Below are 144,179 nucleotides of genomic sequence, written 5' to 3' on the forward strand. Positions count from 1 at the left end.
CCCTTCCTGGGCCTCAGTTATTCTATCTGTTAAATGAACAAACTGAATTAAATTATTTCCAGGGTCCTTTCTGCTCTTAGATTCATTAAACACCTTGAAGTGCCTAAATGTGTGTAATAAAAGATAACATTGTTTTTATTTCTTAACAAAACACACACACAAACCCATATTAAATAGATTCATGGAAGCCTTGGGTATAAAGGAAATGTAGAAACCAGAAAACCAATTGCATTTATGTTCAACAACATAAAAATCATTATATTTTCTAAAATCTCCCATTTCCTCCCCATTAACAGATGGGAAGCAGTTTGATGGAGTTTATTGGATGAAGCAGCTGCCATCTGAGCAGTCACGCCACATGAGTGACGCTAATGAGACAGGTGAAATATTCAAGAGCCCAAGACTCTCCCCAAGAAATCACTGCAGCTCTATCAGGGCCGTGTTGGGCATGCTCATGAATTAGTCTTCGGCTCCAAGAATAGACTCCGTAAATACTATTTCTTATAATGACGATGATTATTATTTATAGCTTGCCCCAGCCTCCCAGGCAAATGTCCCAGGAAGAACAAAAAGACGCTTAGTATAATTAAAACAAAGAAAATGTAGAGGTGTTGGCACGTAAGGAAAGGGAGCATTTCAACATCAGAAGCAGAGAACTATTTGTCGGATTTGCCTAATAATCACTAATGTGGATTTTATTTTAAGATCACACAGCCAGAAAAGCACATTGGAGAAGTTTTCTAATTCATCAAAAAAAAAGCACTCTAAAAAAGCACTCTTCTATTAAAAAGATCCTATGTTGCTCTTTCAAGCTTGATTATACTTTACTTTTCCAGAACTAACTTCAAAGGACAATTTTTCTAATCTCTGGATCTTGAGGGATTCAGTTTAATTCAGATCAACTCTGTGGATATTTATCAAGTGGACATTAGATGTCAAGGACTGAGAACACAGATGTTAAATATATATATGTGTATGTGTATCAAATATGTATTTATGTGTACCTATGGGGCATATTCATATGTGTTTGTATCTATATGTATCTATATATAAAATATGTATATGTATGCATACTTATGAGATATATATACACATATACATATGTACATGTATATATATATAATTTCTAAATTTCAGGAGCTCAAGAAGTGATGCACAGAATTAAATCACTGCGAGATAGAGTGTGTGTGAGTCAGTGGGCCTAGGCAGGCTGAGGATCAGGATTCAGAAGAGATTTGGTTACAAAATGATGTTCTCCTACCTGGAAGGGACATTTGGACTTTGTCCATGTGATAACAGAAAGCGGGCATTCCAGGGAGAGGAAGGAGCAGGCACAGAGAGAGGCGTGATATAATATTTTGAGTTAAGGAGTAGAAAGAAATGCAGCAGGAAGAACAAGCAAGGGCAGGCTATAAACAGCCAGGTGAGTTCTACAAAGATCTTAAGTCTATGTTGCTGGGGCTGCCCCCATCACATACATCTCTTACAGGTGTTTCTTGGCCTCAAGTGTATAGTAGTGGGCCGGATTGAATATGAGGGCAGAGGACCAGTAGGAATGCTGTCCAGGGGGCTGCCTGGATGGCTCAGCGGTTTAGCGCCTCCTTCAGCCCAGGGTGTGATCTTGGAGACCCGGGATAGAGTCCCACGTTGGGCTCCCTGCATGGGGCCTGCTTCTCCCTCTGCCTTGTGTCTCTGCCCCTCTCTCTCTGTCTCTCTCTGTCTTTCATGAATAAATAAAATCTTAAAAAAAAAAAAAAGAATGCTGTCCAGGTAACTCAAGGGAGAGCTGGTAAGGAGTTGACCTTGGCAGTGGCTAAAGGGAGAATGAAAACGTTTTTTTGAAAACCCAAAATAGTATGAGTTCTAAATATATCAAGCATCACTATTATAAGGTATTTTCCAAGTGATTGAAGAGTCAGAAGGCAAACACAATAGGTTGAAAATCATTAACATGGCCATTTATGTGAATGTCGCATATAGTACTTATGTGCATGTAGATACAAGAACCATTGATGCATTATTAGCAGGGCTTGTAAAGAAGTTCAATAGTCATTCTGTTTGGTGAGAATTTTAACGTCACCTCAGTACCCCATTGTGTTTTCAGCTCTCCACATTGGAGGCAAAGTCTGATAGCAAGAGAGAGAATCGTGGCTTGTGTCTAAATTAACCTGTGGGCTTGCTCATTGATCAACTTCTTGAAAAGCAAAGAAATCATTTGTCAAGAAAAGGAGGAAGATCTGCTTGCCCAAGGAAATCAACCCTTGGTTCTCAGTTGTGAGTCATGACACGACACCTGTGTTTTATTTTCTTGGCTGTGGCTAGGACTCAACCGATGACTTGAATGAGTCCCATCAAGCCTTAATCTCCCTGGCTATAAAATGGGTATAGTCAGAAGTGAGCCCCACTTACCTGTTTGTGATACTGCATAAATGACTAGACAATGCCTATAAAATGCTCTCAGTCAGTCTTTGCTCAAAGGTCCACATAAATGTGTCATTACTTTGTTGATGCTGATTTTGGAGTTGGCGTGGGCTTTGTGGGTCGTGAGGTAGAGTCCCCTACAGGGACTGACTCACTTTGTCAAAGCTGCCAAAACTTGATGCAACCAGCAATTTCTGGATATACCTGGCTAAGCCTAATACTGAGATCAACTGACCATGAAAAAGTGTCAGAGAGTTTGGCCTTGGGAGAGACTAGAAGTCTTACCTTGAAGCTTTGAAATTTAGAGACAGAAGGAGAGAGAAGAGAGAAAGAATGAAAGCAGAAATAACTTAAGGGTGGAAATAGTGAAGATCACTTTTTAAATTTTGGTAGCTATGTTGCATCAAGCACTGTGTTAGGTGCTAATTAATTATCTGCATTTTGTTATCTTATTCGTGTTTCTATCTGGCACATAGTGGCATCAATAAATATCAGTTGCATGAACAACCTTGAATGGTTCATCCTATTGTCCCTGTTTTATATATGTGATTACCAAGGAAGCAGGAAGTCGAGAAACCTGCCCAAAGTCACACTGCTCTAAGTGGAGGAGAGGAGCCCAGATTTAAATCTTGACCTCACTGCAAAGTTCCTGCACAGTTCTTGTGACTCTATTGCCTCTGGCAATCCACTTCTCTTCTCTCACCACCAGCGTCCCCCTTTCAGTTCCCGAGCTATGTCATCTTCCTCCATTGCCGGCCGTCATTTGACACTATTTTTCCAGATCCTAGAAATGTATTGCTCCCTCTTCCCCTTGGGGGGGAGATGAGTGGATGCTGTTGTTTATCATTTTTTACCCACCTTGGAAGCCAATATCTGTATTATCCAGATTTGCCACATGTGAGGGATCTATTCCATATATCCTGCTCCGTACTTTCAAAGGCCGGGAGGGCTCTTCTCAAATAACTGCAAAGAATCAAATTAGGCTGATGACATTCACATGGGAGAAGAACCAGAGACATTTTGCTGCTTTAATAATATGTTTATAAATTGTTGGGGAAATTGCTAAAGAAACAGGAGATCGGATTGAATGGCTCACCCATTCGGTTGGCATTGACTGAGTGCCAGGTTTTTTATGTATCAGGTGTTTTTCAAGGTCCTGGAAAGATACAAAGAGCAATAAAACACAGATGCTGGCTTCAAAGAGTTCATATGTCTAGGCGGGAGGCACATATAGTTTATGTTCATTATTTGCAGATATTGCTTTTATGAATTTGCCCATTCATCAAAATGTACTTGTAACCTAAAAATCAATACTCTGGGTGCTTTCTTGATGTATTATTTCCCAATGTGCACCAAGCAGTGAGAAACTCAAGTTGCCAACGCACCTTCTTAGCCTAGGTCAACCGAGGCGAAACTGTCTTCTTTTTTCAGCTCTCATACTGTGAACAAGTACTTTTTCTATGGTCTACTTCGTGCAAGGTTTTTCCTATTTTTGTACTTTATGTTGGTGATTATGGGTTTAAAATGGCCCCAAGCATAGTGCTGTCCAGTGCTCCGACGTGTACAAAAGGGTGATGGGTCTTATGGAGAAAACGCATGTTAGACAAGCTTTGTTCAAGCATGAGTTAAAATGCCATTGGCTGTGAGTTCAATGTTAATGAATCAAACCATATATGGTGCACATTGAATAAGGCATTTTAAACAGAGACACAGGTAAGACACAGCCTGGGGAATGCATCAACAAAGGGGTGAATGCAAAACTATGGTAGCACACAAGCAAGAACCTCGGAGTCCACCCAGGAGAGCTGAAGGAGGCATTATAGAGGGGTTGCTTATGAGCTGGGATTTAAAAAAAAAAATACTGAATAGAAATTCAATGAATGTACCAGGATGGAAGGTCATTCGATGCAGATTGGAACCATATGCAAAGCAAGGGAGGCCTGAAAGAGCCTGAGATGCTCAGTGATTGAAAAAAAAAGTGATTAAAGTCAGATATTTTAAGTCACAGGCTCCAATTCAACCACATGCACAACTTGCAGGCATTACCAAGTTTCTCTACATAGTTTGGACTGTGATTTTTTTTTGCAATAAGGAAGTGTGCGGTATGTCAGCTGTGAAAATTGGCTCAATATTCATAATCAAATCTATTATGCTCCCTCTGAAGCCTGGGCCATGTTTCCGTAGAAACCCCTAGTTACATAAAGGAACCCTGGCCCGTAATTGGCAAGAACATCCCCCACCTTTGGAAGCCATTATAGTAACGCCGGAGGGAAAGCAAGTGCTGTGTAATTCCTGCTGGAGGAAAGTAAACTGGGAGGATAAAAATAAAGATTCCTGGGGTGCCTGGGTGGCTCAGTCAGTTGAGCATCTGATTCTTGATTTTGGCTCAGGTCATGATCTCAGGTCATGGGATGGACCCCCGAGAGGGGCTCTGTGCTCAGCAGGGAGTCCGCTTGGGATTCTTTCTCTGTCGCCCTCTGCCCCTCCCCCCACTCACATTCTCTAAATAGGTAGGTAGATAAGTAGATAGATAGATAAATAAAATAAAATAAAATAAATAAAATAAAATAAAATAAAATAAAATAAAATTAAATAAATAAAATAAAATGTGTCCTTCCTATAGAGTAGCAAGCAGAGAGCACCATAGGGTTTTGGGACATGGAATCATTCAGCCTCCACTTCAAGCCCTCTTCTATGAATCAATCCACTAACCAGCTCATCTGTGATGAACACTTACTATATGGTCAGCATGACTCAAGGCACTTGGAGACAACACACACACAGACACACACACACACACACACACACACACACACATGCGCACGCACACAGTTACTCTTTCCTTGATAGCTGCAAAGCCGTTTACGTTAGCCTTCACATCAACCTTCGGAGGTAGGTTTTATTACTTCCATTTTATAGAAGAGAAAACCAAAACTCCAAAGGCTTGGGTAACTTAAGTTCACACAGCCAGTGAGTGGCGGGATCAGGGTTTATGCCCAGCTTTGATTTCACATCAAGTGGAAGTTTTGTGCGTGTCCCAGAAAAGGTCCTTGTCTTCAAGAAACTTGGGTATGTGACGAATCAGAGGCGTAAGTGGCTCAGATTGTTAGTTTCATAGGAATTCAGAGTAAAGAAGCATGAGCACATGGTGTCACCACTGCCCCCAGAAGTCATGAGCATCAGACCAAGTGGTCTTTAATGGGAGAGGAAGTCCTCCTAGGTGTACAGAGAAGCAAAAGCTCAGTAGCAGAAATGATCTTTTGGGGGAACAAGGGAGGTTTCTCCGAGAAAGAAAAATCTAATTTGTCCAGGAATTTAGAGGGAATGCTCTAACAGCCCTAGAATGGGTCTCCGTGGGTAGTAAAGGAGCCTCAAGTGGGATCAGCCCTTGTGGCTTTGTCTCCAGAGAGGATGCTCGTCTTTCATGACGCTGCCATTCATTCCGTAAATATCAGCCGGCACCAAATCTGTGCCAAGTATTGTTCTCAGCACTGCGGATGCTTTAGAGAATGTGTTTTCAAATGTGAAAGAGTAGAACCTGGTCCATGGGGAGCAGCCCACAGCCTCCCCCCCCCCCCCCCCCCATGATGATGGCATTTTTCACCTGACCATTGTCCCTGGTGCCTTTTCTTTTTTTCAATCCCAATCCCCAAGCACACTTCAACAGACACTCCAGTCAAGGTCACCCAGTTCCCTGGAACTCCCAAGGTCAAGAGCAGCCTTCGGCTGCTGCTCTGGTTCTTCACTCTCAGCCCCCTTTGTGCTGTCCCTCGGGCACCACCGCAGCCACACCGAACCCCCTTCCACCAGGGCCTTTCTCTTGTCACTCTACCTGGAGCGTCCTTGACCCCATTTCCCGCTTACTGAAGACTAACTCATCCCTCTGGGTTTGGCTTAAAAGAATCTGCTTCCAATTTCCCCCAAATCATGATGAATTCCTTCTTGCCCTGGGCCCACACAGCAAATACCTCTGGTTTAGCCTCCTTTCTTTTCTGCCTTGTCATAAAACCCGGCCTGGCAACCTGTCTGAGTCCCTCAGGGCCAGGGACTTGTGTCTTTATGCCATCATTTAACACAGTGCCTGGCCCTGTGTCAAAGCTCGAGAAACGTCTTTTAAAAAATAAATAAGTGAAGAGGATGCCCTTGAAACTGGAACAGTTCTGTTTAAAGCTAATTTAATTAAGACACTAGGTTCGTTTTAGCAAACTTATATTGTGAATGAAAACCGTCTGAAATTTAATCTCAACCTACCTGCCCCTTCAATGACAGTTTAATTTCACTATAATCTTTATTATAGTAACCTCTAAACCTGTTATTAGTATTACTAATGAAGTTGAAAGACTATTTCATCTGATTATTGTGTCTTAGGAAACACTTAATTATTAAATTCCACACTGATAATTAGAAACCCTATTATTTCACAATGGGCTAGGCAATGCTACACAGGTATCCCTCATTTTACTGAAACAGAAGCCATCTTTTAAGTATGTGGAAGTGAAATCTCATACATCAAATAGTCTCTTCTCCAACCTAAGCTATATTATTATTAGAGACAGACAGGTGTAAAGTCAGGAGCATTCCCGTGGTATGAAATGATAGTGCTTTATGGGGTGAATGGCATCTGTGGCTGGTTCACCTTTGTCCTTTCCAGAGCCTGGCCAGGTCCAAGGTGGAGAGAATATGCCAGAAGTTTCGGTGTGTGTGTGTGTGTATGGGGGGTGGGGTGCAGTCAGAAGCCTCTTCTAATAGAGCCACCCAATGATAAAATGGATTATCTTTACGGGGATTGACAACACGAGCTGGGCCGGGCATGAGGGGCCTTGACCCCCAAAAGAGGAAGGGGAAAGTGTTCATTCTAAAGACACTTCCAACTGGGAGACTATTTCATTCTAACTAAACTGTGCCCTCCTGAGCCTTACCTGAATTCTTACCAAAACCCAGAGCAGGAGCCGTGCTAGGCAGCTTCCAGAAGCATTCCAGAGTCCGAAGGAAGCTAGGATGGCATCAGGACCTTCGGCATGGGGGACACTGGAACTCAGAAAGGAGATGGAGTTGATCAAAGTCTCCGGAAGCTCGCCACACTCCGGGACCAGGACACTTGTGCTCCCAGCCCATGCACCCCCAGAAACCGACCTGGCCCCCACTACAGGGCTAGGCCCATTGTAGGGGTTTAATCAATGTTTCATGATGCTCCGGCTGAATGACTGGGAAAGGAAGCAGGAGAAGGCGCCCCCCCCCCCCGGCCCCCCAAGAGGAGCTCTGACTCACAACCTGTTTGGCACCGTGCACCCCTCGGGTTTCCTGAATCTCTCTCTCTAATGCAGAAAGCCTCCACGCAGATGTTGCAGATGTTTTAAAACAATGATCGTGACAATGACACTGTAATCCCCTACGTACCCCCTTGCATCACAGTGTTTTTGCAGGCTTACTCCTTAGGGAGGGAGCATTTGCAAGACTTCTGGTGGGCCCACTGGAGAACTGCAGCCCCCGGGGCTGGGGCTCTGAATGAGAAGGGCCGGGAGGCTGGGAGGCCGGCGGGAGGCGGGGAGGCCGGCGGGATGGGGGAGAGGCCGGCGGGAGGCGGGGGAGGCCGGCGGGATGGGGGGGGGGAGGCCGGCGGGACGGGGGGGGGGGGGGGCCGGCGGGAGGGGGGAGGCCGGCGGGAGGGGGGGAGGCCGGCGGAGGGGGGGAGGGAGGGAGGGCCGGCGGGGACGGGGGGTGGGGGGGGAAGGCCGGCGGGAGGCGGGGAGGCCGGCGGGAGGGGGGGAGGCCGGCGGGATGGGGGAGAGGCCGGCGGGAGGGGGGAGAGGCCAGCGGGAGGCGGGGAGGCCGGCGGGAGGGGGGGAGGCCGGCGGGATGGGGGAGAGGCCGGCGGGAGGGGGGAGAGGCCGGCGGGAGGGGGAGGCCGGCGGGAGGGGGGAGGCTGGCGGGAGGCGGGGAGGCCGGCGGGACGGGGGGGGGGGGATGGGGGGGGGGGGGAGGCCGGCGGGAGGCGGGGAGGCCGGCGGGAGGGGGGGAGGCCGGCGGGAGGGGGGAGGCCGGCGGGAGGCGGGGAGGCCGGCGGGACGGGGGGGGGGGGCGGCGGGACGGGGGGGGGGGCCGGCGGGAGGCGGGGAGGCCGGCGGGACGGGGGGGGGGGGTAGGCCGGCGGGAGGCGGGGAGGCCGGCGGGAGAGGGGGAGGGAGGGAGGCCGGCGGGAGGCGGGGAGGCCGGCGGGAGGGGGGGAGGCCGGCGGGAGGCGGGGAGGGCTCCGCGGCTTCCGAACCCAAAGTGAGGTGAGAGCGCGGCCGCGGGGCCTTTCTCGGGGCTTCTGGGAGAGACTAGTGGGAATGATGGACTTGGGCGTGTAGAGGCGGCCAGCGCTGGTCCCGGCTCCCCCTCGGAGGCCGCGGCGGAGGGGGCGTGGGGGCGGCGGGCACCGGCTCCGGGGCGCAGAGGGGGCGCGGCGCGCGCGTGCGGCCGGGGCGGGGCGGGGCGGGGCTGGGGGCGGGGCTGGGGGCGGGGCTGGGGCGGGGCTGCGGGCGGGGCGGGCCGGGCTGGGGGCGGGGCCAGGGCGGGGCGGGCCCGGGCTGGGGGCGGGGCGGGCCGGGGCGGGGCTCCGGGGCCGTCTCGCAGGCTGCGGCGGCCGCGGGAGAGGCGTCCACGGCGGCGGCGGCTGGGGCAGCGGCGGCGGACGCGCGGCGGAGCAGGGCGGCGGCGACCCCGGGTGAGCGCGGCGGGGCGCGGGGTGGGGGCGCGGGGCCAGCGCGGGGAGGGAGGCTGGGAGGAGCGCGGAGGACCCAGTGCCTCAGCCCGTGTCCCGCGGTCCCGTCCCGAGGTCCGCCCGTGCGCCCGGTGCCCGGCTCCCCGGGACTGCCCCCTGATCGCCCCCCTCACCCCTCGGCCGCTCGGGGCCGCCACCCCCGCCAGGCACCTCCGGCTCCAGAGCGGATCTTCCAGGCGCCCCAACCCTCTGCGTCCCCTTCCCAGCGCCAGGGGCCCAGAGGCGACGGTGACCCCCGCCCTCCCCAGTGCCTGCGCACCTGGGCCCTCTGCTGCCACCTGCCCCAGGTGTTCTTGTCCAGCCGGCGCCCCGCTGTGCCTAGGACCCAGGCCTCCTGGCCTTAGCACCTTCCTCCTCCTCAAAATCCCAGTCTGGCAAAAGGGACTTTACAGACAGATCCTGCGCTTTGGGAACAATTTGACCCACTTCCCAAAAGGCTGGTCCCAGGCCAGCCGTGCTCTTTGGTGGAGGCACCTGTCTTGCCTGCCAGCTGAAGGACCAAGAAGCCTCTGTCAGCATGAGCCCGTGGGCCGCTGGATTCTTCTCCAACCTGTCCTGAGTTGGTGGCCAGTGTCCCCAGGGGCCAGAACCAAGAGATCTTTGTCCTTTAAGACCCCCAGAGGAATTTGCCGACCCCACTCCCAGATCCTCAGAACAGCTCCCAGCCACTATGCTGGGCCTGCAGGGTCCGGCACTGACGGGGCCACCATTCTGGGCCTGGTGTCCTCATCCATGTCCTTGTTTCCTTGCCTGCTCCCCCGGGACTCCGGGGCAGAGTACTGGGGCAGGTGTTTTGGGCCTTGGTCACCCCCACAGTTCTGTGGCCCTCCTGTCTTACTCTGTTGGAAACTTTTCCCAGCTTTCACCATCACCATCATCATCCCTCTGGATAGGGCCTGGGCCATCTGCATAGCGCAGAGTCCCCAGGGCACAGCAAGCTGGGCTGGGTTCATGAAAGGCTGGGACCTATGCTACATGCGGGCCAGCAGAGGGGGGCACTGCTAGCCAGGTCAGCCTGGGGCCTAGGGCTTTAGGGGGGATCCGTGGCTTTCAGGGAGCTCCGAATGGGATCCCAGGCTTGCTTTGCTGAGAGGAGAGAGGCAGAGCAGGGGCTGTTTTCCCTGCGTGCTTCTGACTGTCTTGTGTTGCTATGGTGACAGTTTTGCCTCTCTTCCTCCTTCTGACTCTTCTGGGAGCTGGTTTTTATTGGTCTGTTGTCCTGTCTTTTATGGCTCTAATTTCTCCTTTCTACTTGCCCTGAAATAAACAGTCATAAACATGGGCACTGGGCCCAGGCTGGGGGCTGGCAGAGGTTCACCTCCCTCGGGCCCCGGGCTCCGGTGAGGGGAGAGGGGTGGGGACAGTCCTGCCCACGCTGCCTCCTGCCTGCAGCCCTGGGAAGCGGGTAGCAGCGCCCCCATCTCAGGCACCCGGTGGGTAGCGTGTGGCCTCGGTGCTGAGAATAGAATCCGTGTGTAGAGGAGGAGCTCACTGACGTGCATGACACCCTGTGCAGCAGGGGCTGTCCCCACTTTGCAGATGACAAAACTCAGCTCCGAGTGAGCTATTACCCTCGGGTCACACGGGTTTGAACACATAGTCAGCGCTCAGTGTTTGCTCAGTGAACAGAACAGTGATGGAGCTGACCCCCAAAGGCCCGTCTCCCTGACTTCCCACCCTGTGGGGTGCCTGGTCTGGCTCCTCCCGGTACAGCAGAGTCCCCTGAACCCCATGTTCTGAAGATGCCACAGACTCCCACGGGGGCGAGCTGCCAGGGAGTTGCCTGCCCCAACTTCTGGAGACCCAAGTTGCGAGGAGAGTCAAGCCACTTGTGACTTCCTGTTTTTTTACTCAGCATCAAGAAGCATTCAGTTTTCTTTTGCTCATGGGGCCTAGATGCAACTGGTTGAGTCAGGGAACTGAGAGCCAAATGAACCCCCACCCCAGGCAGCCCTGAGTGAGGAGTTCAGAGTTTGCCAGGGCCATAGGGTCACCGACTGTCAGCTGTCAGCCACAGTCTCCAGAGAAGCTGCTCACCTCTCTTGCACACTCTCCTCTTTTACAGCTACCCACTTTCTCCCTTCACTTTGCCAATCTGTGGTCCAGGCTTGTTAATCATGAGCTGAAGGGGCATTATGGTCCCATGAAAAGACTAGGGAATCAGCAGCCTCATTGTCAACTGTTGGCCCTGGGGCAGTCAGTTCACACCTGTGGGCCTCATCTTAGTCTTTAAAATGGGATTAACAGTGTCTGTTCCAATGGCCATGTTTGCTTGTTCCTGAAGGATGGCACACAGGAGCCTGTAGGGAGGGCTTTGAATGATTGACCACCTTAAACACCCCTAATGTCCTCATCCGGTTGGGAAATCATGATGTTGAGGAGACCCTAAACTGCCCAGAGATGGAAAACTGATCTAGGAATCATTAAGGCATGAAATCCCAGGGTTGGAACCATGGTCTAAAGTCCTCTTGTCCAGCCTTGATGTTGAATTCTCTTCATTTCACACATTTGACATTCATTGAGCATCTACTCTGTACCGAATGCCATTTCGGGGACTGGGGACTTAAAACACTGTCTGTTATTCCTGTTTCCAAAGAACATAGATGTAGAAAGAGATCCTTATGATGCAGTCAGAGAGGTGGTGCGATGAGGGGAAAGTCAAGGGGATTTGGGGCCCCTGACAACTTGACTAGGTCATCCACGGAGGTTGAATTGGGCAGCCTGTGCTTGGTGGCTACGGTATAGCTGTCTTACCCCTGCCCACTTGGGGAGCCCTTCAGCCCTCACAGTGAAGGGGGGTATTGCCATGGAGCCCCTCACTCAGTGGGTGAGCAGGAATAGCGAGGCCTGTGGCAGGGAGCCAGGTCTTCCTTGCTGAGTTTTGACTAGTCGACCCAAGTATCCTCTGGTTCCTCTTACATCCTGGTTAAACTCCTTTCTCAGAGGCTGCAGGAATCACCTGACAGGGCAGCAGGGTGACGGGAAAAGTGGATTGTGGAGTTGGCTAGGAATCCAGACTTTGCTGCTGCTGCGTCCCAGCTGTAGGATCCTGAAGGACCCTCTAACTGCTCCGAGCCTCAGTTTTTGTACCTGTAAAATGGCAATGCTGATACATTCTAGAAAGTAAATGATCATATGTCTTAGTTTCATTGATGAGGAAAGAGTCCTCAGTAGCTGGGTCTCTGGGTCCTCTTAGAATGGTGGCAGTTGCTCTTTGGACTACTTCAGGCCTTCGGAGATCCCTTCATTATGTGGGAAGTTTAAAAATTGCCCATGCTCAGCTTCCTCATCTGCTGGTTAGTCTTCGAGTTATCTCTCACCAGGTAGGCTATCCTCCATCTCACGGCAACTCTAGGCAAATCACCAACATTTTTGTTTTCTCAAAGGGGAACAAACTTGAAATGGCCCCCAAATACCCTGAGTTTCAAGAATATGTTACTACCTGCGAGAATCCTTTAATTTGACTGAGCCCTGCGTGCTTATTTTTGCTTTGTTGCCTTTGATTTTGGTGTCAGATCCAAAAAAATTCCCTGCCGAGACCTGTGTCAGGGAGCTTATCGCCTGTATGTTCTAGGAGATTTATGGTTTAGGGCCTTACTTTCAAGGTTTTAATCCATTTGAAGTTCATTTTCCTGTAGGGTGGTCCAGTTACGTTCTTTTAGTGGTGGAGGCATCCAGTTTAACCCAACACCATTTGTGGAAGAGGCTGTCCTTTCACCATTGTATATTCTCGGCTCCTTCGTCACAGAATACTTGAAAAAATGAATGCTTCAAACTCTTCGTTCTGGGCATGTTTAGCTTCCTTTTTTTAAAGTTACTATATATAGGTATATACATTTTGCTCAAGTCATCACCAGAACTCTGTGACATTAGTCTTCTCATTCCCTTTTCCCAGCTAAGGAAACCAGGAAAAGCAAGGTAACTTGCAGAGAGCCCATTAGCTAGGAAGTGACAGGGCCAGAATTTAAAACTGGGCCCTGCTTGCTCTTTCTGCCACGGTATACAATCTTGTCATTTCCTTGGCTGGTGTGTCAGTGACCTAAAATAATCGTGTTTGGAGAAGGAGAGCGGATTTTAATGGGGGTGGAACTGGTCAGTAACTTAGACTCATAGTAAATATTTAGAGACTTTATTAGGGTTTTGCTCTCAGCGCATCATTAACGAAGCTTTGTGCAGTTGGCCAAGGCTTCATTCCTAGAAGTGATGAATGGAAGAGGAGTCTGATATGTCTGAGTTAAGAGAAGATGTTTGATGATGCTGGAAGTCGCTTCCTTTTCACAGGAACAGATTGCTGGGTTATCACTGAAATAAATTGAACTGATTTTGTGACCAAATGTATGAATGGAGAGCATGACAGGTGCATCCCAGGGATATACGGACAGAAGCAGCAAGGTCAGAAAATGTGGGTGGGTGGCTTTTAAATGTGAGGGTGATTTGGATTCAAGCTGTCATTATAACCCATGTCGAGGAAGATGGAGATTTTGAAAAGGGATTGTAGAATTGCCCACTACTAACCTTTCTCGGGTAATTTAGATGCCTGATTTCCCTGGTTTGAGAACCCGTTGTCCCAGTGAATCCTAGTGCTAAAAATGGGTGCCCTGTTCACCAGCAGTGTGCTTACGAGGCCCAGCTTAGCGCTGCAGACACATGTGCCTCTATTTGCAAATTATCTCAGGGCCTGAGTCTGGTGTCTGCTTATTTAATGACTTCACTTTCTAATAAAAATTCTGTATGGTGTAGATAATTAGATCTTTAAAATGAAACTGGGGAAATGCTATGCCCCCGAAGACTTTAATTGCAGTTTTATGATGTATCAAGCGTAAAAACGAGATCGTTCATTCATTCATTTAACAAATACGTATGGGGTAGATTCTTGCCCTGTGCTGCCCTAGGAAGGCTATAGTGATCAATCAACATGGCATCATCCCTGCCTGCAGCTGGCTGTCATTCCAGGGGAGGCAGAGGAGGAGACACATACCTACGTGAAGCTTGGCATTTGTCATACGGAGTGCCGTGTGCCAGAGAAAGAGGGAAATGTGATCATTTCGACTCCTCCTGTAACGCAATACGCGTTATTACGGTGTCATTTGCAGAGCACCTGAATTACATGTTGCAGGGAGAGGAGGGAAAGCGTGTGGCCTGGACAGCCGATGACCCAGGCGTGGCTCTCAGCTCTGCCCCTCACTGCCTGGGTTTCTGTGTTGTTGAAACGGGCGGGGGGGGGGGGGGTTGGATTTGATCATTTAGAAGGGCCCTTTGGCATCTAACCTGATGATTCTAATACACCCGTGGGCTCCTTTTCCTGAGTGACAGGGGAAGAAGCAAACCTGGCAACCTCAGCCAGCAGCACTGCCGAGGCAGAGCTAGAGATGGGGAGAGCCAAGGGTGTTTTCAAATGATCCTCTCCAAGAGCAGAGAAACATCTTTCTCTTTTCCAGAAAGGGAACCACGTTCTTTTCTTTTTTTTTTTTTTCCACGTTCTGATTGAGCATCAGATAAATGAGTGCAAGTCAAGGCCAATGACAGCAGGGAGAGACAAAAGGGAGGCTGGAGCTCAGCAGAGGCCGGGAGCAGGGTCACCAGCTTCCTCCCACTTTCCAGGGTCTCTGCTGACATGGCTGTGGAGGGCTTGGCTTCACAGATGCCTTGGTTACTGCAATTGTTTTAAGTTAATGTCCTTTAAAAAAGAGAAAAAAAAAAGCAGTGTGGTTTGATGATTCCCAGGCTTTAGAACCAATGAAAATGCACAGTCGTTTTAGGATCGTGAGGAACAATGACAAACACACAGCTTCCTCAACACCCCATCTGGTTCTGTCTTTCCCATTGACAACGGAACACAGGCCCTCCCAGTGGCAACCACGGGACCGGGCCCCAGTCTCCTAGAGTAGGGTGGCAGCGTACTGTGGCTGGGAGATGAGCAAATTCCCATCTGTCTGAGTCTCTGGTCCTCTCGGTAAAACATGGGCCACGGCACCCCCTGAGCCATGTAAGTTATTATTGGCAGGAATCATGAGCATCTAGGATCACTTTTAGCCATCTTCTGACAAACTTTTGAGAGAGATATCCCCCTTCTGGATGGGGAACCTGAAATGCTGAGGTATTCAAGAACTCTCATAATGTCACCTCCTTTTGGAAGGTTGCGGGCTGGTGCCTGAAGCCACATCTGTGTGTCTGCAAAGCCTGATCTCTCTCTACCACCCACATGAGAAATGAGAGCCGTGAGTATGAGAGGAGCATGGAATTAATTAATAAGCATGCATCTTAGGTAAAATCCTCATCTCAGAGGGCTAGATGTGCCTCCATACCTTGAAACTGAAAAAAAAAAATAAAAATAAAAAATAAAAAACCAAGAAGAAGAAGAAAACAAAGTCTAGCTGTATATTCAGTGCTTCCCTGTGAGCAGTATCTCTGCATTGGACTGACGTCCTTGGAGGGTGTCCTTTGCTTAGCCCACTTCATCCGAGAATGCCATCCAGCAGTCACGAGCTGAGCCTCTGGTGTGTGCGGCATATGGCCTTGCTGAGCCGTGGAGCCCACCCAATTGAGGCAGGCTGTGTAGAACTTCTTTTTCAGGCCTCTGCCTGAGACAGCTGGAGGTCATGGGAATGCAAGAGAGCTGTGGTCTCAGCTTACAGAACGACAGACTTGCCATGTCCTCGAAACTAGAACAACACCTTTGGTCCACTTCCTCTATTTTGCAAAAACCGAAGTCAAGAGAAAGAGACAGATAGATCGGGAACCAACAAACATCAGAGGCTTTTCCAAGGCTGGGACGAGAATTCAGCTTCGCCAAAGCTACAACTGGGCCGTAACTCTTCGAGATGTCTAGAGGTGAAATATGCATCTAGACATTTTGGGAGAATATCCCAGGGCTCCAGGGCGAGCGTTCACCTGGAAGCAAACAAACCTGGGTTGAAATCCTGGCTCTTCCCCAGGACTGGCAAATTCCTTAGGCATGCTAAGTAAGGTTTGTAATTTATGAGCTGAAGTTAATAATATTTGTGTCTCAGGGATATTGTAAAGGATAAATTAACATATGTCAGTCTCCTTTTTTTTTTTTTTTTTTTTTTGCCTGCTCTTTGAAGAAAATTTAAAAAGTTTTTGCTGCTTCCAGTAGGCTTCTCTTTATTTTGTTGTTTGGGGTAGAAAGTGACATGGGGCTCTTCCTTACCCTGACGACACATTCCTGAATTGCCCCTGACAAAGCCCCCAAATCTACCCCTCTGGATTTATATTTCTAGCTGTGAGCCTTTGTTTTATACTTGAATTGAGCCTGGCTGTATTGTTTGCTGGAGTGTAAAATGAGAGTCGCGCTTACTCTATAAGTAATCCATCTCCCTACCCTTAGTCTCTATCTTATTTGTGTGCGTGTGTGTGAATGTGTGTGTATGTGTGTGTATTTTCTTTCTGGAGTGTTGAGGAGGTTTCAAATCTGGGCCCTTGAGTGACTTTCAGAACAATAAATGATGTTGTAAGCTGTTTTCTGACATTCCCTTATTTGTAAGTCCAAAATTGAAAAATCCTCTGAAAAGTTAAAGTTTTGTCTTTCTTAGCTCATTTGGAGGCAAAAGCTGGCCTGATCATACATGAGAATATTCATATTTTTTTTATTTATACCATTCTAGGTGAATAAGTTTTTCATCGAAGGAGGAGCGCCCCCAACCCTGCTGGGGGGTATATATAACAAAGTATATGCACTATATTGTTGTTTTAAAATCTGGACAATTCTTTTTTTTTTTTTTTTTAAGATTTTACTTATTTATTCATGAGAGACAGAGGGAAAGAGAGAGCCAGAGACACAGGTAGAGGGAGAAGCAGGCTCCATGCAGGGAGCCTGATGTGGGCCTTGATCCCAGGTCTCCAGGATCATGCCCTGGACTGAAGGCAGCACCAAACCACCGAGCCAACCTGGGCTGCCCTAAAATCTGGACAATTCTGAGTTGAGGGAGGACGTGGGGAAGGAATTTCAAGAAGAGTTTGTGGACCTCTTCCTCAAAAGCCCAAAAGAACACACAGCCTCCCTGGGATTGGGGGTTTAGGAAGGCATAGATGGGGTCCGCAGGCATCCTACCTTTGGTACCAGATGGCATGGTGACGTGATTCATCTGGTGCTCATCCAAAGCCTTAATGCATGTTTTGTATATGATATGTTTTATGTACTATATTCCTATGATAAAGTAAACTAGAGAAAAGAAAATGTTAAAAATCATAAGGAAGAGAAAATATATTTACACTACTGTACTGCATTTATCAAAAAAATCTGCATATAAGTGGACCCACATGGTTTAACTCTGTATTATTCAAGGGTCAACTATAGTAGGAAAAAAAAAATTAAATGGCCATCCTTGACACAGACACAAAACAACAGCAGCAACGACAACAACACAACTTTTTAAAGCAGAGCTTCCAGAGTTTCACTGGGACAAAATAATTTTTTAAAAACTTCCATAGAACTAAAAATAAGCTGGGAATTTTTGGACTAATGTGGCTTATAGTCAAGTTTCATCACTGGCCGTTGGAGGAAGGTAGAAGGGAATTTTTAAATCTTACTCATCATTTTAGTCCTAGGAGGAGGAACCAGGGCCTAATAGTGAGCAAGGGGAAGTGAAAGCGGCAGGCAGAGCGTGAGAAGGTCTTGCTTCTTATCTCTGGTCTGCTCTTGACCTGTTGAGTCAGCTTGGGCATCTTGCTTCGCTTCTCTGGACCCTAGGAACTCTGTTTCTAAGTCAACCAAGTCTTTCTTGCTCCTTCCCTGAGAGGCTAGGGGTTGAGGTGGGGGCCCCTAACAGAGTGAAAAGCGTTCTCGTAGCTTCTATCTGGCCTCCACGCAGCCTGGAGGGAGGCCAGGAGGTTCCCGCACTCTGTGTTGGTTTCTTCTCGCTGTTCCTTTGCTTCTCACAACACTGATCCTCTGATGCTGCTGGGGCTGGTTTGTGTGGGATCCGCAGAACCTGCACTGGTGCCCAGCAAGGGTTCGCTGAAGGCTCCGGCAAGCGTGGCAGGTGACGAGGGGCCACCCTGGCAGCTGCTCTCATGACTAGGATGTAGTTGAGGCCATGGCTCGACACTGCCAAGGAGGTGTCAGGAAGGAGAGGGAAAGTTCCATGTTGTGGATTGTGCAACTGGGGAAGGCCTACCCCCAGGAAGTGAGTGGAATAGTCTGCACTTTTGTGAGCCAAGCATTAATTCTAGAACATGTGGGTAAAGGGCTCTAGGGACCAACCTCGTTCTCTCTCTCTCGTCTTTATCTCTTTGCCTTCCAAGTTTACACTTACTCTATCATAATTCTGGCTTTTGCCACGTTGAGAATTTATCACACGCTCCTGGATCTGGCACCATTAAGGGAGTCAGTAGCTCTCGCTCTGAGCGCTCACCCTGATCCTGTCACTTAGCAGTGACTCCTGACTCAGGACAGAGGGTCTCCACAGTGGAGAAGTGACCTTGCATTTTAGCATCCTGGGGCCCTTTGTGCAGACCGTGGGAGCCACTGGGGAGCGGTGGAGGTGCCGGACACCAGGGCACACCAATTTGGGGGTGCCTCTGGGGAAGGATGGTGTTATAGATGAGAGTCGCCTGGACTCTTCTGTGTGTGTGAGTGTGATTGTGTCCAAGGTAGGTAGACATATGTGCGGTGCGGTGTGTGAATGTGTGTTCGTGTGTGCATGTGTGTGTGCAGGTGCATGCATGTGTTAGGGAGTCCTTTCAGATTCTGGGAGGTGCCGCCGAGGCCTGAGCCCCCTGCCAGGTGCTCCCTGAACAAGGAAGGCTCTGCCTCAACCTGAGCCCTGGTTTCTGTGTAGCTCCCTGGGGGACTGACCCTCTGGGGTGCTCCCGCAGGGCTGAGGGACCTTTTGTGTTTCCAGGCCCAGAGACCACTGAGATCTGGCAACTCTGAGCTTCCCTAGCAGGGAAGTGACTAAATTATGTTTCTTAGGGAGAAATATCTAATCCTTTTGCTTGGGAAATGCAGAATTCTGTCAAATCTTATTCTAGACATACTTGAAACCACTCAAACCGTTTGAACATATTACTTTAAATCATAAAAATAAATGAAAGTAAAACCTAATAGCAGTTTTTAAAAAGTAAAGGACTAGGGAAATATTCAGTCTTATTTAATAGCCATTTGGGGGACCTAGGAAAAGGTTGAGAATGAGAGGGAAAGGGCAGCCCGGGTGGCTCAGCGGTTTAGTGCCACCTTCAGCCCAGGGCGTGATCCTGGAGACAGAGGATCGAGTCCCATGTCCGGCTCCCTGCATGGAGCCTGCTTTTCCCTCTGCCTGTGTCTCTGCCTCTCTCTCTCTCTCTGTGTGTGTCTCTCATGAATAAATAAATGAAATCTTTAAAACAGGAAAAAAAAAAGAATGAGAGGGAAAGAGAGAAACTCTGCTGACTTCCTTCTCCCTGGGGAATGTGGATAGTCGGGTCCTCTCATGCCAGGTTGGGAGCCTGGAGGGGAGTGGGGAAGAATGAACAGAAGTAGGGAGCTAGGGATCCTGGTTCTGTTTTGCTTCCTAAGCTTCCAAGGAGCAGAAAGACCTAGTGGGATGTGGAGGAAGCACTGCCTTGGGAGTCCCTGGGGAACTGAGGTCTGCCACTGACCCCCTAACCTTTTGTAATCATCCTGCCTCTCTGGATTCCAGTCCATGTCTAATGAGCAGGTTTCCCTAGATGACGTGGAAAGCAATTCCTGGGGTACATGAGGGAAGGCTGGGCCCAGACTCTGGGCCCAAGGCCTTCCAGGAGAGAGGGTTGCCTGACTCTGGCCTGCAGTGGTCCCCAGGCGGGCTTTCCTCCCTTGTGCCTGGGGGCAAGTGTGTAAGCCCGTGCCTGCATCCATGAAGTGCTACATGCATAGCTCCTATTTTTTCCTTCTTTTCAACCACTGTGTCAGGGCACCTGAGTGGCTCAGTGGTTGGGCATCTGCATTTGGCTCAAGTCCTGATCCTGGGGTCCTGGGATTGAGTCCCACATCGGGCTCCCCACAGGGAGCCTGCTTCTCCTGCCTATGTCTCTGCCTCTCTTTCTGTGTATCTCTCTTGAATAAATAAAAAATAAAATCTTGTAAAAAATAAAATAAAATAAAATAAACCACTGTGTCAAGACCCCATCCTTCTTCCTCCCTTTTGTGCTGTGCACTTGGTAACTGCTAGTGAGGTTGTGGGTTGTATAAATTTATCTGTTCAACCTCAACTTGAGGAAATACTCTGAGTAGCTCGTATAAACAAAAATAGCTACAGTGTTTCTGATATTTCATGGTATAGGCACATGAATTATTTTTATTACCCAGGACTTAGAGGGCCCCTCATTTTGCAAAGTACACTCAAATATTCAAGTATGTTAGTAGCAACGAATAACACTCTTCAGCATGCATTGAGCACCTAGTAATTCCATTTTGCTAGTCTGTTTGTATACATTTCTCACCCCACGGACAACCTTGCAAGGTAAATCTATTTCTTTCTCTTTGGAAGATAAAGACAATGAAGTCAAGAAAATTTTTAAAGAATATTTTGTTTAAAAACAAAAATAAATAAAAATAAAAATAAATATTTTGTTTATTTGACAGAGAGAGAGAGCACAAGCAGGAGGAGTGGCAGAGGGAGAAGGAAAAGCAGACTCCCCACTGAGCAGGGAGCCTGACACAGGGCTTGATCCCAGGACCCTGGGGGCATGACCCAAGCCAAAGGTAGACACTTAACTGACTGAGCCACCTAGGTGCCCCAAGTCAAGAGAATTTTAAAAACTTGCTTGGAGACATAGGATTGAAAATGGGGCACCAGGATTTTGGCTCAACTCTGCTTGGCCCTCAAAGTCCTACACTTTCCCACACCACAGAGTTCACACTGCTTCCAGACCACAAGCTTATTTTTTTAGGAAAATACTATCTACTTAAGCCTCAGAAAATACAATCTTAGCTGGAGTTCTTTGCCTTTTTCCAGAATGGAGTCCCATGGCTCTCCCGACTTTAATGTAAACTTCATGAAATCACTGTATTTCCATATAGCAGACTTTTACTCTGCACTTCCAAAGTAACAGACACTGTTCTAGAAGCTTTTATGTGTCATTTAGTAGGAGATGCTGTGGACTTTTATTTTACAAGGGGCAAAACTAAGACTCAGGGAGATGCAGTTATTAACACAAAGGCAAATAGAAGATGAAAAGTGGTGGTTTGCTTTGTGAATTAGCAATTTAGAATGCAGTTATATAGTGTGCTTGGGATTTTGCTCTTGGCCTAGGACCGAAGTACTGCTTGTTAAACCGCAAGATCAAGTTCAGCTGACCCACCCAACTAACACCCTCATTGTGCCTGGCTTCCTCAGTCTCTGCTGCGGTTGGAACTTGATTTGGTGGTTGTGGAGAAAGGCATCGTTCCTCTTATCTTTTTCCCATCTTGCATTAGCCTGTACCACTCTTAGCTCACTTTAGTTAGTCTGAAAGTTCTGTTTCACTTTCCTTGCTCATCACACACTTGCTAATATTATGCATTAGCTTCATATTACAGAGAAGAAAGTGGTGATATGATTTACCCAAGATCATGCATAGGCTAGGCATTCTCTTTCTGAAATGCTTTTTGTTTACCCAAATGATCCTTTGAGATTCAGTTCTGGTATTACCCTCTCCTGGATACATCCCCCAACTCCTTGCCAAATCCATCCATCCATCCATCCGTCCGTCCATCCATCTATCCATCACCTATCCATCCATGCATCCATTCGTCATCTATCCATCCACTCATCATCCATCCATCCATCTACTTATTCAACAAATATTTATTGAGCACTCACAATAAATGGGAACTTCTCTGTCAGTTTCTGGAGATTCAGCAGGGGAAGCAAACAGACAAAACCCCTTGCTGCCATGAAACTTTATTCTATTGGGGAAAGATGGGCCATAAGCATGTAAACAAGTAAGATTTATATATATCAGATATCATATGTTCCACGAAGAAAAATGAAGCAAAGATGGTGTATAGAGTGAGGGGTGAATAGGGGGAAGAGTTGAAGTTGGGTGGTCAGGGAAGTCCTCATGAAGAGTGGGGATGAGGGAAGGTCTGTAGGAAGTGAGAGGATGAACCACGTAACTTGCAATGGAAGGCACACTCCAGGGAGAGAGCAAGAAGAGTAGATGTACCTAGCTCACTGGAGGAGCAACAAGGAGGCCAAGGGTTGTAGCAGAGTAGGTGGGTGGGTGGTGGCAGGTAGAGATGTCAGGGCGACAGTCCAGGGCTGGCCTCTGTGACTTCAGTGTTTTCCTGCTGTTCCCTCTAACTGAGAGCCTGCACTGTATTTGTGTGGTCACCTCTTCCCCTGATCTGTCCCCACACTGGTCTGTGCACCCTGGGGGGAAAGGGCACTCCTCTTTGATTTTCACATCCCCAGATGCCAGCCCAGGCCTAGGGGAGAGGAAGAGTGCAGCATTTATAACCTCACTCCTTTTCTTCTTCTTTTTTTAAGGCCAAGTGTTCTCATTAAAGACTATTTGTGATTCTTTTTGATAAAAAAAAAAAAAGTGGTTATTTTGAAGGAATGCCACTTCTAAACTCCAATTAGCTAGTTCCTTTTTGGCCAGCCATCAAACGGATGGACTCGCTAGGGAGAGAATAAGGTGCCAGGAAAAAGCTGGAAGTGAAAGTTGCAGAGAGGAGGGTGTTAACTGAGTCAGGAGGAAGAAGACCTCACCAGAAATCCCCAGGGATTAGCAGGACAGCCCAGTTCCCTGCCGGGGTCTGGTGTTTACAAAAACTGACCACAGGCTGGAACAAGGAGGCTCTCGAGAAACCCTCAAAGCGTGTCAGGAGACCAGCCAGGACTTTCCACTTACTGCTTCTCAGTGGAGAGCTGGGGAGGGGGGATCCCCAGGGACCTGGAAGGCCTTGTCTCTGGAGACCTTTCTGGAAAAAAAAAGTGCATTTTCCCTGGTAGGGCGTTTTCCCTCACAGAGTGGAACACTGGTCTCTGAGAGGCTTGTGCTGCTTCTGAGGTGGGGAAGGAACATGTGTAAAGCAGATGGGTTAGGAGAAAAGGCCAAAGCATGTGGCCTCCGGTGAGGTGCTAACATCAGAGACCTTCATGTCTGCTCCCAATTGGAATCCTGCATTCTCAAGACAAAGGAGACGTAGAGCAACTTGGCCCAACTCATAGCACTTGGTCCTAGTAGCTCAGTAGGGTCAAAGCAAGGGAGCCTGGGGGAGTGGGAATTGAACCCGGGCATCCTGAAATCTGTGGGAAACCATTGGGAAATCTGTACAAGGCAGTGATGAAATTGGATTTTCAATGAGAGATATGAATGCGTCAAACTGTGTATGATATATGTATAACACTGCGGAGTGTTCATTAATGAGAGTTGGAGAGGACAGTAATTCCTTTAGGGCTGGTATGTCAGGTGGTGGGTTTGTTTAAAAGTGATAAAGTAGGGGAAAAAGTTTGTCTTGTAATTATTCAACAACTCTTTTTTTTTTTTTTTTTTTGAGAATGGACTGTGTGCAGGCACTGTGCCAGGTGCTAATGTAACTAGATCAACATGCCCTCATGGAGCTTCCATTCTACAGGGACTTCTAGAACCATACATCGGGGCACTTGAGATAAGACCACTTGAACGTCCAGGCCTCAGATGCATGTTGCAAATGTCTAAAAGTGGGGGAATACAAATTCACAGTACCTGGCATTAGAATGGGGAGTTAGTTCTGTACCAACCAATGACCTATTTAAAGCAAGTCACAGCCTTGCCAGACTGTCAACTCCTCCCCGCCGGTGGAGTGGACCCTCTTTACTTGCAGCTCTCCCTCTCGGGGATATTAGGAACATCACCAAACTCTGAAAACAAGAGCTCTCTGCAAATGGCAAGTGTTGCTCACCTGCCTGGGAGGCAGCAATGTGGTACCTGTGAGAGGTTTGGATGTAGTCCAACGTGGGTCCACAACTCAATCGTTACAAACTTTGCTTCTCTTGGTATGTCTCTGGCTGCCTGTATGGGTTTTCTTCCAGCTTTCAGAATGACTTTTCCTGACATTATGTTAGTGTCTGGTTTCTGCAATCCGGTGCAAAACTTTCAAAACGTACATGTGTATATGTGTACCTGAGTGCTACAGGGCCGATTGTGTTTTTGGTGGCTATGATATTAAAGAAAGAAAAAGGCCAGGAGGGTCACTCAGGATCTCAGAAGCCCTGGGTGCTATATGAAAATAGCATCTGTGGGTAGAGAGCGCAGAGGGAGGTGTCAGAAGTCAGCCTCGCTTGGGTCAGGGTAGGAAACCAATAGTGTGAATGAAAAGCAGCATGCAGGGTGCCAACTCTCTCAGACCCCCAAATATAGCTGCTGAAAACTGCGCCTTCTGGTGAAAAGATCAGCTGTGGCGGGATGCCGTCCATATATGTCAGTAAGCTGGGACCGAGAGCATAAAACCGGCCTGAAATGTGTCTAAATCAATAATGAAGGTGACTCACCCGCTCCTGTTGAAAGGAGCATTTCTGAAAAGTGAAAATAAGAGGGAAAGAAGAGAATCAAGCAAAGACAGAGAACAATGGGCTTGGATTTAAAACAATAGGAGTAAGAAAATTGAATTAGTCACTCCACACAGATCCTGTGAGCCTCTGTCCTGAATTATGACCTCCCTGCCAAGGTTTTAAGGTCGGGGTTTCTTTATGGTCTTATTTCCTGGTAAAATGACACACTGTTCCCAGTGCTGGCTTCAGGCATGTGATGGGCATCCTGGGGATATGTGACATAGAGCTGCTGCAGGGCTACTCTGGGAGCTCAGGAAGCCTTGCTAGGGCCAGAGAACAGCCACTGTCCGTGCAAAGTTTCAGTATGACCACGTGGAGCCCCTGAGCCACAGGGCAAAAGAGCTGAGAAGAGCCCCCCCCCACCGCCGGCTCAGTTCAATGCAGATGGAAGCTCAGTCCTTTGGTTCTGCATTTCTTTCATGATAGATCTCTTGTGTTTGGACTATATCATCCCTGATCTCAGCTAATGGCCCAGAAACCAGGGAAACAAACCTGTGTAGTTTGCTAGTGTTTTAATCAATCTGCAGTTTGCAAAAGAGATTTTTACACTAAATATGTGTCAGTCCTGTTTTTTTTTTAAGGTTTTATTATTCATGAGAGACACACACACACAAACACACACAGAGAGAGAGAGAGAGAGAGAGAGAGAGAGACAGAGAGACAGAGACACAGGCAGAGGGAGAAGCAGGCTCCATGCAGGGAGCCCGACGCGGGACTCGATCCCAGGATCAGGCCCCGGGCTGAAGGCGGCACTAAACCGCTAGGCCACTGGGGCTGCCCCCAGTCCTGTTTTTAATCACACTTGGCGACGATAAGAGCGATGATTGTCTTTCTAGTGTCTTCATCTCGTTGCTGTTTGGTGACGATAACACCTATGATTGCTTTCTAATGTCTTCATCTCATTGCTGTTTGATTCTGGGCCCATCCCATAACCACTTGTAGTTAGGTCTTAGGGACTTCATCCATCCAACGGACATAATTCCTTTTTTATATCCATTGGTAGTATGTCCTCAGCATACTACCTATGGATATGAAATGATTTTGTGTGTGATAATGTGGTATATTAGTCAGCTTTGCTGCTATAAGAAATAGTCTTCAAATTTCAGTGGCTATAGCAACAAGCGTCTCTTTTATGTCACATGTCAGGGACTGCAGATTAGCTTCTGTGGTCTTGTTCTGCATTTCTTATCCTGGCATCCGGGCTGAGGGGACAAGTGCTTCTGGGAGCATGTTATGCTCATGACAGAGGGAAGAGAGTTAGCAAGGACGCAGAAACTTGAGATGCTTCTTGAAGCTTCTCCTTTATTCTACTTATTCTATTTGCTAAACGGGGCAAATGGCCAAGCCCTCTATCATGTCCCCCTCTGTGGGAGGGGAGGTCAGACGTGCAAGTCACATGGCAACCAGAAAGGCAGTAATAATCTTTTTACAGTTGAGAAGACGATGCAGCCTAACCTATACCTTATAAAACTATGCAAAAAGATGGGAATGTTAGGTGCTTAGTAAAATAATATGAGGCTGCTATTTTGTGGTGATATTTTAGTTAACTGTTATATGCCGACCTAGCCAACATTTGATTACATGAGAAGAAAGTGTTCCAGGATAGAGGAAGTTTTATATCATTTACCGCTATCTGCTGGGGGTAAAACCTAGCACCATGTCTGGGAAATAGTAGGTAACAATAAATACTAGGTGTCCTGAATAACTGCATGAGGTCACAGCTGCTCTAATTCTCTGGGAGCCCAAAAGCCAAATATAATTAAAGTTTCCACAGTCTATTTAAGATTAGAAGATTTGGCAAAGCACGGATTTTAACTGTGCACTAGATAAACAGGTTTACCCGTATAGTTCTTAAATTCGAACCTAATCACATCTCTTGAAGCCTTGTCTTCCTTTATGTTGGAACTCATGTCATTACATCAGAGAACTCTCGTGCAAACATAACTCAAGGTCCCCAGCAGTGTTGATGATCTCTGCCCTTGTCAGGAGCAATAATAGCAGTGCTATTGACCATTGTTGCGTCTTTCTCTGGGGCTTTCCAGAGCACGTATTATCCTTCCTATCTTTTGTTGTTGTTCCTAACCTGCCTTGCTGGGAGCCTCTTAAATTCAGAGAAAAGAAAACCAAGATGCCAAGATGTGAGGGCAGGGCCAAAGGCTGGGCTGTGGGCATGGGCCCCTGCTCCGCTCACCAGCTGTGTGATCTTGGGCTAATTACTCGGCTTCTCTGTGTCTCATTGTTCACATCTGCAGAGTGTGGATGATAGTAGCATCTTCCTCCTGGGGTGCTGTGAGGAGTTAATGAGGTGGTACGTGTGGAGGGTTTGGAGGCATGCTTAGCAATAGTGAGTGCTTGCATTCACGATCCATTTCAATGAAGAGTTCTGTCCAGCCTTGGCACCGAAGAGAGAGCAAAAGCAGAAATGAGGTCTCGGGTTGCGGCTGGGATGTGGAATCATATGGACTAAGGGACAGAGATGGGCACCCAGGAATGGAGGTCCCTACAGTAGATGTGGCTGTGCTCCTGTCTTGAACAACCTCATGACATGGTGCAAAGACTGGAAAAGTCCTCGGGTTCAAGGCCCTCATCACTCCTGTACCCGAGCCTCGGCAGACAGGGAAGGCCCTCTAGGCTTCCTGTTTGGGCAAGACTTCTAGTCAGTTCCAGCTCTGGGCCTCAGATTGCTGTGTTGGTGACTCGAGCAAGGCTTTCCAAAGCAATGCTCATTTGAGACAGGAGGGACATCCACGGGGATGTTCATCTTTGTCTCGGGCTCATGGCCTGGGTAGGCAGTGCCCACCCCGTCTGTCAAAGGTATGGGGCCTCTGCATGTGAAGTGCAGCTCCAGAAACATGCTCAGAGCTGGTTTCAGGTGAGAGGGTTCCATATGAAATGCAGGCAGGTACCCCTCCACACAGTAGGAGGCACCTACGCACATAAGATCATCTGAGGGTCCTTCCAAGCCATCACCATCTCTTTCCTTCCAAGACCCTGAGTGGACAGAGTTCTAAGAGGCCAGTGTGTAGTCTATTATGAACTTGAAAAAAATGAAATGTCTTTCTGCTTTTTAGTCTGTAATTGAGATTTACCTCTCCTCCTAGGCATTAAATTTAAATAATCTCATCCTGAGCATCCAGAAATTTCAAAATCCATTTCAACATCTAACCCTCCTGTCACCAGGATTAACAGGTATTAATAGCAAATGAAAACAGCTCATTTAGAATGCTGTGTTTTAGGAATAATGGAAATATAGGCCTTATTTACATTTTAATCATTTTTCCCTTCTGATAGCATTAGTGGGGTAGGCTGCTCTGTGTACAGCTCTGATGTGTGTCATTCAGTGGTGCATGGACACTGGTTTCCAGATTGATTCCCACCTCCATTGTCTCCCTTACTCTTCACAACAGCTCTGAAAATTATGCCTTATTATTTATGCCCATTTTATGGACTAGGGAACTAAAGCTCAGAGGCTCATGTGAGCACTTGGCTCAGGGTATGATAGCTGATGAATGGAGGGGCCACGACTTAAACCCGAAAGCAGATGTGGGTGACCTGGAGTATGTGGTCTTGGCATTGCACAGGGTAGTGGTCAGGTGCATGAGGATCACATCAAACTTTTTTTTTTAAGATTTTATTTATTTATGAGACACACAGAGAGAGGCAGAGACATAGGCAGAGGGAGAACCAGGCTCCCTGCTTGGAGCCTGATGTGGGACTCGATCCTGGGATCATGACCTGAGCCGTAGGCAGATGCTCATCCCCTGAGCCACCCAGGTGCCCCCTATCAAACTTTTTGAGGGTACTTTGGCCCTAGCTGCTTGGGCCAAAGGGAGGAAGGATTTGTGTTTATGAAAACCTTTCTACTTTGGTTCAAAGTGTGTATTGTGAGGGTGGTTTTAGTGTTTAGGAGAGATGGTCACCTATACAGAGGGCCCACCCTGCAACCATGCAGTGGTTTCTTCCTGAAAGAAGTGGGAGATGAGCTTTGTCAGCATCTGCAGAGAGAGGTGGACTGTACAAGGCATAAGGAAAAGAAAGTGAGGGTGTTTTACTGATTCAAAGACAGGAGAAGAGGTTGGTGGGATGCCTGAGGTAGTAAATTAAGCCAGAGTGGTAAAAGAAGTGGAAGCTGGGCAGGACCTGAAGGACCTTGCTGAATGGGTTTTTAACATTTACTGAGCACTCAGTGTACACTAAGCTCTGAGCTGGGTCTCAGATTAAAAAGATTATTTTAGTAATTCTGCAAGAGTAGTTGGAGCAGCTGAGAAAACTGAGGTGCTTGTCTGTAATCAGGTTGATCACAAATGACCAAACCAGCACTGAGACAAGGTCTTTTGCATTTCAGAACATATCCCAAACCAGCTTCAAATTTAGATATTTGCTAATTAAAATTGACCTCGAACAACGTGGGGGTTAGAAACTCCCCTGAGTAGTTACAAATCCCTGTAGAACTTTGACTCCCCAAAACCTTAACTACAAATAGCTTACCGGTTAGGAGCCTTACCAGTAACATAAATAGCACATATTTTGTATGTTATGTTTTATATACTGTAGACTTCCAATAAAGCAAGCTAGAGAAAAGAAAATGTTATTGAGAAAATCCTAAGGAAGAGAAAATACATGTACAGTACTGTCCTGTATTTGCACAGTTCAAACCCCTCTTGTTCAAGGGTCAGCTGTATTTAGGATCTGAATATAGTTGTTCATTTCTCTGCATCGTATCAACTATGATGATGGAGGAAAGCTCAATTTCTACTCTCTAATTTGCATTAACGCAGTTAATGGCCACAACACATCTTTTTGGAAGGGAGATTATGTCAGCGGTGGTTTCATAGCTTCAGCAAATTAACACATCCTCTGTTACCTGGTATGGGTTAGTGTGTTTCCAGAGAAACAGAACTGATAGGAGATACACATGCATGACCAAGAGGTCCAGGATCTGCAGTTGGCTAGCTGGAGACCCAGAAGTGCTGCTGGTATAGTTCTAGTCCAAATCCAAAGGCCTGAAAACCAGGAGAGCTGATGGCTCTTCCCGAAGGCAGGAGACTCATGTGCTAGCTCAAAGACAGATGGATAGAGAATGCAAGTTCTCCTTTACTCTGCCCTGTGTTCTGTTTAGGCCTTTAAGGGATTGGATGGGGCCCACCCACATTTGGGAGGGCATCTGCTTCATTCAACATACTGATTCAAATACACTCTATGGTAATTAGTTGAATTTAAGTAAAATAAAATATTTTTTTTAAAGTTGATCTTGTGCAGAGACACCCTCAAAGACATAGTCAGAATGCCCAGGCATTTCGGCACGCCATGTCCCAACTGATTGACACAGGACACTATCACAGAGACCTTTTTTTATCAATATGAATACAATGAAAGAAAATTGAAAGTTGGAATGAGGAAGCTTCAACAGTAGGTGTGCCTTGCAGGGAGGCCTGAGCTCCTTTGCCAGGACCATGCTCAGAGCTCTCTCCCCTTACGTGGACCAGCTTCTCTAGATTCCTCAGACTGCTTTTAACCAATTCAAATGCCCTTCATTTTCAGGCCAACATTCAAGCTCCACTTGACAGGCTGATGGAACAGGCAGGGTTCTCTGAGATCATCTGGGCTAGGGATTTTCTAACATGCTCTATGTCACCGTCACATGGAAAATGGTACTATTTGTACAGCACACGGAGGAAATGCTGAAGCTGATTGTGGCCACAGAGCAGTGGCCAGTGGGGGTTTTGGCCACACTGAGCCCACTTGCTATCTCCCATGACTGTGGGCATGCATTAGCTCATCTTTGCCACATGGTTGAAAAATGTCTTGATTTAGCCCAAGCCATCTATTTTACAGATGGGAATACTGATGCCCAGAGTGGGAAAAGCTGGAGCTAACTGGTTACAGCTTGAGATCATCTGCACACCGTTGGTTCACTGCATGGCTCCAGATTTCTGAATTATTCATTAATCATTTGTCACAAATTGTCAAAGATGGATGACGTCTGTGTGTGCACATGTATACACACATGATCTCTTCCCCACTAGGTTATCTATCGTCTAGGGACAGAATCTTTGTCACGTTTCCTTCTTTTCTTATACCCTCCAAGTTAGCAAGCATAATAGCTTGGACTTTTCTATGTATTAAAAGATAAATGAATAATCCATCCCTCCATAACCTGAAATGTAAACTATGGCATGCTCCTACATCAAATGTCCCTTCTGCCAGAGGCGTCCACTGATGTCCTTGGCTGTAAATCATCTCTGCTTTTTCTGACCCTCTAGAGTGTTCTTTTTGTGATATCAGAGAGCTTTCACTACTTTCTCCTTTATATTGGAGTCATAGGTGAATGTATACCATCTTCCTTTTCAATAATACAGCTGCTTTGAGAGGAGGGCATGTGGCTCATGAGACAGGCATTTGATTCGGATTCAGCATATTTTGAGAAGGACCTCTTGAATATCAGATACTGCACACAATCTGTTGTCACAGGAGCTCGTTTCACCCTCAGCAGCCCTGTGAGGTGGGCGGGGCACATTAGCTTCATTTTATGAGACAAGGAAGAGGTTCGAAGAGCAAAGTTACCTATTCAAGATGGTTTTAGTTGAGGCCAAAATCTCTAGCTTCAAGTCCCACACCCTTTACACCAGCCCAGGATGTGTCCCTCTGACCTTAGCTGTTTGTTGAATAAATATACAAGCCAAGAAGAAATTAGCTAATTAACCTGGAGGCAAATAAATGCTGGACGTAGTCATGTGTGATTTTTGTTACTGGTCAAAAAGTACCCTCCTACTGGAGAAAAATGAAAAGAATGTTTGCTTTCAGGGATGTGTTCTCCCCTTGTCCCCTGGAAGGTCTGCAAGTTCTATTGAAATGTGCCTTTCAGATGCAAGAATGTCTTGCTCCCCTGGTTTCTACCACAATGAAAATGGGAATTTGTGCCTTTTCATTTTGATGTTTGTCTGTTTCCTTGATAAGCCTTGCATTTAGGAGGTAAATCCAATCAGCTGTTGGGTCTCGGGGAAGCCTGGTGGCCACAGCTTCCTGTGCATGTGTTATGTGCGTGTGTGTTGTGTGTGTGTGCAGGTGGCAGGGCAGTGAATACCCTGCTTTAGTTTTTGGCTCTGCTTTCTTTTTTCCCATAGCAATAATTGACCCCTTCCATGGTAAAGACCCTCGAAAAGTAGAAGAAAGCATGCCCAGCGATGCGGGATTCATCTTGTATGTGATTATCTAAGTGTGGCCTCCAAGGAAGTTGATTCTCTGGCCCAGTTAATTCCTGACCCTAATCAGAGCCCAAAGCCCCTAATCATGCTTCTGAGTTTGGTAATGGCATGTCTCTTCACAAACATCTGCGAAGAAATCATGCTTAGAGGAGTCTTTTGATAGAGAACAGTAGTTAAGCCCCAGCACCCGCTTGACAGATGCCTCTTGAATAGCATGATAAGCTCCAGCTCACTGGGGTACACGGCAGGGAGCGCCCACAGAAGAAATGGTCACCCGAGGCTAAAATCAATGAGATCAGCCTTCAAAGGGTTTTGCAAATCCTCATCACAGCCTATGGAGATGTCCTTTTTCTGGATGCAAACACTGAGGTGTCTGTGACTCAGCTGGTTCACTGAAGGGACTGGTTCCCATCATAGCCTCTCTTTGGGACAGGTGGACATGGAAGCTGTGTGGAGCATTCCGCTCACCCGAGGCCTGCTCTCTACATTGGGTCAGATCATAGCAACAGAGCAGAGAGCGATGAGACGCTGGCACAGAGAGTCAACAAGAGGGATGTTGTCAGCACTCTTTACCACTTCAGTCCTTCATGTAGACGAACTTGATTTTAGCCATCAAATCCATCAAATGTCTGCTGCAAGCCGGCCACGCTGCTAGGTGCTGGGGGCAAGTGAGGGCTAATGCATTTTCTGCCTCAAGGACGAGTCTGGTGGAGAGTAGTTTCTCAGAATATTTTCTTATATCGTGGCACTGGTCCAGCCAGGAGACATTCATAAGGCATTTACTCTTGCCTTCATTGATCAAATAAATACTTTGAAAACACTATGTCTAGGAGAGTGGAGACTGAGGGAATGACAGGGAGTAAGATTGACATGGGCCTGGTCCAGAAAATGCTCACAGGATGTTGAATTGTAGGTGAATATAGACAGAACCGGAAGTTACTCTCTTTGTAGTATCTGAGGGGGAAAAATATGTAGAAAATGTGTGAGGTAAATAAAATTGCAGAGGGGATGTTTACACACAATTATTTACCAACTTGGGTGTGTTTTGTTTCATTTTTACCATATATATTTTTTATGTAAAAGCATAATTATTCATTGAAATTCCTTGAACCTTTCCTTCACTGGTCTGGACAAATTGGGAACTGTTCACAACTGCTCCTTCAGTGGTTTTATATAATTTGGGCAGGCTTTTGGGGTACTGCTGTCTTAAGACGTTGAAGAAGGTTGTATCTCTAGGCCCTTGCTTCTTACATTTCCCCTGCCTTGCTCAGTGGCTAAATGCTATTTATTTATTTTTTTAAACTACAGTTCAGAGATCATCAGCTAAAGTCATCCATTCCAGCATTGGACAACTATTTACTGAATATCTACTTTGTGCCATGCATAGTTCTAGGCTCTAGGGATTAGCTACACCAGTAAGGGGAAAATGTGATAATAATGGAATAATAATAATAATAATAAATCAGAGAAAGGTAATAAAGTGTTATTTATTACCTTCTAGCATATTAGCAGGGTAAAAAAAGCAATGGAAAAAAATAGAGCAAAGTGTAAAGGGAATACATTTTGATCTATGCTGGATATATTTTAAAGGTAAGGCTAGAAGGATTTGCAGAAGGATTGCATGTGGGGCGTGAAATAAGAGAGGAGGCTAGGATGACTCAATATTTTGTCCTAAGAGACTGGATGGATGGAATTGTCATTAGCTGAGATGAGAAAGGCTTGGGGGTGAGTGAGCAGCATGGGGAGAGGGGACGAGGAGTTCACTTTGGGGCTGTGATAAATTTGAGGTAGGCGTCCAAGTGGAGATTTTGAGTAGGCTGTGGTTATGGCAAGTAAGGGAGAAGTCAAAGCTGGAAATATGGATTTGAGACTCATCAAATAGAGATGATACTTAAAACCATGAAACTGGATGAGGTCACTAAAGGCGTGACTCCCGATAGAGAAGAAAGAGCTGAAGGCCTGAGTTCCAGGAAATGCCAAGGTGAAGAGTTTGGGGAGAAAGTCAGGGAACCAGATAAAGAGAATAAGAAGGAGCAGATGTTAACTAGGAGACTGTGATCTAGGGATCCAGGAAATAAGACTTTTTGGAATGGACAATGACTCAAGTGTGTCACAATTGATGATGGTCTAGTAAAGATGAAGGTTGAGAACTGACCATTGGATTTTGCCTCTTAGAAGTCATGGGTGTGGTCCACTATGGCCCCACCCACCCAGAATGCCTCCTGGGCATGCTGTGTGCCCCCTTCATGACATACTTCTACACGGGGCAGGGACACAATCTGTTCAAATAGCCAGGCCCCCACAAAATAGCTTACCTCTGCAATCCTGTAGTCATCCTCATTAATTTAGTTAGGCAACACTAGTGAGCACCGCTTGCATACCAGGACCTATCTAGATGAAAATAAGTGTGTTAAAGTCAACCACACAGTCTTCTTCCCCTAGATATCTTACCGTCTAGGGAGGAAAACACGGTGTCTGGGCTCTGTTATAGCCCTAGGAAGTGATTGAGGTAGGATAAAATTATGGAAGTTCAGAGGACGAGAAATTTCCCCTGGGGGTCAAGATTGAGTCCATGGCTGACTTGAATGTGGTCTTGAAGGATGAACAGCATTTGGAAAGGAGAAGGCGGAGTGAAGAAAGAGCTATTTCAGACAGAGGGAACTACCCGAGCAAGGGTGTGCAGTGAGACAGCTGGAAAGGAGACAGTGGGCTGACGGGTAGGAAATGGGAAGGAGAGACCGAAGTGGGAGACCGGGCCTGGAATTTTGGCCAGGAATGATGAAGAGAGTCTTAGAAATTAGTGGCTGGGCTTTATGTCTTGGTCAATGGGGAAATCATTAAAGGCTTTTCAGCCATGGAGTGGCGCGGGGATCTCTCCGCTGCTTCAGGAAGAGCCATCTGGCTGCGTGTGCAGAACCGTCCAGAAGAAAGGAAGAGAAGAAGGACCTAAATTAGGGCAGCGGCAGTGGGAGGCAGGAGGAGGGGTGACGTGAGACACAGAAGAGGCAGGATCCGCAGGACATAGCACTCCAGAATGCAGGGTGCTGGGCGTGGAGCAGGGGCTCTGGGCCCTCCCTGAAAACAACAGGAGCCTTTTGAAGTGCAGTGGCCTAGGCAGTCACTGGTCACTCATACTTGTCACTTCCACCCCCATCCTCATTGGGACTGTGTGTGCTTGAGCTTCACCTCATTAATGACATAAAGCTTGCTTATTTTTGGAACTCTGTGATTAACACAGTTTCTGCATTTAAGAAACAAAGGAGCTTTGCATTCCAGGACTCTACGCCTGCACTTTAAGGAGGTAATTTTGGAGATGTGAGAGATGAGTGCTGGCAAGGGCCCATCCAGGCCACCTCCAGCCTTCAGTCTCTGATTTTCTGTCGCGTCTGGTCTGATCAGCTGCACACGGCATTTCCCGAATTGTTGGGCAAAGCAGTTCTTCGAGCCTGGGAAGGGCAATGCACGGGGCCACCCCGGCTGCAGTGCCATAGGAAATGCCAAGTGACCCAGATGGGGCCCAGGCAGCCTGCCTGCTGGTTTTCCCCATAAACCCAGCCCCAGGAGCACGGCCTTTGTACAAAGGACAGAAGCCCTCCGGCTGCTCTGCGATTCTCCCAGCATCAGCTCGAGGGGGCTCAGATGAGCAGGTAATGGCACCCAGGGGGAGCATCACTGATTTCGGTGAGGTTAGAACCCCAGGCTGTGGGGGAAGGGGCTGGCCTGCAGCCAGCGCCAGCATCCCAATTCATGTGGCAGCGTAGGGGGAAGAGCCTTTGTGGCAAGGCTGGCTTCCTCCTGAATCTGCCCATAAAAGGATAAAAGTGCTGCTATCTGGTCGGCATTGGGTAGGATTGCTGATGATAAATTTTTTAAAAGTGTGGATTTTTCCCCCCTTTATGCAAGGCGGTGGGGGGGGGGGTAGAGAAAGAGAGAGAGAAAGAGAGGGAGAGAGATTGCTTTCACACAATTTCCAGCCTGTATGTGCTAACAGATGGATTCAGACTCATCTTTTATCTAGTGTTACAGAAGATAAAACTGAAACTGGATGATACGCTGCCTCTTCAATTTACAAGAGGAAAAAAAAAAATAAAAAGCTTTTTAAGGGAAGCCCTTATGGTCGAAAAGAATGGTCCAAAATATTGTCTGGCTTTACTCAAAAGGCAAAGTACAGCAGGACCATTTAAAAGTGACTTTTTTTCTCCCTCCCCCTCCCTGACTTCTCCAAAATCTATGATCTCTGTGTCAGAAGTAGGCCAAGCTTTAAGGCTATCATGAATTATATATCAAGAGACATCATTACCCAAGAGTCTTGAACAAATGCCCCATGGTTTAAATTTTACAGACATTTTTCCCCCCTCGGTGGCAGCAATTTCTGTCTCTGCCTTCTTCCTGAGATGGAAAAGGAAAGTGTTTTTACAAAATGCACGAGGAGATGTTATGCTAATAAAGGTGATTGTGCAGTGATTGGAAACTGCTCTGTTCTCTTCGGAAGGCAGCTTTTGTCCCGCACACGTTGGCCCTGCATCCAGGTACTCAGGCGGGCAACCTGCTCTGGCTTTGTCTTGTCTGATTCCAGCAAGAGTCAGACACCCACAGAGCCGGGGCTGACAAAGGGGAAACCCAGGAACTGGGCATTTCAGCACCCACCCTTTATCATCTGACTATCAGATATGCTTCACCCACCTGTGTATTCTCTAAGATTCAAGAAGAGCTTTATGAAAATAATCCTTCTATCTGAAATGGAAGGTATCACCTGGGTAAATAGGAAAGGCAAGCGTTTGGTGTTTGCTTTTTTGCTCCCATATAGCTCCCGAAGGGATTAAATTTTAGCTCAGAACACAGGCGCTGAGGACATGATGCAAGCCCTGGGCACAGGACTGATAGGGCATCCAGACAAGAATGCCTGTGGCTGTAGGAAATGGTCTTCTCTGCTCCACACCCCGTAATCTCCCTCCCAATTCATTTTTCGGGGGGAAGGGGGGCCAGCGGGTAGTGTGTGTTTTACATTGCTGAGCTCTCCTTTATACAGCCCAAGAGAAGCTATTCCTTACATAGGCTTCTCATCTTTTTTTAATCTTTAATAATCCTTTTTTTAAAAGATTTTATTTATTTATACATGAGAGACCCAGAGAGAGAGAGGCAGAGACACAGGCAGAGGGAGAAGCAGGCTCCCTTCAGGGAGCTGGATGCGGGACTCAATCCCAGGACCCAGGATCATAACCTGAGCTGAAGGCAGATGCTCAATCGCTGAGCCACCCAGGTGTCCCTTTAATAATCCTTTTATTAAATATCTCCCTTTATTATGCTTTGGGATATGGTGGGCACACCGTGTTTTTAGCATTTTAGAGATGAAAGCTGGCGTGGAGATGTGACTACGGTCACTGTTAACTAGAGTGGCGAAGTATACGCATATCTCCACACACACGCATGCGGGGTATAGAATACAAACCTGATGGTATCAGCCAGCCACTGCCAAATAACGAAAGGTGAACTCTGTGATCCAGGTCCCATTTGGAGAGTAGATTCCTTCATGAGGCTTTGCCAGTGCTCTGTCTTCTGGCTCAACCCCTGCCTCAAATTTTGCCCAGGCTTCCCACCCATTGCACCCCATCATTTTCAGCCATGCCCAACCTCGTGGAGTTCCTTACTTCCTGAGCCTCATCACTTCTGTCTGTACATACTGTCTCACAGTGACCTGAGCCTGAGCACCCTCCCTTCCCACGTTCCTCGTGTCCATGCTAAGTCCTGTGTGGATTTCAGACTCGGGGCAGGCCCTCCTGTGAAGCCTTAATCCCCCAGATTCCCACTGTGTGGGCTAGGCCTCCATTCCTGGTCCTTCCACATCAGCCCACGCTTCCCATTGCAGCAACTGCCACACTGTATTTTCTTTTCTTTTAAAGATTTTCTTTATTTATTGAGACTCAGAGAGAGAGAGAGAGACAGAGACACAGGCAGAGGGAGAAGCAGGCTCCATGCAGGGAATCCAACGTGGGACTCTATCCCGGGTGTCCAGGATCACACCCCGGGCTGCAGGCGGCGCTAAACCGCTGCGCCACCGGGGCTGCCCCACACTGTATTTTCATTGTCACTTCACGTATGTATCTTTTCCGGGAGCTGAGGAGCCACTAGCACACATGAGTGAGGCATCACACTTGGCCCTCAGAATCTTCATCTCCAGAGTGGAAGAAGTTCTGGAAGGTAGCCGTAGGCTGCATGGGGGTGGGGAGGGGGGGCTTTGTGGGATTCTTTGTCCCTATCACTGTTCCTCTACATGCACCCCAAACAAGGAGTCAGCCCACCAGGCCGGGCTTGGTGACTATCCTGTGTCCCATTCCTGTGTGTGATTGCTTTCAGACCCCAAGATGAGGGTCACCACTACTGTCCCATTTATCACCTCCACTGACCCAGACCTTTGGTACGTGCCCAGCTGACACAGTTTAGAAGGTTGGTCTCCAGAATCCGTGATGTCTGGCCTGGCACTGAGTCAATAAAGTCACTGGGGGAGAAGTAGGCCGTTAGGATAGAAGGAATACAGGGTTCAGACAGTCCTGTATGAGAATCCCACTTCAAGGGCAGCCCGGGTGGCTCAGTGGTTTAGCGCCACCTCTAGCCCAGGGCCTGATCCTGGAGACCTGGGATCGAGTCCCATGTCAGGCTCCTTGCATGGAGCCTGCTTCTCGCTCTGCCTGTGTCTCTGCCTCTCTCTCTCTTTCTCTCTCTGTGTCTCTCATGAATAAATAAATAAAATCTTAAAAAAAAAAAAAAGATCTGCTAAAAAGAATCCCACTTTTTTCATTAATGGGTGATCCATGTGATCACTAAAGGCTCTGAGCCTTCATATCTGTCTCAGTAAAATGAGGGCGAGTGTCGTATGAAGCTATTTTTTAATAACGAGATTTTTTTAAATTTTTTTTTAATTTTTATTTATTTATGATAGTCACAGAGAGAGAGAGAGAGGCAGAGACACAGGCAGAGGGAGAAGCAGGCTCCATGCACCGGGAGCCCGACTCAGGATTCGATCCTGGGTCTCCAGGATCGTGCCCTGGGCCAAAGGCAGGTGCTAAACCGCTGCGCCACCCAGGGATCCCCAATAACGAGATTATTTTATAAAGTATTTGGTATATAAAGGATATTCAAAAATATTGAGCATTAGTAGTATGAAAAAGTCCAGTTTCCAATCCAATGAATCAGATGATTAAAAATATACCAAAATGATTGTTATCATTGCTGAAGAAGTAAGGCCTCATATTGTTGCTTTAGGGATTACAACTTTAAAGTAAAAAAAAAAAAAAAAAAAAAAAGAAAGAAAGAAAGAATCTGTTGAAGGCATAAGCATCAGAATAATAATAATAATAATAATAATAGACCACTAGCTTGTCTGGGCTCTTATTTCTCTTAGGCGGGGTTGCCTTATGTCCATTGCAGGCCTAATGAGACCCGTGTTGCCAGGGTGTGGATGTGAGAAATGAACAAGAGATGAGGGGTGGAAAGGGCCGTGCTCAGCCAAGGGCAGAGCTGGTTCTCAGTAAGTGGTTTTGAAATTTCTTTCCCTGAAGCTGTTCTCCCATCTGTGAATTGTGTCTGGATTGTAACCAGCGTGTTCCTCAGCTCCAAGCAGCCTCAGAGTTCAGTGCAGAGATCCGAACAAGAGCAGTTTCTGGGCACTTGGGCAAAAAAATAAAATAAAATAAGGCATCTGAATGAAAGTCAGGACGAAACGGCAGCGGGCCTGGGGCGGCCCACCTTGTCCCTGCGCCCCGGGCTCCTGGGCCACAAGGCCCAGGGGGACGCCAGACAGTTGCCCAGGTGGCCTCCAGCTCTGGCATCCTGTGAGTCTAATTTATAGTTGAGTGAGTTGTCATTCACAGACCAGGAAGGGCCAAATTACCCTCATTATTCTGCTCGCAGCTCTGGTGCCTGGGACGCCGCTGGGTCCTGCCACCACTAGAATTAGCTCGAAACCCTTGGGCTTTTAATTAAAGGGCTCTGTGAGTCGGATGGTTTGTGGTCAGATGCAGATCATCGGGGAGGCACGGAGGGAGGTCCTCTGTCCTGCCACCGAGGCCCTGAGAGATCCGCCGCCTGTCTCAGGCCTGGGACAGGGAGTTGGGGGACTTCCAGGAGGGGCTCGTGGCTAAGCGTTGGTCCCCAAGGCCTGGGGACAGCTGACATGCCACCCGGGCTGCTTGGGTTGCGGCCGCCGTAGGCCTGGAGTAGTTCTTCCCCAACGCTCTTTCCGCCTCGGGTGGCCTGTGCTAAATGCATTTGCCATCCCACGTGGTACAAAGAATAAAAGGATTGTCTTAAAAAAGTGGTTTCTGAAGGTGGGGAAGGCAAGGCTGCCTGCTGTGTGTTTTTAACAATTGCCTCCCCAGAGGAGGCCTGAAAACCTCACCTTTCAAGATGTTTCAACTCCTATTAGGAAGCGACTTTAATCAAGTTGCTCTTCTGACCGCTGCTGCTGCTGCTGCTCCTGCGATTGCCAGACTGGTGATTATTTGTCTAACCGGAGTCTCCAGGGCTGGAACTGGACACCATTTCCCTCCCAGAGGAGGTGAAATTGTATAAGTTACATTCTCCCACCTGGCATCACCTTGCGGAGGGGGGCGGTTGTGCACACTGGAGTGTGAGCTTTCTGGAAAGAGCACATCCTGGTTTCAGAGCCATGTGCTTTTCCCACAAACCATGAGTGAGCATGTACTGTGTGCCTGGCACCATGTCTTGTTCTCGTCTTCTCTCGCTGTGGCCTGCCTCGCAATGTTCCGCACCCATCGGCTGTCTAGGGTTCCTGCAGACTGACCCAGGTCCCCTTAATTTTTCTCCTTGGATGCCACTGTGTTTAGGGAACTTGAATGGGCCACTGTGTTTGGATATCTAAGGTCGGGGCTTTTCAACTTCAGCACTACTGACATTTTGGGCAAATTAAGTCATTATTGTGGGAGACTCTCCGATGCTCTGTGGGACGTTTAGCAGCATCCCAGGCTTCTACACTGGATGCCGGTAGCACCACACACACTCCAGTTGTGACAGCCAAATACGTCCGCAGACTTTACATTTACCAAGATACCCTTATGTCCCTTGTCTTTGTGTACGTAGTTATACGTAAGGATTTTGTTGCTCTCCTTTTATAGCTAAAGTAATTGAGGGCCAGGAAGGGAAGACTTGCCTATCAGTGAGTCTGGGAAAGAGCTAAAGTTATAATTTAAGCCTCCTGTCATCCCAACCCAGCGTCCTTCTTATGGATCCATTTAATGGTGTGCTGGTAAATGTTTAATAACTGATTCTCCAGGAAAAACAAACCTGATTAGGCGTGGTTGCCAATTTCATGGTTCAAGTATTCATTCCCATCATGGCTGGTTTCTTCTCAAAAGACATCCCTGAACCAGAAGTTGGGAGAAGACAGATATAATTGGCTCTGGTTGGCTGGTGCCTTCTGGCTTCAGGATGCCACTGGGCCCTTGCTCTCTTTTGGACCATGTGCTTCCACCCCATTCCCACTTCCACATCAATAGATATACTGGGAGATGCCATGGGGAAGCAGTAGCCTGGTGAAGCCTTCGATCACCTCTTTGGATAAGTACAGAACAGTTAGAGTAAAATTTTCTCCCTCTCCTGATAAATCAACATTTGGTTTCACAATCTTTTCACCTAAGGGGCTGCAGGAGCAAGACAGCTGTGGTCTTAGAGCAGAAACCTCATGGAGCTCATCAGTAGGAGCTCCTGGATAGAATCAAGTCCTGAGCAAGGTCTAAGGGCTGTTGGTCAGCATCAGTCATACTGAGTGCAAGGTACCCAGAGGCACAAGGTAGTGATGACCACAGGGTTATTGGACTTAACCATTATGGAAGGTGGAAGTAGGATCTTGGCTGGAGTTTTAGGCCAGATATGAACTTTGACTTCCATAAGCCTCAGTTTCCACACCTGTGAAAGGAGAACTAGCTTATGCCTGGAGCCTCAGGTGTGTGCTCACCCACTCAGTTGCCTGAAGGATTGGCTGGTTGTCATAGTAGTATAAGCTCATCAGGCCTAAGGACTTGGCTTTTTCACTTTGGCCATGGGTCAGTGCTGTATCTCCTTCTCTTTGGTCCAGCCTTAGACCGGGGGGGGGGAGCTGCACTGTGGGAAGAACCCTCAGCTGGTTATCAAAAGACCTGGGTTCTTGTCCCAACTCTGGTACCCCCCCATTACATAACCTTGGGAAGTAGTTCAGTGTGACTAGAATGTGGGTAGCCCCACGGGAAGGGTGGGAGCATGATGTGGCATTTGGATTTTATCCTGAAGGCGGTGGGAAGTGCTTGAAGAGAAGACACGTCATCGGAAGTGTGCTTTAGAAAGTTCTCTCTGCAGAGCACAGGGCTGGAGTCCAGGCAGGATGAAACCAGTTAGGGGGTGGTTCAACAGTCCAGTCAAAAAGTGATGAAGCAACCCACAAGCATGAAGGCTGAGTGGCATAGACAGAAAATGTTACAAGAGTTCAGAGAAAGGAGAGATCAGAAGAGTATCCGAGAAGACTTCCTGGAGGAGGTGAGGCCGCTGCTGATTTAGAAGGATGGAGATGTATGGAGGTATAAGTCTAAGGCTGCAGCACAGGGCAAAAAAACATGAAACTGCAGTAAATCACATTGGGCTTAAACTGAGAATTTATGCAAAGGACTTGTTGACGGAGCAACTTGAATGCTAGGCTTCGGAAAGTGGATTCTGTTCGAAGGGGGTGGGCCTCACAGGGAAAGTGCATTTTCTTATGGTCAGCTTCCAAGGAGCTTGGATTGCAGGCATTCTCCTGTCTGTTGGTCTCACTTGCTGTTTTGCCTCGGTGAGATATAGGGTGCCTGGGACCCTGATGAGGGGGTGCACCCACTGCGGGGGAAGGCACAGTCCCTATGAGTCCTGAGGATGAATGCCACACTGAATGCTGACATATGACTCCTGATTCGCCTTGCAGCAGGGGCCCAGGAAGGGAGCAGCTGTGCTGTTGTATGAGTGCAGTCCCCGGTATTTGTCTGCCTAGGCCAGGGTGACCACTGTCCCCCGAGATAAGCCGCCTCCCAGCTGTCACAGGTATGTCCTCAATCATTCCTCCTGGTGTTGACTCTGAGTCTCTACCCCTGCTAAGGAGGATGGAAATGCCCCGTTTTCTCACGTGCCAGTTTCGAGAAAATGTGTCTGTCCCTGTCCACAAAGCGAAGGAAGGCCAACCAGCCTTGCAGCACCCGAGGTAAATGAGATTTGGGCTTCTGGTGAAATGTCAGGAAGCTGAGTTTGCTGGGAAGTGGCACGAGCTAGGGAACATAAGCTCTGAGGCTCATGTGAGTAAACAGGCTCAGAAGGGAAATGATACCCCACGTCACCCTGTCTCCCATTGGTAGGACAAGGACAGAAAGCAGACACCTTCTAGACCTCGGCGTATCCCTGTTGGGTTTGGATCGGGCCATTCTACAGGAGGGGATCCATTTGCATGGCATTCTAGGAGAGGCCTGCCTAGTGAGAAGCTCACTTTCACGAATGGCAGTGCATATCCTAGGTTAGGCTCTTAGTCCATTGATGGGATCCATTGATGGGCTTTCCCGAGTTCCAAGGACCTCTTCATTATGCAGGTGGCGGTGAATGACTTGCCCAGTGCCTTTGAGATTTGGGGTCAAAGCAGAGACTGGAGCCCAGTCCACCAGCTTCTCAACCCTCTGGTCCCATGGCATAGGTGTCGTCTCTATTAAAACACCCAACATAAGCTGCCTAAAAAGTGCCCCCTGTTGTAGGCCAGGGCTGGTGGGAAGCTCACAGGTGGTTTGTGACACTCGGATGGCGTTGGCCGTGGGAGACTCGTGTGGCTTTGGGAGCATGAGTGCTGCAGATGTTGGCACAGGATGCTAGAGCACGCCACAGTCTTGGACAGCAAATGACTCCAGCCAGATTGGCTTTCACACTGGGCTCAGTGCAATCTGGCCATGGCACCATTTCTTAGTTCCCTCCTCCTGGGCAGCCCTGGCCTTGAACTTCATAGCAGTCATTTGAGATGAGAGTCACTACTCTCATCGTGTAGGTCAGCTTTGCCCACTGATTTAGGAGCAGTTATATTTGCTAAAGTTCACATAGGGGCCAAGTGCAGCATTGGTCACTTTTAATGTTGGGCAACCCTAACAACCCTGAAATGGATGGGGTGGGGGTGCGGTAAGGTGCAAAGAAGTTCTAGTTCACAACTGATGGACTCAAGACCCTGGGCTCTTGCCACAGCTCCATCCTCCCACTAACACTTACAAAAGCGTTTGATGTACTAGCTCGCTGTCAGAATCCCGGGAAGCGCCAGTGCGGGTAAAGCCCTTCACAGCTTGACACCTGTCTCTTTTCCTACCGTCTCCGCTCCCTCTTCCATTCTTCCCCAGCCACACTGAGCCTTCAAGGAAGCCAAAGTTTACAAATCCAGCCATCAATACTCACCACTTGTGCGGGACCTTGGGCTAGTTAACAATAGCTATAACTACCCTATAAAGATAAGTAAGACATGCCCCTCCTCTTAACCAACTCCCTGTCCAGTGGCAGAAAGAAAACATGAACATAAAGTCCCTTTGATACTTCAGAAGAGGAAGCTCATTTGATCTTCAAAGTGGCCCAGAGAGGCTGCTGGTGTATATTGCTGCGAGATCTGCATTTAATAGACTTTCCATCTGAAGATCAGAGATAAGAAGTGACTAAGCAAAGGTCACACAGCCCAGCCACGGCCAAGTTGGGAGCAGACCTAGGTTTCCTTGACCTCTGTAAAGCGTTCCTGCTACATCAAGGCATCCTCCCGGCTTGTGTTCCTGGTGACGGCCTGGCACGGCCTCTACAGGCTGGAATGTTTGTCTCCGTCTTACTGCTCCCTGCCTGTGGAGACAAGGCAGCTGTCAGCTGCTGATGCCTCAGACCTGCTATGTTGTGCCTCTTTCCCTCCGGAAAGGCAACAATCCTATGGGTGCAGCCCAGGAAAGGAGGAGGGGAGATGAACGTTCCCCTGTTGTCTGGGATTTATTTTTTATTTTTATTTTTTAAGGATTTTATTTATTGATTCGCGAGAGACACAGAGGCAGAGGCAGAGACACAGGCAGAGGGAGAAGCAGGCTGCATGCGGGGACCCTGACGCAGGACTCGATCTCAGGACCCTGGGATCACGACCTGAGCCAAAGGCAGACGCCCATCCACTGAGCCACCCAGGTGCCCCTGTTGTGTGGGATTTAATTATACTGACGCTCAGGGTTGTCAGGGAGAAGATGCTGGCTCCTTTCAGTTTCAAAACTGTCTCCCCACCCCCCCCACCGCCCACCCCAGAGGAGGACCTCTGGTTGACCAACACTGTAAAATACCTTCTCAAAGAGGAGGGAGTCGCTGAGGGAGTGGAGTTCAGAGAGTGAGATGGGAACTTCTTGAAAAACTGGGCAGAGTTTTCATTTTCTAATATTTTATTTCAATTCAATTTGCCAACCCATAGTGTAACACCCAGGGCTCATCCCACCCAGTGCCCTCCTTCTGGGGAGTCCAGCCAGTTAAGCTGGTGTCCTCCCGCCATCCACATGGGGGCACTTACCTTATGGCATTTTGGGTGTGGCAGAGATGTCACGCAGGTGTTAAGCCACGACCCCGGGACATGGAACAGATGTGAGCTCGGTAGTAGAGGCCTGGGCCCCTGTCCTGTTCTGCAACTGCCTGCCCCTGGCTTTGGCCTTCGCGCCTTATGTCAAGAACACCAGCTGTGAGCTGTAGCGCGCAGTGTTAGACGTTGAACCTGGGCTCTGAGGTATGGCCTGCCCCTGCTCACCGTCACCAGCCTCGGCTGCTCCCTCAGCCTCTTGGCATTGCTCTCCCGGTCATTATCTGCGTGATGAGGCTGGGGGGAGTCTGGCCATGTCCAGGAGGGCCATGCGATGTGCCACACGGCCCCTGGCACATAGGGGGTGCACGGCACAGAGCATTGCCATGCATTTGTTCCCCCACCAACATCCGCTCGTTGACCCCTGACCGTCTGGGATTGCCTGAGCCCAGACACTCTGGGCCATCACCATCTGGACTCTGGGCTGTTCCCAGGTTGGGTTCCCAGCACAAGAGGCTACACGCCAAAATGCAGGAAACCAGAATCAGTCTGGAGAACTGTGTCCAGTCCTGGCTTTTCCCACCTACCTACCTGCTTGGCGGCATTAGATGAGTCCCTCCCCTTCTCTAGAACTCAGGGATCCCCTAAATGGCATTAACAATCATATTGATCCTAGTAATGATAATATTGATGGCAGGAGTGGGTTTACTGGTGCTCCACCCCAAAAGTTCATGCCCTAACCCCCACAACCTGTGAATGTGACCTGATTCAGAAAGAAGGGTCTCACTTATTCATCAAACAGCACCACATGCAGAAGCTCCTACAAGAAGCAGGTAACAGGTGTTGCTGTGCGAGCTACTGTAAGATGAGGCCTGCGGCTGGTGCCTCAAGAGCCCCTTCAGGTATGGGTAGACTTCCTGAGCCCAGTGAGCTTCTCTAGAACTGTCAGAAATCACTGGCCTCCGAGCGCTGTGATGTTCCTTGATTAAACGAATGCCCGAAACAGCCTCTTCAGAGAACCCACTAAGGCCTGTTGTCTCTCATTAATGTTTCCCTTTACCTGCATTGATGTAGGAGTCTGATTCAAGACTCAGTGCCTCATTTTGAAAGAGCAGCAGGTTCTTTTTCCTCTTGGTCTGATTCCTAAGCAGGCAGATTCTTCGGGAAAGAGTGAAATTTAAAAGCAGGCCGCAAGCGCTGCCTCCTTCCTCCTCGGGCCAGATCCCTGGCCAAAGGCTCCCGCTCGGCACCTCCCGGGGCAGGGTCAGTGCCTGCTAGCCATGGAGAAAGGCAGGCTTGTCCTAGCAATGCTGCCCCCGAGGAAGAGGCTCTTGCGCCCTGTCCCTGGACCTCAGTTTCTCCAGTGAGTCTGGGTGGCTGCTCCCACACTGGTTGTCCATCCAGCTGCCTTAGGCTGCCCTGGAGAGGAGAGCCACTGAGCCCTCCCATTTGGGGGACTAGCTGGTTATCAGAACAGCTGCACATTCAGGTTCTGGGTGGGAGGGCACAAGGAACCCAACGGTCCTTTTAAAATAGATTGCTAAAACTCGTCACGCCTTGCTTCTTGAATCGTAGCATGACTGCTTTATAATTGGGTTACATCAGCCTGTTTTATATGTAAGGCCTACGAGCCCAGCAGATTGGGAAGGCATTCTGCTGAGCAAAGGAGAGGGAATGGTTGCAGAGGGGCATTTGCGTGGGTTAGAAAGCAGGGGGTCACCCAGGAGAGTCCAGCACAACTAGCCGTAAAAATAACCAGCCCCACGGGGCTCGGGAGTGTATTCGGGTGGACCATATGTCTTGTGTGCCTGGGACAGTCCTGCTTTATGTCTGTTGTCCCAGAGGCATCATTAATATCCCCCTTTTCACTCTCAGAAGGATCTGGGTTTGGCTGATAAATCACGTGGTCACCCTAATTGTACATCCCCTTGTATGTGCACTTGGTATGGATAATATGTTTAAATAAAAACCTGTACCCGCATGCTTCGGCAGATCTAAAGCTGGTTGTGGGTTAGTACCACTGTACCACGGTGGCTGAGGCACATCACCGTCTCATGGCACATGTGGCTTCGAGGTGAAATCATGAGTCATGTCAAATAGGTAGTGGTTTAGATTCTTTCTCATAGCTCGCTGGCTTTTTGACCTTGAGGAAATTACATAGCTTATCTCGACTGTAAATTGAGAATAATCGTACAGACCTCAACGGGTGGTGTCATTATGAAATAATGTACGTCAAGCATCTGGCTTATTTCTTGACACATAATGAGCTGCCAACATATGGCATTGCTGCTATTATTATTATTATTATTATTATTATTATTATTATTATCTCATGACCATTATTATTTTGGCTTTAGTCTCTCCATCTGTGACATGGTGAGGGATGATCCCTGTCCTGCCCTGCTCCCCAGGTCCTTGTGAGGCCAAAAACAAGTAGCATCCCCAGAACCTAGTGCCCCTGGGAGTGTGTGCACTGTTCGAGGGGAGGACTTGTGGCAGAGTCTCACTTGCCTTCCTGCCTGGTGGGTCCATCCCTCTGTGACATGGGAAACGGGTTCCCAAGATACCGTCATCCCTTCCACCCTCCCTCATGACTCTCCCATTCCTGGCCCTCCTCGGCCCTGCCTACTTCCTCCTCTCGTGAACAGAGCTGTATAAACACCAATAAACACCAAAGCCAGAATGCCATTTACTGGTGCTGGGTGCCTGGGGGAATGGGGGGGGCGGGGTGGAAGGGGATGCCACACAAGAGGGGGCAGGAGCCAGATTCCTGGTTGGGCTGTGAGTTCAATGTTCTCTGGTTCTCTGGGGAGTTTTCTCCCTTCCTCTGCCTCTTTTTTTTTTTTTTTTAAGATTTTATTTATTTATTCATGAGACAGAGAGAGGCAGAGACACAGGCAGAGGGAGAAGCAGGCTCCTTGTCGGGAACCCGATGTGGAACTTGGTGCCTGGACCCAGGGATCACACCCTGAGCCAAAGGCAGATGCTCAACCACTGAGCCACCCAGGTGCCCCCTTCCTCTGCCTCTTGAACGAAGATGTTTTCTGTTCCCAGCATCCTTACCTTATTCCTTGCCTCTTTCCACTAATTTGCCTTTCTGCATGCCTCACCCTTTCTTTCTTTTCTTTCTTTCTTTTTTTTTTTCTTGTTCTTTTATGTGATTGCTCTGAAAAGGATGATTACCTAGTGGTTGAGAGTGGGAACTCCACCCAGATTGCCTGAGCTGAAATCTCTCAGCTCTCCCTCCCACTCCAAAGCTGAGAACCTCTGAGGAGCACATCAGGCTCCTTATCTGTAAAAGGGGGCAAGAACCATGCCTCCCTCGTGTGGTTGCTGGGAGGTCTCAGGAGTCACTGAGCTTGACAAGGCCTGGTGCCCAGTAGGTACCTGCTGAATGGGAGCTATTTTTATCATGGAAAATCCTGCCTGTTTGGATTTCTTCCTGTCGACAAGTGCTCTTGCTGATGCAGGAAGGAGGCTGCAGGGAGGTCTCCTGACTCAGAGTCCAGGCTCTGCTGCTGGTTAGCTGGGACTCTAGGCAGCACACTCCCTCCGAGGGCTTTAGTGTCCCCACTTGCTCAGCCTGGGGCTGGGAATGGGTCTCACCCGTGCTTCTCACCGTCTCTCTGCCTTCTCTTTGGTTTGTCACTACCCTACCCTTCCACTTCTGGAGCCTTTCAAAAGTGGAAGACACACAGCTGTTCTGAGCTCTCCATGCCTCCATTGAATGGGGCAGAGACACATGACATAGAGAAAATGTCACAGGTCGCTAGACCAGAGGTCAGGAGATGCCTGTTGGAGTCCCAGTTCTGTGGTGTGACCCTGGATAAGTCATTTCATGTCTCTTGATTTCAGCTTTCCCATTTTCTTTCTTTTTTTTTTTTTTAAGATTTTATTTATTTATTCATGAGAGACACAGAGAAGCAGGGACATAGGCAGAGGAAGGAGCAGGCTCCCTTCGGGGAGTCCTATGTGGGATTCGATCCCAGGACCCCGGGATCACAATCTGAGCCAAAGCCGACACTAAACCACTGAGCCAGCCAGGTGCCCATTTTCAAAATGGGGGTAATCACCCCTCTAAAAAGTGACCCAAAATGAGCTATTGGAAAGTGTTCTGCTGGCTGCCGGGTGTGCAGAAGTGAAGATTCCTGATGGTCTCAGATGGAGCAGAGGGACTGTGGCCACAGCTCTGGCCACGGTCCGTGCTGCCTGTGGGGACCCGAGATGGGAGTTGTAAGTGTCCTTCCTTGCCTGACCTCTGTTCTCTCTGAGGGACATCTGGCCCGTGGGTGACTCAGACAGGAAACTACCAGCCATCACTTCAAAAAGCTTGGACTCCTCTCAAAGATATGCTTACTTTGTGTTGTTCTGTGTTTGTTTGGATGGTGGGGGAGTAATTTACAGAATCAAGGACAGATCCTCAGTGCGAGCCACTCCCTGGGAGGACCTCTGTGACCCTGGAGGGACTCTAAAAGGAGGCGGAGTGTGCTTAGGGCCAGAAACGATAAGTTTCTTAAATGCTGGTCCGTGGACCAGATCCAGGATGGTGTCATCAAAACTCTCCAGAAGCTTTGACCACTGCTCTGGGGAGGGAATTGTGTGTTTCGTTAGAGACTGGGCTGGCCTGTCAGAGGGCTTCACCTTACCTGCCCTGGTCCCCATCAGGAGGCTGGAACATGTTAACGATACTAGCACTGAGGCACGATGAGTTTCTGATTACGGTTAGCTCTCTGTGTAGTTGTGGGTGTTCAACTTAACCAGGTGACTGAGTCCTTCATCCTGACTTTTTTGAGAGCATCTCTAAATAAGCAGAGGGGACAACATGAGTAGGAGAACATTCTGGAAGTACCAGAGAGTCACAGTCTTGCAAAGACACAGCATTCTACTGGCCTGCCCCTCTTGGCCTGGCGGTGGAAGAAGGCGGGGGTCTTGCCGGGCCTCAGTGGGAGAATCACGTCCCTATCATATACACTGACCATGGATTATAATTTTGAGGATGTTTTGGAGAAAAAGCAGTGGGTTTGGGATAGTGCCCCCAATACCTGATTATTTCAACATCTTCTCTCGTTTCCAGGTCCTTCTGTGGCACATCTGGCAAGAGGTAAGAGATTTGATATTACCCCAGGATCCTTCATCGGAAATTCACCTTCTTGACTATCTAGACCCAAACTTATAGGAAACAGCCCCTGTGTCAGGGCACCCTTTCTTCAGGCTGTGCCCTGGGATGGGAATTTACAAACACAACCCTAAATCCATCGGAAACAAACCTCTTTCCCCCCTCTGCCTCCGCGACCTGGTTTCCCAAAACGCAGGGCCAGCCCCATAAACGTGGGCTCACAATTCACTTTCTCATGGGGCCAAGGACTTTTGAGAGTTGCTGTGTTTTCCATATCATTTCCTTCCTTCCTCCTCCCCCCCCTTCACTTCCTGTTTTTTCTTCCTCTTTCTCCACCCGCCAGCCGGGCTCTCCAGCCATGTCCCTTGTTGTCTGAGAACAGGAACAAAGCCCAGAGCGTAGATAATCATGATTTCCTGATGGGCCCTCTCTCTCTCTCCACTGGGAGCCAGGGCCAGGCTCAGCTTCTCTGGGGCACTGGAACCTCTGCTGGGAGCACAGCAGGAAGCATGGCCTTTGGAGCACGCTGTCTGAAAGAGAATCTATCAAGAATAATCCTTCATGTCCTTAAGAGAATTCATAGTTTCCAAAGAACTTTCTCCTGCATTCAAGCGAAAACACTGGAAAAATAAGACAACCGCTAGTGTTTTGGCCAAATAACTAAAGTCTGGTTTAGATGGACAAAACACCAGTGTGGCAGTTAGATGGGAGTTTATTTCTGGTTCTGCACTTTATTCTCTTTATGACTCTGCAGATCATGCTAGTTCTTTGAAACTCGGTTCCCTCAACATTTGGAAAAATGGAGTTAAGGGTACCTCATGGGGAGTTTTTGAGGACAGATCAGGAAAATGTATCTGTAAGACTCAGATGATGTGCCTGGCGGATCTGATTTGCTTAATAAATGTGAGATCCCCTTTTCGGTTTTGGTTTTCTGTGCAGAGGAGTGACTGTTCAAATATACAGTAGCCAGAAAAATCACATAATAAATGATACCCCTGGGAGGAGGATCCATATCTGTTACTGTGTTTTCCGGAGACAGAGAGAGAGAAAGAGAGAGACAGAGACAGAGAGAAAAAACAGAGACAGAGAGACCTACTGGCTGGGCACAAATCACTGAAAAACAAAGCCCACCCACTACCGTGCTCATGGGGCCCCCTATTCTATAATGATATTTTTTCTGATGAGAAATAGAACAGTCCCAACCACATGCCTGAGATAGACTGTTTCACTAATTTAGCTCCCAGGGGCAAAACTACAAGAACAGCAATCTGGAAAAAAATCTCTCCTCCTTTTTTGAAAAATTGTATTTAAAAAAAAAAACAAAAAACAAAAAACAAAACAGACTTCCCATTCAGGGTCAGTGACCACTTGTTTGAGAAGTCAGCCTGACCATGAAACTGCTTTTTAAAAAATTCCAAAGGCCAGAGAGTCAGAGACATATTCCAATGTTATTTCTCCAAGTTGCTGAATCCTTGAATGAGGCTGTTTGCTGCTGAGGCTCAGTTTCCCCAACTACAAAACAAAAGCATTACACAAGGTTATCAGGTTATTGCACCAATTTCTTAGAGCCCTGGTAATGTGTAATTCTGGTATTCTCTGTGTTTTCCTTAAAAAATGTGTTATTTCTAGAAGAGAACAGGAAATGGCCTCTCAAAGTAACATGACTTGCATTCCCTTTTAGCAGATTATCACTCACACAAGGACAGCGAAAGGACGGGACTCTAGCGGGGGCACAGCCCTGATTTGGGAGCCAGACACACCTCGGCCAGCTTGCTCAGCTGTTTTGTCCCATCAGCCTGGATTGGTGAACCCGAATCACCAGAGAGAGCTCCAGGTAAGAAACAACTGACTTGGGTTATAGCAGACGGCACAGTGATAATCATCGTTTTTGGTGGCGAGAATGTGTGATCTGCGCGCTTATAGGATACATGAAAGTATTGAGGGTGATCATTTTGCCAGATTTGTCATCTTTGATTAGAAGTCGTGCTTCTTAACACCACATACGCATAAAAGGGGAAACAAAAACCTTAAAGAAACCAAGGATATAGTTTTGAAGTGGTTAAAGGTCTCTGGGTTTCTACAACTGTATTCTGAGTGGGAACTGTTGTTACCCTGGGTCTGGTGAGTATTTAGGCAGGAAATAGAGTAGCTTAGAACTACAGGCAGGGACGCCTGGGTGGCTCAGTGGCTGAGCATCTGCCTTCAGCTCAGGGCCTGATCCCAGGGTCCTGAGATTGAATCCCACATCGGGCTCCCCTCAGGGAACCTCCTTCTCCTTCTGCCTATGTCTCTGCCTCTCTCTGTGTCTCTCATGAATAAATAAATAAGATCTTTTTTTAAAAAAAGGAAGGAACTAAAAAAAAAAAAAAAGAAAGAAAAAGAAAGGAACTACAGGCAGGGGAAAACAGATTAGGGCTGGAGTTCTAGGTTACTGTCCCTTGCAGAATTCATTTGAGATGAAGCACAATCCGACTTCCTTTCTACCCATCCTGGTCATGCAAACTTAGGCGAGCACACATCCTTCAGTAGCAAACCCGGGATGGAATTTCGGTCTCCTGCCACAGGTCTGGCTTGTCTCGCACTTGCTATAACATTTTTTGAGGCATTTTCAATTTGTGCACAACGCTGCTCCAGCTGCAGGTGGCCAGGCCTTACTGTCAACACATGGATTCTTTGTTGTTACTATCTCCCTCCTCTGGCACCTCCTCCCAATCCTTTATGGACACTTTTCTTCTCATCTGCAAAGACTGGGCCACACCTACCTGAACTCCTTCATTGAACTCAGACCTGACAGGAGCTGACACCCTCACCAGATGGCTAAAGATCTACCGAGGGGCTCAGCGCATTGGGTGCTGGCATTCTAGTGCATCCCCTTAAGTTGGTCCAGGGCACCCACCTAGGATCAGGAGTCACAAAGGAGATGCCGGTACCCTGAGATGGTCATGCACGTGTTCATCTTTCTCTAGTTGCTGGGGTTCCCTTCTGCTGTCTTTTGTCCTAAAGCTCTTCTTCTGCATCTAGATATCTTGAGTTTCCTTGAAGACTCTAAGGAGAAGCATTTCATACAGCTGAGCATAGCGCAGAAGGTAAGACCAGGAGAATTCTAAGATGGTTCCAGTCTAAGTACCTAGGATCATTTTATCCTAGACTTGTTCCTTATACCACATTCTCATTCTTTGGGGGAACAGGATTATCTTGTGGTCTGTTCCTTTCTTTTCTCTTGTGGTTTCTTTTCCTAGGGTGGCCACGAGCATAATTCAGAGAAAGGAGAGGAGCTTTTGGCATTAGACTTGATTTCAAATCTCACTTCTATTTATTAGTTCAGTGATTTTGCTGAGATCATTTTAAATTCCTAAGGTTCTGTTTCCCCATCTGTAAGATGGGGATAATATGCCCTTATGTTGTATACTTGTGATCAGGATGAAAGGAGATAATTTAAATGTATTAACAGAGTTTCTTCCTCAAAAACATGTTAGCTCCTTTCCTACCCAATCTTATTTAGAGCTACTTAAATATAGCTCTGACTCCCCCATCAGGTTCTCTTAGAACCTTGTGCCTTGTGTGTCTCTTGGCTTTGAGGCACTCATTCAGCCAGCCAGCCATTCAGCCAACAGATGTTTATGAAGCATGTACTACGTGGCAGGTGCCATTCTTGATGTTAGGGATACAGCACAGAATAAAATGAAGTTTCTGTCCTCGTGGGGCTTGCGTTCTCATGGGACTGTAGGATCATCAACAAGGAAACATGCGTACATTGTATCAGGCAGTGTTAAACACTGTGAAAAAAAAAGTAAAGCAGGAAAACATAAATAAATGAAGTCAAGCCAGAGAAAGGGGAAGTGGAGAAAGTAGCCACTGCTGTTTTACACAGGGTCCAAGGGAAGACCTCTCGGATTAGGCGTTACTGTAGTACAACCTAAACAAAGTGAGGGAGTGAGGCTCAAAGGAACAAAGCCCTGAGGTGGGAATGTGCTTGGGCATTAAGCAGCAGAGAGCAGCCAGTAGGATTGGAGCAGAAGGAGCAAGGGGACAGCAGAAGGATGTGAAAGCAGAGAGAAGCCGTCAGATCCTGTAGGGCTTCATAAACCACTGTAAGGACTTGGGCTTTTATGTCCTGACTGCCCTTCCAGAGATTCTTCTACCTTTCCTCCCTCTTCCCCAGAACATCTCAAAGGCCCCATCCCTAAATCATCACTACGTAGAAAAAGGGATGGATGCTTTTGCCCAATAGAGTATGAGCCACCCATTCAAAAACTTGTGTCGGGCATTAGGTACCAAGTCTCTGGAGATGAATGAGACAATGCCCTGTCCTGAGAGCCCATGGTCAGCACTAGTTCAAACTGCTTGAGCAAGTTGCATTGATAAATTAGGTTGAAGCGAGGAGTAGTTCTAATTTGGTCATTGTCGAACCAGTTTGCCAGAGTGATCATTTTCCCTTGGACCCTCTCACAAGTCACTCTCCCCAGTTCTCTTGGAATGCACTCACATATTCATGTATTACCAAGTCTTGCCTCCAGGGTAGAGGGGGGGATCGATTCATTCCGCAAATACTTGGGTGCTCGACGTCAGTGTCACTGTAGACACTGGGTACAGATGATGACTAGATTCGCTCCCTGCCCTTGAAGGGTCTATGGTTTTCCAGGGATACCTGCTAATGACCTGGCAACACACACTGATCTGTGCTGGAGTGAGAGTGAGTGTGAGGGAGCCCGAGGAGAGGCTCCTGACCCAGACAGAGTGGGCAGGATGGGGCAGCTCCTGGGGCATGTCATGTCCACTCAGTCCTCCAGGTGAGGCGCAGTCAGGCAGGTGAATAGCAGGGAGGGTGGGCAACATCAGAGAAGGGGATAGAATTAGAAGGTCAGAGTTTCCTCAGATGTAAAGTAGGTTCATACAGACAAATGGAATGAGTCCTCTGGCATGGGTATATATGTGGCCCCTTCTGTCTCCCAGTGCTCTAGTGAGTATTAAACGTTGACTGTTCTGTGCACGGCCTTGCTACACAAATTGCTGAGAAATGGTTAGAACATGAACCTTGTTTCTGTTTGGAGAGAGTGGCTGGCAAAAGCCTGCACTATTCTGGTAGGAATGATGGAATTTAGGTCTTGATACTTTTTCTTCTGGTCAGAAAGCAAATGGGTAATATCCATCTCTTAACCCTCTCCTAGTTGAATAGGACAATAAGAATGTTCTCTATGGAAAGTACACATTCACTGGCCAGACAAGACCCGAGTCCCTACACGTGCCAGACTCTGTGCTGGGTCTGGAAACCATCAAGATGGATCAAGTCTGTGCATTCCTCCAAGGAGGGCATGTTTCTGACAATGACAAAAGGGGCCAGCAGTCACAGACACAGATAGTAGTCAGGAGCCTCTTGCACGAACAAAGTGCAGAAACAGAGGGACGCCTAGAGGGCTCAGTCTGTGAAGTGTCTAACTCGATTCAGCTCAGGTCATGATCCCAGGGTCGTGGGATTGAGTCCCATTTCAGACCCCATGCTTAGCAGGGAGTCTGCTTTGGATTCTCTCTCTCTCTCTCTCTCACACACACACACACACACACTCTCACACACACACACACACATAAATAAATAAATAAACAAACAAACAAATAAATAAATAAATAAATCCTTTTTTTTTTTTTTAATTGCAAAAAGGGAACATGTTCTCTGCCTGGGGAAGTCAGGGAAGGCTTCCAGGAGGAGCCAAATGAGCTGGGCATTGAAGAGTGAGTAGGAATTGGGATCCGGGCGAGAGACACCCCTAGAACAGAATAGCACTCTATAAACACTAAATACGGGCCGACATTCAAACATCTGTGGTAGTGGTAGAGAGGAAATAGCCAGAGTGATCATCACGCACAGATAATGCCTCAGCTCTGCTTTTTAGAAACCATTAGTAGCCGCCTCCTCAGCCTCCCACCTTGTTCCCAACAGTGATTAAAAATAATCAGATTGACTAATTTTGAGTTGCTCTCTCCTCTGACCCCATGGAGGTGTCAGTAAGCAGAGTAGGAGGAGAGGGACCACGGGAAGGAGTGGAAAGAGGTGGAGGAGGAATCCAGCCGCATCTCCCGGAAACACGAATGTAAAGGCACAGCAAGCTTGCACCAGGGCTCTCCGGTAGCAAAATTCACCTTTACAGACAACTAGGGCTGCTGCTTCCCAGTGAAAACTACAGAAAAGGTTTAGAAGTGTGTCTGTCCCTCTACCTTCCTCTTAGGAAAGTGAAAGTATATGCACACACATATATATATTTTATTATATGTAAAATAGATATTCATATTTATATGTGTGTATGTACATGTGTGTAAAATATATATGTAAAAATATATATGTAAAAATGTCCATATTAATATATATAAATATATATACCGAGACATGTATCTGTGTGGGCTCTGTGTATGCATCTATAGGTACGTATACACACAGACACACACGTATGTATTATTTGGAACCTATTGTAGCCTAACAGAGCCTGGCACCAATGCCCTCTGGCCTCATGGGCCAGCCGCAGGGTGAATGGGTGAGTTGGGAGTGGCCTTGCACACCTCCCTGGGTGCTGCGGTCTGCGTGCTTCCTGGCACTCGGGGTTCACAAGCACACCAGGATGCCAGTTACAGAAGAGGAAACTGAAACTTTGAGCCCCTGAAGCAGCTTGTCCAAGGCCCACAGCTGTTATGTTAGGTGGTCAGGAGTCAGGCTGTCTTGTGATTGTCTCCTCTTCTGCTCTGCCTGCTGTGCCACCCTTCTGATAGCCCAATGAGATGGGGCTAAGAATCATCTTGGACATGGCCCTCATCTAAAGCTCAGAAATGTGGAGCCGGGCAGAGCAGTAGCATCCCATCAGAGAGGCCTCTCCAGAACCCTCTGGTGCCATCAAACTCTCTACATTTTGCCCTGCAGGTGTCTGTTTACATGTTTCTGGGGACAGAGAGCTCACTACTTGATAAAACAATTGGTTCTAGTTGGGGACACTGAGGAGCCTTCCCTCCTTACAGATCCATCTTTGAACCTGACCTTGTCCCATTTCTGGTAGGCTGACTTCCAGGTTTTTTTGTTTAAAGTAATCTCTGTGCCCAGTGTGGGGCTCAAACTCATGACCCTGAGATCAAGGGTAGCATACTCTGCTGACTGAGCCAGCCAGATGCCCCCTCATCCCTGGTAGGTTTAAGTATCTCAACAGCAAGCAGCTTAAGGAGTGAGTGCTTTGCTCACTTTGGAATCTCTGGGAGACCCCAACAGCTCCATGACATACCCCGCTCTCCAGTTCTCCTCTTAGAGAACCAGGAGAATCAGCCAGGGCTTCCTCGTCTCTTGCTTTTAGGGGATCTATGAGTTCTTCCTGAGGGGCTAGGCTGATTGGAAGACAAAGCAGTTGGGTATCTTCTCTTGTCCCTCTAAGGAGAGACCTCACCATGAGCTTTCTCCTGCCCTTTTCACTCTGCTACCCTGGCTGTACCGGAGGGTAAGCATTTCCTTTGGATGCCATTAACAGACAGAAGGTGAAGTTTGAAAAGGAAGGAGGGAAAAAGCATGGCTGCGGCATCAGGGTTGTGGCACTGAGTCACCATTTGACCTTGGACCTCCCTTCCCTTCTCCATCCACTAAGAGGCAGTTGGGCTTGATGGTCTAGGGCTTTCCCTTTACGAACTTGACCCCAGAGAGAGTCATTGAATGCTGTTGAATCTGCATGTGGTCCAGCAGGACCCCGGTGTGAGGTTCCTCATCTGCATCACATCACATCATCACTGCCAAGTGCCCTTGGAAGGTGAGAAACTGGGCCCCTTACCTTTGTGTGGCACCCAGGGCCTCCATCAGCTTGGGAGCTCAGAACGGCTGATGCGGTTCTCAGAGTAAAAGGTCTCGGCCTGCACCCCCAACCCCATCCCGATGCTGGGAGCCTTGGTGCGGCTGCCACCCTCGCTCTGTCCCTCTGCTCCAGTCTTCCCGCTTCCTGCAGCTCTGTTTGTGCTCCTTCTCTGCACTGGAAGATAGGAGAATCAGCTTGGGGTGCTTGGCTTAGCCCTGATGGCGAGCCTGCCTTTCTCTGGGACTTGGAAGCTGCCGGCTCAGTGGCCCAGGATGGGGACCTCATCTGACCTGCAAAACAGAGTCAGGCCCAGGCTGCACATGGGCAGAGATGCTCTGGGGAGAGAACTGTTACTGCGGAAAGCAGGCTGGGAACGTGTCTCCTGCAGAGACCTCCCTTCCCAGCTTGTCGCCACCTTGCTCTGCTCCTGACCGTGCTGCTGGTCCGGGAGGAAGGGGAGCAGGGAAATCTAACTCATTTTCTTTAGTTTCCAAAACATAGGATACACGAAGCCTAGAAATGTGACAACATTTGCAAAGGCGTGTGTCCCTAATTTTAGGGAACGACACACGGTCATGTGCATCGGAGTGGACTTTAGGTGAGGTCATCACGAAATGCTTGTGTGGCATTAAGGTTGGGAGCCCAGACTGGAGCCGCACCGCCTGGGTCAGAATCCTCCTGTACCGCCCGCTAGCTGGTGAGCTCGGACAGTTACCACACCTCTCATCCAACAGTTTCCTTGTCTATAAAGTGAGAAAGCCCATTGCACCTGCCACTTAAGGCTGCTCTGCCCAGTAAGCCAGCTAGTCTATGTAAGTGCTCCAAGTGGTGCCCGGCACGCAGGAAGGACCCAAATCACGTTAGCTGTTTTTATTTCAATCTGAAGCCTTAGTCAGATTTTTTATTAAAGGTAGGTTTGGGGGATGTGCTGTGGGTTCAAGCATTGAAAAGCTATTTATTAAGCATCTTCTGAGGGCAGAACTAATCCTAGAAGAAGGAGTTTCGAAGCTGAAGTCAGCAGCAGTGATAAACACTCCAACCTCGGACAGGTGGCACCGTCTGGCTGTTAGAACAACCAGAGCATCTTAGGGGAGCAGAGGCAGCCGGAGAGATCCCTGAACCAGGAGGCTTCTGGGGGGGAACAGGGGGTGGCCAGGAGGGGATGGAGGCAGGAGACTGGAGGCAGATGGTGGGGTGTGAAAAGAAGGGGGAGCTCCACAAAGATGATGGAGGGATGGGGGAGCCCTTTTGACCAGGAGGAGGGGGAAGAACCAAGGAGAGAGGGATCTCCTGAGAGGGCTGGTGTTGATCTGGGCACCCCGAGGGCAGCAGATTGGGGATCCCTGCACTTAGAGTCCTACTCGGGGAGCTCAGGATGAGCTAGTGGAGGCCCCAGGGCCCAGGCAGGACGGGAGCGGCCCCGCTGCCCCACACTGAGAGAGCACAGGCCCCTCTGTGTGCAGAAGAGCCCTGGCCGGGCCTCCTCTCCTTGAAGGGCCCGACAAAGACCGGCTTGTTCTCCCCTGACATCAGACCTCGCCCTCAGGACTTCTCTGTTCTTCTGGGGCAAGATCTCACACAGTGATAATAGCGTGAAAGGGAAGGGAGGGAGCAAGTGAAGGCTGGCTCAGGCGTCGCCATGCCAACCCGCTCCCCAGCAGAGGCCAGGAAGGCGCCCCGCGTGCGCCTGTGCCCCTCGTGGGTCCTGCAGGGGACAGTGCCCGGGGCCGAGCGCCTGGTCCCAGCCGAATGGGAGCCGCCGGTCCCAGTTCTGAGAGGGGCCAGTTGCTTGGTCAGCGATGGACAGACTGTTAGAGGGTCAAGTGAATGATCGCTGCATATAGTGGTTTGGTTGTTTTCTGATTCTTTTTCCTTCTTCCCTTAAGTAAAGCAAGTGTTGCATTTAAACACCTGGGTTGTCGATTTGAACAAAGATTTATAGAGAGAGTTTTGCCTTCGGAAATTTCAGAAAGGCTTACTGTTCAGGTGGCGCAGTGGGTTAAGCGTCCAACTCTTGGTTTTGGCTCAGGTCATGATCTCAGGGTCGGGAGATCAAGCCCTGCATGGGGCTCCGCGCTCGGCAGGGAGTCTGCTTGAGATTGTCTCTCTCCCTCTCCCTCTTCCCCTCTACCTGCTTCTGCTCTCTCTCTCTCTCTCTCTCTCTCAAATAAATAAATAAATAAATAAATAAATAAATAAATAAATCTTTTTAAAATATTTTTTTAAAGGCTCACTCTGTAGAGCAATCTGTGAGAACATCCGGTCTAGCTTCTGTCTGATTTTTTTTTTTTTTCAGTGAGTAAACCAAGGCTGGGATAGCAGGAGGCAGTGTGAACGATGGGAAGAGTCAAGCCTTCCCAGCCATCTAGTTTGGGCTCCAAGACTGGGATCCTGTGCTTCGTTAAGCACTTACTGAGGACAAGACCTGGTCCACAGCAGGGCTCAGATAATCCTATCTCTGATTATTTTCTGAACTTTCCCTAGTTTTCCTGCTGTGCCCAGTGGGATCCATAAATGAAACACTCATAACACAAAATACATGTTAAGCAGTGCAGGAGCAACTCCTCATTTCCTTTGTCCTAAAACAAGCGCTTACTTTTGAGCTATGGGCTGAAAAGGGGATTTGACACTGGAGCTTCCAGTCCTTAGTCTAGTGCAGAGCTTCTCAGACGTATGGCCAAGGCCACAGGTTAGTCTCTGAGGATAAACTGGTGTCTCCACAGTCTCTCCACGGTGCTTCCCACACTCCACTAGGCACCTTAGGACCTGAGGTCACTTAGTGGGTTCTGAGCTGGTGCAAACCACAGAGCAGCCTCAGACCTTGTATTTGAATAAAAATTTACCATCTTCAGGTAGGATTAAAGGACAGCCCAGACTGTACTTGAACCATCTCTGAGACTTCGAGCCCCAGAGCAGATGGAGAGCAAAGCTTTTACATTTAGTCATTTGTGGCCACGGACACCAGCCTGGAAACTCCAGCTGCAGGGTAAAGTTTAAATCAGGATAGTGCACGGTTGAGTCATCGAGAGCAGGGCTGGCCTTTAACATAAATTTGGAGATAAACTCGGTGAGTTTGTTTGTTTGGTTTCATTGTGGTCTCGGTGGATCAATCCAAACAGGGAAATCCCACGGTGACTTTGCTGCATTCTCTGTGTACTGTGGATTTCCTGCAAGAGCATCCTCTCTGTGAAAGCAACATTGTGCTTCTTATAGAAATAAGCTGTCTGTAAGCACAGGGGGAGGGGGCACAGTCACCAGTGGAGGATCTCCCACTAGCATAATTTACACTTCCTTGGGGCATCTGGGTGGCTCAGTGGTTGAGCATCTGCCTTTGGCTCAGGTCATGATCCCGAGGATCCTGGGATTGAGTCCTGCATCAGGTTCCCTCCAGGCAGCCTGCTTCTCCCTCTGTCTATGTCTGTGTGTGTGTGTGTGTGTGTATGTGTGTGTGTGTGTCTCATGCATAAATAAATAAAATATTTTTTAAAAAACTTACACTTCCAGAGTATTTTCCAGTTGTGCCGAAGTAAACTATAGAAACTTGTTTTGATAGGCTTGGGATAGAATTTCAACCTTTCCTCCCCCCACCCAACCCCTCCTGTTTTTTCTTTCTCTTCCACTCCAGCTGGAGTCAAGGTGATTCAGCCACAGGCCATGTTTCCCTTGGTGGAAAACGTGACTTAAGAAATTAGCAAAAGCAGCTGGGGAGGATGATTACTTACCCAAATGGTTGCATCTATTAATCCACACCCCCATCCCCCACCACCACCACCCCCCATGCCACCCCCTGCCAATGGCCATGGCTCCATTGCTGGCAGACTGGTTAAGACCAGTCCTTTGAAATGACCTTGAACAGGAATTAAGTGAATTCTGCTGTTAAGTAAGCACTGGGTACTGCGGCTGTGAGTGTGAACACTTCTTACTACTAAGAGGAATAACATTTAGAAAATATCCAGGACTTTGAAATCCATCCCCCTGCTTTGTCCTTTTTACAAACTTCTTTTGCCCCGCTTTTGCACTGCTTTTACCCTGACCCGGTCTGGCAATTTTAATGTGGGATGATAATGCCCCTTAGTGGAGAGCATGCTTAACTGCAAGCTCTTGTGTTTGCCCAAAGAAAACCTCTGTTTTAGCAGGAACACATCATTTTCCCAGTTCTGAAAACTGAACAGGGTACCTGCTTTTGAAGGTCATCGTGAGAATCAAATGAGATAATGTGCAGTCAGCGCTTAAAATAGCATGGAGCGCAGGACTGCCAGTGGCTGTGACAGTGAGGATTTGGGGAAACAGGGGATGAATGAGGTCATCTCTGGAGTCCCCAGGATTTTAGATTCAGGGCCCTCTGTGTCAGCAGTGACATGTCGTAGGAAAGGTGACTGAAGTACATCCTCAGCTGAGACAGGACTCTCTCCCAGCTGGCCCACCTGCCCAGAGGCGGGAGACAGCAAGACCCACTTCAGAAAGTGCACCCACGGTTCAGCCTTACATATTCCCACTGTGCAGGAGTTTTGATTCAAAGAGGCATCCACGGGGGCGCCTGGGTGGCTCAGTCGAATGAGCATCCCACTTGATTTCTGCTCAAGTCACATCTCAGGGTCCTGAGATGCAGCCCCATGTCTGGCTCTGCAGTCAGCGGGGAGTCTGCTTAAGATTCTCTCTCCCTCTCCCTCTGTCCCTCCCCCAGTTCTCTCTTTCTCTCTCTTCTCCCCCCGCCCCCCCAAAAATAAACAAAATGTTTTAAAAGCAAACAAACAAAGAGGTATCCTCAAATGGGAATCCACAGTCCTGAGACATGTTATTTTGTCCTGCCTATCCCTGACCTTGGGCCTCTCCCAGCGCGGCCTCCGAAGCTGATTGGCAGGGGCCAAAGGTTGAGACAGTCACAAGCTTCTCTTTGTGAGAACTAGTCGCTGGCCATCTCCACCACGTGGGTGAGGCAGGCTGCTCCCAAAGCCTCTGCCTGTCTTTAGTTCACTTGCACATTACTGAGGCTGGAACTTGCCTTTTTAGATGACTCAAGCTTTCTTTCTTTCAATTTTCAAGCATAGCGTGAGATCCCTGTCTGTTACTTCCTATGCCAGAAACTAGTTGTATCTTAATTAAACTAGGTGAAAGGAGGAAAAACATTTCCTCCCCTCTCCTTCCATCCTCCCATCCCTCCTTCATCCCTCCCTCACTCTTTCACCCTCTCCTGCCTGCCCGTCCTCCTTCCTTTCCTCTTTCTCTTTCTAAGTAAACGGCTGGGACTCAGGAGATCTTGGATACAGCTTTTGGCATTCATGCTCTCACTTCTGCACTCACTTTTTTTTTTTTTCATTTATTAGCAAACACGTATTCCCTGAGTGGCCTGCTGTGGATTCAAGCATAAGTCCTAGCTCCTGTCCTGGAGGTAATCACCTTCTAGGAAAAGAGGCAGACAGGTAAGTGGGAGTGACTGGAATGTGGAAGGCTGGTGTGTGAGGACTCCCTGGGCTCTGGTGAGAGGCAGAGGGCAGAGGACACCACCCCCCACCCTGGGAATGGGACAGGCATCAGTTCAGGCCCCAGGCAAGCGGAGGATGGAAGTCTACTTGGCAGAGAACTATACTGAGAGCAGGTGTAAACGCACATAGGAAAACCAGTCCCACCGCTTCATCATAACCAGAAGACTGGGATCTTCCAAGGGATCTCAAAGCTGAGCCTGTGACACCTGCTACTCCCAGGACCCCTCATCTCCACCCCCACCAAGGGGGTGTGATCTCAGCGGTGAGGGACCTGGGGTTGGCTTCGCTCCAGCTCCCGAGTCTCACCAGTAGCCGGACGTCCACTGACAGCTTCTCCCTCCTGACTCTACACACAGCCTCCTTTTGCATGAAGCCTTCCAGTTTATTCCAGCCCAGATGAGTCACCTCTCCTCTTGCACCCCTTTTCCAGAACACTTTCCTTTCACCCAAATAACAGTCTTCCCTGGAACGTTCCGTCCTTTACTGTGGGCTTTGACCATGGTTTCTTGCCCTCACTGGATTGTGCTCTCAGACCACTTCAGGGACTGAGTCTTACTGAGCAGTGGCCTCTAAAATGAGCAAATGTTTGTATGTTTATTCCTTAACCATGCATCAACTTTCAATACTCTATTAAGGACTGTGCTAGGTATTGAAGATATTAGGGTCATTGGAAGGAAGAGGTCACTTAAATTTGGGAGCAAGTGGCACGGGTGAGGAGAGGTATTGGAATTCATTGGTGGTGGGGGATCAGCTAAATTATATTGAATATAAATTGGCAGATAACCTGGCAAAGCCAGTGGAGTTTTGGCAACTATACAAAATCTTTGGTTTTGTGGTACTTTCTAGAAATTTTGAAAAAAACTTATTATTAATTCCAAGGAAATGCTGCCATTTCCTGGGCAATGTAACTCGACATGGGATCTGTATTAACATCATGGCTTTGTCATCTCATGGATTTTTTTTTTTTATTTGAAATTTGAAAGCCAAAGGACAGAGCTTTGGTATTTGCAAATTATCCCCAGCCTAGTGCCTTCATGTTGCAGTTGTGCTATTATTATAATTGCAAGGAGACCTGATTTGGGCTTCTAGGGTTGGGACATGGCATGCCCTCAACTGCTTCTCAAATTCCAAAGGAAAAGGGGCCGGATTAGAGAATGTCATATTAGACCTTTGAATACACATGAGAGATTAAACCAGACTGTCCAAGCATTGCTTCCTAGAGCTACTTTGGGGCCACTTTGTTGAATGGATGAGATTCATTTGTAAGTTTGTATGCCTATGCGTTTCATGACATTTGCTGCGTCAAACACACACAAGGGCTTGAGAACCGTTTCTCTGACATAGTATAAGCATTCCACCAGATTCCAGAATTACTCCCTTTTCACAGACTAACTCTGTAGCACCCCCTGATTGCAGCAGTGGACAATTTTGATACAGCATGGGACATTTGAAAGTGCTGGGGCTCTAGCCTCACTGTCCTTGCCTTATAACTTGAAATCCAAATGGCTTCAAGGAGCAAGGGCAGGACGGCTCACAGAAGTGCTGTTAGTATGTAATGCTGTTGCATAAATGGAAGGTGCATCCCTATTAACTTAGCTAATTAACTTAGCTCATGATTTGGCACTAGGTTGCCTGGATACATATTTGGAAATTGTCACCCATTTTCACTGTATAAAACCCTAGGATGTTGGGACAAGGGGGAGTTCCCAGATCATTGAGCCAGTCCTGGTGGGCAACAGATGATAAGGGTGAGGCTCAGAGCAGGGAAATGACCTTCCTCAAGGTCCTGTAGCAAATAAGTGACTAAAATGAGATTAGGACGCAGAGCCCATGACTCTCTGCACACTCGGTGGCATTACAGAGGCATTATAGTCCATGGTATGTCCTGTGTCCTTCGAGCCTTGAGTTACGCAATAACCATCTGACCCACCCAAGGCACCAAGCTGCATTTCTGCCCAGGAATGTCCCTCCCTGCTTCTGCTCTATGGTTGCAAAGTTCCTCTATAATCAGTCCTCAACTGCTTCTTCCGACCTTCTCTCCCCCGACCTTGCTCCCCCCCCTGCTCCCCCCCCCCATACACAATGCATTTTCTATCTTACAATTTCATACTGTTCCTCATTAGGACCATGCTCATTGGTCATGCATTTCCCCATCCCTTGTAGTAACCCTTCTCCCTCATTCTTATGCAAATGACCGTGTCTGACTAAAATATTAGATGACCTGAGAGCCTCTCCTCCCATGGGATATGGAGGAAAAAATTTGTTGACAGAGAAGCTCCATGGGGTCATGGGAACTTTGTTCATGAACGAATGACTACATTCATCCAAAATTGTATGTAAGGGTAGCATTCCTATTATGTGCCGGGCCCTATCCTAGTTGTTGAAGGTACATATGTCAATGGTAATAGAGATTTAAATGAAAAATAAAGACAGGGGATCCCTGGGTGGCGCAGCGGTTTGGCGCCTGCCTTTGGCCCAGGGCGCAATCCTGGAGACCCGGGATCGAATCCCACATCGGGCTCCCGGTGCATGGAGCCTGCTTCTCCCTCTGCCTGTGTCTCTGCCTGTGTCTCTGCCTCTCTCTCTCTCTCTCTCTCTCTCTCTCTCTATGTGACTATTATAAATAAATAAAAATTAAAAAAAAAAATAAAGACAGTGGGGGTCGCATAAGGTGAGGTGGGGTGAAATCCTATTTTGGACTAGGTGGTTAGGTTAGGCTCCACTGACAAGTGGACAGAGGCCTAAAGAAAACCATACAGATATCCTGGGGGAGAGCATTCTAGGCCGAAGGATTAGCAAGTGCAAAGGTCCCGTGGCACAAAGATATGTGATAAGTTAAAGAAAAATGGTGGGGAGGCAGAGGTGGCTGAAGCAGAGTGAAGAAGGACGGGAAGTTGCAGGAGATGACTCACTGTGGGGTACCATCACATAGGGCCTTGTTGACTGTGATAAGGACCTTTTTTTTTTTTTTTGTACCTTACTCTAAGTAAAAAAAGACACCACTGAAAGGACTTAAGCAGAAGAATGCATGATGCAACTTTTAAGGTATCATTATAGCTTCCAGATAGGCAATTAACCAAGAGGTTGGGAACTGACAAGACCAGAGTTGGGGAATCTAAGGGATGAGTATGATATTCTGGTCAAGAGGTGATGGCTTGTGGTTTGGTCTAGGGGCATTGGTGATGAAGGGTGTGAGAAGCAATGAGATTCAAGATATATCTTAAAAATGTTGCGATGGTATTTGTTAGGTTGGTTATGGGCTATTTTAAAAGAAAGAGAGAAGCCTAAGAGAACACCACCTTTTTTAGACTGAACATCTGGAAATATAGAATTGCCATTGGCTGAGTTGGGGAAGACTGGAGCAGGGCAATTTTTGAGGAGAGATACCAAAACTTTAGTTTTGGGCATGTTGAGCTTCACTTGTTTATTGGAGTCAAGTGGTCAATTGGATATACAAGTCAGGAATTCAAGCGAGGAGATGAACGCAACAGGTATGAATTGGGAAGTCATCGGCATCCATGTCTAAGATGGTATTTAAAGCCCTCACAGATATTAATAGTTGTGTAGGAAAGATGAGCTCTTCGTCATGGCCGGGAGGACAGAACTAGGACCAGTGGTTGGAACCAGAAAAATAGCAAGAGTAGCAGTGAGTTATGACAACTCACTTACGCATCTGGCTGCTTACCCATGCTGTCTCTTTATTTCTAAAAATCACCCTTGAAGAGGTTAAAATAATCTCTGTTTTACTCATATTGAAACTCCAGCTTGGGGGGGGAGTGAAGTAAATGTTGTTAAATACATTGATTAAGACCATTAAATACCCAGCGCATAAGCTGGCTGAGCTGGGATGCATCCCCAGTCCTTGTTGCCTTGTTGCCGTTGCATCAGTCAGGAAGCAGATCACAGCTCAGTTTAAGGAGTTCAAGGGCATGGTCTTTCTCTCATTTTTGAGAAACACCTTTCAGCTGAGAATTTCTGCCAGCAAAGCCCCCTCACCTTCAAATTAGGCATGACCTGAACATCGGACACTTCAGGGGCCGCGGAAATAAAGCCTGAGGGGACACACAGTGCTGCCCATGCCAACACGGCACATGGTGTAAAGCAAGGGGGGACAATTTGAAAAAAGACAGAGTCACGCTTCTGCTCTAAGCACCAGCTACAGTTTTAAGCAAAGACATTGCCAGGAGGTGCTTGTTGATGTCCTTTCCTAGTTCCAGAGGTCAGAGGACAGCGCCCACCGTCCCAGAAGCAGGTGCTCATTCCACGCTGGCCATCTGCAGGCACCCTGCCCTGCTGTCGTCTCGGCTAGGCCCTGCCGCAGGCACAGGAGCGCTGTGGGCTCCATCTAGGAGAGGAAGATCGGAGGGGCAACGTGACTTGTCCAAGGTCTGCAGCTGATACATGGTACTGTTGAGATCTGAACTACTTTGCAGACTCCCAAGCTCCTGCTATTGCACTGCACTGCTTAGGAAGGGACAGGAGAGAAGAGTCTGGACTGCTGAGAGCACCTTGCACCCGATCAGCCCGTGTCCCCAGCATGTGGTTCCGGGGACGGCCAGCAGAGGGGACCACGCACCCGGTTTCTCCAGCCCGAAGCCATGTTGAATGAGCAAATGTCTGCAGCAGACTCTGAGATCTAAATGTCTCCTTGGCAGGAAATCCTCGAGGAGCACTGCGGGGTTGTGCAAACAGCCTTACAATGTCCGCTTGTGTGTGTGCACTCGGCTTCGCCTGCGTCGCCCACAATGCTCTGTTTTTTTTGGATAATGGGGCTCTGTGGACCCATACGCCTTGTCATGCAAAGGGAGGGACCTGTATTTGTCATAAATGGGCTCTTGTATGATGAATAGCCATGCGAGTGAGCGCAGCAGCCGTTCAGCACCCAGCTTCACGTCTTCACCGAGGCGGTGGTCTGAGTCGGCTTCTCCCCTTGCTCCAAAGCAGCAGTGCAGTGTTTCTTGCTAAAAGGGAAATGACTTGTTTGCGTGGTGGCTGCAATTTTTGCTACACGAGACAAGAGGGGCAGAAAACGAGTTTTGTGGTCAGGAGCTGACTGCATGGCGTGTACTACACTAGCTACTTAACCTTCATTATCTTTATTTACTCAATAGCAACATTGCAAAGGAAGTGTTATGATTTGCATTTTACACGTGAAGAGAACTCAGATTCAGATGAGGAGAGCGACTTGTCCAAGGTGTCCAGAGCCCCTGCTATTCCCACTGAAGGACTCCCTTTCCTTTGCAGTGCGGTCCATGGTTCACACACTTGAAGATGCCTCCCTCGTCCCGTCTGATGCCCATACACTGAAATCGGTGGTTTTAAAACAGATGAGGAATTTCCATTCTGGGCTTTGGTGTGTCTACAGTACCGCCTGGAATTACATACAAAAAGAATATGTGGGTCTGTGGGTGTGTGCATTTTTCTGAGAAGGCTGATTTTCGACAGATTCTCAAAGTCATCTGTGATCATAAAACTACAGAGTCAAGCACCCAAAAACATGTCTATTTTGGGAAATGCTCATTTTCCCTGACCTCTTCCTCTTACCAATGACTATTTTCTCTGTGGAGTTTACTCAGAGCTGACATCTCACTGTTGTTGCTATGCCGTGACTACTCATCTCACACTTCCGATCCGTTTCAGCAGACATAAGTGAAGAGGGCTGTGTGCTGGACCTGTGTTTGGTGCTCAGTGGGGAGGAGTAGGGAGGATGAACTGAAATGGGTAACATTCTGAAAATGAAGAAGACATAGGCCTTGAAAGAACTCACAGCAAGGAGGGTGGTTCATTCAGCCTGGGAGTCAGGTAGGAGGTTTCGGGGAGGGAATGCTATTTGATTTGGGTCTTGAAACATAGACAGATCATCGGCAGGCAGAGGAGAGGGGAAGGGCATTCCAGGCAAAGGGAATAACATAAGCAAAAGGGGAAAAAAAAAAAAAAAGCAAGAAGGAGGCCAGAGCTGTTGGCACTGTCCATATTCTTGTGTGACCAAAGTACATAGTGTTCAAAACAGCTGAAACTTGAAAGGGAGATTTGGGTCAGATTTTATGGCCCTGAATAGCATCTAAAAAAAAAAATTGTACTCATCTTATTTTGACAGCCAGCTTGGAAGATAGTTATGCTAAAACATGCCTTCCTTCTACCCAACTAACCTCACGTCCCACTCAGCCATGGAGTCTGCCTAGGGAAGCAGCTCCTTGCACAAGAGCCACGTCTCCCATTGCTCAGCAAACCCACCCCACCCACCTCTCCCGTTCCAGCCTATGTTGATGGTCTTCATCATTTGCTTGGGGTTGAAGCCAGGGATTTTATTTGAAATGTCAGTTTGGTTTGCCACGAACAATGCTTTGAAATCAAGCTGATCACTGCCTTCAGAAGCTGGAAACAAAAGCAGAACCACCTCTGCCTCTGAGATTTCAAGGGAGGTTTTCAGGCCTTTAGATGTCCTTAATGCTTGAGGTATAATGGAGCAGGCCTACTTCCCTTGGCTTCAGATTCTTCTGGTTTTTAGTATATGTGAAAGGGCTTTTGTTGGTCTTTTTGGAACTTTTATAATTTTTGACATCCCACGCCCCCCAAAATAAATTTGACCTGGGAAGTAGTAATACCCCTAATGCTTTGACATGTCAATTCCAAGCCTCCTTTGGTATACAGGTGGAAATCTTTTAACTTTAAGAAATCTCAGCATCTGAAAATCTAGACTTACAAATCAAGTCAACCCACGGCACTGGGGTAGGTGGGATATTCCAGGGGGCTTTCACTTCCCAGAAGATTTCCTTTCAATAGCACCTCCTTGTGTGTCAACCTGCTAGGTCATATTTCACCACCTGACAGTGAACTACGGAGGCCAAGAAACTTAAAGGACAAATGTGTGACACAGCTGCCTATGGAATGAAAACCAGACAGAGACAAGGAGAAATCTGGGTTTTTTTTTTAATGTTATGTTGTAAGATAGCAGAAATGGAAGAGATTTAATCCACCAACATTCGTCTTGCACGTGGCATTTCCTGTAATGTGCTTGGAGACTGGTATGTGATCTGATGTGCTTAGAGTATCTGGTGATGCATTAGTGGGGATGAGGGAGGTGGAGATAGTGACTGGAGGTGATAAGGAGATACTGTGGCAAAGGGAAGGCATGGAGAGGGGTGGATCTCCAGTTGATGTGAAAGTTAAGTGGATAGGCTTTGGTCAGAGAATGGATCTGTGGTGTGTAGTAGGTGCAGAAATCTCAGATGACACTGGTTTCTGGCTCATTCAATTAGTTGAACGATGGTGCCTTTCACTGAACAAGGGTTGGGAGGGGATCTTTGCAGAGGATCTTAAAACCCTCCCCCAAATCACTGTGCTTTCAGGAAATTCACTTAGATTTGCACTCCTGGAGCTGAGGAGGGTCCAGGTGGGGTTGAGAAGTCTTCAGCATATATATGGGTAAAAAACTGGGAGTCTGGACGGTCTCATCTGGGAGGGCGGGAAAGGCGTGAAGAGAGACAACTGGAGACTGACATTTAAAGGTTAGATGGAGGAAGTGGAAATTTGAGAAGGAAGATGAGAGGAGGGAGGAGCAGAGGTCTTCCAGCATCTCAGAGAGGAGGGGTTTGATCCAGAGCACATGCACCAGGACTCCTGGGCAGCTCCTCCCTCAGAGGGAGGGACCCGGCACTTGTTGAGCTACTTCCCTGAGAAGGGATTCTGGATAAGGGGGATTTATCATCCCAGAGAATAGACAGTGCTTAACTACATCACTGATGGTCAGAACAAGCCAAATTTTTAAGTGACTTCTCGCTGTTTCCTTTTGGTTTCTAGACTGAACTGAGGCCATCCCAGAGAAGTCCAATAAATACCCAACACAAGTGGCATTTCCAAGACTAGCACTTAGGTCCCCAGGCTGCTGGCTCTGCAAAGGGTCACTTTCCCTTTGAAATTAGGCAAAACTGGCCTGGGTGGGCTGAGACTGTCAGCCCTCTTTCTGGATAGCCCGTTTTCTCATAACCGTTTTCTTGATTTCACAAGTGAAAGGGAACAAATTCACTAATGACTTTCCCAGTGGTGGGCTGGTCCAGAGCAAAGCCCCAGTTTGATCGTTTCCACATTCACTAACATTTGAAATTGGGGGGCATGTTGACATTCATTCCCTGAAAAAGAATCTGATTTTTGCCCTCGTTTCTTGGAGGCTTTTTGCTGCTCTAATATTGATGTTTATGGGGTAAATTAGCTATGATGAGGTAATAGTCTATTTTAGAAAACTGAACTCAGATATTGAGAGGGCTATTTTCAACCTGCACTTAATCGTTCAGTTCCATAATGGTCTCTTGGTATTTTTTTTTTTTTTGAGAATTCCCACGGATTGCCTTACAACTGGACTCAAACAGTTTGTATTCCACGGGGAATGCCAAGCCCTTTTGAGGGACACCATGGTATTAATGATCGATGAGAATATTCAAGGCATTTTCCCATTTGAGTGCCATTACTTGTAGTGTTAAAACGTTTTGAAAACACATTTTAGCCATTAACTCATTTTTATTGTCAGATGAAAGTGCTTTAATAGACTCGCTCTACTTCAGTTTTCCTCCTTCATCTCAGAATGAAATCATCTGTTGGATTCTTGGCAACCCATCCGGCAACACAACAGAGAGCCTTACGACTTCATTACAGGAGTGGCAGATGGGGAAGGGCATTCCAGCCCAGCCCAGCTATCTAAAATCGCTAACCTGGCTTAGCAAATTCCAGCTCCCGGAATTTATAAGCTGAGCTACTTTATTCCATCGGTGCATTTTTTCCCCCAGCAAAGCAGGTGCTTATTTCGCTTAGGCAATGTACCTTTATTTTAGTTGAGAAGTGTTTTTTTTTTTTTTTTAATGCCCTGCATTTTGTATCTGATATATTATAGGCTGAGGGTTAACTGGTTTTGCTTATAATTCAAAGCAGTCACGTCGTGTAAATGTTGTACCAGGGGGTTCTGTGGTTACCAGAGAAAGTGTCTATGAGCTGTATGAATAGCAGACTCTGGGGGCTGAGCTCTTTCCTCCTGGGACAGCTCCCTGGATGCTGTTGATGGTTCATGGGAGGTGAGCCAGAGGGGTTGCTTGCTTTCCAGGACAATGTGGGGAGTCTGCAAGCCTCTGATGTCACTGGCAACAGCTGCCATCCTGGTCCTTGTGATGTTTTCTCCAGCTCTGAACCTTGTTGATCAGATTGAAAGGTAGCCTGTCTTAATAGCCCTCCTAAATTCACAGACAGGCCCCAGAAACATTCCTAAAGCTGGAGCTGGCCTGCTTTTCTCTATTCTGCTGGGGGAAATCTCGGGATGCTGTTGTTGTAGTTAGGAGGTCAGACTTGGGATAAAACTACGTAACACTGGCCTGAGACACTGTCCTGAGAGCAGAGATCAGGTTCCCATTGGAGCTCTGCTCCCAAGGCCAGGTAAGTAACTGACCAGGTTAGCAGTTCCTAGCTTTTTGAAATTTCAAACACCAGTAAAATTTCAAAATAAACTTTGGGGATCTGGGATGCAACTATCACCTTCACTTTGTAAAATAAATAAAAACACCACAGCATAAAAATGTTTGAACAGCTTTAGCTTTTTGCAAGGCTCATGACATAGCTTTTGGTTTTCTTATTTTGCCTTAGACCAGTTGATGCTGTGGAACCACTGGGCAGAGCATTCTTAAGGATTACTTGTTTTTTTTAGTGTTAACTATGTGCAAGCCCTTGTGCTGAATGATGGGGATAGAGTAAGGTGTAAAAACAGCCCTGCCCAAGAAGACTTCACCTTGAGAGATATAAGGGAGAAAGCGTGTAATCATGGTCCAGGCTGATAGGCATTGTGACAAAGTCAACACAGCATGTTAGGTGAGCAGAGGGAGGCAGAGCTCACTCGAGGGAGTGGATTTGTTTTACCTGAGGTCATGCCAAAGAGTAGGGAAGAGTCAGGGGGCTCCTTCTGAAGGTCCTAGTTTCCAAACTCATACTTCAAAGGAGAATTCCAGGGAGGCACTTTCCAAGAACCAGAGTGCTTAGAGGGCAGGTGGAATTGGATTCCAGACCCTGCTCTGCCACTTGTGGGCTTGAGCAAGTCTCTACATCTCTAAGATTATTTCTTTATCTCTAAAATTGAGATAACAACTGTTCCTACCTCATATGGTGGTTGTAAAATTTTAAATATGGTAATACATGAGAAGCTCTCATCACCATGGCCTGTAAAGCATTAAAAAATGCTCGTTGTCATTATAATTGTAGACAGAAGGAGAAACATGTGCAAGGGCCCTGAGGCAATAAAGAACAGGCCCTTTGAGAGAAGGGCAGGGTGTGGGTGGAGTGCAGGGTCCCTGGACAGGGAGGAAGAGAGGGGTCAGAGGAGATGAGCAGAGGCCAAGGGGCCAGGTTTTTCTGTGCCCAGTGCATGTATCTGGAATCTGGCTGCATTATATCCTGCAGGCACTGGGGAGCAGTGGAAGCATATTAAGCAGGAAAGTAACATAATCAGATTCATGCTTAGGGAGAGGGCGCTGCCAGTCATATGGAGATGAATGGCAGGGTAACAAGCCTGGAATCAGGAAGATCGGCATGGGGGCTATTTGCTGGATGCAGCTGGGCTGAGGATTGGAATTAGGATAAGCAAAGTAGGGGCAGAAAGAAGTGAGCACAATTGTATGAACCATCCTTGGAGGTATCCTTGTTAGGTGGCCCATGAGCCCACCCTGGCGAGACCTTAGGAACTTGGTGCAGAAACCCTCCACTGGCATTGCAAGGCACTGCACTCTGCTTTCTGTGTCTTAAAGAATGGATTGGATGTCTCATTTACTTTTTGTGGTGGTGGACAGAGCATGAGACTGAGAGGCAGAACATCTCCATTCTGGTCGCTTCTTCTTCGACCCTAATGTATTTTAGGTCCTTGAGCCAGTGCTTTTAAGTAAAATAGGAGCTTTAGAAAGACGATCCCAGTTCTAATGTAGAATGTATTGTGTTGACCTTTGGGACTCTGGATCAGGAAGTCCAGAGTCCATCTGGAAGACTTTGGAAAGGACAAAGTCTTCCTATACCTGACCTGTGAGTTCTGGTCTGTAAAATGGGTCCAATGACACCTTTTCTACATTTGACACATGCTCGTGTTGAATGAAGATGGATTTTTATTATATAAATATATGTCGTTGTTGTTTTTATGATTGGTCTGTGGCTTATGTGCTATCTTGCAGAAAAATGTTAGGGTTGACCAGGACTTCTTATTCCCCAAAATACTGAGTTATAGATAAAAAATCAAAGTCTTCGATTTCTTAAAATCTTTGTACCAGGGGCAGGGGTGCTAAGTATTATACATGCTGGAAGGTATCAGCTCATTCCAAGTGATAACAAAACCCATCCCTTCTGATAGAGGCACTGGGTATTTGTCATCTTAGACCTTAAGGAATAATATTAGAAGATAAACCCCTGCAGGGTGGGGTGCCTGGGTGGCTCAGTCGGTAAAGCTGTGCCTTCAGCTCACGTCTTGATCCCAGGGGCAGGGTATTGAGCCCTGGCATCTGGCTCCCTGGTCAGCTGGGAGCCTGCTTCTCCCTCTGCTCCTCACTGTGCTCATGCTCTCTTGCTATCTTTCTCTCTGTCTCTCTCTTTCAAATAAATCAATAAAATCTAAAAACAACAAGAAAACCCACCCTGCAGGGCTACTGTTTTATCTGTTTTTGTTCTTACCTTCTGTTCTTTATTGACAAAGGTAGTTTTGGCTTTGGAAATCTCTTTCCAAATAGTCATAACTAGTAAACAAATCTTCTGAGTGCCTATTCACTAATCAAGAAAATTGGAAAAAAAAAAAAAAAGAAGAAGAAAATTGGTGTTGAAATTCTGGTGGATGTAGGAAAAGGTCAGCAATCACAATGATGCCTGCACCCTGGGCCTAAATCCTTTGTTATGTCTTACTGATCGTAAACAGATTAATTTCCTCTCAAACTATCACCACATTTTTTAAAAACAAGCTCAAATTGGTTTTTATTTGGTTTTACACTTTGGGAATACAACTAATACTATTATTCAATTTTTCGCTTCCAAACAAAAACAGAGTTCCAACTAAAAATGTGTGTCCTTTAATTTCCTCCTCTCTTTTGGAACTGGAAATGTTAGCAGAGAACTACTTTTTAAGAGAATCTTTGTTTCCTACTGAGCAGGCTTAGAGCTAACTCCCGTGGAAGTGGTTTTGCTCTCAGAGCCAAGAAAGTAGTCATAGAAAATACCATGTGCACATCCCAAATTGTCGCCCCTGGGAGATGAGAGCCTCCCTTGGCAGGGACATGCGGGCTATCTCTGTAGGCACTGTGAACACTCCCTTAGTGACTAGAGAAACGCCCTCCTTCTAGACTATTTGGGGGGAAAAAAAGTGAAAGAAACCATTTCAAAGTTACATAGCAGTAAAAGAAACTTGAGAAGTAAGACTTCTGTATTTAAAAGACTTGACCAGTCACCCAACTCATGCCTTTGGCTGGCCTCTCGTCCCTAAATACCACCCCTACCCCAGGTGGAGTGCTTCTCCTGGCCAGTCCAGATCCATAGGATTCTTCATGCCCTGGGGACAGCTCACATCATTAAGCCAGCTTTTCTGGGAGACTCCACTTGCCATGGTTTTCACATCCTTCGCTATCTATCGAGGGATTGAGGAGTGCTAGTGTGGAGCAGGCTACTTTGGAATGGAACAGAAACTGTGGATCCTCTTCCAAGAAAAGAGAGTGCATGCATATAATAATAGGCTAGCCTGCCTGCAATTTCCACAGCTCATGGACTCCCAAAGTCCCCAGACAAATATCTCCTAGGGGTCTGAAGCTTCAGGTTTCCTCCTTGAGGGAAAAGAGCATAGATTTTGGGGTCCCAGACTCTCAGTGTCAAATGTGACTCTATCCTTTTTTCTCCTGTAGTGCTCAGAAAGATGCTTTATCCACCTGAACCTCTTTTTCTTCCAATAACCATGAAGATAATTATAGCAAGCTCAAGGGTTGCTGTGAGGTTTGCGTGAACCAAAATGTGTGAAAGCTCAAGCATGGTGCCAGGCACACAGTAGACACTCAATAAAATTTGGATGTTCTTGTCTCTCTCCTGTATAGTAATAGAACAGTAAGCTATAATCATCCTGATTGGTTCTTAATATATACCGAATACATACTATTACCTTCACATTCAGTTAACATTTTTGAGCACGTACTGTTGATCAGAAATTTGTCGTATGCTTCCTTGATAGATCACATTCTTAAGCAGGTTGCTATCTCCCTAAATAGAGTATCACGTGTGTGCTGAGACCCTGCCTTCTGTCATTGAGTACCCCACCCCCAGTGCCCTGTGCCATCAGGGTGTTCAACAAGTAACTGAGTAATTCCCTTGGGTAATTGTTACAGGTGTCTTTTTTTTTATTTTTAAAAAAACAAAGAGGGAAGGAGGAAGAACCTTCCCACCAAACTGCTGTCAGATCTCTGGTGTCAGGATAGGAGTTTGCTTTTTCTTTTAATTTGGATAGGTCACTGTCATCAAGAGAATCAGTGTTGAGGAAGGCCAACACTGGAAGGAACCAAGCCTCCCAGGATCAAGTGGGCAGTAATCCTTGCCTCCTCTTCTTTAATTGCTGGCAAATCTATATGTTACCCCTCTGTCCTTTGGCATTTCATTCCTTTTCAATGGAGATGTTTCATGAGGCACTTTGGTGGAAGGAAGGGTTCTCTTCATTAGGTATTTGTGTTTTCCTTGGACTTTATTCTGTATTTATGAAATGGGACACAATCGTAGACACAACCATTTGGTTAAAACTTGAAGTTTTCAATGATTTTTCTAGAATTTACTAAAAGAGTGACCTAGTTGTTCCGGTTTTCAAAAGCAGTTGTGTATGCTTGGAATTTTTGTGTTGGAAACAGCTAATAATGTATACAGAGTTATCTGAAGACCTCAGCCTCTAATTATTACAAACTTGCATAAATATTGTTCTTTTGAAAATTTGTGGTTTTTAAATAAGGATTTGTATCTTTTTCAATCAGCTTCTATATTTAATTTTAGTAATCCTAAATTTTCTAATCCCTAGAAAATAGACCTTCTCCTAGGTATATTTGGAAGATAAAATAAGAAAAATATATCTAAAATACAGTGTTTGGCACATAGAAAAGTATCTTACAGTGCTATTAATGCCTTTAAGTATTGACCTGATGATAGTGAACGTGATTGGCATAAAGAAACATGGATCTTACGAGGCCAAACATGAAAGATGAAGAGAAATGGAACTTATATGAGTCAGGAGATATTATATTTCCTCGATTTTCTGAATGTCTTAAACCATAAAATGAGTGGTAATGCTGAATAATTGTAGCTAATATTTGCATGGCATTTTGCAGTATACACAATCTTTTCACACTCATTTTATATAGTTTTTGCAACAATATCATACAGAAGATGTTATTATGTAAGATGAGGAACCCAAGGCTCACAGCTGAAATGAATTGCACCAGAATAATGGGAGAATTGGATGGCACTTTATATTTGAGCAGTTCTTTCAATTTTTTCTGTGTGAAAAATCTACTCTATACATCTTTTGAGAACATCAGTTGGCCATATTGTTATTTGACCTACGCTGTGCTTCCGATTCTCAAGACCATGTCTTAGTCTTTATCAGAGAATCCTAGCTTACAATGCCATGGGAAAACAGGTCCAGCCAAAAGCTAAAGCCAACATGGCCAAGTACCCAGTGGACCTTTGCTTTGGTAGAGAAGAGGTAGTCCTGGGAAAATCTAGCCATGGAAGAAGACTGGTACCCCTAAGACCAAAAGGCCATCCAGAGTGGTAACCGATGGAAAGAGAACCACCTTCCAATGAATGCTAGGTGTCCAAAAGCAAGAGACCTCTCAAGTAAAAGAGTCAGAGAGTGTATTTTCAGGGCTCACCCCTTAATAAGCACTTATCCAACTGATATTCCTTTCCTTTCTTTTTATCTGATAGCTAAGACCTTGTTCTCTTCCCTTGCTGCACCCCTGCCAGACTCTCCTCGAAGAAATGAATTCAGATCTCACAACACTCAGGTGCACGCTGTAGCTATAGCAAGTCCCAGGAAGGCTTCATTTTAGGATGATTTCTGAAGATGCCAAAGGAGTTGTGTGTGTGTTTAAAGTAAGCCTACACCTCACACCATAGACAACATACTCTTTTCAGTAATAAATATGCTCTATACATTATTATTTGATCCCTTTTATGCCTTGAATCCCTCTTACCATCCTCCTTTGTGACTTCTGTTTCTAGTATTTTAGTACTTGAACATCTACATTTTTAGCTATACTTCGCTCCATCAAATTGGTTCTCCTCTCCCTCTTACAAGGGAGAACTTTCCTATCCCTTGAACTTACGTAAACAGTTTCTTCTTTTGAATACTGCCAAGAATCATCTTCAGAATGCTCATCATCCATTTAAGTGACTCAGGTTAAGGTCCTCCGAGGAGACGCGGAGCACCTACTGGCTCTCTGTATTCTTTCTGATATAAGTTCCCGCACCGTAAGGGAGAATGGCAAGTAGCGGGCATCCCTTGGGACAGACCCAGCAGCAGGTCTGTAGCTGTGGCGTTACCAAATACAACGTGGAAACGAGAGTCCCCACTTTCTCAAGCACAGCCCTGGACTGCCTCCAAGCTGCTCTGCCACCCATTCAGCTGCGAAACCATTTCTGTACCCACGGGAGCTCTAACGCTTGGCTCCTCCTCAGATATGAATGACTTTCCCTGTCTGCCCTTAGCCAGAGATTTCTCTTTTCTCAACTGTTTCTTAGCTATGATCAATTTTTCCTTTTTTCTTTCTATCAAAACAAAAACAAAACAAACACAAAAGGCAAACACCAAAAAATAACAAAACACAAAACTCTGCTTCTTCAGCATAACCCATTTGTTTTTGTTTTGGGGACACTGAATCTTGGAAGGGATGGTTTCTTCTCCTTTGCTCTGGCTAGCAGAAGCTCAGGTCCAAATCAAACACTCCTCTGAACTCAGCGGAAGTCCTTATGGCCAAGATGACCTATAATTCACATACTGTTTGCCTGTCTACCTTTGTCTTCCTAGTCTACTTTAATTTTTCTCCTCTCCCCACTTTTGCCATATAAGTATTTGCATTCTCTAATTATGTGTAATAATGTATCATAGGTTCTTTTATTGCACAAGATAAAATATTAAAAATAACCTTCTCATTAATGAATTAAACCAGCTCACTAGTAACATGCTACATAGAAATGTATTTTATATGCACTGAGGAGCTATTTGCAAAGACTGCAGAGTCATTGCCATGAGGATTATGGCTGAGGCTCTGGTGGAACCCCATGGATGAGGATCCCCTCCAAGTGGACCCCCGGGATCTCCTCTCAGTGACCCTCTGTGTCATGTTAACTCATTTTGCAGACCTTAAACCAGAATACACTTCCATGAATTCATGTTGATCTTGAAGAGAAGTGGGAAGCATCAAATCTTTCTGTACTTATTGGAAGAGTGTGTATTGAAATGCAGGTTCCACGGGACTGGACTTGACCTCTAATACTACATAGTGTCCTATAGTCATCGTTCCGGACAGTTCCTATTGAGGATATGAAACATCTAGAGTACTGAGAGTTCTTTAATTGACCGCAGTTGATATTAGGATCATGTTGGAAAATGTTTGACCATATCAACCAGCCAGCTTAAATGACCTTTTGAACAGAAAGAATTCTGTAGCCAGCTGATATTTGAATGTACTTCTACATTTGTTCCTTCCAGTCTGTTACTAATTTTAAAGGCTTGACATATTTCCCACCCAGGTAGTCTGACAGTAAAATCACGCACAAGACAGAGTTTTAGGAGGAAGCTAAATCCATTCAGGTCTCTTGCGACACATTAATAGTGCAAAACCAGGAAAATCAAGAATAGTTAACTTCCATTAAGGCATTTTATGTGAAAGTTGGGACTGCTACTAAACAGTAGAATCATCTTCCTACCAGAAGCGTCTCTGGGTCTGAATTGGAATTGGTCATTAAGCTGGAAACACATTCCTTCCAAGAGACCCAGGAGGGTTTGTGAATGATGCCCAGTGGCAGGGGTGGACTATACCAGTTCTGAGCTTTAATTTGGCAGGATCTAGCTCATCCAGAGCTTTGCTCAAAAATATCTTTAAAAGAAATGTGCGTAAAGGCATGAGAGGAAGAGAAAAATGACAGAACAGGGAAGATTCTTTTGGGAGAAGCATGGTGTTTGCTTCCTAGCATGTGTGCTGTGCATGTGTGCATAGGCGTGTGTATGTGTGTGCACACATGTGTATGTGCATGCCCAGACAGTCATATACCTCAAGAGGGCAGAAGTCTAAGAAGTATCTTGTCTGACCTTCTGCCCAACACGTAATTCATTTTTATATTATTTTTACAAGTTGATAGAGCACATTTCTCCTTAGACACCACCGGTTACAGGAAACTCACTATTTCACAAGGCAAATCCCTCAATATTCAGACAACTGGACTGGTTACATTTTTTTTTTCATGACATTGAATGGAGATCTTGAGTTAGTCCTTCAGTGACCCCACCTCTCTTCCCTAGAGCTGCATACAACCTATTAATCCATCTTCCATGGGATAATCCTAAATAAGAATTTGAAGGGTGTTCTAATCATGATAATGATGATGGTGGTAATTATCATCATCATTATCCATACTCGTAGTACATACGTTTCTTGAGCACTTCCTATAAGTTATGTGCTTAGCATTTTATATTTTGATCTCATTAATCTTCAAAATACGATTAAATACATTTCAAAAATTCATTTTACGGATGGGAATACTGAGGTTTGGAGAGATAAAGCAGCTTGCTATGGGTAGCAGAGGTAGCAGGACACAGAACTAGGGTCAAAATCAGGCTTCTGCAGCCTCTTTTCTGGCTTCACACGATCGACCTATGCAATGGATGATGTGTGGGAGTGTTTTCTCAGGGGAGGATTGAGAATTAGAATATCACCTTTTGCATCCAAGGGAGCTAACTGCTGGCTACAGACTGTCTCACACAAAGCTCTCCCCTCTTCTCACATCTTTCTTATAGTGGTGTAATTTTAGGAATTCCTGTATCAGCATAAACACTGTCTGAAGCCCTGTGCACAGGAAACTGCAGCCCTGCAGTTTTCTTTTACTGGCCCAATGATTTTTCGAATTGATCCTTTACAAACTGAGGTGTCTGAGTCATGTGTTAGGGAAATGCCTTCCAATGAGCACAGGACCCAGCATCAAAGTGTGGCTCCGTGAATATGTGCTGAATGAGTGAATGGACCAGTGGCCTCCTGAAGAAGATAGTTTAATCTCTAGAGCAGAGAGCAGTAGAAATTTTGCTGATTACCTAAATATAATTATGTTTTCCCTATTCTTTTTTTTTTTAAGTTAGGATTGCAAATATGTATCAGATCTGTATTTCTCTGTTCGTTTGATTCCCCCATGCAATTACACTGTAATTTCATTGAAAATAACTTTTTGGATTAAATAAATACCTTTTCATGTTTGCACTTCATGAAGTAGCCATTCTTGTTTCCCCTGAAATGTCAAATTATGAGACCTCTACCTTGCCAAGAAGTTGCATTTCTGGAAAATCTGGCCTCCTGTACAGACCACACAGGGTGCCTGGAGAGCTAAATCTGTGTATTCTAAATTCTTTTCCTCAGGAATTTTAAGAAACTTTCCTTTCTGGACAGATATTTTAATAATGTCCTCATCATCTTGCTTGTCCATTAACATGGTATGTTCCCACGGGAGTGGGAAAGGAAACAAAGCAATGCTGAAGGATTCAATGTAAAGATTCAGGGAACTGGTGAAGGGGGAAAGGAAACAATGTAGAATATACCTAAGCTCTGCCTCATTTAACTAAAAATACTTGATTCTTAGAATAGAGTATTCTTTGATTAATTGTCATTATAGTGAATGAGATACAAGACACAAGTGTATTCTCCAGAGGCAGTTTGCGACATTCTTCTCACCATCATACTTTATATGGTTTATACCAGATACCCCTAACATTGAGAGAGCCAGCACCTCAGAGATATTTATCTGCACCTGATTCAGGAAGAAGTTGCTAAGTTATTAGTCATCACCTGGTATGGAGATGCTTTATATCTAGTCTTCAGATGTAACTATTGGGGGCCTGATGTGATTTATGCAAGTTAGCAATATAGGTCCAACCCTTTAAGGAGCCTGTTTTCTTTAAAAAAAAAAAAATTGTTTCTTTTCTTAAAAAAGAAGTTGTTTTCTTAAAAAAAAAAAAAAAAAAAGTATTTTTCATCCTGCTAATGGTATTTGGTTTTGTGTTGCCTCTCCTAGGTTTGCTGGGATGGGAAACCTGCTCAAAGTCCTTACCAGGGAAATTGAAAACTATCCACATTTTTTCCTGGATTTTGAAAGTAAGTTCCAAAAATTAAAAGATATTGATGGGAACTTTTTACTTTCTTTATACCTTGTTGATGGAAAAGTTATAAAGATTTTATATGATACTTAAATCCAAATGTCATTACGAATTTCTGAGTCTTCAAAGATTATTTCATTTCTTTCTTTTCCCATTATTTTAAAAAAATCTAATAGAAAATATTTTTAATGCGTCCATGGCTTTCTTTGGTTTTAGAACCAATCAGCTTTCATCAGTTAGCATCAATCATCATCATGTATTTTTCTTAATTTTTATGAAACACTATATTATATTCTAGGGAAAATAGCACATGTAATGTAGCATTTTACCTATATTAATATAAAACAAATATCACTAGACATGAAAAAATTATCAAAACTAGAAAATAGGCTTATAGATTATTTTTGAGTCATCTCTATCTGTTGTTTATGTTATTTGATTATGTAAAACTACCCCAGACTTTTGAGACATACCCCTTTTATCTGATAGTTGTTTCTTTTATCAAAAATTTAATTTTTTTCTAAAGTAAAATGGCCTGTGAATTATGACTGAATAAATATAGAGGGTTTTCTTCTTATCTTGTTTATTTTCTGATTGAATATATTTCCAGATGAGTGACACATTCATGTTTTATCAACTAAGCTCATGTTTCCTTGTGTTCCCCTTTTTCTAAATTACAGTTCCACAGTAGCAAGTCATTAAATGTCCCTTTCCCCAGTATTCACCCTGTGTTGCAAACTTTAATCTGCATTAAACTTTAATTTTTCAAGTAGTTATATATATTAAAAAATAAGTTAGAATTTCCTTATAGATTAAACTTGCTAACAGACATTTTCTAGGTAAATGCTAGAAGACCCTTTCAAGATACTGTAAAGCAAAAGGTGACTGTTCCCTAGATATGTCTTTTTAAAATCGTTGGTAAGTCTAAGATAGCTGCATGAAAAGGAAAAGTGACCCCAAAGCTCATATGTTCTAAAAAAATATTGAATCTAGATTATATTCATTGAAGGATATTTCACTTCTGATTTAACTCATTTTGCTGCTGCTGCTGTTTGGATAGATTTGGTTACATGGGGTTGGGTTGGTTTGGCTGGGCTTGGTTAAGTGGCATAGGTAGGATCAATACCAGAGTAATTTGAGACATCAAAAGGAATGGAGGTTTTTGCTGGTGTAACTTTTGCAACTCCAATATACGTATCTTTGTTGTTGTTGTAGTTAAAATGGAGACTTAAGAATAACTTTAAAGAATTTTACAAGATTAATGACCTATTATCTCATTCCCAGTTACCTTCCTACTTGCATGTTTAGTTGATTCCTTCCACTTCTTGTCACATGCATTTTATACTGTTGCATCCAGCATGTACAAAGTCTAAAACAGTGAAAGTAAATTACCCCATTCACTCAAAACTTGAGGAGGCATATAAACACCTAGGGGAGTTAAATGCCTGCACTTTTTGTGAAACTCTAAATTCCACATGCACCTGCATATCCTGCTCATAAATGCCTACCGTGTTCAGTGGCCCCATTTGTCTGTGTAGCTATTCCTGGATTCTTGGCTTTCCATGCTTTTACAAAGAGTAGTGTTGAATTCTTTGTGGTCTATTTTTTTTTTAAGATTTTATTTATTTATTCATGAGAGACAGAGAGAGAGGGGGGCGGGGTAGGGAGAAGCAGGCTTCTTGCAGGGAGCCTGACGTGGGACTAGATCCCGGGTCTCCAGGATCAGGCCCTGGACGGAAGGTGGCACTAAACCTCTGAACCGCCCCCCGCCCCGCCCCTGGGCTGCCCAAGTGAAGTTTAATTTTAAAAGCCTTCCAAGTGAGAAAATTATAATCTGCAGGGATTTAAAGCGGTGGTTTTCAACGGGTGTTCCTGGAGTACCAGAGCTCTGAGGTTTTGAGGGTCCCTGGCCCATTGCTGTGGCAGACAGATCGCTCTTCCTCCCTCCTCTGACCCAGCACTGTAATCTGCTCAGTCTTGTTCTTTGGATAGTTTCTTAATTTTTTTTTTTTAAAGATCACAGTGGCTAAAAAGAACATCTAAATATCTTAAAATTTGATGATAGTTTATGGTACCAAAAACCCCATTTGTAGATCTACTATAATATCTTCAACAATGTTCCTTGTGGGCTGGATTCTCCTGCCTCGTAGCACATTAAGACCAGAGCAATCATACATAAGGAAAGTATAAAACTATAAATTTACAAAAATATATATACTGTTCATTTCCCCATCAATTCTACAGAAGGTTAACATTACTTCACTGAGATTCTGAAATGATAACTAGCTGAGCTGACATCACTAGTCAGCTGGAACCCAGTTATCTGGCTTTCCTCCTCCAGAGCTCATCACAAGCAGCCTCTTAGAAGTGCGACAACCATCATCCTATTCCCAACTAGAGAGGGCCATCTTAGTTATCTACAAACTAAGACATCTCATGGAAAAAATACTTTTTTTTTTTTTTTGATGCTGAAAATCCTATTTCCTAAAGGTGGTTCTCAAAAAGCATGGTGATGGACCAGAAGGGTAGCAAAGGTAGCTGTGGTCATGATTTTTCTGAATCTGTGGATTTTAGCTCAGCACAGTAGTATGTAGAATATAGTTATGAACATCCATGTAAGCCAGGCAACATCAGGGAGACAGCTCAAAAGGACAGTCATTGGAGTCTCAGGCTGGGGTGCAGGGTAATATAGACACATTTTTTTTTTTTAAGATGGATTGATTGATTTGAGAGAGAGAAAGTGAGTGAGCACACAATCTGGGGAAGAGGCAGAGGGAGAGGGAGAAGCAGACTCCCTGCTGAGCAGGAAGCCTGATGCAGGGCTACATCCCAGGATTCCGGGATCCTGACCTGAGCTGAAGGCAGACACTTAACCGACTGAGCCACTCAGGTGCCCCTAGGCACATTTTCACGACAAAATGTGAGAGGCTTATGACCACACCGTGGCCTGGGCATAAAGAGGAAGAAAGAGCATACATCTAGTTTCAGGAAATGAAAGAAGGAATTGGAGAGTCATCTAGCAAAAGACGGCCTTTGGAATGGGCTTAAAGACTGGGTGATTGTCCTATCGGCACTTAGGGAGAGGAGTTTTCCAACAGTGGAAGTAGGGCTAGGAATAGGAAGGGCGTGTTGGAAGACCAGCAATAGGCCAAATTTAGACCAAGCAGTGCGTATTTGCTGAAACGGAAGGCTGGCTTGGCTTAGACCACAGCAATCGCAGAAGCTCAGGGCTAGTGGTCCTTAACTGGGGCTCGACTTCATAAATAGCTGAACTCCCTGAGGGAAAACCCAAGAGCAGACAAGAGCTTGGCCTGTGGGAACTTCAGGTATGCTCATGCTTAACAGGAGGCTGATGAGTCAGGGAATTGGGAACAGAGACTAACTACATTGAACAATAAGGAAGGAGAATGTCACACTAAACCCAGCCTCCTGATGGCAGGGTCTGGGCGCCACTCGGGTTTGCAGCCCAGCACTTAGGCCTGTGTTGAGCATGCGGCACTGATCACCAAACTACCCTTAGTAACAGATGCTGGCCACGTGAAGGGATGGAATAGAACAGTCTACATCGAGGTAGTCAGGGCACACAGATAGTAAGAAAGAGGGACTATACATGGATTGGGGGGCTGCAGAACGCTCAGGATGAGTAAGGCTTAGGAAGGGACCTACAGGTTGGGCCACGAGCTGCCCAATGACTGTAGCCCCCGGAAGGACAGATTCAAGATGTATCGCTTTGTGTAATAAAGGGTGGACTGCAAAGAGTTAAGAAGAAAGCAGCGGAGGGAGGAAGGAAGGCCAAACAGCATGTAGCTACAGCTTAAATGAATTTGGCACCTCTGCTTTGAGTGTTGAATATTCTTTTTGAAGTCAGCAATGGAATATAATTGAACTGGGTCAAATAGATATAATTAAGCTGGGTCAAAATATAAGGCAAAATTAGACACATCTGTCCTAAGGTTTTCCAGTTGTGTAGATTTAATTTAAATTCTTGTCTGACCTTTGCAGTGAGTTCTACACTCTCTGCTCACATTTCTCCACAACCACTTAACATCTTTTTTATTGTTGTTGCTTTTTTTTTATCCCACTACTTTTTTTTTTTTTCTTTTTCTGTCTACCTCCTTGTCGTATTTCCATTTCCTCTTTGAAGGCTAGGAAGCGGAGGAGGAATAAAATGCAACCTAATCTTGCCTAAGTGATGGTTCTGGGGACAGTGTATAAGAAGATGCATGCCTGAAGGTCTGCTGATAATTGTTCAATTGAATCCACTCGTTATGGCACCCAAAGTGGGCAGCAGGCATTAGCCCTCCAGCGAAATAGTTCCAGTGATTCCCACACCGAAATGATCATTAGAAACATCTGGTGGATATAATCTTTACATAGTTGTCCGAGCCTCTCCCAAAATTCTGATTCAGTGGCCTGGTTCCAGGAATCTCCTTTTGCCCACATTTCCCAGGTGGTTCTGAAGATCAGCCAGTTTGGGAACCACATTTAGCTAATGCATCCAAGTGAAGCATTAACCCACCCGAGGGTTTGCGACAGGGGAGCTGAACCGAGCAACCTTTCAAGTTCCCAGATCCAGAGCTGAGGTCCCAAGAATAGGTCACTGAAGACTCCTTTTGGTTCTTGTTTCCCTATCTTTCCCTTGCCACGCAGGCAATACAGAGTTAGCTGTAAACCAGAACTTTGTAGAGTGACCCACTTTCTCAGTCCTTTGCACATCTACTTTGGAGTAGTCTCCAAGACAGTTTTTGGCCACTATGAGTAAACATGCTGTGAACGTTTTTTGTTTTTTTTTTTTAAGATTTTATTAATTTATTCATGAGAGACACACACTGAGAGAGGCAGAGACACTGGCAGAGGAAGAAGCAGGCTCCATGCAGGGAGCCTGATGTGGGACTCGATCCCGGGTCTCCAGGATCACGCCCTGAGCCGAAGGCAGGTGCTAAACCATTGAGCCACCCAGGGATCCCCCTGCTGTGAACGTTCTTATACAATCTTTACGTGCATCATTTCTCTTGGAAAAATAATGACGAGTAAACTGGTTAGGTCAGTTATATGCAGCTTTTCAAGAAACTGCCAACTAGTTTACCAAATGGGATGCACTATTTTCCTTTTCTACCAGCAATCTAGAGTCCTCAGGTGTTCCATGTCATCTCCAAAATTTAATATAATCCATCTTTTTTTCCTTTTAGCTACTCTAGTGACTGGGAGATGTTTTCTCATTGTGGCTTCCATTTGCGTTTCCATGATAACTGATAATGTTGGGCACTTTTTCCTGTGCTTATTGAATATTTGCCTAGCATTTTTAGAATGTATTGTTCACTCAAGTCTTTTACCCATTTTTAATGAGGTTGTTTTTCTTTATATCACTACGTTTTAGGAGTTCCTTACTATGTTCTGGATACCCGTCATTTGTGAGATAATAGCTTGCAAATGTCTTCACTCATTCAGTGCCTTGTCTGTTTCCTGGTTTTTGCATGAACAGAAGTTTTACATTTTGATGAAGTGCAATTTATCATTGTTTTTCTTTTGTGCCAAGTGCATCCTATCTCCTCTTTAAGAAATCATGGCCCACCCCAAGGTCCTAAAGACATTCTGCTGTTTCCTTCTGGAAGTTCTAGAAATTTAAGCTTTACATTAAACCAGTGCCCAACCATGAACTAATTTTTGTTTATTTTATGAGCATGGTGTTGAGTTCATTGTTTTCATGTGTTATCCACTTGTTCCACAACAGGTAGATTGCTTGAATGCCATTATCAGAAATCAGTTAACTGTCCTATGTTTGGATTTTCTCTTCTCCCCCATTGATTTATTGATCCTTTTCACCAGTTAATACCAAACTATAACAAATAATAAGTCGTAAAGTCAAGACAAGCAAGTCCTTCAAATTTGTTGTTTGTTTGGTTTTTGTTTTTTTTTTTTAAGATTTTATTTATTTATTCATAGAGACAGAGAGAGAGAGAGGCAGAGACACAGGCAGAGGGAGAACCAGGCTCCATGCAGGGAGCCTGACATGGGACTCAATCCTGGGTCTCCAGGATCACACCCCAGGCTGCAGGAGGCGCTAAACCGCTGCGCCATGCCACAGGGGCTGCCCTTGTTTGTTTTTAAGATTGTTTTGACTCCTCCAACTCCTTTAGTTTTCTTAATAAATTTTTATAATCATCTTTCAATTGCTATAAAATAGCCTTATAGGGATATTGATTATAATATGAAATCCAAAGATCAATTTGTGGAGAATTGACATCTAAACAATATTGATTTTTCTTACCTATGTGTATGGTATATCTATCCATTTGTTTAGATATTCTTTGATTTCACTCAGCAACGTCATATAGTTTTTAGAGGTCTTGCAGAGCTTTTAAGTATCTCATTGAGCATTTTATATTTTGACCATAACAGCTTTTTTTTGCTTATTGTTTGTATGCCATAGGTTTCCCCACCCTGTCTGTGCCTTTATCTTTGCAGTGTATTTCTTGTCAACAACATGTAGTTGGCCCTAACTTTTCCATCCAAGCTGATAATATCTACCTTCTAATTGGAGTCGTTAGCCCATTTACATTTAATTAATGTTTGTATCTGAGCCTATCTTGATGTTGAATTCTATTTGTTGTATTTGCTCTTTGTTTCTCTCTTAATGTCTTCATGCCTTTTGATAAGTAGAATAATTTTGGTATTCTCTTTGATCTTTTCTGTTGGCTTTTTAGTGCTGTCTCTTTATGCTTATTGTAGAGATTACAGTGTGCATCTTCAACTTATTATAATCGATCTTCAACATGTATTCTTCATTTCATGAAGAATCTTGTCCCAGTACACTTCCCATCACTATCCTTTCACTCTTGTGCTCTTTTATGTTATGCTTCTACATCTGCTAGAAACTCCCCCATTGCAATGTGTGGCAGTCTTTTCCTTTAAGCTCTCAATATATGTATGTGTAATTTAAATAGATCTTTTATATTTACTGACATATTTGCTGGTTCTGGTGTCCTCATTCCTTCTTATATAACTAATTGTCTTTGGTATCATTTCACTTCCACATGAAGAACTTCACTGCAGAGAGGACTTGGATGGCATCTTATGCTTTGATCATTACATATGCACAGTCCAGCATGGAGCGGGGCATGAAGTATAAGCTTAGAAACTTTGATTTTTTTTTTTTGTACTGATGCTAATTCAGTAATCATATGCAGCGCATCTCCTGCATTGTAGCATCAGGCAGGAACAACAGGAATGAGGATGGGATCTTAGGGGGCAGAGAGGCATGGAGGGATGACATAAAGCACATAAATATAGGGTCATCAAGAGTCCTCTTCTTCAAGAAGTATATAATTGTACTGGGGAGAGATGTAAGCACGTTGAACAGACAATAGTACAGGTAGTACAGACACCTACAAGAGAATGGATAGCAAGTGATGGGCTAGCCAGAAAAGAAAGTACAGGTTCTAAGTCTGGGTCGAAGAAATGTTTCTTGGCAGATAGTCACTGAGAAATGATTTTCTTATAAGACAAACCCACCTTTATGAGCGCGATAGAAATACCAAGAACAGTGATTATGGGGCAGGGGTGGCAGCTACCCAGGAAGGAAATTCTAAAGCCTCCAAACCATTCATTATACTCTGAGAAAGGCCCTGGATATTTTGACTTGTTAGGACTATAGTCTCCTACTTTTTGAAACAAGGCCAAGAGTCAGATTAGCCACTCACCTGGGATGATGTGGATGACACAGGCTACCTCCTGCCACTGCTGAGCTTGTCTTTCATCCCTCCCTTCTTTGGTACCCTCAACTCTGCTAAGGTTGTTCAGAGGAGGGTAGATGATCTTGGGAGAGGAAGTGGGGGAAATAAAAGATGTGTTCTGGTCACTTTACAAATGAGACAAACAAACAAAAAACATCAGAACAGACCTGGAAAACAATTAATTTATGCCAACACAGAGGTTCAGTCACATGATACTTTAAATTTCCAGTATTTTTGCTTTTTAAATACTTTTTATCTATGTCAGCATCCCATTGTGACCCTACGGATCATAGTCCCTCTAAGACCATACAGGGAGGGGGCAGGGCTCTTGTCAGTGTCCCTTCCTTTACCAAGAAGTAATCTGAGAGCCAGAGAGATGAACTGATTGGCATTGAAGTCTCATATTCTGTGAGTGGCAAAAGTGGCATTTGGACCTGAGTCTCAAAAAATCTCCATCCTTGGCATTCCTTCCTTCTCCCATGAAGTCACAGGGATCCCACTGCATGCAGTTGAAATAGATTAGCCTCCCAGCACCTCGCCACTCCCTGCTGTTCACAGTCCCTCATTTGCTTTTCCATAGGAAAGGGCTCAGGTGTAGGATGACTAACGTTCCTGTGCAAATAAATATGTCAGCCCAGTCACACTTACATTTTCCAACGGACCTTTGTAATTTTATGTGGTTTGTGGAAGCAGCTAGTATTCTGTTATAAATCATTATCACTTTATATCCCCAAATGTTAATCATAGATAATTAGTTACATTTCTTAGTTCCTCCTGAAGGGGAAAGGAGTAGAGAAGTAAGGAAGTGGTGGGAAAGAAGAGCTAGGGGTATAATTTATGGCTTTGGCAAATCTTTTTGCTGTACTTTTCTTCAGTGTTTATACAACAGCTGCTGGGGTACAGAGAGAGCTGTATATCCTATTGATGAAATGCCAGGGCTCCCTTCAAAGCCAAAGACATCTCCAAATAAATTGTGTCTTCTGCTCACATTATCTTCAGTTAATTTGTTTGATTCTCTGTCAGATTTTCCATACAGTTCTGAATAGGTTGTGAGGAGAAGGTATGCATGCCCCCACCCTGCTTGGGAAGACAGAGTGTGTCCTTGGCTGATTTACAAAGATAAGGACACTTTGATTTGACAGCCCTACCTAGGCTTGAGCCCTGCTGCTGTGCCCTGGGGTATGTTCACCAAAGATGTTCCTTCCTGACAAACAAAGCACTCAGCCACCTCCCTCTCCATCCGCACAGTGGAATGCCAGGCATTCTGCTCTCAGTAAACATCACAGTCCTCCATGCAAAGCCTTCACCTGACCCCAGTGACACCAGAATCCTGACACTTAATATCTGTAGTCATTAGCCAGTTGAGCCAAAGGAGGATAAATAGATCCCCTGTAAACAAAAAGAATACTACTTCACATATCTTCATTGATAAGAAGGTTATTTTTCTGTTAAAAATTCTAGGCACTTGGAATTCAGCGAATTCTTGACAATATATTCAAGGTCACGGGACACATAATACATTTTCATACTTCCCACAATAGCGAGTCCAGAAAAGGGCTTTAAATCATCGCCTGGGGAATGGCCTGGATAGGCTTGTTCCAGGGCTCTTGGGAGTATTGGTTGCTGGAATTGCCTGTGTAAATCACACTTTTTTTTTTTTTTTTTAACAACTTCATTGTTAGACAAGAGCATCCCAGCATGATGTAACCATTCTTCTCAATGGAGATGAAATAAGTGACAATGATTAGAATCTTAGAATGTGATTCTTAGAAGAAACATCACAGAGGGATTCATTGTCTACAACTAAAAACAAGGACTCGTGTCCATCAATAATATTATTGGTGGGAATATGTATGTGTGTGCACCTTTGACTAAAGGTCAACCTTTGTGTTAAAAATAGAAAGACAAAACCCATACCTTGGAGTTCCTGTTCACTTAGCAAGTGCTTTAGGGGGTTGCCAATAGGTTAAATATCAACCTACCTTTTCAATAACTAATTTTTCAAGGAGTTTCTCTTTGACATCTGAAGACACAGTACATTTTTAAAACATGGCTACCAACTGAATTTGAATACGGATAATAACAAAAGCAAAGACCCCAAAGCCTCTCAAAGGGATAGTCCAGAAAGCAAGTTATAGATAACAGCCTTAGCATTGGAATAGTCAACAGAAGTACAGTTTTTCACTCAACACATCTCCTAATAATGTGCTAACCACACTGAAGAGACATTGAAGCTGTATATTAATGATGGATGATCTAAAAACACCAGTGTTAATGAATGTGTGAGTAGCCAATTTGATTATAGATAAATATACGTATATAAAAGCAATAACAGTGAGAGAGTAAACAGTAGAGAAACCATTGGGAAGAAGAGACAAAGGAGAGGATCCAGAAGTAACAGGATCTTCATTTCTTTCACTGCTTCCCAACAACCGCATCCTCTACCACCTGGTCAATGTCCTCTTTTATTTATTGAGTCATGACATATCTATTGAGTGTCTCCAATGGTAGGACATATGGAGGTATTGAGGAAAAGAATATAGACTGTCTCCAAAGATCTCCAAATTCAAAGACAAGCAGAAAGATCATCCATCATAAAACATAGTGTGAGAAGTAAATCATTCATTCAGGGATTTTATTCATCAGATCTTTCTTGAGCATATACTATGTGCCAGGCATCACACTAGGCCTGGAGATTTCAGGTCACATGAAACAAAATAAAGCCAGAGTCCTGCAGCCTAACAGATCAGATTCTCATCAATTAGTCTTGGCTGCCTGATCACATTGCTGGAGGATCAAAGTAGAATGAATCATGAATTTCCATAGGGATATGAGCCAATGCCAAATGTCACTTAGGGTTACACAGTCCTTTTTATACTTGGAAAACAAAACAAAACAAAACAAAACAGACAGATTAGAGCTTCTCCCAGTCAGTACTCTCCATCTTGGAAGTTAACCCTACTTGTGACTTGAGCTCCCAGAAGGCAGGGACCACATGCTCCCAGCACCAAAGGCCTAGTCATTAGCTGGATGAGGAAGTGACTTCAGTTCCATGACAGGGGAGGGAGAAAAAAAACGGGGGGGGGGGGGCACCCAATAAGACTAACAAATTCTGGAAGAAAATGAGCCAGCACATTTCTAAGTCGGGATGAAAAAGGAATGATGGATTGGATTTATCCGATCCCACCCCACCCCTGCTAAATGGGGCCATATGAAAAACATTTTTAACAAGACACCAGGACATCTGCCAAAAGAAACATTTTCCCAGAGAGGAAGGCTGGGAGTGGGGATCCTGTTTCACAGATCACTGCCGTGCTGGGAGAGGGTTCCTGTCTTACGAAAGGGCTTCCCCACAGCCCCAGCTCTGAGGGAGAAGGAACACCACTCATGTCACTTGTCCAGCTCTTTGTGGTCACATCAATGTCAGGGTTGAGTCATATCATAAAGTGTCACTTCACCTGGAATAGAGAGCGATGCTTGCCCATCTATAGCCAGTACCACCTTTTGGCCATTCTATTGGTAACAGTCTTCCTTTTGAAGCACTTAAGAAAGGCTTCTATTTTTAAAAACTGACTGAAATTCTTCTCCTTTTGTGTTAATCACCAGAATATTGGGTTTTTGTGTTTGTTTAGGCCTCTTCTTCCAGCCACTTCACTGTAATTCTGTTTTGTCTAAAACTTACCAGTGGTGACTCGCTCAGATGGAGCCATTGTGACAGCCAAGATCAGAAGACTTCCTTTTCTGGTCTCCAAGTGTCTTCTTCTTTGCATACTACTTTATAATTACATTCAAAGAGGCTAACCTCCCGGAAGCTTGGTCATAGCCTCTTTTTTCTTTCTTCTTTCCTCCTCTTCAAGTATCTCTCTCTATATAGGAAATGGCCATTTTAGCTTATGATTTTTCAGTGCATTCATCAAAGGAGGATTTGAGGGAATGAGCTTTTTCTATTTCTTTGTTTTCTAGGACCTTCGTGTTGCATTTCTGCCACATAATCTCTTCCCAGACTTTGTTCTTACTCAGAAATTTCCCTGGAAGACTGTTCACTGAAATGCTCTCCTCAGTTACAGTCTTCCTAACTTACAAGGTTTTAAAGGTTTCTGTTTAGAACACCCATATCACCTTGAGAAAAGTTTGGGAAAGCAGGAAAGGTTAGGGCTATAAAGTGATTAATAGCATACATAACAATGTACCTGAGAGTTTTCCAGAAACAGTGGAAAGGTTGAAAAGGATAAAAGAGTAACCCAGCCTCCCAGGCTAGATGCTGTACTGTAACCTGGTGGGTCTCTGTCATGGTCCTCATGCTACGCTCACTCCCTTGGGCCTTCCAGCTAGCTCAAGCTCATCCCGTATCTTGAGTGATTTCTACTCCTCCCAGAACACATTTCATCCTTTCCTTCTGAGTTCTGTCCCTTCTCCTTCCCACCCTGATATCCATCTCACTCCTAGAAGGCAGAGTTTGCAAAACACCTGGATAGTCTATGAGGGCCTATGATTTTTCTTTCTAAAGAGAATTACCGTATGCCGATGAGCTTCATCCTTCATTTCCCAGGCAACTCTACCAATTTCTTAGGTCCTAGCAGGACATATAATAAAATGGTCTAAAAATGGGCATCACTTCTCAGGGGTCTGGCCTCAGATTAAGCATAAGTCCAGCAGAGGTAACTGAAGCAAAGCAGCCACATCTGGCTCCTCCCTCACTCTGACACTCAGCCCTTTTGAAAGCCCACTCAGCACGGTCAGCACCTCACTTCAATGTCACCTGTCTCCTGAATTCTGTCTTTCATACTCTCAGTAAATCATTACCTTCTTCAGGTAGGTAGCAACCCTTTGTGCTCCCTCCAAGACTAGTCAAACTGGGTTTTGATCTGGGGACATAAGTGGAGTCTGCTGAGAGAATTCACTACCTTAGGACTTGGATTTTTGAGCATGAATTTTTAGGAGATGACCTCTATAGCCCTTCTCCATTAGCAGTGTTTTTGTTTTGGATGGAGATTGATTTCCTTATTAGCCCGGGCAAATAACCTATTTTATATATACTGGGAGATAAAACCCAATCTTTACCACCATTCGACTTCTACCCACTAACCTTCACAAAATACTCATGGGTACAAGAACAGATACTGGCCACAGGAATGCAGCATAAAAGTGGGAATTCAGAGCTAAGGGGATGCTTCCGTGGCTGTTAGAATATGTTCTTCATTTGTGTAAACCTGAATGTGTCACTTATTTTTGTGGGTAGAATTTACAGTCAAGATCCAAAATGAGCAGTACAAGTGTCTTTAAAAGGAACCTCCTGTTGGGGGCGCCTGGCTGGCTGAGTCAGTAGAGCATGCAACTCTTGATCTTGAGGTCATCAGTTCAAGCCCCCACATTGGGTATAGAGCTTACTAAAGGAAATTAATTAGTTAATTAACTAATTGAACCTCCTGCAATTCTTGAGTTCACAGTGGATGATAAATCTCAGTGCTTTCTCCATATCATTGTGTTCCAGAAGGATACATCTCTGTCCCAGCTCTGAAGGATTACCTAATATTTTAAGCTTCTTTGTTTCTATGGAAATTCTAGAAGAGGGGCTGTTTTTCCCATCTAAACCCAGATTCACAGATTTTTAGTCCTAACAGAACTATTCAGTAGCTCTTCCTCTTAAATGTGGCCCCTGAAGACAATATTTATTCCGTCTATCACCCAGTTAACCACTTAGCACGTAAGTGTGCAAAAAGTATGTTCTACACAAATAAACAAGATGCCCGCAATGATCCCAACATGCCTTGGTGTAACGTGTGCAGAGAGATGGACAACTGTCTTGAACAGAGTCATGGGCAGAAGTTGTGTTAGTTTCCTTTTCTAGCAGCTCATTACATTAAAGAGTAAAGACCAGGGATCCCTGGGTGGCTCAGCGGTTTAGCACCTGCCTTTGACCCAGGGTGTGATCTTGGAGTCGTGGGATCGAGTCTCACGTCGGGCTCCCGGCATGGAGCCTACTTCTCCCTCTGCCTGTGTCTCTGCCTCTCTCTCTTTCTCTATGTCTATCATGAAAAAATAAAAATAAAATCTTAAAAAAAAAAAAAGAGTAAAGACCAAACCTACAGGAATCAAACAGGACTGCCTAGCTGGTGGAACTGAACGCCGATCTTCTTCCCAAGCCGTTTGTAAACACAAGCCCTCTGTGTCTTTTGGTTTCCCTTCTGCTCAGATGCGCAGCCCACAGAAGGAGAGAGGGAAATCTGGAACCAGATCAGCGCCGTCCTCCAGGATTCTGAGAGCATCCTCGCAGACCTGCAGGCTTACAAGGGCGCGGGGCCAGAGATCCGAGATGTATGCCAATGATAACACTGAGCTGACAAGACCCTCGGACGAGAAGGGAAACCCACACACGCACACACACCCAGCAAGATTAAGTAATAGCCCTAGTATTTCCTAGTGTACGAGGAAGAACAAGGAGGGTAATGTGGTTTTTACAAAAGTATGAATGGTCCCCTTTATTCTAGTACGTTAATCTGAGTACACGGCACTGTAGACCGTGTAAGATATTAGCCATTCTCCTCTCAGTCATACCTTTGCTAGCAGAAGACTGACGTTTAAGCAATCAATTCATCAGCATGTTACTTCATGTAAGGGAAACATACATATAAAGTTTCTGGACAACAGTTGAAATATAAGTCACAAGGAAAAAAAATAAATATAAATCATGAGATCTGGGTTTGCACAGATTTCCCAGCATCTTGTAATAATTGTGTCAGGTCCCAAAGTATCACAAATGACAGCTGTAAGCTAGCTTGCTTTAAGTAGCCTGCAGGTCTCCTTCTTGAAATGGCTTGAGTTTAAAAAAATAAATCCCTGAAAAAAAAAAAAAAAACACCAAAACAAAACAAAACAAAACAAAAAAAGATTGTCAGCGTGGCTTTTAAGACTTCATAATGCCTTAAAGGCAAGAAACTTCACACTCCTTTTATTTGACATAATTAGTTTTGTGGAAGTATCAACACATACACACATACCTTACTGCCAGTGCCACCATCTTTCTGGGAAAAAAAAATCCCACTAACGTAATCCTTCAGCTGCTGAAACCCAGACAAAACATCATTTTGAAGAAAGTGACAGCCTCTTGAGAGGTAGTCTTTCTACTTAGGGGTCACCATTAATTTAGGTGATGTAGGTAACATCACAGAACAGAAGGCGTGTGACACACATTATAGACAAAGGAAGACATCTGTAGGATCTGCACTGTCTAATGAGCACTGGCTCTACTTCAGTAGAATCAAAATGTGATGGAGGAAGGCTAAATGGCTTCCAATTAGATTTGCAATTTTTTTTTTGCATTTAAAATAAGAGAAACAAGATGCTGCAGGATCTAATTGTAGGGGCACTTGGACTAGGTTCAAGGGCTCAAATCTCCATTCTAAGCAAGCATCTTGGAGGACAGTCCAGTGAACACATGTCACTTTAACAGCACACTAGCAAAGTATACTAGGAATTGTATTTTCTTAAAACAAAATCCTTTCTCAATCTTAAGGCATTTTGATGGGGTACTTTTTGCCTCTTTTTAAACAGACGATTGTTTCATGTTTTGGTAGGCGATTCAAAATCCCAACGACATTCAGCTTCAAGAAAAAGCTTGGAACGCGGTGTGTCCTCTGGTCGTGAGGCTAAAGAGATTTTATGAATTTTCCATAAGGCTAGGTGAGTATGTGTTTATAGTTTTCATCCTGTGTGTGAGTTTCTGTTACGGGGTTCGTGACAGGATTAGGAAGAACTAGCTCAGTGCGCTGGGGAATGGTCTACATCCATCGGGAGTGTCTTTGGAGAGGCCAATCATGGACAGAAACACCTGTCATTTTCACTTCCTTAAATTCATCTCAGCGTTGCTTCCCCTGCAGTTATCCACACATCGAGAGTGTCTTTACTGGTGGGTGTCCCTCCGGTCTTGTTCTCAGCCAAGTCTCACTGGTAACAGTTCTGTGGGCTGATCACATTTCTGAATGACAGAGAAGTTGAAACAAACAGGTTACTTGCTAACTGAAAAAGGACTTGATTTGCTGGAGACATGTGATAAATTTAATATAGTAAAATACAGGAAAAACAAACGTTCTCAAGACAGACCTGCTTTTAAGCTTTAAAAACACCTGTACAGGTACAGGATGGCTTTGCAGAAACGAAAGTAAAGTCTGGCTAACAATAGCACCTATATGACATAACCACTCCTCCAAGTGTAAAGCTATATGGGGTTTCATTAATTATTATATTTGGGATGAGGATAGTCATGTTCTACTTTACTTTTGCTGTAAACAAATGCCACATTTTAAGAGTTCAAAGAGAAATTGAAACAGTTTGGGAGGATAATAGTCATGGTGTTGAGACACCTTGAAGCTAAGACCCAAAGGGAATGGTTGAATGAACTGAAACAGCTTTTCAAGGAAAGAGAGCTTCTGAAGACTCTCAGATAGTTTCTTCTCTGTTTCCTTCTTTTCTCTTTCTTCAAAGTGTATATCTTGACCCAATGAACTGAAATCCTCATGAGCCAGATATTTAACAGAACGACAAAGATCCACCTGTCACAGCAGACCAAAGTAGAACAGGCTACCTTAGAAGGCAGTACATTCCCGTAAATGGAAAAGATAAGAGATATCCTTGTAAGGATGCTGTAAAAGACAATTAAGGCACTGTAGATCAAGTGCCAGCAAACTTGTCTGCAAAGACCAGATAATAAACATTTTAGGCTTCTGAGCCAAAAATATTTGTTGCATCGACTCCACTCTGCCACTGTAGCTCATTAGTAGCCATTGTTAATACATTAAGGAATGGAAATAAAGTGGGGCTATGTTTTAATAAAACTGTATTTGCAAAACTTGACCATCTGCCAGGTTTGGTCTGTGTTCCATAGTTTGCCAACCCCTGCTATGGAGCATTGCTTAAATGAGTCAATATTGTTAGTAATATGTTGAAGGGAAAACTGGAGGGAATGTATAGAGATAGACAAGAGGGAGTGATGAGACCATTTCAAGGGCAGTAACAGAGGTCGATATGGCAGTGGGTTGCAGAAAAGTACTGCTGGGTTAGGTTAGAGAGTAGGTGCCGTGAGGAGCTAGAAAGGGACCCAAAGTCTCTCTGGGCAGTGCAAATTATCTAACCCGTGTGTTCCAGGTCACCTCTTCTCCTCTTCTGTCATCAGTGACTGTCTCATGCACAGAACCCAAAAACATGTATCTGTGGTTTCCAAACAGTGGTAGGAGTTGGCACTACAGAACACTGAGAGTTGAATTGAGCTTTGAGAGACACAGAAAAGACTGTGTGGCCCTGGGGGCCTCCCACAGTGGGGTGCCAGGGGCAGCCCGTTTGGGCCTGGGCTCCTTTCTCTTATCCACACACATCACCCTATACACAGTTATGGGAAAAGACATGGAAAAGCTAGATCCAAGCAGGTTTATCTCTGAGAATGTCAACTGGGCCTAAGAACTGTGCTTTCTTCTGAAAGATCTCCATGGGCCACCTCAAATATATATTTATCACTTTGACTTTCAGAAAAAGCTCTTCAGAGTTTATTAGAATCTCTGACCTGTCCACCCTACACGCCAACCCAACACCTGGAGCGGGAGCAAGCCTTGGCAAAGGAGTTTGCGGAAATTCTTCATTTTACCCTTCGATTTGATGAACTGAAGGTTAGACCACATATGCTACAACAGTGTAACAGACTTGTCCTGAGCACCTACTGTGTGCCAGCACTCTGCTCATGCTGTGGGGCGGGGATTAGATGGGTAAGAGGTAGCTCCTTCCCTACGGAGACAGATAATGTGGTGAGAATTTGCATCCCTAAGAGTAAAACTGATTTAGGATGGTGGCTTGTGCATGGAAATTCAAAATCTGCCAAATGCAGTAAGAGGAAACCTTTTCAAGTATCTGTCCTGATTAAGAACAAGTATCCTTTCCCTGAAAGCTAGCTTATAGTAAAAGCAGGGCATATATTAAAATAATGAGGCTCTCAGTATTTATTTTTAACTAGAAATTGCTTTGATTGTTGGATAACGAAGGGACATCCTGGTGTATTTACCAAGTGTAGTGTCTGGGTTCCTGATGCATGTCCTCCATGTGATGCGGAGTCGTGACCTTCTTTCCTCTCCTCTGAATTGCAGATGAGGAACCCAGCTATTCAGAATGACTTCAGCTACTACAGAAGGACGATAAGTCGCAACCGCATCAACAACATGCATGTGAGCCCCTGATCCGTACACCCATTCTCCGCATCTTCCTTTGATTGTCCCATCAGGCAGGGCACAAGGAGAAGACAGCCCTCATCCGTAATTCAGTTTCCAGCAGACGCTGTTTGGCAATTTTTGACCATGTCTTTATCAATTGCATCTTCTCTTCTTATTTTCATCAGCTAGACATTGAGAATGAAGTCAATAATGAGATGGCCAATCGAATGTCCCTCTTCTATGCAGAAGCCACGCCAATGCTGAAAACCCTTAGCAATGCCACCATGCACTTTGTCTCCGAAGTAAGTGGGGCTGAGCACCCAGGCGCTTTTCTCTTAATTGCACGTAAAAGCTGCTAGCAAGGCTAACATACTTTTGTGTCTCCCGTTTAGAACAAAACCCTGCCAATAGAGAACACCACAGACTGCCTCAGTACGATGACGAGTGTTTGTAAAGTCATGCTGGAAACGCCGTAAGTGAAATCAGAGGCGGATTCGTGGTCTAGAGTTCACCTGGAGAGAGCTTGTCAACATGATTGATGGGGTCGATGATGAGGATGAGGATGACAATGGTGGTGGTGGTGGTGGTGGTGGTGGTGGTAACATTTGAGTCAGCACATTAGCATTTACGTGTATATTACCTGAATTAATTTCATAAGGAACTCTGGGTGATAAACGTAATCCAGCCCCATTGTGTAGTTGAAGACACTGAGGTCCAAACTGGTTCACTGACTTCCCAAAGGTTGCTTAGCTTGTTAGGTGGCAGAACCAGAACTCAAACCCAAGATGCTGTAGAAGATGGGGAAGGGCCAGATGGAGGCTTACATGACTGGGTATTATAAATATATTGGGAGAACGGGTTTGATAGAAGATTTAGAACGAGGAGCGGAAGTGGTAAGACTGTTGCAAGAATGATAATGGAGACCTCTCTCCCTCTTTCCTTCTCTTTTTCTCTTTTCTCTTCCCTCACTACCTCTCCCTCTGTCTCCCTCTCTCAGCAGTTTCTTTGTACTTAAACTAGTTGCTAGATTTGAGAAGTGGCAGAGGTTGTAAATGGCGAGGCAGCGTGGTGATGAGGAAGTCCACACCACAAGCCAGGGTTCCAGTTATCTCATTAGCTACATCTGTGCCCTTAGACGGGTGGTATGGCCTGCCCAGACCTTGGTTTCCTTATCTGATGAAGTACTTGTAATGTCATCTATGTGGCGAGGGCTTGGGAGGGCCAGAGACCTCAAAAGTGCCCGATGAAATGTGCTCCTCTGTTCAAATGTAAAATGGTGTTAATTGCAAATATTTCACTTATATCAAAGTTAAGATTTATTCCAAGACAGAAATAGTAATCATCTTCATTGAGGGCCCAATTCATAATGAAATAGATGTTAAGAAAGCCTCTAGAATTATCTTGAGTTATCTGGAGTATCAGGGACCCTGTTAAGGTAAGTGAACAAAATCCAAACTCCACAAATACTCCCAGCCCAGGAAATGGTACATAATTTTTTTTATGTATCTTTGCAAATCCAATTCAATCCACAGCCTGTGTCCTAACAAAGGAAGTTACTCTGACTGGAGACATGATAGCTGCTCTGTAGAAATGAGCCTGATTCTTTTTCTCCATAATGAAGCCATTATTCTCTATAATCTTGGACAGCCAGAGGGACCTGCTATAAAATATTCAAGATTGATGGGTGTGGGGAGTGATGTACGTGATGAGCTGGCCTGCTGAAGGGCAGAAGAGAAGAGAATTTACTGCCCTCTAATTTACCTTATTTTCACACTGAATTGCTGGTTGGATAGATTCAAGGAGAATTATCATCATGGGCTTCTTTAAGAGCATATTAACCTGGTTGTTGCAGGTCCGAGATTGTTCTCAAGAGATGATTGGAGGAGTCTAAAGTAGCCAGAAATGAACGGGCTCCGGCAAGGAGGTAACACAGCTGCATTTCTTCTCTCTTCCAGGGAGTACCGGAGTAGGTTTACAAGCGAAGAAACGCTGATGTTCTGCATGAGGGTGATGGTGGGAGTCATCATCCTCTATGACCACGTCCATCCCGTGGGAGCTTTCTGCAAGACATCCAAGATCGATGTAAGAATAGTTATGAACTCTGCTTTCCAAATAAGAGCTCGTGCATGTTGCCAAACAGATCATGCTTCTCTCTCTCTCCTCCATCCACCGCTGAGAGGGATCCCTCCAAGATGCAAGCCCCCTCCTGGCAGCTATCCTCATAGCAAGGAGTCCAATCTTTTCCATGTGCCTACAGCAAAGCATCCAATCAAAAATCATAGCAAGAGCTCAGAGATACTAATCCCCTCAGCCTGCAGAGTTGCTGAGCACATGTGAATGGTCACTTAGTTACAAACTGCCCCTTCAGGGGACCCAATGTGCCATATGGAGAAAAAATTTTTTTATATTTATATATATATATATTCATTTATGTATTTATATATTTATATATTTATATTTATATATTAAATATATAATATATATACGTATATATGTTATATGTGTCTTAAAGTGAGCAGCATTGGGAGATCTTGGATTATAAGACACCATGGTCAAATTTCAAACAACATTCCAACTTCCTCTCCTACCACCCCCCACCGGTGGCTCTACCCAATTGCCATGCCCTTTTTTGTCGTTGGAATATGCTTGAACCCTCTTCCTTGCCCAGAGGGCCTTCCCTTCTTTCTGATGGGTGGATTCCTTTAAAACATTCAGCAAATGTCACCTCATTCAGGAACACATCTCCTGGACCCTGCAGGAGAAAAAAAAGAAGGTCAGGACCTCTTTTTCTCCTCTGGCCCCCAGAGCACTTGCCATTTTGGATTTTCTAATATTTTCTCATAGACACCAAGTTTGATTGTAAGGGCAGAGACCATGATTTGTATACCTCACATCTGCTCTACTGCCTAACAGTATACCTGACACGGAACATGACACTCAATAGATATTCTGTAGCGTTTTTACTGAATGAATGAATATAACTGGAAAACACATGATTTTGGTGTACAAATGATTTCTGTCGATTGTAGCATAAAACACATCTCCTCTTAGCTCTCATCTGCAGCATCAACCCAATAGTATATCCCATGTGTTAATATAAAGTCCTTTTAGGGCAGAGTAGGCCCTTTTGGGATTAAGTTATTCTGACTGTGCTCAGTTTAGGGAGCATGCTCAGTTTTCACTCATCTGCACGGAACAACATCTCTGATACTTTATACCATGCAGACAGAAAGTCTTCAGTGCAGACAGAAAGAGGGACCACAAGTCCAAAGACTGTAAGGAAATGTATCAATTAAAGTGCAACTTAGGTTACTTATTTTGAAGGTCTGGATTCCTAGCACAGCTAGTCATGGTTCTTCATTGGGTCTTTGTTTTTTAATTATTATTTTGTTATTTTCTGTTTACCAAGAGAAAAAAGGATTTGGTACAAAAGAATTAGGAACATGTAAGAAATCAAACTACGGAAAATTAAATGTATCTATAGTAACCTTACCATAGACGGATGACCATCGTCAAAATGGCAGCGTATCTACCTCCCTTCCCTTTATATGGATGTTTGCGTATATGCATGTGTGTATGTACTTAACAAATCAGCACCCTACTATAATTGCTCTTTTAAAATAGCAATTATATCTTATTTTTTTCATACCAATAAACATTTTTACTGTATTCTTTGTGAGGCTTTAACATTTTTTTACTATGGGTTGAATATAAATAACTCTATTAATATGAGGTTGAATATAAATAACTCTATTAATAACTCCATGAATATCTTTGAATGTGGATTAAGTTTATTACTTAGTACTCATAGGACATTCTCATTTACCAGAGCCACTTGTTAACTTGTCACAGAGTCAACAATTAAAAATACACAGGGTACAAGTATGGCTTGTTAGCGCTAACCCTTAAAAATCTTGTCCTTGCTGGTCATTTACTGAGTCTTTCTGTTGAGGTCATAATCATTATATCATGTTAAATCTAACCACATTTAGTCTTCATGAAGTCTGTTTTTCAGTCTCACTAAGAAAAGCTTGTTCATACTGAAGTTTGTACGTTTCTCTAAGAAAGTTTAAGTTTACCAAATACACATATATTCAAGATGGGCCATTTTCTTTAATGACATCAAGGGGCTCCTTCAGATACCAGTCTGCTACTAAGACAGCAGTTACAGGCACCTAGTTCGTAAACCTTTGAGTATCATCAGCTGTGAAAAAACAAATATTGATCTGTGAAGCCTTGAGATGAGTATCATTCATTATAGACACTTACAAAGAACATACCCTGGAAACCCAGATGAGGGAGAAGCTTATTTTGCTTAGAGAAGAGACAGAGAGTGATATTTGAGGTAGATCTTGGAGAAGGGTAGGATTTTCCCAAGAGGACTCCTGGAGCAGGGAGTCATCAGAGCACAGTCACTGAGACCCAGAATAGTTGGGTCATTGAAAGAAGAGACACCATTCTTGGGTACCAGAAAGCCAGGATGGAGTGAAGCAACCACTACCCCTTTGATTTCCTGATAGTATGCAGGTACTTATCAGAGAACCTCGGGGTTCTCTTCTACCACTAGACCAGGAGCTCAACTTCAAAAGGAACCAAACCTCTACATCCCCGGACTGGATCCCATTCTTGGAAGTGAGCAGGCTCAAGATGGCACATACCTGGCTTGTTTATAACCTCTGCCTATCCTGCAGAACATCATGACAGACATCTCTGATTGACCATGACATTCTTTCTCGATGAGCCCCTATGTGACCCCTAAATGATTCTCAACCCCGTGCTTCTGGCTACCCCCATCAATCTGCCAGGATCTCTCAGGCCATAAGATAAAACCTCCTACATACCACAAGTATATCCACACAAAATATTTGAAAGAGACCCTTACAAAGAGGTCTTTGGTCCACCCAAATTCAATACCGAACGTGAACATCTGAGTTTAAAATGAGCGATTGAGTTTTTTGTGGGAAGATGCTTGCTTGCTTTGTCAAAAAAAAAAAAATTCTAGGATATGCATAATACAATGTGATCTATATAAACTTAGTTTTCATACACTTCCCAAATTATGAATAAGTTATATTCCAATGGCACAAAAAACTAAGGAACTTGCCCAGGTTCACTCAGGTACTTAATAAGCAAGGATAGAGGAAACCCAAGCAGTCCACCTCCAAGTAGTTCATGTTCTTAACCTCTGCCTATCACCAGTCTCTTCCTAGTGAGGGAGACAGAATATTCTGAGCACTAAAATCTCCAAAACTCTCTGATAAACACCACTATACTATGAGGAGCACAGAGAGGTGCTGGTTACTTCCACCTGATGAAGGTAATGAGGCACACAGAGGCCTCCTGGTTTTGGTGATCTTTAACTGTGCCCTAAAAAAATAATAATTAAATTAAATTAAATTAAATTTTTAAAAAGGTAAGGGTTTGTCAGTCAAACAGCTAAAGGAGGAATAGCATCCTGGAAACACAGATGGCATAAAGTCATCAGGTTTGTAGTTCATGCAGTCTCCACTGAGCAGCTATTGGGGGGAGAGGCCTGCATGTGGCTGTAGTGCACAAGACAAGATCACTGTCCCAAGTCTTTGTGCCCAAATGCCAGACACATGAAATGTTCAACGGCAGTACAGTGTGAAAAGTGATCCACAACTTCTAGAAGCGCCTTAAGGAGCAAGTTACTAACAGGGAGCAGGGAGGTCTGTTGGTCATTTCTGCATCTGATTCCCCTGGGCAGACATAATGTGATCTGAACATGGATAGATGATAGTGTGAGCGGATATTGTCATGGACACAATTGCTGAGGTGTTAACAAAATGTTGTGCTTTCTCCTCCCAGATGAAAGGCTGCATAAAGGTGTTGAAGGAACAGGCCCCGGACAGCGTGGAGGGGCTGCTGAATGCCCTCAGGTAAGCTTCAGCCCCGCGACTGACCCTTCAGAGAGAATTCAGATCTAGATGCTGTTAGGGACCAAGCACTAGAGCACCAGGCTTAAGCCCATGTGTACCTTCACATTCTTAATCTTGGCAACACCCAAGATTGAAGTTGAAGTCAGCACCATTTTTATCATGGCCTCTTTACAGATGGAAGAAACTGAGATGTAGGGAAATGAAATAACTTGCCCAAAGTCACACAGCAGACGACAGAGCTAGAACCTAACCCTGGGTCGATGTGACCTTATAAGCCACGGGCCTAGCTCCAGGCTGCACTGCCTTGTAGTTAGTGGAGACTCCTCAGAAGAAGCAGCTTCCCCTTCACTTGGCTGTACGTGAGAATTGTGGGTGGCTTTTGAAAACTCTGATGCTCGGGCTTCAACCTGACCCAATGAATTAGAGTCTCCAGGGTGGGGACTCAGGTGTCCATTCTGTGTTTGCTCTAAAACTCTCTAGACAACCTGCATACACAGCCGCCAGAACTGAGAACCCTGATCTACCCTGTCTCGATGCCCAAGCATTTGGCAGCTATGGCTCATGTCAGCTTCTCACTGCTGACAGTTCATGTCCAAGCAGCCTCTCTTCCAAGGATACATGTGCTTCATATACTCCAGAGACGGGATTCTTATTTTTTAGCTGTAACACATCTACAGGAAATTGTTGAATCATACTATGACGTAAATCATTCCAATGCTGGATTGCAATCTGGAAGGTTTATGGTTCTCTCTGTCTAATTCATCTTTGATTTTTCTGAGTTCCACTCAATGCTGTGCATGCAGTAAGTGATCAATAAGTATACGTGGAACAGATCGATAATCTTCTCCCTGTGTACAACACTCATGTCTTCTACTCCACTCCTGAGCATGTTGTCTCATTTAGTTATCACAACTCAGAGAGGGAAGGTGATCTCTTATCCCCATTTAATAAATGAAGAAACAGCCACACATTTAATGAACAAAACTGAGGTTGATGCCGTTTTGTGGAGCTAGGTCATCATTCTTCAGAAGAGATGTAGCATTTACAGAGGAGCCTTCCAGATTCCATGCATGAAGGAAGCTTGTCTCCATTGGCGCCCATTTCATGGCAGCCTGGATTCCGTACACAGTCAGATTTTGGTGCCTGATTTTTTTTTTTTTAACTTTCCGACTTCACTCAGTCAAGCCAGGCTTGGTGAAGAGCAGGACACTGTGCTGAGCAGTGAGTCCCATGGTTTCTTGTAGGTACTGTGATGAACAGAGAGCGCGCTGGCTTTTGAGGTAGACAGACTTGAGTCCAAATCAGAAGCCACAGTCTCGCTCACAAGTCATTGTCAGATCTGTGGTCTGAAAAGGGCCATTTCACCTCCCTGAATCTCAGTTTTCTCACCTGCAAAATGGAGGCAAGGACTGTGTGGGTGAAATGAGAGCTTATGCGAAGTGCCTAGGACTTGGCAAGGTTTGATGACATGTTAATTCCCCTTTCCTTCCTTTTCATAAACCACTCCTGTGGCAGGCGAATGTGAGGATGTTGACTGCGCAGCTTTTTTTTTTTTTTTTTTTTTTGGTTTGTTTATCTGCACTTGTGCCCCCTTGTGGTGGCAATGAGCATAGCACCCCAAGGAAAGTAGAAAACCATCAACATTACCTTTAGGGGTAATGTTGTGATCGATCGATAGAGATCCATGTTCTGAAATTTGTAACTCAGCAGGAGGAGCCTAGAAGGGTGAGATGCTGCACTCCTTCAAGTGAAGTCTACCTCCCTGGAAAATGAGATTGCTTGTATCTCCTCCATGTACTCCTCTGATTAGATAAAAAGCCTGCTTGTTGAATAACCACAATACAAAATTCCTCTGGGAAAAAGAACCAAATATTAAATCCATTTGAGAATACACTGGGCATCAGAGTGTGGCTATTTGTCTAAGGAACGAGCTCAAGTTTGATTTATAAATATCCATTGTGTTTCTCAAGGTGAAGAGGGGCTGAGAGTCATCATGAAGCTTTGGCAGAGCACTGTTTGCACACTGACCCCCCATCACTTTCTCTCCACGCAGGTTCACTACAAAGCACTTGAATGATGAATCAACTTCCAAACAGATTCGAGCAATGCTTCAGTAGAGCTCTGCTCAAAGAAGAGGATCTATGTACTGACCTCAGAAGATGTATATGTTTACATAATTTAATACAGATTGATGTTAATACTTGTGTATTTACATAACCGTTTCCTTCTTGTCACTGAAATATACGGACTTTAATTTGTATCTTGACTGACTCGACCCAGCAGAGCATAAATTGACTTGAGAGCCTTACCTCTGATGTCTAAAACAAAACCCTCTTCTCCAAGGCCAAAATTTGGAGATAATTGATCTTTACTACTGGAGTCCTTTAACTACACCTGTAACAATCCAAAATTCCTAATAGTTTGTGGTAGTGTTTTAATTCTAGATGTGTAATCTCTCTGGGAAGTATACTTATAGAAATACAAAGTATTTGATTTCCTGTGTCGGCTTGGCTACAAGAAACACAACTGTTATCCTGACAGAGGGAGAGAGAAATCCAAGAAAAGAAAAATGCATGTGAAGACACAAACTCAAGTGTTTTGAATTCAGCACGCCCCCCTCTCTTTCCTCAGACTGCAAACCACATGTGCAGCTTTTTTGTTTGCACGTATTTTATTTATCAACATAGTCCCCTTCTGTCTGGATTTATATTCCTCTAACATCCCCTTTTGATTCTGCAAGAGGTAAATCACCTGTGCTTGAATCCGTTTGTAAGAAAGAAGTGAGAATACATAGATGTGCTCTCATAGCTGAGCTGTGAAGGTGGTTGTCTTGGAAGTGGGGGACAGGTGGAGAGGAAGGACATACAGGCAACAGGACAGTCATCTCTCTGCTTCAGTCCTCTGGCTTTGGGTAATTTTGCTGACACTCCAGTTGTCTGTGAGGTGCTAGTTGCACAGCCCCTCCTAAAAGGAGCCCTGTCCTTTGTGGGCTAATATGTGGCAACCGAAGTCTAGGGTACTTCACTGATTACCAGAAAACTGGGGAATTCAGAGGGGGAAAACCCTACATTTTCCAGTTCCCTACTATTTAAAAGGTAGCTCCTCCCTGACCATATTGCTAGCTTGTTGCAATGTGTAAAATTTTGGTCTGAGTACCTGGACTTAGTCCTAGCCTTATTGATCCACCAGGTGATCTTTGGAAGTTCCCTTAAGCTCGCTATATCTCACTTTCTTCATCTATAAAATGAGCAATTAGAACATGATCACCAAGAGCCCTACAAAGCAATGAGCCAATACAATGACTGACTCTGTTATGCTTCCTTAGTAAGTACAGTCTAGGAAGCATCACCCCACCTTGTCTTAATGATTGAAGATATGACAAGGCCTATGATCTGCAGATCAGAGCTTATAATGGAATCTTGTAAATCTCCTATTCCAACCTTCCATGGAAAAATGAGACGAGGGTGTAGCAAACGTGATGAACCCCCTGTAGGACTAGAGCCCAGGATCCCTCACTCCTGACTCTTTCCCTCTTCACCAAGTGGCCTATGCATATGTACTATGGGATGAGATTGGACACTTTTAAGTCAATCTTCAGTCTGGTTTATATTATTACTTGCCTATTTCTAATAGAAGGAAAGAGCTGCCCAGTGATTGACAATCCCAGAAGTTGGGCATGGGTACATCAGGGTTTCATTCGCCATATCCCAAGGAATGAGCTGTCAGACACAATTGATTTCCAGACTTTAGTGTCCAGCTGGCATTCTCTTGAGTCCTCCAAAAAAAAGGGGAAACATACTTTTGTTTTGCTTTATTTTTAACAACAACAAAAAAACCCAGTCAAGTGGCAGAACAGATTCTCTGGTTTATATCTAAATGTCAGTCAACAGAGAAAGAAAAAAAGACCCTTTTCCTTAGAACTTTTCAAGCTGAACAAGTACAGCTGCTTGGGTGGGGGGAGAATGGTTCTCTCATCAGAACAGAAATGCACTTAGATGGCCTTCATGATTTTTTTCAAACCTAGGGATTTTAACACCTTTGAGGAAGCCAGGAAATGGGGTAACAATGGGTGAACAAATTCATTGACTGTTCAGCTTAAGAAATGTTCAATTTGGCAGCCACATATTATCTTTAAGCAGCAACTGTCAAGACAAGAATTATAGAGGCACTCAATATTTATCATCGAGTCCATTTGTTTCCTTTATCGGGTGAGGAGCTTAAGTCTTGGAGACAGGAAAGGACTTGCAGAGTAAATAGTTGAGCACATTTATAATTTTTAATTAGACTTTTATCAAATGGGACCAAACATATGGGAGGGGCTGCTGGCCTGCCCCAATTTAGCCCGGCCACCTTGTTTCAAAGCTAAGATTCACTTAAACATGGATTTTCACAAGCCTAGGGCCTGAACTATTGCCTCTGATTATCAGGAGGACAAGTTAATTGAATGTCTGTGATCACTAACAGGTAATGGATCTTGGGTCCATCCCTAAGCTACCGTGGGAGACAAATTCTTTTAACAGACTGTCCTCCAGGCATCAGAAGGCCACGTACAATCATGGTTTTTCTGTGTGTGCTGCATGCACATGTGTTCAAGACCCATGGATGGTTTAGGGGAACGTGCTAGCCACAGTATCCATGTCAATGTTAACTATATTTCATATTTGATGTTTCATAGTATTCAAATAAACAGTGTTTTCCATTACTCAGATATTTATTTTGGGGCAGGCAACAGGTGAAACTTACATTTCTCAGATGCACTGCTACTTTGGCATCATAACTTTGTTCTCAGAAGTTTTTCATGCATCGTTAAGAACTACTAATCAAAAGCAAGTGGCAATGAATGTTTTTGAATTGTGGTAGCCCATTTGGGCTGGAGTATTTATTAACAACCAGAAAGAAAGTCTTGATGGTAATATCTTAATTGTTAGTTAATCTCATGCTTTATTATTTGCTTCTAGTCATCATCATTATATCAAGACATTAATGGTAAACTGAGGTTTTCGACACATCATCACATTTAAGTAAAACAAATAATAATCATGCTTCCTCAAAAGAAAAATGAAGCCTACCCAATCTTGGAATCCAATTGTGCAGTAGAATTCAGAGACTTCTCATTCAATCTTGTATCCAAACAGCTACAAATTTTTCTAGATATTAAGAATAAACAATGGAATTTTATCTTAAAGAACAAACATTTTGGAACTTAACTTCCCCATTACATCTGTAAAGGCTGTTGCATACACAAAGCTGTTTTAAAGTTGTCATATGTTGTTTGCTAAAGTCATTGTCATTTTTTTTGCCTGCTTTGCCTCTTTTTGTACAGAAGTTTTGAGTGTGAAATGAAAATTAAAGTTTGGTACATATATTTAAAAATATACCTCTATTTTATATGATGTTCAACGTTGAGTGGGTGCTGAGCACACGATCACAGATATTTGCTAAACACCGATATTTGCTAAACACCTGCTCTGGGGACCAGCAAATCACGCCATCTGCCTTTCACCTCTCTTTACATACAACATAAAATACACAATATATTCTGCTCTTGGTACCAGCAACATTTTATTCATTTCAGCAAAAGTCTTTCATTATTAAAAAAAAAGGCATAGAATAAACAGAGACATGATTGCTATCTAGAGATACATGAGACCTACTTGTCCAAGGATGCTAAGAAGCCCTGATAAATACCCACGCAGTCTATCTTTTGAGTGCAGTACCCCTTTATGGATTCGGCAAAGTCAGCCATTAACTTATTCTATATAAGTACATTTTTCAGACAACTTTAGCTCTAAAATAATTCTTTCAAAAATTGAGTATTAAAACTGTTTTAGAGCATCCCTACGCCTTTTAAGCTTTTTACCTGAGACCTAATTGTGTATGCTACCAAAGTGTCAGAGTCCCCAAAAGAGATCTCCCATTATGCCCTATACAAAAGACAAAGGTACAATAATTAGGACTATTTGGGAAATAAGTAGGAATGGGAAATTTTCGGTAAATTTTTTAAAGGTTTTATTTATTTATTTATTCATGAAAGACACAGAGAGAGAGGCATAGACACAGGCAGAGAGAGAAGCAGGCTCCATGCAGGGAGCCTGACGTAGGACTCGATGCCAGGTCTCCAGGATCACGCCCTGGGCTGACGGTGGCACTAAACCGCTAAGCCACCTGGGCTGCCCAATTTTCTGTAAATTGACACACTGACAGATTACAAATGGACACAAGCTGGAAGGAGAGAGAAGAAAAGGGGCCAAGAGAGAAAGGCTCTGACTAAATGAATGTTGAGAGTCAAGAGACATGAAAAAAGGAGTGTACGTGTGATTGTCAAGAGGAATATAGCTACTGGCATGAGGAATACCCTTCATGCCAGCCAAAAAAGTTGGGTGTTAATCAGTGTTCTCTTGGAAGGATGGAGATGAGTTCAACCGCCACATTCATGAAACCTGGTGAATAGTGAATATATGCATTCTGTATTCACGCTGACTTCATATTCTGGGGTATCATTAAGTAGATAGAATTTCTAGGGAGGCATTTGCTGCCGGAAAGGTCTGTACTACTTTTAGCCATCACAACCTAAGTGATTAAATAATACTAAATAATATGTACTTAACACTGTTTATACAATTTACTGATACTATTCATGTTCATTAAGTACATTATTCCTTCCAGTGCCAGAATCCTGGTCTCTAATAGTAATAACAAAACAGCAAACAAACAAAACCTTGCTGATCACACCCCCACACATCGTTTATACAGTGATAAAGAAGAGTCTTGACTGTTCTGTCTCTTCAGCTCAAAGTCAGACTACAAAGAACGGAGATTTTCTGCCCTGGTCACATCAAGTTCCAAGTTCTATAAAAATACCTTTTGAAATTATGGTAAGTAGGATTTGAGATAAATCCCAGAATTTTATGTAGAGCCATTTAGGCTGAGACATCGTATAAACTCATTTAAGAAAATCTTTTCCCTATAAAATCTTCCAGTTTTCCCCCACAAATTGTATATTTCTAGATTCTTCTTTCTCTCTGCCTTCACTTACTGTTCATTTTTAAGTTGTCCTTGTTTGCCCCGGGACAGGCTTTGTTCCGAGTAAGGAGCTATATTTTATTGGCCATTCCTACTATACCTAAGAGGTAGAGTCTTCAGTGCTGTGACTTGAGGACCAGTGGTTTTAAAAGGCTCCTTCCACATCGAAGAAGGCTGTCTCTAGAAAATATCAAAAGTACTTGGAGGAAATTATAGGATTGTTTTCTCCAAAATGTCAATATGTCTGATTTTTTCCTTTTGTATAAGAGAAATAATGCAAACCCTGTGGGGAGGTGTTATAGGTGAATGTAAGTGGAGAGGATAAAAGGATAGAGAGCTGTAGGCTGAACCAGGTGAGCACTTACTACCTTCACATGCCATGGGTGTTTCCACTCCCATGATATTACCATTAACATAGCCCCTCGGGATCCCTGGGTGGCGCAGCGGTTTGGCGCCTGCCTTTGGCCTGGGGCGCTATCCTGGAGACCCGGGATTGAAACCCACGTCGGGCTCCCGGTGCATGGAGCCTGCTTCTCCCTCCTCCTGTGTCTCTGCCTCTCTCTCTCTCTGTGTGACTATCATAAATAAATAAAAATTTAAAAAAATAACATAGCCCCTCTTCTTCCTTTCCTATCTGAGGTTTACCTAGACATCAAGGCCTGGGTCATACTCTACCTCTTCCAGAAGTTTTCCCTAACCACCTTAATCCATGCTTATCCTCTCTGTTCTTGGTCTCTAATTCATTTAATATATTTGATGCCAACTCTAGGCCGAACAGCACTTTCCATGATTGCTTTTTACACTAGATGTTAAGTTCCTAAGGGAAGAGAATGTGTCCCTTATAGGGTCAAGGTCAACATAAGCCGGCAGCTAATAGAAACTACCCATAAAGGGGAAATTCAGGGTTCACAACTATACACAGTAACAAAATATCTTCTCCCTTGGCTGGTCAACTTTATTCCTGGAGGAAATATTTACCTACCTGCCAGGATATGTTTAACCTCTGTGGACATAGCTTGCAGCTTGCAGCTGATATGCCTGGAGTCTAGCTGAGAAATTAGGCTGTTGTCTTGATCAAAAGTCAGAGTCAGTTAGTCCTGACAAGAGAAGCATGCTATCAGCTTAAGTCTAGCTTGGTCTGGGACAAGGCTGCTACTTCATTAGAGAACTGAGCTTGAGGCAAAGGCAAAAGGGCAACAGAAGCAGAGGGTTTCCAAAAACGGGACAAATCAATTCAGCACCTTGGATAGCAATCTAGGCCTGTTGTCCTAACAGTCCATAGCCATTTATCCTGGCATCTGCAAGTCCTGTTAGGTTTGTCCCTAAAACTCTGATTATCAAATATAATATGTTCACTGGAAAAATTAAGTTGCTAGATAACTGGAAAAGCATTTTTCTTTGTCCTGGGACTTCTGAATAGCACATAAGACGGACAGAAAATAGTTTGGTAAAGGCCCACATATCATCTTAGGTTTTCATATTCACAGTTTTAGATTCAAGCCAAACTCATAGGAATGACTCTTTCTTCTTCTTTACCTTAACTCTTTCAGCTGATCATTGAGTCCTAACAAATATCCTTTCTAAAGAGGTCTCAAAATCAGCTTCTTCCCAGTTCATTTTGCTTTATTTCCTCTAAGCTTCACCATCTTTTCCTTAGATCATCCAGCCCTTACTCTCCCTCCTGCCCATTCTCTATACAGCCAACGCTCATCTTCCTGTGACATATATCTGACCATGTCTGTCTCATATGATTGCCTTTAGCAAGTTTCCTGAAATATGTTCCCAGATATGTTAATTGATGTTCTATCACCAAAAAAAATGTCTTTTCAGTTTTCAAGTCCTTGTGAAACAATGTTAAACACATTATTTTTTTTTACTTATTTTATTATTTGCTAACAGATTTTTTTTATTTATTGTAAATCTCCACAAGAAGGTAGAGCATATTCTGCATGGGACTCAGCTTGATTCTACAGTTGATTTCTACACACACACACACACACACACACACACAATAGCTTGTTGGAATTTTATTAAGAATTTTTTAATTACATATCAATTTGAGAAGAATGTACATATTAACAATATTGAGTTTTCTGATCTGTAAATATAGTAAATCTCCCCCATTTGTTTAGAACTTCTTTGATTTCATAAAGTGTTTTTCATAAAGTATCTGTAAGTAAAGATAGATTTGCTTTTTCTTTCTCAATACAGACCCCTTTCATTTCTCTCCTTGCCCTATAACACTAACTAACCTCCAGTATAATGTTGAACAAAAGTGGTAAGAGTGGACATTCCTGGGACACCTGGGTGGCCCGGCAGTTAAGCATCTGCCTTCAGGGCATGTTTCCACGGTCTGAGGATTGAGTCCCACATTGGGCTCCCTGCAGGAAGCCTGGTTCTCCCTCTGCCTATGTTTCTGCCTCTTTCTCTGTGTCTCTCATGAACAAAGAAATAAAATCTTAAAAAAAAAAAAGAATGGACATTCCTATCTAGTTCCTGATCTTAAGGGAAAGCATCTAGTCTTACATCATTAAGAATGTTGTTAGTTGTAGGTTATATGTAGATGCCCTTTATCAGACTGAGAATCTCTTTTATTTCACTAAGAAGTTTTATCAAGAATACGTGTTGGATAAAAACACTAATTTTGAAAAGATTATTTATTTATTTATTCATGAAAGACACAGAAAGAGAGAGAGAGAGGGAGGCAGATATATATATATATATATATATATATATATATATATATATATATGAAAGAGGAAACATAAAGAGGTTATGTTTGGTGTGTGTGTGTGTGTATATATATACATATATATATATATATAATAATACACCAATGGTATATTATTCAGCCATAAAAAATAATTAGAACTTGCCATTTTCTTTTTTTTAAGACTTAGAACTTGCCATTTTCAATGACATGGATGGCACTAGAGAATATAATGCTGAGCAAAATAAGTCAGTCAGAGATAGACAAATACCATATGATTTCAGTCTTATTTGTAATTTAAGGAACAAAACAAACAAGCAAAGGAAAAAAGAAAGGTAGAGAGAAAGAAAGAAACCAAGAAACAGACTCTTCACTACAGAACAAACTGGTGGTTATCAGAGAGGAGGTGGGTAAGGGGATGGGTGAAATAGATAAGGGCTAAGGAATGTACCTGTCACGATGAGCCTTAGATGATGTGTGGAATTGTTGAATCACTCTATTGTATACCAGAAACTAATATAACACTGTATGTTAGCTATACTGGAATTTAAATCAATCAATCAATCATACACTAAAAGCACTAGACTCTCAAAAATATAGGCTGTACGATGTACAACATATAGTCAATTTAGTTGACATGCAGAGAATCAGGGAACATTTATCAGTACAAAGAAACATATCCATAAATGTCAGAGATGATAAAATTAGCAGACAAAAACTTTTAAGAAGCTACTGATAATATGTTTAAGGAACTTAAAAACACGAACTAGGGGTGGTGGAAGGGGAGGAGGGCGGGGGTGGGGGTGAATGGGTGACGGGCACTGAGGGAGGCACTTGACGGGATGAGCACTGGGTGTTATTCTGTATGTTGGTAAATTGGACACCAATAGAAAATAAATTTATTAAAAAAAAGAATACATGTTAGATTTTGGCAAATGCTTTCTCTGAATCTATTAAGATAATCATACTTTTTTTTCTTTTTAGTCCATTAATATGGTGAATTATATTGATTTTTGACTGTTAAACTAACTTGGCATTCCTGAGGTAAAGTCTACTTACTCATGTTTTTTGTACCTTTTACACATCTTTGCATTTGACTTTTTAAAAGTTTGTTAAAAAAAAAATTAAAAAAAAAATTAAAAAAAAATAATAAAAAAAAAATAAAAAATAAAAAATAAAAGTTTGTTAAGAATTTTTGCATCTATGTTCATGAAGGATATTAGCTTTTAGTCTACTTTTTTTATAACAGTTTTGCCTGACTTTAGAATAATTCTGGCCTCACATAATGTGTTAGGAAGTCTTTGCCCCCCCCTCAATTTTTGGAAGAATTTGGACAGAATTCACCCTTCACCAAACTCCTTAACCTACCTAATTCCTCCTCAGTTTTCTTGTGTTAGCCTAATGATCACATTCTTTTGAAGCCTCATTTCCAATCCTTAGATTTTTACATCTTCTCTAGATATATGTTGCCATAACCTCTTTATGTTTCCTCTTTCATAACACATATTACACTTATAATTGCTTTATTACCATTAACTTTTTGGCCAGCTATAAGCTCCATCAAGTCAAAGTCCTTCTCCATCTTGCTCACCATTCTATCACAATTGCCTAAGAATACGTAGTCCATAGTAGACCTAGACAACTTTCTTGTTAAGTAAATTAATTTTTAACCAAATGTCCACTTAAGTATCTAATAAGAAGATTATTTTTTTCCTGTGAGACAAAATGTTGTCAAAAATAATATTGACAAATTTCTTCATATTGTACTATCCTTAAATCCTGGGATAAATTCTATATAGTTGGGGCACCTGGGTAGCTCAGTGGTTGAGCATCTGCCTCTGGCTCACATTGTGATGCTGGGGTCCTGGGATTGAGTCCCACATCAGGCTCCCACAGGGATCATGCTTCTCCCTCTCCCTATGCCTCTGCTTGTCTCTCATGAATAAATAAAATCTTTTAAAAAAAATTCTACATAGTCATACTGTGTACTTTTTTATAGTGTAGTATCATATATAACTGGCTTCTCTTTGGTTTAGTTTCATTTAGTATTTTTCTCGATATTAATAGTGATATTATCTGTTGTGTGTGTGCATGAAGAAGTATACAGTTTCACAATTCCTTATTTTAGAATTAATTTCTTTAAAAGAATCAGATTTATTTTTTTCTATCAACTCTAGAATTAAAAAATGTGTAAAGACTTATGTGTTGGTTGAAGACCTGAAACAAATTAATTAAGAGATATTCCAACTGACATCTTTAGGGAGGCATTGTTAGTCAGTATTACTGATTTCTTCCATATTTGTGAGCCTTGTTCGTGTACTATTTACATTTCTCTTGATTTTAGTATTTCACATTCTCACAAAAAATGGTATATTTTATCCATATTTAAAAATATTTAGCAAAAACTTTTATAAATTATTCATGGTTTCACTATTTTCTCTTTATCTGCAGTTACATACACTTCACTGAACTAATATTTTTGACTTTTTGTTTCTTCCTTCTTTACCTTTACTAGGCAAATTCATGCTTTATCTGTTTGTATGTGTGTACATGCATGCATGTATGTGTGTGCTATAAGAGTGAGCTGTTGAGTAGCTTAAAAGAGGGAGAGGGCTTAAAAGAGGGAAGTGGCTTAAAAGAGAAAGATGAGCTCAAATTCAGACAGCAGCCTGGATTTCCATTCAGGTCCATGAGTTACTAAAATGTGTAACTTTACGCAACTTTGTGCCTCAGTTTTACCATCTGTGAAATGATGCCAATGATTAAAGAATAACAAAGGACCTTGCATATGGTAACTGATCACTAATTGTTATTTTCAACTATCAACGTCTATTGTAGTCATTTTTATCTTCATTATTTCCTACTTTCTTGGTGAAACTTTTTTATTTTCATTTATTAACTTTAAAATTCATTTTTAATAATGTCTCATGTGGGAATACTTAGTGCTTTTATCTCTGTGCATGGAAAAACTCAGGAAATGCATTTTTTCTGGGGCAACACCTTTAGCTGCACGTCATTACCATTTTTTCTAACCTGTTTTATACTCTGGTTATGATTTATAATCCATCTAAGTCTTATTTAGGATTGATCACAAATATCCAGGTAGTTGAGGATTTTGTTGGATTTCATAGTCTAATTTTGTCCTTAGTATTAGTATTATTGTATCATGGTTGGAATGTGTCACTTATACTACTGCTACCATTTTGGAATTTATCAGTGTTTTCTTTGTAGCCTAATCTTGGTTTGAATTTCCCCCCGAACAGAGTCTGATACCAGCACTTAGGAATAGGTAGTTTATTGAGGAGATAAACCAGGCAGGAGGAGCAAGAAAACAGAGAGAAAGAGATGGGGAAAGAGGAACACCTAACAACTGATGCCTTGTTGAACAAGTTACATATTGTGGGCAACTGGAGTCTAGACCTCTCAAATCCCTCTAAGAAACTGAGTGGGAAACTCCTAAGTGCCCTAATTGAAGGGCTGGATGATGGAGCATTCATCCTTAGTTTCCCTGCCTCTATTAGTTGAGCTTTATCCCTGGGCTGCATCTGTGAATGGATTGAGCAAGCTTCCTTGACTTGAGAAAAAGTGGGAAACAAAAACATGGGAGAGAGAGTTCAGACCCTGAGCAGACCACTGGCAACTGCCCACCTATCACCGTCAGCTGCCTCTGACATCATGGGTAGGCCTATAAGGTCAGGTGTGGGGATCCATATTATGCATTATTTACAAAATCATCTCTATTTGTAAAGTGTGCTAACAATGAGGTTACATTTTGAGGTATGATTTCCAGCCTTAGCTTCTAATTTTGCATTAAGAAGAAGCTCAATACTTCATAAGGCAGACAATATTATATAGGGATATGTGACAGTATTACCATTCCAAAAGAAATAGAGATACAGCTCTATATCATCTTCTGACTTAACAAGTGGTAAATAATGTCTCATATATATCTTATGAAGATTTTCTCAATGTCAAACTGGACCTTGTAGATTAAATAGCTTTCTATCATTTAGAACAGAATAGATGCATTCTAAAATCATTAGCGATAGTAATTTCCTGAAAATGTATTTTTTCTTATTACTACAAATAGTAGCACAGACCTTAGAGAGTGACTTCTCATTAGGTAAAAATAACAACCCTGTAAGAAATTTTATTTGTAATATTATATGAAAGGAATGGAAAACTTGATAGCCTCTCCTTAATTAAAAGACTTGTAATTTTTTTCTTTGGTTTCAATATAAGTTATTATCACACCCTATAATACTTCTGAAAAATCATTCCCAAAGGATTTTGGATAGCCTTATAATATGATAAAGTCAGCATAAAATTAATTGTGGCAAGTAAAGAACATATACTTACAAAAACAGAAAGAAGAGCTAAGTGGGGTATATAAAGAACAGCTAAAAATATTTAGGACAGATGATGGATTAACACTGCTACTGGTAATTGGGGATCTTATGTAACATAAGATGTTACAGATGGTAGGAATTACGGATATGAAAGGTCTCACTCTGACAGACTTTGCCAGTGTTTTTAATAAATGTCCCATTCTAGCCTTAGACTAAGTTGGGTTGTTTGAGGAGCAGCCATGCATGGCATGTTGACTTAAACTACCTGTTATTAACTCATTTTGTAGCCTCCAGATAGCTAGACTGTACCTATGGAATTATAGTTTCCCTTAACCAATTTTTTCAGAGGGTTGTCAAATTAGCATCTCTGCATTCCTGAGGTGATAAGGAAAGATCACTGACCCAGGGATAAAGGGAGGAAATTCTAAGTGAAGCATTTTTCATCTTTTCTCTGAACTCATGCAGGGTTTTTTTTTTTTTTCATTTTTCAGTTACCAAATTACTTATACTGAGTATAAGACCATGTCTAATTGCCAAAAAAGTAATTATGAAAGTCGGAGAATTCATGTTCTAATGAAGGGAGGCATAAAAACGGTGATTCCATTCAGTAATTACTACAGTAAAAATAAATACAAAATCAAATCATAAGGAGAACATGGGAGATCTAACCTACCCTGGCCAAGGAAGTCATCCTGGTGATGGAAGCTGAGCTGAGCTTTGGGGACTGGAGGAAGACATCCAAAGGAGCAAGGACAAGAGGGTGACTACATCAGACAGAAGTAACAGCATGTGGCAGGAGAGCTTGACACTGCAGGGACTTCATCTGGTTGGAGCACATAGGTTTTTTTCCTGGGGGTGTAAAATATGGGAGACCAGTGGGAGATGAGGCTAGGCAAGAAGGCAAAAATCTATGAGGGTGATAGAAAGATATGGATATGGATAGGAAGGTATGGAAAGGTTTTATTTATTTTGTTTTTATAAAGATTTTATTTATTTATTCATGAGAGAGAGGCAGAGACACAGGCAGAAGGAGAAGCAGGCTCCCTGGAGGGGAGCCCTGTGTAAGACCCTGGAATCACATCCTCAGTCAAAGGCAGATGCTCAACCACTGAGCCACCCGGGCGTCCCCAGAAAGGTTTTTAACTGAGAAGTGACATGGCCGAATTTGTACCTTCCAGAGATTATTTTGGTGGCTCTATGGGAGGATGACTTGGAAAACACGGACTGAAGAGGGAACTAGAGAGGGGCCAGCAATTAATAATGTGGATACAAATAAGTATGAATGCTTATATGTAACACTTACCAGGGGGTAGGCCCAAAAGGAGAACTATGCATATTATCTTTATGAGTTCCCTATATTTTTAAAATCCCCATTTTTACAAAGAAGAAAACTGAGGCACAAAGATGGTAAGTAAATGCCCCAAGCATTCAGAGCTGTAAGTGGCAGGCCCAGAATTCGAAACCAGGCAGCCGAGCTCTGGAGCATGCTCTCAATCACTGTGCCTTAGAAACATGAACTTTTGGGGGCGCTCAATACATGTAGGCCACATATTGAGCACTTTGTATAATGTATTCCAATTACTCTTCACAACAGTGGCTGCAGGTAGGTGATAGTTTTAACCATTTTTGCTTAAAAACCCCTTTGCTTGAACAAAAGCTTACCTAGAACACTAGCAGGTGAAACATGGGCAAGCAGAGCTGGTTGAAATAGTAGGGATGATGGGTCTGGATACCTACTTGCTCACTGCCCAGTATCCTTGGAACACTGAAGACCAAAGCTATTGAACTTCACATTTTGGAAACTACTCATCCAGAAGTTAGGGGAGTTTTCCAGGAGCTCTGAGGTTCTAATTCCCTAAAAAATTAGAAGACAGATGGTGTGAAGATGGAATTATGAGAGCCATCTCCCTAGGGCCCGTGATATATCAACTGAGGCTGGAAACCTAGGTAATATTTTGAATATGAGTGTCTGCGCAGCTAGTATGTACGAAGGCTTCAAGTTCACACTGTGCCCCAGTAAGCCAGGTTCGGTGACAAATAACCGGGTGTCAATGGAAAGTCAGGGATTGGGTCATACCAATGTTCTCTCCAAGCCGCTAGTTCTGCATGGTTCCCATCACACATCTCATGGAGTTCTCTTCAACATGCTAGCTTTGGGCATCTTTTATGGTCTGAAGAAACCTCAAAGTTGAATCTTAGGGCTTGGGGACTCCATAACCTTGGGACTGATATGTCACAGAATAAGGGAGATGACAGCTTCAGGAGGTGGTAATGAGACATGAATGGAGGCTCCAGGAATGGAGACTTCCATAAATCTCTGATCACTCAAAGACTGTATCTAGGATAGCTCAGGAGGTACGTACAACTGTTACCTCAGTATACAGATTTGTGTATAAGGGAATCCTTTACCAAGTGGGTCTGGCTACACTGGCTGGTTAGCATGGCACACATCCCAAAGCCAGAGTCTTGCCTCCCGTTGGGGTCCTAAGGCTGGCCCACTTTCCTACAGAAGCCAGCGTTATTACCTCTTAGTAAGCCCTAGGCTAGGACTTGGAATGGTTAATGAAGTTCTAAGCTCACTTTGCAATCTGGGAAAGATGGTTGTCATGCCATAGTGGGAAAGACCGACATCCAACCATCCTCATTCTCTCACCCCTGGCTCAACCTAACCCAGTCTTTGGCATCTACACTGAGCAATTCAGCCAGAGACGTCAGATAATATCTAACAAGCCACCATTACTGGCAATACCCTTGTAGAAGATCTATGTTATCCTTAGTAAAATGCAAGTGCTACTGGCACCTGGTGTTTCTCCCTCTGAGTGTCCCATGTGTCCTGGAGTAGATGATCATCTGTGCATGCAGAAGTGTTTCCTGAATTCCATGCGTTGTCCTGGATCCTTCCAGCTCAGACATTTGATACTGTGCATGTCATATCAGACTATAGTGAGGGCACTGAATAAACAGATGAATGAAACAAAGACAGAATGCTATATTTTTTTTTTTACCATTTTTATTTTCAGGGTTTCATTTGTAAACTACAGGGCATACCATATTTATTTAACTTAATCTATCAGAACGGCACTTACTTCATTACATTAAGAAATTTTAATTAACTAATGAAGATTTCATTGTCTACTCTTTTATGTTCCTATTAGGGTAGGTCATTTTGATGACAACTTTTATAGCTATAATTAAATATTTCTAATAGATTTAGTTAAATTTGCAAATAATAAGGCATATTTCATCTTAATTTTATTATTCATGACATATCCAATTTAGCTGTGTGGCAGTCACCCAGCTGCTGGTGTCTACTCTGATTTCTTTTCACAAGTGTCTGCTTTACTTAAGAAAAAAGTGTCGGGTACTGGTAATATCAGGGTTGCAAGGTCCATGCAATTCAGAGATGGACTCATGAACAAAGGAAGTGTTTCTTTCTCTGCTGTGATATGTGAGTAAGGCAAATCCCATGTGACCAGGACACATATTTATCTCATAGCTTAATCAGCATAAATCCAGAAAGTGACAGTTTGGCATGTGTTCTCTGGGTTCTAGGCCATTTGGAAATGCCCTTCTGTGACATTCCTAGAAGAGAGTCATTCTGCCAATGTCTGCACACCCCAGGACTGGAGAGCTTATACCTCTAAAGGGACACTGGTCAATTAACTATTTAAGATGGATTTTTAATATGTTCTTTCTATTCAGCTAAAATAGAGGGCTGTAGTTCTTTTAATGGCACCTTTGACTCACCAACTCCTAAAAATGCTCAGAAGCTGAGTGAAACAGTGCTATGATCACCAGAGTCTGGGAGGCAGAACAAGCACATTGATTTTTCTTTCCATGCTGATCTATATGTGGATGGTCTCTTCTGCGACAAACTGGCACCCCTATACCTAGCTTACTGATTCCCAGACCTTCAAATAGGACACTTTGTGTGGACTGAATTAAAGGACATAAGGACCAGAATCTTAAATTTTCCAAGCTTGAAGGGCTTCCCACTGCAGGTGCTTCATCTTTTAGGCAGGAAGGCAAGTTCACCAAGGGGAAGTGATTTGTCCAAGGGCTGAGCCTTTTTTTTTTATCAGAATCCCCGGTCAAGACACTATTGTGTCCTATCATAGTGCTATTACTGTGATTATAAGCCATTTGGATCTCAAAAGGAGGAACTGCAGCTCTGGGTACAGGTTGACAATGCTGAGGTCATAGGTCATACTTTACACATGGGAGTCAGTGCCGTGTTGGGACCTTGAGGTTTCTTAAACCTCGGTGGGACATTTGTCAGTCTCCACAGATCTCATGACCCTGATCTGTGGCCATGCTTTCACTCTTGATCGAATAAGCCTACCTCTCTCTTTTACCTACTCCCCTCCGCTAACATGGCTTTCCTCATACCTAAGCATCTGTCCAGCTCCAACAAAAACCCTGCCCTTCCAAAGGAGAGTTTCTGACTCCTTCAGCCCCGCTGAAGACTGCAGTTCTGGCCATTTATGCTGCTTGCTTTCCTACTGTTCCAAGGTGGCTGCTTTCCCAAGAGATTGCTTTTGATTCAGTTTTTGCATGGATCTATGTGGCTTTCTCCCCAGCAGAGTTATAGTCTTTTGGAGGGTGAGGCTTGAAATTCTTTGTATTTCCTCATTCTACAACCTCCATTGCTCCTGTCGGCTCACAGTTCCCAAGTAAGCTCTGAGAGCCACTGTTAGATGAAGGAGTTAGCACATGATCTGCAATATTTAGTAATAGCAATGAATTTGGCCCAGTCCATTGTTATATTCCACTCTCTGTGGTCTAACATCCATAAAATCCACTCCCATTCATATTCCTGGGTTTCTGCTTATATAGAAGCACAATTTAAGTCCATTTTGGTTTAGAGACACATGGGTGGCTCAGTGGTTGAACATCTGCCTTCTGCTCAGGGTATGATCCTGAGGTCCTGGGATTGAGTCCTGCTAGGGGTCCCTGAAGGGAGCCTGCTTCTCACTCTACCTATGTCTCTGCCTCTCTGTGTGTGTCTTTCATGAAGAAAAAATAAATAAAATCTTTTTAAAAATCCATTTTGGTTTAAATGATTTCTACCTGGGCCTTAGTATATATCTATTGCTGGAGTATATAGGGATGTGACCCAGGCTATGGATCCAGTGGCAACAGGGGTGGTTATGGTAGATTTTCAGGAAAATGATCATCCACTATTAAGGCATGGGACAGGAATAACTTACCCCAGGTAGAGTTATGACAAGGTTTTCAGATAAAGGGAGAATAGTCTAATGTCATTGGCAAAAGGATTCCAGAGTGACTTGGAAGCTCACGATTGCTAATTTCATCTGGGTCCAACCATATGTTCTCACTCCAAATTTTAGTGGCCAAATATTTTCCCAAAAATGTCCTAACTATCACATCAGAAACTTGGCAAGAGTCTGAATTCAACTGTCATTAAAATTCAGCAACTTGCACAATTTTTTGTTGATTTTTCATAATATCAGCCCCGTGGCTATAAGAAATAACAGCATATTTTAGGGCTCTCTTGATTCAATTTGAGCAGATCACGAAAGGACTAGAGTCTGTCATTTTCTTTATGTAATTGCTCAGTTGTGTTCAGAAGAATCCTCCCACATCACAGTTCCTAGAGTCAACATCACTACCATAATGATCATGTGCAGGAGCCACGTGGGCCCCATGACATGTCTTCAGTTGGCTCGTCACCACGTTCAACCACAAGTGATAGCTTGACTAACCAGGAATGCCACTGCATGCTATGGACTGCTAGCATCTCATATCCCATTAGCAAAAACAACAAGCAAACAAACAAAAACCAAAACCCCAGCACTACATTCAAGTTTGAAGACAGAGCCAAGTCAATCCTTAAATCCCATCTTTGTGGTCTGCCTCCTGAGACAACCTCCCACAATAATTCTGTATCAGTCAGGGTACAATCAGGAGACAGAATGTCTGCATATACTTACTTGAACAGAGAAAAGTTCAACATAAGGAATTACTAACTATAACAACAGTTATAATTACTCTGTAAAGGAGTAATGAATGAATGAAAGGAGTAATTTCTCAATGGGGGAAATAAACCAGGAAGTCAGATGCTCCCTGTGGACAGGAGGGAGGTTGGATGGGTTGTCACGGGTCAGAGCTGATGCCCAGGCACCAGGCTGAGGGTGGCGGGCAGGGAGTTGCAGCTGAAAGTGGCAAACAAGAAATACCCATCCTGGGTACAGGGAGGCCGAGACAGATAGGCAGGACCTCACAGCCAGAACCGGCAAGAAGGAAATACCCCTCCAGGGTGCTCCTGGGCCCAGGATGGAAAGCAAGGAGACACACACATGACTGGCAGCCTGGAAGCCTCCCATGATGCAAGCAAGACTGCGAGGCTGGCCTCTGAAGAATCTGTGAGAACCAGAAGAAAACTGCCCTAAGAAGTGGTATTCAAAGTCAAAGGGCAATTGGCCACAGGGTGCCACCACAACCTAATTAGGGTGAGCACCAGTAGATGTCCCTAAATGTGACTCCAGCAGCAGAAGGCCAGGAGGAGGAAGCTGCTCACCGGAATGGAGAAAGGCCCCCTCCTTCTTGACCTGTCCCTTCAGCGCCTTCTACTGGAAAAGCTAAACATTGCGTAAATTGACAAGGAAAATATTTGCAGGGTCTTTCATTATCACAGAGCAAGCAACGAAAGGTGACTTTGGAGCTAGGAGGCAATATTTGACACAATACCATCAATTATTATGATAATAATTGACATCTTACATAGTCTTTACATTTTGCCAAATCACCTTTATATTTATTACTTTATTTCACCCCCTCCCATTATTGACTTCATTTGAAGGAGGAAGAAATGGAAGGTTCAAAGATGTTGACCCATCCGGAGTCCCACAGCTAGTAAACAGCAAAATTTCTGGATGAGATTTCTGAAAATCTCTGAATTTCTGAATCAAATGAGATTTATGGATGGCCATGTGAATTCTTTCTACCAAATCCACTGCCTTCCCCTCCCTGGGGGAACTAGAAAGGAGAGATCAGCAAACCAATATTTATTGAACACCCACCCCGTGCTAGACACTGTGTCAGGTGCTGAGTACGTAGAAGAGATAAAAGAGACGTGGCCTATGTGCTCATGTAGCTTACAGCCTAGAGCAAGGTGAGCAAACTTTATCTTAAATGATGAATATAAATAATAATATTTTAGGTTTTGCAGGGCAAAGAAGCAAAATCAAGGATATTATATAGGTGCTTATCTAGCCATTTACAATGTAAAAATCACTTTTACTCAGGCTGTTGATGACAGCGATAGATAGTTCATTGATCTCTGGTCTTGGTAAAGAGATAAATAAAAAGAATAAATATGGGGTGGGTGCAAAGCGTAAGAAGAGCACAAAGGAAAAGAAGTAGCTCTACGAGAGAAGAAGGGAGATGTAGGGACAGACTAAGATAGAGGATCAGGGAGGTCCTATCTGAGGAAGGACACTGGGACCAAGGCCCAAAGGGTGAGTTGTTAACTGGGTGGAGTAGAGGGAAGAACATTCTGGGCAGAGGCAACAGCCTGGGGAGGAGGAGAGCCTGATGCACTCAAGAAGTAGTCAAAACACAACACACACACACACACACACACACAAACACGCAGCAGTGGAGCTGGAACTCCGGGAGCAAAAGGACCGGAAGATGAAGATGAAAGAGAAGTTGGGGCCAGGCCATCGGATCGCCAGGGGCTTGTGAAGAGGGGAGCCAGAGAAGGCAGTCGTGCCTGGGAACAATCAGAAGTCAAAGGGAAGGAGGAAGAAGGAAGAGAGCAGATGCATGGGCAGAGCCCGAGTCAGCGACCACGGGGACCTCACAACCTCACAGCCTTGCCCATGAAATGCAGTTATGCGTGTCGGCCTTCGGGGAAGGCCCGCCTCTCGAACCCCCAACCCTCACCAGCACACATTCCTTTCAGGTCTGTACTTTGATGCATTCGCAGAGAATTCAAACCATCTTTCCATTTCATAATTCAATCTGTTGCTCCAGGCCTGACCAAAAGGGCAGGAAAGCAGCCCGGCCATCCGCCCCCCTGCAGAAGCTGGGCAGCTCAGGACACAGGAGCGGGGGTCAGGAGTCAAGAGACCTGGGGTCTCCCTGCCGGCTCAGCCTGGATCTCACATTTCACGCTGGTATCAGGGTTCTGATTTAAGTGGTCACAGAGACCCGATCACGTCACGGTCAAGAGCACAGACTCTGGTATCAGACCCTCCAGGTTCAAATCAAGCCTCCACCATCCTCCAACGACTTAACTGTGGTCATGTTACTGAACTTCCCTGAGCCTCCTTCAGCTCCCTCATCTTCAGGATGGAGATCATTCTGGTCATCTACGTGGCAGGATTGCTGTGAGCGGTAGGTGGGCGCGTGAAGGCTTTTAACAGTGCACAGCACAGCAACAGCACTCAGGGAATAATTGACCTATTAGCTGTTTCTTCACTGGATCCTTCCATCATTGTATGACATAAACAGGACAGAAATCACCATTATCCCATTTCATAGACAATGAACCTGAGACACAAGAAAGTTGAGGCTCTCGCCTAAGGTCACAGAGTAGAGCTGGTTCTCAAGCTCTCGCGTTCTGAGCTCCATAGCTCCGTGTAGTTACCTTGGACAAGTCATCGCAGCCCTGGGGGGCCTCAGTTTACCCAATAGTGAGATAATAGGAGTAGAGGGGAATCAATCATCTCTAAGTTTTTGCCCCGATCTGACCATCCACATACCTACAATCCAATCTGGGGATTGAGCCAATTTGGAACTATCAGGTTCCGCTCGTGTGCTGTTGGTGGTTTGCCTCTGGGGGTGCCCAGCAGGATCGTGGCTGGCCTTCTAAGCACCGCGGCTTCCCCAGGCCTGCGTCAGCTGCCAGCCCCCACTCCATGCTCTCAAAGTTCCCTTGTCACATAAAATTCTCCTCCTGACACTGTTTCCCTTTAGAAAGAAAGTAAATCATAACTTTTCACTTAAGCATTTCTGCTTCTAGTCAGACCTGCTTTAGCCCGAAGTTGAAAAAGAGTATATTTGGTTGGATCACATTTCAAGTCAGTCTAATAGATATTTGCTTAAGGGGGAAAAAGGTTGAAGAAAAAAGGGAAATGTCAAAACGGAATAATAAAATGGTCTATAAACAGAAGCAGGTTTTCTGCGATACGTTACCCCGATAAACCCGATAATAGTTCCCAAATGCACTGTCCTGGTTTGATGCCAGGATGGGCGGCGGGGGGGCTCCGGGTTATTTTTAATTTTACTGTAGCCAAACCATGACCTCATCCCGAAGGAATTCTCTCCCACCAAAGAGCTGTATCGAGTTATTTGTCGGCTGAAATTCATTTGAATGTGGACTCATCGGAAACATGTGTGGCCACAGGAGCGGCCAAGAGGGAAATCTGGGGAAAAAATAGGATTTTCAAGGAAACCCTTCCCTTTGTTTTAATGAAATAGGCTGGTCCTCGCGGGGCCTCGGGGCTTTGATAGCGTCGGCCCCAAGCCTGCTGCTCCCCGTGACCGCTCTGTGCCCTCAGCAGCTCAAGCAGGCTCCCCCCTGCCTCCCACCACAGTAAACCAACCCTCCTCACCCACCATCCATGGGGGTAGACCCTGGGCAGCCACCGTGTGAGCGGGGCTCGGGCCTCTGAGTGTAGATGCCTTGGCCAATGGCTACACCTTATGATGGCCATGAGTGTTGACAAGGATGTTCACCCTTTACCAAACACCTACTATGGGCATTGTCCTAAGCACCTGGCATGTACTGTTTCTCATCCCCCCAACAATGGATGAAGTATGATTAGTCCCCGTTTCATGGATCAAAAAAAATGAGGCTTGGAGAGCTTAACTCCCTCATGGCACCTGGTTATTTAGTGACTTAATCAGATTTCAAGTGCAAGCCTGTTTTCTCTTGAGCTTTGGGTCTAGGCACCATGCTTCTACAAGAGAGTTGGAGATGAAAGGTGCCTTCAGACAGGAAGATCAGGCAAGGTTTCATGGAGGAGGTGGCATTTGAGTAAGTGGCAAGCACAGGGGACACTTAAACCAGGGGAGGTACACACTAGACAAAATTAAAGCCAAGAAGAAGAGGAAGCATCAGGGAAACAGAACTGAACCCCGGAAGGGGGAAAGCAACTGACAGGACAATTCCCACCGGAAAACAGTGGGAAATCCGGTGGGAAATGTCTCATGAGCCTGCACCAGGGGGAGCACCTGGTTTTTGGATGACTGGGCAGGCTTGACCTGGATGTAGATGGAGAGCCTTTGGCATGAGCTGTCATCTGGGAAGGGGTAGCTCGGGAAACCCAGGAGGGAGGTCACGCCAGACAGTGAATGCAGCAGAGCTCATGAGATGGGAAAGGAGAAATAGAAGAATAATCTAGAGGATTTAGGATGTTATATGGGATCCAGGATGAATCCCACGTCTCTGGTAAGAGTGATAGGAGTGGGGGTGGAGGGTGAATGGGATCACTCACAGAAATAGGTGTGAGTTTATGGGTAAAATGAGAGAATCTCACTTTGGAACACATTCAGCTTAAATTATGTTGTTTGGCTCCCCAGCTCCCACATGAAAGGACCCAATCACATTTCCCTTTATTTCTCCCAGGCTCTTAGCACAGGCCTCAGCATGTAGAATGTACTCAGTGAAAAACACTGAACTGACAGATGGGTACAATCACCCCATGTTCCCCTCGTTCCCCACCCCATGTTCCCCACCCCACATTCCCACAGCCCAACAGATTTCACCCACCAACAGAGCTGGGATTGGCCACACTCAGGATCCAAATTATGCATGCAGTAGAAGCACCATGTCAGCAGCTAAAACCAGTTTTTAAATCCAGAAAGAACTAGAGGAGCAGCTTTCTGAGATCGTTACGTGGCCGCCTTTTGGGTGGGAAGAGATCTGACAGTAGCACAGGACCCCGCCTTTTGCCACGCTCGGTATAGAGATGGATCCATCTACCAACAAGCCATTATGGCCAAGATTTCAAAGAGCCAGGAAGAAAAGCCTCCTCAGAGCAGATGGGAGACAGAATCAGTGGCTTTGGTTTTCAATCAGGCTCTTTCCTGTGCAAAGCAACCTCGTAGGAAATCGATTATTCTATTGCCTTCTCAGAAATGGAGACTCTGATGTTGAAGAGAATGGTTTCCTGTAAGGCAAAAGAACAATGGTCTATGTGTCTGGGGGTATCATCATCTTTTTTTCTAGTGACTTCTAAACAGTTATCATAAATAGTGCATGTATCACAGAAGGCTTGTGAAACGGAAGACAATATGCTACGCAATGTCCCAGTTGGGCAGAGGCTTCTCATCCCAGGTGATTCCCCTGCCTGTGTCCTGTATGTATGGTTCATGTCCTTCGCTTCCTCCTTTCTCTCGGGCCATTTTTACCTCTTCAACCCTACACGAGAACAAGGGCTTATAGGGACAAACCTGCTTTGGCAGAGTCTCTGTCTTCAGGAGTCTTAATTTCTGAGAAGGAATGCTCCAGGTGGGGTCTCTGTTATTGAGAAGACATAATTATAAGCCACCTGCCATGGCATTTTCAAACATCAGCCAGGTATAAGGAAGCAGTGCAAAAAACCCTCAAGGTACCCATCACTCAAGTTCAACAACTACCAACATTTTCCCATTCTTGCTTCATCTGTGACTCCCATCCACTTTTACTTTGGATATTTCTGTCCAAATTGTGATTGGATTGTGCCAGGCGGCATGCTACAGTGAAATCTCAGCAGGATCACAGGGGCTCAGCTGCTGCTAGATTACGAGAGCCTGACAGCAAATGGCGTATTTATCTTTGCTCTCCAGGGCTTGCACAGGACCTAGTGTGTCGTTGGCACTCGAAGAGTGGCCTGGTGACCTCTTACTAGATGTGCGATTTTGAAAACATCCTTTGATCCCTCCGGCCCCATATTTCTCATCTGCAAAGCAGGCACAAGGAAAATCTGCCAACAGAGTGATGATGAGCATGATAACAGGTGATGTCTGCTTAGCCCAGGGGCAGCTCAGCAGGGCTGCCCCTCTGTCCCCTCAGGCCCTCCTGCCACAGAGCCAAAATGGGCAGGTAGAAAGGAAAAGAAAAAGAAAGGCAAGGCAAAGGTAAATGAGGAATAAGGTAGCAAGAGAAAGGAGAAACAAAAGGCAATGTGGAGTTAATAGAAGGTGCAAGAAGGGAGAGAGAGCCCTCCCAAGCACCCGGCGCCCAGCTTTAGGACATAGTTACTCATGGTGGAACGGTGCATGTCAGAAAACACCCTCTGTGTTTCCAGCTGAAAGAAAGCCAAAGGGCTTGGCACTATCTGCCCCTGGGCAATGTCCTTTTTCTCCACTATCCTCCATCCCAGCCATCTGGGGTCCTTATGTCCCCTCCTCATGGTCCCTGCAAGGCTTTCTCCCGAGAGAATGTCTGGAGAAGGCACCACAACTAGAGTGTGAAAGACACTGAGCTCTGAAGGGTCCAGGGAGGATGGCATGCATTCCCTTCCATCTGGTCTGTATGAGGTCGTGGACACAGACAATGAGAACGTGGTGGCATGGGAACTATGACAGAGCTTAGGCAGGCGAGAGGTGGCCACAGACAGAAGTGGTTAATGCACTCTCAGGGAAGTCTTGGTGGGGGGGGGGGGGGTGGCATTATTCTGTATCTTAAGTGGTGAGTAAATGTTTACCCAGTAAAGCGAACAGGAGGGGGATCTACTTTCAAAAGAGGTAAAACTCCTATATTTGATTAGCCCATAGGTTAGCCTACACTCTCAAACATGGGGATGCTTGTTTTTAAGATTTTATTTATTTACTTGACAGAGAGAGAGCACAGGCAGGGGGAGCGGTGGGCAGAGAGAGAGGGAAAAGCAAGCTCCCCACTGAGCAAGAAGCCCAATGCAATGCAGGGCTCGATCCCAGAACCCTGAGATCATGACCTGAGCCAAAGGCAGATGTTTAACTGACTGAGCCACCCAGGTGCACCAGAAGGTTGTTGTGTTTTGTTTTGTTTTGTTTTAATTACATGCTCACACTCCCATTTGCAGGTAAAGATGGCAGTTCTCCTACACCACGGACCTCATAGTCTTGCCTCACTGTCCACTCTAGCCTTGGGCAACCCAAGGACGTCTCCCCATTCTACAGATTAAACAACTGAGCTTTCAGAGGCTGTCTCATTGCTTTGATAGACTGCAGCTTCCAACATTCCAGTTCACTGATGGCCCATGAGCCCTCCACCCCCAACCCCATGACGCAACCTCTGGAACCTTCACATGGTGGCTCTGTGGCCTTGGGTAGAATCAACTGTGACCTTGTCACCCATGCCTCTGGCCTGCCAGTTCCTCATTCACCTCTAGATCCCCTGCCACCGGCCCAGGGTCTAGCAAAGAGCTGGTGTAAACAAATGTTTGTTGAATTTAAAGTAACTGAACCTTAACTTAAGGACACAGAATGAAACTGCAGCCGTCACCAGATGGTCTGCATTCTGCTGGCAAACTCTCACATGCGAAGAACACCCAACTATGTGGTCTGGCTTGTGCATATTCCATCCAGATGTTTGGCTTCAGGTAGAAGCAGACTAGGAAATCCTTAATGAACAGACTAGTGTTTCTTACCATGTCGAACCTCCAGACCGCCCTGTTGTCTCCTATGCTGGGGCAGCTGGGAATTCAGCATTCTTCAGGGGGCTACACAATCAAGTGCCCTGGATTAGGGATTCAAGAAAAGAGTGAAGGGGAGGGAGTGCAGAGATGGTGCACAGCCCCTATGCAGGAGTGCCTGCTGTGTTGGAGGGGGAGCAAGGGGCTGTGTGGCCAGAGTAGGTGAGTGTGCAGACAGCAGCCAGAAAGCTAAGTTGGAGTGGGTCGGGCAGAGGAAGATCTGGAATCTTTATAGATCACAGTAAGGATTTGGGTTTCTACTTGGAGTGAAATGGTGAGTCATTGTTGAGTTTTGAGCAAGGAGCAACTTACTAGAAATTGCACTGAAAAAAGAAAATTCTGACTTCTTTGTTGAGACTAGCTTGTGAGGTATGCAGGAGAAAAGAAGGAATTTAAGAGGATTTAAGGAAGCCACTGCAGTTTTCCAGAGAAGAGGTGGTGATGGGGACCAGGGTGGGTGTGGTGGGAATGCTGAAAAGTGGTTGGATCCCAGAATGTATTTTGCCTTCTGCTTCCCAATTGTCTGTCCTTTGACTCCAATCAAGTGCCATTCAAGAATGAGGCTATATGCCTGAAACTGCGTGTTCATTCAATGAATGAATGAATGAATGAACGAACAGATTTAAGATCTGGAGGATCTAGATGCTGGTTCTGAAAGACATACTGCCAGACATCTCACTTTGACATTAACTTGCCATTTTGAGGGACATAGAAGCTAAAAGAACAGAAACTGTGAGTTATGCCCCTAACTGTGGTGTGGAACAAGAAGACCTGTTTTTGAAGAAGGAGGAGGAGAAAAAGAAGAAGGAGAAGAAGAAAAGAAAGAGCTAATAGATTTCATATTTTGGTGCTTTTTTCAATTCATATAAAAGGAATCAGCAGAAGGAATCAAAGTGGGAATTCTGACCCCTTGGGTGGAATGAAGAGAGAGAGAGAGGCCAGTACCTATAAGGAACAAGGATGGCAGGGTGGGATTGGAAAGTCTGGCTGATGGGCACAGAAACCACCAGAGGGAGGCTCTGACATGGTCAGGCTCCAACTGGAGGAAATGGGCAAGCATGGGGTTCTCACAGGTCGGGGGATTAGGGGCGAATCTCTAGGAAAGCCCACCCAGAGTAGCTCAGCATCTCCTGGACTTCTTGGCCTCTTCCTCCCTCTGGTGCAGTGTAAAGCATCTCTCTCCTCCCTTACTCAGCAGACCTCATGGGTATGGGCACTTCATCCAGCTCTGAGCACAGAGGGGCTCTGTCCACACAACTTTGAACCTCACAGCACCCCAGTGAGGCAGGAGATGGTATCTTCATTTCACAAAAGACACGAAGTCCCAAGTTTGGAAGTGACACAGACAGGACCCTTCAGCAAGTTAAAGAGACTCAACCTGCCTGTCACACCAGAGCTTCCTGTCTTCCAAAGTATCTAGACCTCCCACCAGGGCCAGCTGACTCATCTGTTAGAGGGACTAATCAGGGGATTTGGGTTGTTGGGTATGAGTATGATATAACAGAAAGATCCAAGTGCTGACCCCCTCAGCCACTGGGGTATCACTGCCAAAGAGTTATTCCCTGCTACAACAGCCCTGGAGAGAGCAGGTGGTGGGCTCTTTCTCCCGCTTCCCTTTCTGAAGGGTATGAGCTAGAAGCCATTTTGATGACTATAAGTAAGATCTCTAGAACAATCGCTCTTAACCTTGGCTATACAATGAGAATCACTTAGACAAGCTGGAAAAAAAAAAAAAAAAGACGCCAGACTTCTCTGAGCCTCAGAAAAATGATGATTACAATGCCTTTCCCTCCAGGTTCTTGAGATAGCTAAAATGTTAATTAGTATGCAAAGCACCTAGTATGGGACTTGGCATATAGTTTACAATCAATAAGAGGTATCCATTATTATATTATTAATTCAAACATACTTCTATCCTTCACTTTGCACAGGGGTAATTAAATGGTAGAAGGATGGTGATCGTGATAATTATAATAATGATGATAAGAGCAACCACCAGTGTGCTGGACATTGTATCAATACAATCCCTCGTTTTCACCTGGCCCTTCATAATTATCTAAGCAGCTTTACCTTCACCCCTCAAAAAAACCCCAAAACAAACAAAACAAAGTTCCTAGAGTATGTATTATAAATACAAAGTAGATGAAGTATGTGTATTATAAAGGAAGAATCAAGAGGGTTTAATGATTTCTTTAAGAGCACTGAGAAAGTTAATGTTGATTTTTAGTAAGATCAAGTAAATTGAATCCCACTCTAGGCTCTATAATTCAAAGAAGTCTTGTAGAAAATGCTTTGTGTCATATTTCCATCCCTTTCATATCAACATTTTAAACATTTAAGATCCTTTGACTTTTTTAAAATAGGGGTTACCTATTCCTGCTTTAATCCCATCTTTTCCATTTTTAGCATAAGATCTGGTATTGAAGACACTGTTGGAGCCCTCAGCATGCCTGGTTTTTGGGTCTTCCCCCTATGCTCCAGGAAGTTCCATTATTGACTCCAGACTCAGGTAAATCTCCAGAGCTCAGGCCTTTCGCATATCTGTGGTAGGGAGAGACAAAGAGCCTGCTTCCCAGGCCGATTCTGTTTACACTTCCTTGATCAGGGATAATGATTTGTTTATAGGAGACATTCTGTCTTCATTAAACTCATTTCTGGACAATCAATAGAGGGACTAAGATGACAGGGCACATGTGTATTTGAAGTTCACACATCCTGCCGTGCTCAAGAGGGACTGAGGCTCAGCCAAGACTTTCTGATACTGACATCCAGGATCAAGACATCAAAAGTTCTACTTGAATTAAGAAAGATGACCCTTCCGCAAAGGAGCATGAATGCTCAATAAATGATTTTGCTAGTTATTCTTTGATTCCTGGTACCTCTAGGCCCTGCCTATTATATCACATATATAGTGCAGTCTGATTTTCCATCCCCATTAAAAAATCCTATTTGAAGATGTTTAATAAACAAACTAGCAACATTTACGCAATTAACTTAGGTGCGTATCTTTGCCAGTGCAACATACAGAAGGGTCCACCAACCTTAATTGGCCTAAATGCTTTATAAACTTCAAGGCTCATGCTTTAATCTGAGATTCAGATCAGAACAAAAGAATTTATACTTGTCCTTCCTTTTTAAAAAAAGTGGAGTATTTTTAATTAGCTAAATATAACATTTTTAAAAGCCTCATATTTATGCACATATTTTTCAGTGCAAAGTTACAAAAAAATAAAGTAAATGTATTTCGTTTATGAATAATCACTAGTTCTCACTCACTTCTTCACTCTGCCTTCCTTCTTCAAGGTCAAGTACAGTTCGGCTTTCTCATTTGCCTTAGATCTCTTTATTGTCTGCCTTGTGCATAGGTTCAACCCTTGTTCTGATGCAAGTCAGCAAAATCATGTTAAAAAAAAAAAAAGAGGATTTTTGTGAGTAATAGATGACCCAGCACTGAATGACCATCCTGAAGCTGCCCTCAGTCCCAGCTGGGCATAATCTCAGGTAACTCACAGCCTAGAAGACCCTAAAGATTGGTAGCAGTGAAAGCGATGGGTAATCATTTTTGGCTGAGCGATCATCTTAACTTTGGAACAAAGGGGTTATCCCACAGGGAACCTCTAATATGCCTCTTTAGATCTGGAAATTAATGAAGACCTGGTCCATGTATTGGCATCCAGGACTAAGAGAACCCTGTGCCCAGTGAAAATCAGATAGGAACAATGCCAACTTGGGTTTCACACCTAAAGGAAGGCACCCTGAGTGTTCGATCCAAACCCCAAGCCTAAATATAGATCCTGACATTGCATTGGACCATGCAGTTGGTATCCAGTTACAAGGACCAAGGAACAAAGACATTTACTAGCTTCTAGAAACTAGAAATAATACTCTGGTTCGGAGAATGGTGGCTAAGATCATATGAGTGGTGAGATATAGGGTCAGGATTTAATTTCAGTCTCTAACACCAAAGCTGAGTCGTTTTCCCCTTGCCATAATCTATGCTCAAAAAACAAGGGGGTGTCGGACGTGAGGCGAGTTGGGTTCTTGCTGAGCCAGAGTCCAGAGGTCTCAGCTTCTTCAAAATCAGACTAAAATGCCACTGTTGCCTCCATAGAAAGAGTCAGAAAGCAGCTCCAATCTGCAAGGTTGACAACCTTCACACTTCAGTACTGGGCAACAAAGGCAATAGGAATAAACACCTCCTTGTTACAAGACCTGGATCCTCGTTCTGGTTCCACTTCTAACTGAGTGACCCTGAGCACGACACCTCAGCCATCTGGGCCCCACATCTTGCTTACAAATTAGCTATAGTGATTAGTACACTAATATTTTTCAGTGCTGATAATATATTTAAAGGATATCTGGAAAGGTCAGTGCTGAATCACAGAGGCTTCATGATACACATACCTGTGATTTTTGTTCTAATTCCTCGTCCATCAAGACTTCTTCGGGGACAAAGGAGTATCATCTTCCCTCCTGGGCCCCCAGTCCTTTCTCCTTTCAACGATATGACAAAAGGGGTGTTCCAAGTTTCTTTTGGGGACTCACTTGGCTTTGATAGCTTATGACCCTTAGTCTCTTCAAAGACCCAGCACATTTTGCCCACTCACCCCATGGAGATCTGAACAACCCACCAAAGAAGAGATTGGACAAGTTCCCCCATAGACCTGTCAGTGCACAGAGAAGGAAAGTCCAGGGTCAGTCAGGTTCGTTGGGATACCCTACTGTGCTGACTCGGGTGTGACTAAGGCCACCATCTTGGTCTATCTGATCAGCCAGTGTCATCCAAGCCACCAGAGACTACAGACTTTGCTTGGAGACCAGAAAGCAGAAACAGGCTGGTTGACTCCAGAACACTATCACCAAAGTTTGGGAGAGGATGGGTGTCCTTTAAATAGTATTGGCAGTAAAAATACAAGCTATCCAATTGGCTGCAAGCATGGGTCACTCTTGAGACAACCAAATATCCCCACCAGAAAGAATAATACTGGGAAGAAAACGTGCAACAGTTTTAGGGATAAGTGGACCTGGATGTGCACGTCAGCTCTTCCACACACTAGCTCCTTGACCTTGTGTGAAACTCTCAGCCTGGCTGCCTTGCAACTTCCCCATCTGCTGTGACAAGGTGTCTGGGGAGTGGAGCTCATTACTTGTTTATTTGTTTATGCTGGTGAGGGGAGCAGGAGGAAAGCTCTGGATGGCCCAGGACATATTCTCTGCTCAGTCAGCCAAGCAGCTGCCTTTGGTTAGAGAAAAATTAGGTAAATTGTTTGCCCACTGGTCTTGGAGGAGAAAGGGGTTATGAGACTTTTTCTGGTCGTGTGCAACAAAGCCGGTGACTCCTGGTACCCTTGGTTAGTAGAGTTGACTCACAAGAACGAAGGGGGCCAGGAGGCTTCTGGAAAGAGGCTGGGATCTTAACTCCTCTTTTGAGATTTTTGTTATTAATCTTCTCTGGAAGAATGAGAAAGCACCTATGCAGTCCACTTGCAGGAAGGTAGAGGGATCTGGACAAGCCAGGCTCCAACCTAGGTGCCTGTGAGAGAAGGTGAGATCTTGGCTGAAGATGGAGAGAAGTCTCTACAGATCCAACTTGGGTGGCCCAGAAGACAGCATTTATTTGCAATGACTGAGTGTTTGAGTAGAAAGGAGCAGTAACCTTGGGATCATGGGGGCCAGGGCAGGAGAGGCCTATAAAGGCACCAGAGGAACAGCGGCCAGGGCCTCATCAGTGTGTCCAGGACCAGTACCCACTGCAGTCCACTCTGATACCTACCGTCCTGCAGCTCTCTCTGCATCTCGCATTGGTTAGCAGGACCAATCCCTTCGGTCTAAGACCTAAAGATCCCTCAGACCCTGGGGAACAAGTGGAAGAGGGGTGGAGGTTGGTCTTAAAAGGAGATGAAACACTCTCTGCTAAGCTGGACATGTGGGGCTTGGAAGATTAACTAGGAAAATTGACTGTTTCCACTCATATGTATGATGGGGTTAGTACAACACGCCTATACAAGAGTGGGGGGAGAATTTGCCAGTGCATCACCTAGGTCTGGCAATTGCCTGGCACATAGTCGATCCTCAACCAGCGTCTGTGGCAGTGAGCCCCTGGAGGTGACGACAGACGCCAGGAAGGGGTTAAAGAGCCATCCGTTCAACAGTGCTTCCACAAAACTCTCTCTTCGCAGCACTGTACTGGGGTAGGAGTGGGGCCTATGGGGCAGAGAATGAAAGAAAGAAGTCTGGGAGGTCTGGGTCCTAGGGAACAAGGCTCACATCCAGCCCTGGCTCCTGCCCTCTCAGCAGAAGGGACAAAGGCGCTTTCTCGGGCACCTGCTCTTGGCAACCACAGGCTTCCTGTCAGGACTCCTTTGAGAATAAGGTGGGGATGCCGGAGTCGCTCAAGAACCTTGAGATGGGGCCTCAGAGAGAAGGCGTGGGCCCCGGCAGCTCTGGGAGGGTCACCCCACATGCCACTCGGCCCCCAGGCTTTGTCAGCCTCTGGCTGCCTCTGCTTCTGCTCCTTCTTTAGCTAAAAGCTGGTCACTGCCCCCACTGCCCTGTGAATCCCTTCTCTGCCTCCTTCCTCTGCTTGCTCATCCATGTGTCTGTCCATCTTGCTATTCAGAGACAGCCCTCGTGCCCTGGGTCTTCCCTCCTCCCGGCCAAAGCCTCCACATCCTTCTTCCTGATGTAAAGTGTCCTTGGGGTGCCACCCTCCATCGGGGCCTCAGAGGGCCTTGTGCTTTCAGCCCATCCGGGAACCCTCAGAGGGGAGCCCCCCCACTCTTGGAACAGGGGACTTGGGCCCAGCAGGCAGTGACCTCAGTCTTGGCTGGCATAGGACCGTAGCTCTGAGAAAACATCTCTGGCTCTTTGTGCCTCGATTTTCTCAGCTGTAAAATGGAGATAATGACAGGCTGCAGGCCTCAAAGCCAGGGTCTAAACGAGGTTGGCCTGCGGCTGGAAGGCTCTGGAGCTCGGTGTGTGTGGGAATGGTAATTTCTTCTATTTATGGAGCTAGCGCGTTTTTCAGAGGGCCCTTCTTCTTGATCCTCACATGACTCACGTCTGATTTGCCTGCTTGGAGTGAATTTTGACTTCAAAACCTTCCCATGCATGGTGGACAGATGCATCCCTGTGGGCAAGGCCCAAGCAAAGTCTGGGGGGGGGTCACCCCTAAGGGTGAGTCTCAGAGGGGTGACCTGGCTTGGCCACATCACACAAGGAAGGAGCAAGATGAGCTTTCCCAGGGACATAGAAATGCAGAGAAACTGCCCTCCCCCAGGCAGCGCAGCAGAGAGGATGAGGCTGCAAAGCACCAGGCTGTCCCCCACTCTGCTGTGCCCCGTGGGGCTAGTTACTGAACCTCTCGGAGCCTGCGTTTCCCTCCTCGCCGGCCGGTGTCCGAGGATGGGTCACAGGGCTCGGGCAGCAGGATGGCCTCGCGTCCTCCGGGGAGCCGGCAGGGTGGGCGTCACCCCGACCCCAGCGGAGGGGGAGCCGAGGCCAGGCCCCGCGGGCTGCCGCGCCCTGCGCTCCCCGGGGCCGCCCCTAGGTGGTGCTGCTGCACCGGGCAGCGCGGGCGCCCGCGGGACAAAGGAAGGGCGGCGGGGCGCGGCGGCGGGGCCGCGGGAGGACGGCGGGGCGGGGGCGGGGGCGGGGCGGGGAGCGCGGGGCGGGCGGGGCCGCGGGAGGACGGCCGGGCGGGGGCGGGGGCGGGGCGGCCGGGGCGGGCGGGGCCGCGGGAGGACGGCCGGGCGGAGGCGGGGCGGGGCGGGGCGGCCGGGGCGGGTGGGGCCGCGCCTGCCCACCTGCCCGCCGCGCGGCCCCGCGAGGGAGCAGGTGGGCCGAGCTGGGGGGGGCTCCGCGGAGCTGGGGCGTCAGCCCCTCCCCCGCTCCAGGCCCGGATGGTCCCGGGCTCGTCCGTCGCTCAGAGGCCGCCGATCCCGGGCTTGGGGCTGCCCCGGGCCTGAGCAGGAGCCCGGACGGGAGGCCCCGGGCGTCGGGCCTCGGCGTGCACCGCCGCCGCCCTCACTCTGCCCACCTGGCTGCCCCCCCCTCCCGCTCCCTTCCACAGCCTGCAAACCTGACCTGTGCACCCCCCTCCTGCCGTGGGACAGAGCTGGGCTGGGGGTGGGGATGGGGGGCTCCCTGCTGCCCGGGACCCAAAGGCCAAACCCACAGACCTCCAAAGGCAGGTGTCCAGGGAGAAGCCGCGAGAGGAGGGGCTGCAGGGCAGATAATGCTTGTGGAAACGCCTGGAAATTCAGGGCAGGGGGGTGGGGGGGCGGGGGAAGGGGGGTGTGAACTGTGAACATTGTTATTACCAGCACATGAGGGCGAGTGTGCTTTTATTTATTTATTTATTTATTTATTTATTTATTTATTTATTTATTTATTTATTCATGATAGACACAGAGAGAGAGAGAGAGGCAGAGACACAGGCGGAGGGAGAAGCAGGCTCCATGCAGGGAGCCCGACGCCGGACTCGATCCTGGCACCCCAGGATCTCGCCCCGGGCCAAAGGCAGGCGCCAAACCCCTGAGCCACCCAGGGATCCCTGTGCTTGCTTTTAAAGGCCCTTTCAGGACTCCCTTTATGTTACTTAGAGTGATAGGTTGCAGACTCTCAGCTCCTTACTGCCTCCCACCTGCTGCAGGTGGGGCCCATCGGGTGCTCCTTAAAAGAACAGCCCCAGGGATCCCTGGGTGGCGCAGCGGTTTGGCGCCTGCCTTTGGCCCAGGGCGCGATCCTGGAGACCCGCGATCGAGTCCCACGTCGGGCTCCCGGTGCATGGAGCCTGCTTCTCCCTCTGCCTGTGTCTCTGCCTCTCTCTCTCTCTGTGTAACTATCATTAAAAAAAAAAAAAAAAAAACAGCCCCAAGTCAGACTGGATTTGAACACCAGCCCTGCCCATTCCCTTTAATACTTGGCTCCGTTCAACTCCCCAAGACTCCATTCCGCATCTGCAAACGAGAAGGTTTTAAAAAGCTCCGTTGCTAGAATATGGGCAGCTTTGCGGTGACGCATAGTGACACACTGGGTTTCGTAGGCAGGCTGGGTGATGGCAGCAGACAGCCTTGGAGATCTGCAGACGGGAACCCTAATCCTATCTATGTGACCGCCTAGTTGAGGGGTCTTGGGGAAGCCTCTTCTAACAATTCAACTTACCCATCCAGGCAAGCTCGACAGAAGGGGCATGAACCTACCTGATGGCCAGTGTCCCCCCCCTACCCTGTTCCTGAGTCTATTTCTCAGACTACTTTCTCCCAGTTTATAAGCAGGCGTAGTAGTGGGATGATCAAGGGCGTGAGCTCTGGAGCCAGACTGCCTGGGTTTAAACTCCAGCGGTAACAGTCTAGATGGGTGACCTTGGGCAAGTTACCTGTACCTCAGTTTCCTCATCTG

The 144,179-nt window shown here is 45.2% G+C and overlaps 1 protein-coding gene across 5 annotated transcripts; it reads left to right on the forward strand.

Annotated features, from left to right (window-relative positions):
* Nucleotides 1-9,077: 9,077 nt before the first annotated feature.
* CYRIA (CYFIP related Rac1 interactor A) lies at nucleotides 9,078-112,437 on the forward strand. Of its 5 annotated transcripts, none has more exons than XM_041756015.1 (15): nucleotides 9,078-9,127; nucleotides 42,832-42,947; nucleotides 50,522-50,548; nucleotides 52,245-52,397; nucleotides 63,699-63,794; nucleotides 83,160-83,239; nucleotides 97,168-97,289; nucleotides 98,549-98,654; nucleotides 100,494-100,630; nucleotides 101,102-101,179; nucleotides 101,350-101,466; nucleotides 101,557-101,636; nucleotides 103,120-103,246; nucleotides 106,994-107,064; nucleotides 109,118-112,437. In XM_041756015.1, the coding sequence occupies exons 6-15, from the start codon at nucleotides 83,170-83,172 to the stop codon at nucleotides 109,179-109,181; spliced, it is 972 nt and encodes a 323-aa protein (XP_041611949.1). In that variant the 5' UTR covers nucleotides 9,078-9,127; nucleotides 42,832-42,947; nucleotides 50,522-50,548; nucleotides 52,245-52,397; nucleotides 63,699-63,794; nucleotides 83,160-83,169; the 3' UTR covers nucleotides 109,182-112,437. The 5 variants fall into 5 exon arrangements, with proteins under 5 accessions (XP_041611949.1, XP_041611952.1, XP_041611950.1 ...); XM_041756018.1 differs by having other exon boundaries at nucleotides 52,248-52,397; XM_041756016.1 differs by lacking the exon at nucleotides 42,832-42,947 and having other exon boundaries at nucleotides 9,086-9,127.
* Nucleotides 112,438-144,179: the final 31,742 nt, after the last annotated feature.

This window comes from Vulpes lagopus, chromosome 5, assembly GCF_018345385.1.
Source record: "Vulpes lagopus strain Blue_001 chromosome 5, ASM1834538v1, whole genome shotgun sequence".
Taxonomy (NCBI): Eukaryota; Metazoa; Chordata; class Mammalia; order Carnivora; family Canidae; genus Vulpes; species Vulpes lagopus.

What these genes read in the sequence shown, in the direction of transcription:
- CYRIA (XM_041756015.1), top strand. Translation starts at nt 83,170, where the DNA reads ATGGGAAACCTGCTCAAAGTCCTTACCAGGGAAATTGAAAACTATCCA. An exon ending in TTTTTTCCTGGATTTTGAAA is followed by an intron (nt 83,240 to 97,167) that starts GTAAGTTCCAAA and finishes CCTTCTGCTCAG; the next exon opens with ATGCGCAGCCCACAGAAGGA. An exon ending in CCATGCACTTTGTCTCCGAA is followed by an intron (nt 101,467 to 101,556) that starts GTAAGTGGGGCT and finishes TCTCCCGTTTAG; the next exon opens with AACAAAACCCTGCCAATAGA.